Here is a 131,571-nt window from a genome sequence, read left to right on the forward strand (position 1 = left end):
TATCAGACCAATACACACCAACACCCCAAGGGAACAAAGGGAGTTGCTAGCCCCTGCCCTCACAGAGAGAGACAAACAGATAATTCCCGGACCCGTTTGACATAAACCAATTAGCACCCTATTGTGCGTGCCCTGCAACTCTCCTGGGATGGCAGGAAACAGCCTATTCGCACCTACTCCAGTGATGATGGGGAACTATCATCCCATTCATCCTCAAATCCCACACATCCTGACAACTAAAAGTATCTAATATGAAGCTGCGCGCGGGAACAGCAGAGCAGCCGAGATTCGGACCTCGGTTGGTCTCCGTTGGCGTTACTGTAGTAATAAACGTTACCAATTGTTGAACCGCACTCTGGGCTCGGACTGATATCATTTCATCCGCGCTAACAGTCCGTATGTGTTGTTTTCCTGTAGTCACTGGTTTAAAGCTCCCCATTAACTGTTTGCTCTACTGTGACATCTAGGAACGGCAGTTTGTTGTTGTTTTCCTCCTTTCTTGTGAATTTTATGCCAGTAAGGATATTGATGGTCTTGAAGGTTTCTTCTAATTTGTTTCATTTAGCAATGACAAGGGTGTCATCCTTCTAGTGGATCCAAAGTTTGGGTTGGATGGTTGGCAGAGCTGATGGTTTGAGTCTCTGCATTACTGCCTCTACTAAGAAGCCTGATATCGGAGATCCCATGGGTCTTCCGTTGGTTTGTCTGAAGGTTTTGTTATTGAAAGTGAAGTGGGTGGTAAGGCATAGGTCAACTAGCTTGAATATGTTGTCCTTGCTGATAAAGTTAGTGGTATTTGGTGTACGTGTCTTTGGTTCTTCTAATAGTGTAGTCAGTGTCTCTTTGGCCAGATTGATGTTGATGGATGTGAACATCAAAAGAGACCATTATTTCATCCTCTTCTACCTTGGTGTTTTTGGTGTTCAGGAATTCTTGGGTTGAGTGAATGGAATGGCACGAGTCTTCTACTAAGTGTTTTAGTCTTTGGTGTAGTTCCTTGGCTAATGTATATGTTGGTGACCCAAGTAATGAGACGATGGGTCTGAGGGGGGTTCCTGATTTGTGAATTTTGGGTAATCCAGAAAAACGTGATATGTTGGATCCGGCTGGTTTCATTTTTTGAAAATCTGTCTTGTATAATTTGCCAGATGTCTGAAATTTTTTTGACAAAGGCTGTGATTCATTTCTCTAGTTGTGGCATCAGGTTTATTGCCACCTATTGGTAAGTATCGGTATCCACAAGCAGTGTGTTCACTTTCTCAAAATAGTCTGTTTGGTTTAACATGACTGTTGAGCATCTTTTGTCTGCAAGTAGGATAATGATGTTTTTAATCTTTTTTGAGTCCTTATCAAGCCTGCCTTTGTGTATTGAGTGTTTCCTTCCTTTTTCCTGCTTAACATTGAAAACCATCAGACAGACGGTCGCACCAACCAGAACTCTATCAACAACCCATCAATTTGGACCCCATCTACCAGCCTCTGAGAAAAGAACAGGAAATGACATTCCCAACCCAAGGAAACCTAAATGCATAAATAAAAAGTGGGACATAACACCAGCGCTTCACCGGAGGCTTACTGATGATGTTACCTAGAATGGTGACAAAACGTCTGAAAACTAATCTTCCAGCTCAGTGAGCAAACTTACATCCAGAACCTCAACCTAAGCTACAAATCTTCTCAAAACTCACTAGCTCATTGTGTCTTTGTGACAGATTTTGAGACCTTCTGACCAGGTGACCCTACCACTCCCATCGCTTATTGATTTACTGGGTTAAACCTCTTTACAGCTCTCCTTGAACTGATCCCAAACTGGCATATTTCTCTATTTGCCCCGATTTCCTCTTTCCTGGTTCATCTTGTCCATAACACCCAGTTTGTGACCCTTGCAAATATTTTTCCCATTAAACTGGTGACCACCAAATCTCCCTACTGATCTCCACATTATTTAATGTTAACATTTATCTCACCAGATACCATCTTCTATCCTGTAGTTCTGCCATCATTGTTCTTCTCAAAAAAAACTTTTGACCATTCATTGAATCGTTTTATCTGTATTCAACACTATCAGCCGTACATTCCTGATCCTATCTACTCATTAAGTCCTTCCTGCTATTATTTCTCGTTCTTTTGTCCCCTCATTTTCACCTCTTCTCTACTGGACTTCATAAAAGGTCTGCAGTAATGTGGCTTTCTCCAGGAGGGGAAAAACCAATGGGTGATGTGGGGTTGAAGATTACAGGGAGATAAAAAAAAGGTTGTTCTTTTGCACATTTCAGCTGATACAGAATGATGTCAGTTACAGTCTGGGGCTCGTCACCAATACTTTATTTTAAATTCAAGAATACAATTGTTCAGAATACAATCAAAAGAAGTCAGAAAAAAAAGAACAAAACACACATTTTAGAAGTTGAAATACAACAGTTACACTTAGCAGTAGGTTAAAGTCAGGCATTATTGGTTATCCACAACATTTCCAACCTCAACTCATCCACTTAACACATTTGCAACTTATAAAATGTCTCTGGACCACAATAAGGAAAATACTCAAAAAGGGAATCAATCGTTATGGGGAAAAGGCAGGAGAGTGGAGTTGGGAAACACCAGATCAGCAGAGCAGACTCAATGGATTGAATGGCCAACGTCAGTACCTGTAACTTATGGTCTTGTATTTTTTTTCATTATCATCTGATGGCACTGGCATTTTGACTGAAACCAGCTCAGTATCAGCAGTGGCTAAATAACAGTCAATTGGAAAACTTTGGGGGCATGTGGTGGTTGTCAAAGTAGGTGAACAACTGGCAGCTGCTGCCTAAGATAGATAAATTCAAATTTATGCAATGAAATATGCATTAAGGAGTTAAAAGATACTGACAGACAAATCAGGAAAGGAGTCTTTGGGTCATAGCAGATAAATCATTGTGTCAATGTCTGGGTGCTGTGAAGATTAGCGTATGGGATGTTGTATTTCGATTTAAAAAAAGTAATCGAAAGATGTCATCCTTATACTGTAAAGTGCTTTACTTGGCATGTTGTGCACACTTCTGGAGCTCTCATTAGAATAATAGGGACTAAATTGTGGAGAGCCTTGAGAAAACTTGTTGGGATGAGGAAACTAGGTAATAAAACATGAGAACAGAGTAAGATTTGGACTTGTCACTGGAGAGTGAATGAGGGGATATTTGAAGGGAGTCAAACCAACAAGGCTTGGATCAGTCAGGCTTTAAAGAGTTTAGGATCTTTAAATATTCTCTTAAAATCACACTACTAAAATTGCTCCAATCTTACACCTATCAAGGTAACTTGGATTCAAAGAGTCATACAGATCTACAGCACGGAAACTGACCCTTCAGTCCAACTCATCCATGCCGACCAGATATCGTAAATTAATCTAGTCCCATTTGACAGCATTTGGCCCATATCCCTGTAAACCTTTCCTATCTATATACCTATCCAGATGCCTTTTAAAAGTCGTATTTGTACCAGCCTCCACCACTTCCTCTGGCAGCTCATTCCAGACACGCACCACCATCTGTGTAAAATGTTGCTGCCGAGGTCCCTTTTAAATCCTTCCACTCTCATCTTAAACCTATGCCCTCTAGTTTTGGACTCCCCTTGTACTCAGAGGTAACATTCTTCACTGTCCACTACACCTCCAATTTTGGTGTCATCTGCAAACTCACTAACTGTACCTCCTATGTTCATATCAAAATCATTTATATAAATGACAAAAAGCAGTGGATCCAGCACCGATCCTCGTGTCACACTGTTGGTCACAGGCTGCCAGTCTAAAAAGCAACTGTCCACACCACCCACTGTCTACTACCTTCAAGCCAGTTCTGTACTCAAATGGTTCGTTCTCCTTCTATTCCATGTGATTCAATCTTGCTAACAAGTCTACCATGAGGTACCTTGTCGAACACCTTACTGAAGTCCACCAATGCTAATTAAGAGAAGGTCAGAAACAAATATGTAAACTGCTTTATTTCACAAACAAATATTCAGGGCCACAGTTATTACTGAACTAAGTGTCTCATCAATACAATTTAACTTCAAATAATAATATGAAATAACATTTTATATCTGCTATATATAAAGAAAATTTGGCATAAAGATTATTGCTATATTCCTGCAATCTTGACCTTTCAAACCTTCCAAAAACTTGTCCCATCAACTTGATATTTAAAAGGCTGTGTTTTGTTCCCATTTTTCTCTTTGTGCTCCAATCCAGAGAGGAGACCAATGCCAGACGACTACTACAAAGCACCAAGAAACTTGTGTGTGTGAATTATTTAGCTATTACTGAGACAATTCAATGAACAGTTTGTTTTCTGTTTTGGGGAAATTTTGAAGCCTAAACCATATGCATTTTAACTAACAGCTTTGACAAAGGGTCAGTTAGACTCAAAACATCAGCTCTTTTCTCTCGTTACAGATGCTGCCAGACCTGCTGAGATTTTCCAGCATTTTCTCTTTTGGTTTCAGATTCCAGCATCCACAGTAATTTGCTTTTATGCATTTTAACTAATCTTTATGCCAGTGCTTTCTTGTAAAGTTGTACAAATGCACTTTGCTTTTGAAACCTCAACTTCCAATAAATTTTGTTGGGAAATGGTGAAAAGAAAAAAAAACAGTATAAGACAGGGATGTTTAGTTTGATACAGAACAGCAAAACAAGTAGGCATCAGTACAAAAAAAGACAAAGAACTGTGGGTGCTGGAAACAACAACAGAAATTGCTGGAGAATCTCAGGAGGTCTGGCAGTATCTGGTAGTAAGAAGGACACTGGACCCAAAACCCTGCTTTCTCTCCACAGATGCCGCCAGATCGACTAAGTTTCTCCAAAAACCAGTACAAGTTGAGCAAGATTAGATTTAAACAAATGGAAGAAAATATTACTTAAGAGTACAAACAGAAAATGTTGGAGATACTCAGGTCTGGCAGCACCAGTGGAGAGATAAACAGTTACCATTTCAAGATGAACATGACTCTTTGAGGAAGAGTCTCGACACAAAATGTAACTGCTTCTTTCTCCAAAAATGATGCCATGATCTGCTGAATGTTTCCAGCACATTGCTTTTATTTCAGATTTCTGACATTCATAATATATCTTTTATTACTTCAAAGGAGTTATTAGAATAAGTTATCAATCAGATGATATAGTAAGTAACTTGTATCTCTGTGAGACCATATACACAACTATCTTAATTTCCAAAACAGCAGAAAGTGGACAGAACGATGGATTTATCTGACCGTGAAAGTTTGCATGTTTAACCAAGCACACTCCTGGTTCACGTGACTCAACATATAACAGCACAGACTCTACATCCACTACACTAAAGCAGGAATATCTCCCCTTGCCCCCCCTCCATCTTTTTCACAAATATATTCTAATCATAACTATATTTTTCAGCATTTGGTTGCCAACCATTGCTTATGTAGACACTAATAGTACTATTTGGATTAGCTGGGTGGGATTGGCAAGGTGTGTGCAATGGATAAACACATTTACTAGATGGGAACACATTTATTTTGTTAGATCCACAATGAATACAAATAAATGTAGAAACTGCCACTTTTTTAGAATGGGCAGGAAAAGATTAAATGAATTTAGAAACTGATATCAGTATTTTAAAAAAACTACTATAAATGTTGGGTCAATAAATTTTGGTCTAGCAAGCGATGCCCACATCCTGTGAGTGAATTTTAAAAAGCTGAACTATTGTATTAAAAATGATTATTAGAATCAATTTATCCAAGAGAAAAAGTTTTTTTTTAAATTTGAGAAACCTGTTCTCTTTTTATCCCTACAAGGAATACTGATGCAGCACTCACATCCAGAGTACTTTTCTGCTGATCTTTTGGTTTCAGCTTTTATCCTGATGTTACTCATGAGCAAATGTGGAGGTGAAGTATAATTATCCCATAATTGGGAATTGGATCCTGTGATTTTCAAATTGTGTTCCATTTATTCCAGCTTGGATAACAATTAAATTCTAAAAAGCTAGACACACATTTTAAAATACAATAAGAGACACATAACTTTCAGAAAAAAATACTCATAATATATTTGATCTAATTGTATCATTTATTTGAAATATAAAAATTGAAAACAATCAAGGGAAAATATAAGTATTTCATTTGTGTTTTTTTTGCATCTAATGTCAAAATCAATTAATTAATTTTTTTCTACTACCTCAAAATTGAGATATTCCAAAGATCCCCAAGATTTATTTTTATTTAGCATCATGCCAAACTTTACAAACCAAAGAAATCCAAGATGAATGGGAAAAACTGCACAGCAAAATATAGACTGGTAATCAAAAAGGAAAATATATAGCAAATTAAGTTTAACACTAAGAATGTACAACTGGTAAAGAAGCACACAATGTAAGACAAAAATACTACTGTAAAGTGTTTCACAATGGAGAAAAACAATTGAAATGCCTTATCCAGTATAATAGAGGTTAACACATATACAAGATATTTGCAAAACAGTCATCAAAGTTGCAGCGAAACTTTGCTTCTCTTGGACATAAAATTAGAGTCATGGCTAAGCTGAATTAGAGTACATAATATTATAGTATTTTATTAGACATTACAGGGAGTATGACTACAGTTTTTCCTCAATTAAACCTTAGCTCATGCATGGATGATTCATTTTTCCTTGACACTTCATACTGTAAATTGAAGTGGAGCTTATTTAAGTGTTTGAGTGTGCAAACATTCTGCCCATGTCTCATTTACGTAAAATTTACTTGCCAAAAGCACAGCTCCATGCATATGTATACACACATCCACAGGGTTCTTCCCAGACAGTCTGCAGAAATAGCGTTACATTAAAAATTATAAATTGCAGCCTTGAATCTACAATGCAGCGATGCATTTGCATTATGAAAGATGTTTTTACATTTCATTTCAACAATGACTACAGGACCTTGTTATACAGCACAATATAAGGCTGTATATTGTTCTGTGAGCAAAGCATATCTCGTGAAAACAACCAATATTTTTTTCAAATATTATAGGATAAATGCTACAATTAGGGGTTGCAGCAAAAGTTAGTTTGAAACATTCAGCAAACACAGCTTACCCAACTACAAATCCACAAAGTCCATCAACCCTGTTATGAAACTGGGTTAGTCCAAACTTAGAAGTTTCACTTGTCAAAGGCAAGGTTAAGATAAGGCAATCTTATCATATAAGCCTAAATATTTTAAAGATGAGAAATCAGTAACAAAGAGTATAAAATGTGGAAAAGTTTAGAACTAATAGAGGCAACTTACTCAGCAAATAACAAATTAATAGACTAGGCAAATAGGTTTCACTGGCAGAATATAGTTTATTTCATGCAGAAAAATTAGTAATGAATAATTTACCCAAATACTATTGTTGGAAGGGGCCTACCTGCATACAAAGCTGGCTGTATCATGCCATTCACGGTTGCTGCTCATCTTAGAAAAGTTATTCTTAGTATGCTGCTCACCGAGAAGACTAGAACCACAACTTTCCTACTCCATTATCATAAATTGGTTAAGGATTGTCTTCGCCTCATTCTTAACACTGATATAAAACCGAGGAAGTGTTTCCTTCCCTTCTTGAAAACAGTTTATTTGATATGACCCACGGTGGGTGTAAAAATAGTGAATACAATTTAAGCAGGCATTTTTATAGTTATTTCCATTTACCAGGCAAAAAACAGGTGAGACCCATTTCATTTGAGTCGAACTAAATGTCATCAATCTATTATTTTAAAAACAAACAGCCCAGATTTTTTTTTTAAATTCACGGATGGAATGAAAAAAAGTTTGAATTTTTGTCTGACTAATTTTCAGGGCTGTCTTTCATGTAAAATTGACCTACTATATGAATTTTACAAAGAAAGTTTTGTTAAATAAACTTTTATTTTTATACGTTCATAACAATATAATCAAAATTTACATTACTAAATTATTGTCAAATTTTTGCTTTATCAAATTACTCCTACATTTGCACAGGTGGTTTCAGAAACACTGTCCTCCAATGGTAAGTGTTAATTGAAAACTACCCAAGAACAGAGCATTATTTGATTTATAAATACATTCCTTCCTCTTGCAATCTTATTTAAAAGAAACCTGTAAGCTTAAACACTGATAACATTTGAACTACCTGTCTTATTGTTCCACTCATCTGCCATAATTCTTCCACCAAAGCGTTATACTTGCAATGTATCTTGCAGCAGATGACATCATTTTATGGCACATACCAGCGTTAGCAACATAGTTTGAGGCCAGATTGTAAAGTCTTTCAGCATCAAAGGTGTCAAAATGACCTGGCAGCACTTTTGTCACAAGGTTCTTGTCCACTAGAGTCATTAGACGTTTGCAACTTTGAACGTAGTCACTGACATCGCTGGAAGGGAGCCAGTCAATCAGAGTTCCATTGTATACTACATCTCCACTAAAAAGAATGCGGTTCTCCTGGTCATGAAGGCAGATGCTACCTCTGGAGTGACCAGGCATGTGTAGAACAGTGAGCTGACGGTTTCCAAGATTAATAATGTCACCTGACATGAAAAGCATAAAAGTCTCAAATCTCTCTTGGAATCCTTGCTAATTACATTTAAGATTTAATGTAAATATTTGAACTCATGTTAACATAGCAAGGATAGTTGAAATCTCCAGTAATAAAGATGTTTGTATTTTTCTGAATTTACTCATTGCTTTGTAATATGTTATCACAATTGAAAACAGTTTGGTTCACTCTTGTTATACATTTTATCAAAATGCATTACTGTAAAATGCATTGTAATGAATAGTCAGCCAATTTTACATTAGGTGGTAACAGTCCTAAATAATTAGCAGGATGCCAATTTGCCACCTAAATTAACCTATTACACTATTTTTAATCATGGAATCATAGCAAAAGAGCTTTGACACATTGTTTGTGGAAGTGCTATTCAATTCATCCCACTTCCCGGATCTTTCCCTATAGGAAAGAATTTATTTTCATTTTAAAATAGCCATACAATCCTTTTTGATATTTCTAACTGAATTTGATCATTTGAAATAGTCATAGAGATGTTCAGCATGGAAACAAACCCTTCAGTCCAACTCGTCCATGCCGACCAGATATCCTAAACTGATCTAGTCCCATTTGCTAGCATTTGGCCCATTCCCCTCTAAATCCTTCCTATTTACATACCCATGCAGATGCCTTTTAAACAAAAACAAAAATTGCTGGAAAAGTTCAGCAAGTCTGGGAGCATCTCTAAAGAACAATTAGAGTTAACGTTTCAAATCTGGTGACCCTTCCTCAAACTCTATTTACAGCATCTGCAGTTCTTTCGGATTTTATTCAGATGCCTTTTAAATGTTGTGATTGTATCAGCCTCTATCACTTCTTGTGGTAGTACACTCCATTCACACATCACTGTCTGGGTCAAAATGTCTTTTTTAAAATCTTTCCCTTCTCACCTTAAACCTATGCCCTCTAGTTTTAGACTCCCCATTCCGGGGAAAAGACCTTGTCTATTTACCCTATTCATGCCCCTTATGATTTTAATAACCTCCATTAACCTCTGCCTCTGACATTCCAGGGAAAACAGCTCCAAGCTATTCAGCCTCTCCCAATACCTCAAATCCTACAACCCTGGCAACATTCTTATAAGTCTTTTCTGAACACTTTCATTTTTTTGCAACATCCTTCCTATAGCAAGGATGCTATCAACAATTGCATGTTGATAACAACTCACTTCATAAATTAAATTCTCAGCTCATCTGTAAATTTTGTTTTCAAATATATTTGTTGTCTTCTGCTTATCGATCCTTCTGCCAATAGTATCAGTTACTCCATGAAACCATTTATGATTTTTTGGTATATTCATTAAACATCTCCTAAACTGTCTTTTCTCCAAGGAGGCCAACTTAACTTCTGTAGCTTTCCCACCTATCCAAACTTCCATGAACCCAGAACCATTCTATTAAGTCTCCTCTGCACCTTCTTTCAGGTCATGACATTTGTGTCCTGTTAAGCACAACATCATGGGCCAAAGGTACTATTCCTGTAACTTACTCCTGCTCCAGTGTTATAGATAGCCAGTCTTCTCAATTTATCCTGTTAACTTCAAATACACATGTACATCAACTCAGACCTCATTGTTCTTATATCCATTGTAAAAGTACACCATTTATGTCACATTACCTCTCATGATTCTACCAAAACACACTAAAATTACTTGACACAAACAGCAAATCTGTCATTATCATTTACGCCCCTTTCAAAGAAACCTTATGTTATGGCATGAAAATACATGGATTTGGAAATACCTAAAGTGTTGGGGGGGGGGGGGGAGGAGAGACCACGAGCAATGACAGAATCTACCTGGTTTGAATAAAGAAGCTAAAAAGGCTCTGATTATGTTACTGAGGATAATCTATACATCTCCAAATATTGAGATACTTAGGTAGAGAGACAAGTCTGTTTGGAAATTACATAAGTGCAAGGACTAAATAGTGATTCATCTGGGGACATTAACAAAATATCAATTGGGATAATATTTGAGTAGATGAAGAAGGAAAGGTGGGGGGGGGGGGGGGGCGTATCTGAAATGTACTTAAGAGAACATCATTGACCGATATTTTATTAAGTTAGAAATCACACAACACCAAGTTATATGCCAACAGGTTTATTTTGAAGTACAAGCTTTTCAGGTACCTAGTGGGACAGGATCATAGGACACAATTAATAGTAAAAAGTCAAAGTGTCATCAAATCGATGCGATGTATTTCAATTATATGACACTTTGATCTTGGACTATAACCTGATGTTGTGTGATTTCCAACTTCGTTCATCCCAGTCCAACACCAGCACCTCTTGTCTGTACCAATCTATCTTTTGTCAGTGTATTTATCCAAAGCAGTACTGGTTGGAATCGCCACCTTACAATCCCCTTGGAAATGAACTCAAGTCTGTAAACAAAGGACAGGACACATTCTCTGCATTACCAAATTTTAAATAGGTAGACTTGGAAAACAACCAGTATCTCAAAACTGGACATCTGTGAGGGCCATCACTTGCAGTAGAGTTGTGTTCAATCAAAATCTGTAACCACATTTCCTAGCATTTTTCTCACAACCTTTATCATTAAGGCAGGGAACCAACACTGGTTTGATAATGAGTATGGTAGAGCATGCAAGAAGTAGCACCAGACAACGGGTACATGTTTGTGTATATACCGAACAGAAACTGTACACATCAAACATTGCTAAGCAACATTCACAGTCAGCAAATCAGATCTAAGCTTTGCAGTCTAACACATCCACTGATGAATTGTGATAGACAACTGAACAGTGAACTAGAGGATGATGGGGCTGCCCAGCATGGTAATGGAAAACACAAGGCTGAACATTTACAACTATCTTCAGCCAGAAATGCTGAGTGGATGTCAATCTATCCACCTCTTAAGGAGTATCGTATCATACCATTATATAGATCAGTCTTCAACCATTTCCGCTCATTCTGCTTGATATCAAAAAGGCTGAAGACACTGGATGCAACAAAGACTAAGGACCCTGACATACCAAAACATCAAACTTGTACTCACAAAAAGCTGCATCCTTCATCAAGCTGTTCCAGTATAGCTAGGATACTGGCACGTACTGGGAAACTTCAGCCCCATCAGGCTACTGTAGTGGAAGACAGCAACAATAACACTATCAATTAATAGCATCAACCTGCTATCCAGTGCTCAGCTTGCAATATGCCAGGACCAATCAGTTTCAGATTCTGTCAACCTTAGTACAAACATGGGTTAAAAAAAAGCTCAATTCAAGAGATAATGTGAGTGTTACTGCCGTGAATCAAGACAGCATCTTGACTGAGTATGGCATTAAGGAACCTCAGCAACTTTGATGTCAATGACAATCAGAGATGGAGGTGAACTATCCACCAGAGATATTGATAGCTTCAGTATATGGGCAAAATGTATACTGTGGGCAAATGCAAAGTTGTTCATTTTGGAGGGGAGAACAAAAGATTATAATATTATTTAGATATAGAAAAACTGCAGAAAGCTGCAACACAAAGGGACTTGGGGGTACTTGTGCATGAAACACAGAAAGCTTGTACACAGGTAGTCAGGAAGGCTAACAGAATGTTGGCCCTTAAGTTTTGCTGCAACTGTACAAGGTGTTAGTGAGACCACATCTGGAGGACTGTGAGAAGATTTCATTCCCTTATTTAAGAAAGAGATCATTTCATTGGAGGCAGTTCGGAGAAGGTTCTCTAGGATGTTCACTGATTTAAAGGGAATGTCTTAAAAGCAAAGGCTAAATAGGATGGGATGCTACTCACTGGAGTTTAGGAGAATGAGAGATGATCTCATTGAAACATAGAAGATTTTTAATGCAGTTTGATGTGATAAATATTGAGAGAATATTTCCCCTCATGGGAGAGTCTAGGACCGGGGTGCATACACTCAGAGTAAACGTAGATAGGTTCTTGATTAGTAAGGCATCAAAAATTATGGAGAGATAGCGGGAGAATCATGTGTTTCTCAACCCAGTCATGATAGTCAGATACAAAAACAGAAATCGCTGGAAAAACTCAGCAATCTGGCTGCATCTATGGAGAGAAAGCAGAGTTATCAGGCAATGGCCATCTCTGTATGACCATAAGATAGAGGAGCAGAATTAGGCCATTGTGCCCATTCCATCATAGTTGATGTGTTTCTCAACCACATTCTCTTGCCTTCTCCCCATAACACTTGATTTCCTCACTAATCAAGAACACATCAATTTCAGTCTTAAATACATTCAATGCCCTGGCCTCCATAACCCTCTGCAGCCTCTACATCCACTCTATCCAGGACTCTCAATATTATGTAAGTTTCAATGAGATTGCCCCTCACTCTTCAAAACTCCATTGAGCACAGACCTAGAGTTCTCAACCACTCCTCAAGTGACAAGTCCATCATTCCACACGTCATTCTTGTGGACCTCCTCTGGAACTCCTCTAATACCAGCACACCTTTTCTTAGACATGGGGCCCAAAATCAATCACAATCTTCTAAATGCAATCTGCCAAGAGTTTTATACAGAATTAGTGGTACATCTCTACCCTTGTATTCTAGCTCTCTTGAAAGGAATGCTACTATTGTAATTGCCTTCCAAACTGACAACTGAATCTGCATGTTAATCTCAAGTTCCTTTGCGCTTCAGATTTCCAAAACATTTCCCCATTTAGAATAGTCTACACCTCTATCCTTCTTCCTATATTTGTAGTCCATTTCCCACTTATTTGTCCATCCTCCAAGCCTGTCAAAGTCCTTCTATAACCTTCCCGCTTCTTCAACACTACTGTGTCCCTCTATCTATTTTGTGGCATCTGCAAACTTAGCAACAATGTCCTCAGTTCAATCGTCTAGGTCGTTAACATACAATGTGAATCATGGTACAAATACTGAACCCTGTAGAACTCCACAGGTCACCAGCAGCCATCCTGAAAAAGGAGCCTCGCAAAGTAGCAGTGCTGCAAAAGCTTATGATTTCAAATAAACCTGTTGGACTATAACTTGGTGTCTTCTGACTTCTGACCTTATCCTGGAAGACCCCTTTATCCCTAATCTCTGCCTCCTGCCAGTCCTCCAATCCTCTATTTATGCCAATACCTTGCCCTGAACACCATCTTATTTAGCAGCCTCCTGGGCAGCACCTTGTCAAAGGTTTAAATATAGAGAATTTGATGTACAATAGCATTATTATTTTGAGAGGTGGTGATGTACTCGGAATATCATTGCAGTAATAATCCTGAGGCCCATGCTAATGCTCGAACATGGATTTAAATTCCACCAAGACAGCTGGTAGAACTTAAATTCCCCTAAGAAATCTGGAGTATGAAACTAGTCTCAGTAATGGTAACTGTGCCACCAAATGCCCTAAAAATCCATTTGCTTCACAACTGTATATAACAGAATAAAATCGGTTTGCCTTACCTGGTTGTGTGTGAGATTCCAGACCCACAACAATGTTGTTGACTCTTAATTGTCCTATGTAACAAGCCATTTAGATCAAGAGCAATTAAGATGAGAAACTAATGCTCAACTTGCCAGCGATACTCCCAACCCATTAAATAGGTTTTTAAAAATTCCCCACCATCGACATCTTCGGGGCTTAAATTCACCTAAAACTAATTGATCAGCCACATATATATTCTAGTTACAACAGCAGTTATAGGCTGGTGATTCTACTGCATGACTCACTTATCGACCTCCCCACCTACATTAAATGAATCAAGAGTGTAATACAGTATTTTCCACTTGTGTGGAAGAGTGCGGCTTGAACAACACTTAAAGAGGTTCCACCACCTGAGAGTTTCTTTTGAAATCACACCATCCTGATTTGGATTCTCTATCTATACTCCTTTCATTTGTCAAAATGATGGAACTTGTTTCCAAGTAGCAGGGTAACATTACAAGATAGTAACACATCTTCATTTTCTCAAGATTGATCAGATGGGCCAATGGGCTGAGAAGTGGCAGATGGAGTTTAATTTAGATAAATGCAAGGTGCTGCATTTTGGGAAAGCAAATCTTAGCAGGACTTATACACGTAATAGTAATACACTTAGGGAGTGCTGCTGAACAAAGAGACCTTGGAGTGATGGTTCATAGCTCCTTGAAGGTGCAGTCACAGGAAGATAGGATAGTGAAGAAGGCATTTGGTATGCTTTCCTTTATTGATCAGAGTATTGAGTATAGGAGTTGGGAAGTCATGTTGCGGCTGTACAGGACATTGGTTAGGCCACTGTTGGAATACTATGTGCAATTCTGGCCTCCTTCCTATTGGAAAGATGTTGTGAAACTTGAAAGGGTTCAGAAAAGGTTTACAAGGATGTTGCCAGGGTTGGAGGATTTGAGCTATAAGGAGAGGCTGAACAAGCTGGGGCTGTTTTCCCGGGGGTTGAGGGGTTACCTTATAGAGGTTTATAAAATCATGAGGGGCATGGATAGGATATTTGACACAGTCTTTTCCCTGGGGTGAGGGAGTCCAGAAGTAGAGAGCATAGGTTTAGGGGAGAAGGGAAAGGTACAGGTATGTGTATGGAATGAGCTGCCAGAGGAAGTGGTGGAGCCTAGTACAATTGCAACATTTAAAAGGCATTTGGATGGATATGTGAATAGGAAGGGTTTGGAGGGATATTGGCCGGGTGCTGGCAGGTGGGACTTTATTGGATTGGGATATCTGGTTGGCATGGACTGTTTCCGTGCTGTACATCTCTATGACTCTATAAGTAGAAATGGGCAATAAATGCTAGTCTTGCCAACAATGTGCTGACCCAATAAATAAAACAAGTGTGGATGAGAGATAGGATGCAGCCTACTGAGACTTATGTGGTAATGGTAATTAGGAAACTAAATTATTGTAAGTGACTCTACCTGTAACAAAACAAGTAGAAATGGAACCAGGTAAAACAGACCCAATTGAGGAAGTGGCACTGGAACAGTCAAAGAAGTGAGAGGCTGTATCTGAGAGTGAAACCCCATGGGTACCAACTAACATAAGAGCTAGAGAAAGAAGTTAAATGGTGTGTATTTGGTTGAAATAATGAAGGCATTTATAGTACTCCACTTGCATCTATAACATTCCCAAGTCATCATTCATGTGTCAGCACTGGTAGAATTAGCATTGCTAATTATCACAGACATCTGAATCAACTCCTAACAGCGTCAACCAACACAGTCACAGAGCAACAATTCTAGACAAATCTTTCCACTAACATCGTGGAGGCTACGTAATTTGTGGTCTGAAAGCCTGGAGAAAGTGAGCACAGCAGACACCAGAGATCAGATTCAAAAAGTATGGTGCTGGAAAAGCACAGTTAGCCAGGCAGCATCCGAGGAGCAGGGCAGTCGATGTTTTGGGCATAAGCTGTTCATCAGGAATGAAGAATTTATGCTCAAAATGTAGACTCTCCAGTTGCTCGGATGCTGCCTGGCCAGCTGTGCTTTTCCATCACCATACTTTTTGACTCAGGTCTGAAACCCCCAACTCAGAACTGAGGATAACACCCAACGTCTTCCCGGTCGAGATTAGGGTTTTATAGGAGAAAGGCAGGATTTTTTAATACTCTCTGCACGGAGCAGCAGCAAGGCAAGGAAACCTGATTCGTTCGTATTAAACTCGCTCAATAAATGCAAGGCCTGCACTGTTACCAGGATCACTAATGAATACACACCATCGTCTAGTATCCGGTCAGGTGCCACAGAGTGTACTTTAAAGTTTTTGGCTCTCCAGCCCCGGTGAGGGGGCCTTTTAACCTCCCAGTCATACAGACACGTCGCTGTTTCGAAGTTGTCTCCCCGCATCAAGGCGTTGGCCTCCGCTCTGTGCACTGCCACCCTGCCGAAGTGGTACAGGCCTCCCGAGTGGTCGAAGCGGATGTTAGTGACCACAGCGAGAACCGGCTTGTGGCCGATGAGGCCGACGGAGACCAGGTAGTTGGGCAGGTTCCTCAGGCCCAGGCCTGTGTCTATCACCAGGTCCCGCTGGGAGCCCTGCAGCAGCCAAATATTGATCCGCTTCCCTGCCTCGAAAAAGCGCTCACGGATCAAGTATAATCCGTTGGACACCTCCTCCCAACAGAACCAGTCCAAGTAGGAAGGGTCCGGAGGCAGGGTTGACATCGACAACATCCTCAGCAACAACAACAATAACACCAACACCAGAGTGACAGCAGCGTCAACCAATCCACACTGTCCGCTACACCAGCCAATCACCGCAGAGAGGAGGCGGGCTCTCCTCTCCCTCTCCCTCCTTGCAACACATGTCCCACAGTAGGAGGACTCCAGGATTGATTTGGAGATGTGTTGGACTGGGGTGTACAAATTTAAAAATCACACAACACCAGGTTATAATCCAACAGGTTTAATTGGAAGTACACTAGCTTTCAGAGCACCGCTCCTTCATCAGGTGGTTGTGGAGGACACAATTGCAGGGCACTGAATTTATAGCAAAAGTTTACAGTGTGTTGTAACTGAAATTATACATTGAAAAATGCCTTGAGATTGTTAGCCCCCTGTGTTCTGTCTGTGCCATGATGAGTTACATTGTGCTTTGCTCAAAAACTGCATGAATTCAGTAAAACTCTGTTATCTCACTTTTTAGATTAGAATCAATCTAAACGTCATTGCACAGAGAACAAAGGAGGCTAACACCTTCAACATATTGTCTAGCTAACACCAATTGTTACAGTTAACCTGAGAATGCAACTTTTAAAAAAAAGTTTTGTGATTTACACATGAAAGAAGTGAAACTATCATGGTATTAGAACAGATGAAAGACTCAACAGACAATCAAGGCATTTTTCAATGTATAATTTCAGTTACATCACACTGTAAACTTTTGCTATAAATTCAGTGCCTAACAATTGTGTCCTCCACAACCACCTGATGAAGGAGCGGCGCTCCGAAAGCTAGTGCCTCCAATTAAACCTGTTGGACTATAACCTGGTGTTGTATGATTTTTAACTTTGGACTCCAGGATTGAGAGGAAAAGGTTACAGAGCTCCTTGAACATGCTGTGCCCTGGGCAGCAGTTCCCCCGCCCAGCCCAAATTGTGTGGTGAATTTGTACTTGCAGAGTTACATTGCACTTTGCTCAAAAACTGCATACATTCATGTAGAACTCTGAGCTCAAAAACTGCATGAATTTATGTAAAGCTCTGTTATCTCACTTTTTAGATTCGAATCAATCTAAACATCAGGTCATAGACAGAGAACACAGGGGACTAACACCTTCAACATATTGTCTAGCTATCACCATTGTTAACAGCTAACCCGAGAATGCAACTTTAAAAAAAAGAGTTTTGTGATTTACACAAAGAAGTGAAACTATCACTGTATTCTAACAGATGAAAGGCTTAACAGACAATCAATTCTTCAATGTATAATTTCAGTTACATCACACTGCAAATTTTTGCTATAAATTCTGTGTTACGATCGAGCCCTCCACAATCACCTGATGAAGGAGCGTCGCTCCGAAAGCTAGTGTGCTTCCAATTAAACCTGTTGGACTATAACCTGGTGTTGTGTGATTTTTAACTTTGTACACCCCAGTCCAACACCGGCATCTCCAAATCATCAGTATTACTTGGCAGCTGTCTTTACTTTCAAGGAACATAACTCAGTGCGATTCAAATCATATTCCTGCCATAATATGAATCCAGAATCTCATTAATTTCAGCACATTCACTAGTACTGGGCCTCACATTTGACTTCACATCAAAAGCATTGGTCCCAGCTCCAAAGAAAACATCTATTTTATCCTTATCTCTTAATTCATTTGCTTCCAGCTAAATCTGTAACCTTTGTTTGTAATTATACTTGTCCTCTTTGTTAGGTTTGAACTCCTGCCTGTCTCCAAATATGCCTTTCCTGCTATTTGTTTAAGTATGTATTATACTAACTGACTGTTTAACTGAATATCAATGTACACAAAGAGCAACCTTTCAAATCAATGAAACATCATCAAAATGAAAATTAAATGCTCCAATAATGTGCCGAATGTTCCACAGTTCTTGATTTCTTCATGAAATATATAAGAACTTTTCATTCCTTTCTGTTGCCATCTTTTTGTTGTTGTATGACTCTTCATAAAACTAACACATGCTTCATTGCAGGCAATCATTATTGAACTATGTACACCTCCTAGTAGAGATGCCAACCAACAAGGCAATATAATAAAAAGCTCAGGCTTACTGATTAAAGTCTTTTTGGATGACAAGAGGGGATTGTTACAGTGTATGTGTACTTTGGAGGAGTGGGAGGTGATGGAAATTCTCCGTGGAAAATTAAAAGCCTACATGACTCATCTCATATTAAAATCAATTACGTCAATATGGACTTTAAGGAATCTTGTTGTAATGAATGATGCAATGGATCAGCAATGCTGAATGCAAATGCAAACATCAATAATGTCTATTGCTTCCTGGCCAAGACCCATGAGCTGGAAATTGTCAGATAGGTAATGCTTCTCAGATGAGTAATGGACTGATCGGACCATAACATCGTCACAAAATACTTTAGAAACACAGATTTTCATAGTTATTGAAATGTGACAATATTCACATTAAACTGCTTTCATTAGAAAGAGACAATAGATGTGTTTAAACTGAAGGTCACAAAATCTCAGGCAAGGAGCATGGCAAAGCCTTCATGATGACTATAGCTGGTACACGTGTTGAATCCATGCTTTGGTGTCACCCTGCATCACAAACCACCTGTGCGGCCAACTGACCTCTTGTGATGTTATACACTAAAATAAAACAAAGATCTGTGAATGCTGGGAAGTTGGAACAAAACCAGAAATTTCTGGAGAAACTCAGCAGGTCTGGCAACAATAAAAAAAGTCACTGGATTCAAAGCATTAGTGCTTTCTCTCCACAGATGCTGCCAAATCTAGAGTTTCTCCAGCAATTTCTGTTTTTGTCCCATGACATCATATATTGATTTACAATGAAGGATCATTGAATGTATTGCTTTCTTTCTGTTTTGCTTTTCGGCGTCATGTTAATTTTCAAATATTAAAATAGAGCTACATTGGAAACCAAAAACTGTGGGATTTTAACCTCAGTTGTGGAACTCAATCTCTTGACCTCTGCATCACCTTCCTTAAGATACTCCTTGATACCTAAATCTTGAATCAAGCTGGTGATTGGCCACTTGGCTTCAGAGTCAAACGGGCTGGTGAGATTCAGGCCAGTGCACGAAGGTCACATTGACAGAGTCAGAAATGTAGTTGTGACTGTTGTCCTGCCCTCCCAACCATTTAAGTGCCTTCATTTCCAGTCAAAGTGGGATGTCTGTAGGAAAGTCCATTATATCCAAGCGGCATGCAAAACCAGAGGAAAAATTAATGGTCCATATCATTATAAAGCTCCACATCACCACGGTGTACCAGATTGATGATTAATGTCAGAATAGTTCTAAAGCTAGCTCAAGTCCTCCAGTAAGCATTGATTGATATAACAGAAGTTGAGATTACTTTTTTAGACTAAGTGCAAGTACTGCTGAAGTTTTTGGAGGGTTCCTTACCTTGATCTTTCTCACTGATGTAGAATACCTGAAAGACAGCAGCCTGCCCTTTTGATTGGATTGAAGATCAGCCCCAGTCACTTTTCATTATGGCCGTTTGGTTAATTAAGCGTGTAATATGTTTGCCGCACAGGCAGTTGGCACATGGTATAGATATCAAATTGATGTCTCAATGTGCTGTTCATAAAGACAATCTTTCCCAGACAGATCCTTAATGTCAAGCATGACAAGTAGCCTGTCCATGTGACAGTGCAAAGTCACACATCAATACTGCAGTGCTGATGGCCTTTGGCTCTGGTTGAAGTATCAATGTGGTATTAAATTTGGTATGGCAAGGCAAAGTATGGATGCTGTAAGCATGCATGAACGTTCTGGGTAAGAAAGTGCTAAGAGACCAAGGGAAAAGCGTTGAGATGCAGTCAGGTCCAATCCATCAGTTGGTTGTCTGTCCATGTGTGCAAATGGTCCTTGTAGCAACCCTTCAATGCTTGTTGTCGGTGCACCTGGCCATGCAAGTCTGTGCTCCCTAAGTGGCCTGCAAGTGAATTGGAGCAATGCCATGATGGTCACAGGTGTTTGGCAAGTGACAGATACCAATGTCCATGGATGGTGGTGTATGTGGCTGGTGGCCATGGATTCTGCCTTGAAATGCTGTTTGGAGCCAAGTAACATGGAAAGCTTCAATTGTAAAAAAAGAGCTTGGTCAGAATGGACCTGCAACATTTTGTGCAATTTTGAGCTCCTTCCTTTGGAAAGAATACTATAGTCTTGAAATGCAATGAAGTTTCGCCAGACTTGTTTCTAGATTAGCAAAACTGTCCTATAAAGAGAGATTTTTTTTCTTTATTCATTCCTGGGATGTGGACAACTTTGGCTGGGTCAACATTCATTGCCCATCCCCAGTTTCCCTTGAGAAAGTGGTGGTCTGCCTCCTTGAGTCATTTCAGGCCATTTTGTGTAGGTACATCCATAATGCTGTTAAAGAGGGGTTAAATGATTTTGACTCAATGATACTAAAGTAGCAAACATTGAGCAAACTTGGCCTATATTCTCGAGAATTTTAAAGAATGAGAGGGATATAATTGAAACCTATAAAATATTTAAAGAGTCTATGTATTGTCAATAGCCACAGGTGAGGTGCGATAAGACTGGAGATTAGCTATTGTTGTGTGTCAATTGAAGAAAATGGTAAGGAGAAGCCAGGGAACTTTAGACCAATAAGCCTGACACCAGTGGTAGGCAAGTTGCTGGAGGGAATCCTGAGGGACAGGATTTACATGTATTAGGAAAGGCAAGGACTGATTAGGGGCAATCAACATGGCTTTGTACGTGGGAAATGTCACTAACTTAGTTGAGTTTTTTGAAGAAGTAACAAGGAGGATTGATGAGGACAAACTGGTGAATGTGATCTATATGGACTTCAGTAAGGCATTTGATAAGGTTCTGCATGGTAGACTACTTAGCAAGCTTAGATCACATAGAATACAGGGACAAGTAGCCATCTGGATACAAACTGATGCGAAAATACGATACAGAGGATCATGATGGAGGATTGCTTTTCAGACTGGAGGCCTGTGACCAGCGGTGTGCCACCAGGATCGGTGCTGGGTCCACTTCTTTTTGTCATTTATGTAAATGATTTAGATCTGAATATAGGAGGAATTATTATTAGGTTTGTAGATGACACCAAAATTGGTGGTGTAGTGGACAACAAAGAAGGTTACCTTAGAGTACAAAGGGAACTCGATCAGGTGGGCTGAGGAGTGGTACATTGAGTTTAATTTAGATAAATGTGAGGTGCTGCATTTTGGAAAGGCAAATCAGGGTAGTATGTACTTAACAGGGGGGGTGTTGCTGAACAAACAGACCTTCGAGTGCAGGTTCATAGTTCAATGAACATGGAGTTGTAGATAGACAGGATAATGAAGGAGGTGTTTGGTATGCTTGCCTTTATTGGTCAATGCATTGAGTATAGGAGTTGGGAGGTCATGTTGCAACTGAATAGGACATTGGTTAGGCCACTTTTGGAATACTGCATTCAATTGTGGTCTCCCTATTACAGGAATGATGTTGTGAATTTTGAAAGGGTTCAGAAGAGATTTACAAGGATGATGCCAGGGTTGGAGGATTTGTGCTATTGGGAGAGGCTGAATAGGCTGGGCCTATTTTCTTGGGACCATCGGAGGCTGATGGGTGACTTTATAGATGTTTATAAAATCATGGGGAGAATGGATACGGTGAATAACCAAGGTCTTTTCCCCAAGGTACAGGAGTCCAAAACTAGATTGCATAGGTTTAAGATGAGAGGGGAAAGATTTAAACGGACCTAAGGGACAACTTTTTCATGCAAACGTTGGTGCATGTACAGAATAACCTGCCAGAGGAAGTGGTGGAGGCTGGTACAATTGCAACATTTAAAAGTCATCTGGATGAGTATATGAACAGGAAGGGTAAAGAGGGATATGGACCAAATTCTGGCAAATGGGACTTGATTAATTTAGGACGTCTGGTTGACTTGGACAAGTTGGACCGAAGTGTCTGATTCCATGCTGTATAGCTCTATGACGCTAAGATAGTTTCCCTGTTGTGGAGTATAGAACCAGGAGGATACAATTCCAACATAAAAGAGAAGCCAATGTGGAACCAAGATGAGAGGATTCTTTTTGTACTCTGGGCATTGTGAGTTGGAATTTACACCATAGAAGGCTGTGGAAGATCCATCATTAGGTATATTTAAGGTAGAAATTGACAGATTTCTAAATTTTAGCAATTTAAAGGGATATGGGGATAGTGTGGGGGAGAAAAGGCATTGCAGTGGATGATCAACCATGATCACATAGGGTGACAGATGTCACAATGCTGGTTTCTTTTTACAAGACTGGTATGCCCTTGAATCATTTTTCAGAAAGTGGGTAATTGGCCAGACTCCAAGTAGACTGGGTTTGAAAGGTTTACTGGGGCTCTTTTTGTTTACCCCTAACAGATAATATCCCCGGCCTAAGACTTTCATGTCTTAAAAAGAGGTATAATCAAAGGGTAGTGGTCAGCTAGCTGTGTAGCTAGCCTTTGTTTAGATTTCAGTTTTTGATTCAATTCAGCAGTAGTGTGTGTGAAAAAAGACTGCTGGGGCAGATCCACTTGGGTGCTTTGTCTCTCTAGCTTCAATCTTTGGTTTGTTTCATGTTTACTCTTTGTGTTTATTGGGGCTGTTGCAAGTATTTTCAGAACAGCATCATTAAGTTGGGATAGTCTGTCAGGTTTTGGATAAGTTATCCGGTGTTCTATTTTCTGTTCTTTGTGTTTCATTCTGTAATTTTGTGAATAAATTCTGTTTGTTCAAAACATGGCAGTCAGAACAGCTAATTCACTCCAGGAATGTCCACTATACACTAGCGAAAACAAAGAGCAAAGTTGCAGTATGGGCTAACTGCTTAAAATGTTTTGAGGGGTCTGGCCTGGTCCATAATACAGAGCAGGCTTGAAAGGCTGAATAGCGTACTTCTGCATACTTCCGTCCATCAAACATGACTTTAATGCTTTTTAATCTTTCTTTTCCCGCAGCTACGTCCAAGAGCCATCTCAATAACCGCTACTGAGTTTGAAGAAGCTTGCTGACTGCTTTGCTGGCTTGCCTTATTTGGTGGGGTTCCTCAAGTGGTCTTGGCCCAAGGGGCTTCTGGCCTGCTCGGGAGTCTTCGGCAAAGGTGTAAGTGTAACTTTCATGTCCTGATCAGATGGAAGTGTTTGGGGATAATGCGGGGGAGAAAAGGCATTGCAGTGGATGATCAACCATGATCATATAGGGTGACAGATGTCACAATGCTGGTCTCTTTTGACAAGGCTACTGATCAGATAGAAGTGTTTGGGTTCCTGTTTGAGAGGAGATGGTGTAGCAGGGCACCTCTGGTGTTTTGAGATTACAATGTCTGTGTTTCCTACTCCCCGTTGATGATCAATAACACTTCCCTCATCCTTTGAGAGAATGGGGCACCTGAAGAAATGTCAGGGTCTCTTAGACCTTGCTCAACTAGCCAGTGAATGAATTAGCCTGTAACTCAAATGATGGAGTGTGGGTCCCCACATATCCAGTAAAAACTGTTTGTTCTGCTAGTCCTGACTCTGTCCATCCTGGCTGTCACCCATGTAATGGAGGGAGCTTTGTGATCATAGGACAGAGCCCTGGCATCAGACAGAAGTGCACAGCCATCGTCGCTCCAGTCCACACTTGATTGCTGGCACCCCTGCTAGAAATTCCCCTATATGTCCATGTATCTCTGTCAGCTCACTACCATTGAGATTAGACCGAGCTCAGCAGGGACCTCCAGTAATCCTCCAAGTATCCAAGAACTTAGCTGTTCTTCCTCCTCTAGCTGATGGCTCATTACAGTTGTGCTCATTAGAATGTGACCTTGAACTACTCTAGACAGATTACTCACTGCATTAAATGCCTCTTCACTGGCGGAGGGTTGGAAGGACAGCCTTCACAAGTGTACCTCCAGAGGTCTTGTTCAAGGGGCTGTCAGAGATGGGAGAAATTAGATGGTTAGAGAGTTTTAAATTAAAGGCAGTTCGTATCGTCAAAGAGATGTAGTTAATGAAAAGAAAAGCAATATATGCTGTGTGTTCCTGACATACCTGTCAGGTGTTCATCCCAAAACCTTTTTTTGTGGTTGTGTCCTTGGTTGCCAGGACCCCATTCATTTTGTGGCAGAATATACATGGAGTTTTGTGAAATTTCTGCACACCTTGGATCCATGTGTACTACTTCTTCCTTATGGTGAAAACAAATTTGTCCTATGAGTCAGGAGCCTAAGAAAAGCTCAGAGTTCATTGGCAGTGTGTCAAGCTGTTAATATTCTATAGTGACTAGCTCATGAAAGACTGTAGTGGGGTTTGGAACAAACGATGTAACAAATGATAACTCTAACTGACATGTTCTGTCCTGTTTCAAGACTGGCTACACAGGTGAATTAGTTGTGGAAGTTGTCACTTGCAATACCCCTGTCTCCAGTGGTTCTTTAACTATTGCTGCAGTGCTGCCTTTGCTTCTGTTCTAATAGGGTAGCACCAATAAGCACAAAGTTCTTCACCAGGAATCACTGCTGTTTCTATTACTGCAAACCTGCTTATGTGCTGCACACACTCCAGGAAATTGGACTTTATACTCCATTCTTTGACCAGTCCAAGGTGATGGATTTGGCTATTACTATCAGCATTAAGTAACAAGTATAAGCAGCAATTGTATTAAATATAATTTTTTCCACTTACAGTTGGCCAAATGATTTATTTCCTTCAGGAACTTGCCAATACTCTTGTCTTATTTATGATATTAATCCCTAAACTTGTTTCTCATTGTTAGGGCTAGCCCATAAATGGATATGGACTATAACATTCCCTATTGGCAATTTTTGGGCTTCACTCTCCCTATCTCTAATTTGCTCCCATCTGTGTTATATACAAAATTTCTCTTGTGGTTGATTGGTGATTGGAACTGAAGGAACCATATCTACTAAAATTGTATGCTGCCCTAATGAAGCTATTGCAGGTATTCATGAATCCTCTCCCTCATTGAGATGCTGATGTCGCGTATTTATTCCTCATGGTCATCTCTTGATTACTTTAGTGACCTGCTCATCAGTAAAATCTGCACTAAATTGGCTCATTTGACCCGTCCACATTCCTCTTTTCCTCCTGGATTTACCCAGGTAAGAAGGGATTTTCTTGGGAGTAGAGGTTGAGTAGCTTGGGATTGTACTGATTGCAGTTTAGAAGAGTGAGAGGTGATTTTATTGAAAAGCATAAGATTTTTGGAGGGTAGGTTTTGAGAGATTGTATCCCCTTATTGGACAGATGAGGACCAGAGGGCATAATCTCAGAATATGGGGTCACCTGGTTAAAATAGAAATGAGGAGGAATTTCTTCTCTCAGAGGGGAGTGAATTTGAAGAGTTCTTTACCAAAGAAGGCTGTAGAGATTCCATCATGAAGTGTATTCAGAGCTGATACAGACAATTTCATCTTTAATAAGGTAATCAAGGGTTATGGGGAAAAATGAAAGTAGTAAAGTTGAAGATTCTTAGATCAACTTCTGCTCGTACATTTTAAAGTCTTACTCCAACATTCCTTCTGCCCATTTTCCAAAGTTACTGTACTCGGGCCTCCTTTTTCATACTATCTGGAATTCCAAGGAAATTACTTAACTTTAAAAAACTTAAGTTATACTTAGACAATTTCGCTTGTCTGTTATAGGATGGCTCTGTTATCATTACCGAGAATCACCAAAAAGCAGTGATCTACAATTTTCAGGTGGTTCTGACTCTGTCACTTCTTTAGCATTTTGAGGATACTGGATCATTCTGAGTGGGGTAATGTATTCCAGAAAATCCTTCATTCTCCACCAATTTCTTTTGCCATATATACTGAAGGTTTATTTCCAAGATTTGGAAGACCTTTATTAGCACCATCCAGTTACATTGCCCAAAACCCCCTGAACAGTATACTTACAAGGACCACTCACAAAAAAGGATCATTTTCAGTTCTATGATCTCCCCCCCTCCACTCCATCCCAAACTAAATTGGCCTCAAACTGCTGTTCTTTCATTGGTGATATTTTAATAGTAAAGATTGAACTTGCAGGGACCAAATAGGATGAACAGAAAGTGCACCAACTGCAGAGATGAAGTGAAGTTAGGGTAAAACTTCATTAAGAGTGACCCCACCTGTATTTCTGTAATCTCCTCCAGTCATACCATCATCCAAGATAATGGATTTTTTTTTCTGCATTTTTCTAATTCTGATCTCTTGAGCACTCTCAACTTTAATTGTTCTACAAATGCTGAATGAGCCTACTGCTGGGCCCTAAACTGTGAACTTCTCTATGTCTCATTTTACTTTTGTAAGACACGTCTTAAAAGCTACTTCTCTGAGCAAGACGTTGGGCACTTAACCTAAACACTTTCAGTGTCATATTTTAATTTTTAGTGCCCGTGAAGTATTGTGTGACAATTTAGGAAGTCAGAAGGGACAGAGTGATAAGATTATATTTATTCGGCCTTCCATCTCTCTCTGTTGAAGTCTCATACATACTGTCTGTGCTCCTTACTGGGAGAATTATAAACTGTAAGGATTTGGAGGTGTCGGTGTTGGACTGGGGTGGACAAAGTTAAAAATCACGCAACACCTGGTTATAGTCCAACAGGCTTATTTAGAAGCACTGGCTATTGGACCGCTGCTCAGGAGCAGCGTCCAATATCTAGTGCTTCTAAACAAACCTGTAGGGCTATAACCAGGTGCTGTGTGATTTTTAACATCAGTGGGTTGTGTGATTTTTAACTTTAAACTGTGAGGAGAACTTGAAAAGGACATTAACACCTCAATGGAGTGGCAGATAAAGTTCAATACTGAGAAGTGTGAGGAAAAGCACAAGGTATTATTCTATCAAATGTGCAGGAGAAGAGAGACCTGGGTGCATGTACATAAGTCATTAAAGGTAGTAGGACAAGTACAGAGAGTTGTAAATAAAGCATACAATATTCTCAGCTTCATGAATAGGGACATAGAATAAAAGGACAGTGAAATTATTGATGAACTTATAAAGAAACTGATTAATTCTGGCTGCCACAGTGTAGTAAGGATGTAAATCCAGTGAATAGAGTGAAAGACAGGTTTACAAGAATGTTTCCATGGATGAGACCATTCAGTTATGAGGAAATATTGGAGAATTTGGACATTTCTCTTGGAGGAAAGAGCTAAGGGTGATTTGATACAAGTTTCAAAATCATGAGCATTCTGAGTAGAGTGGATATGGAGAAATCATTTCCATTCATAGATAGATAAAGAACTGGGGGAATTCTGATGTTTTTCAAAAGAAAGTAAGATGAGAAAGAGCTTTTTCACACAACAAATAATTAAGGTATGGAATGCACCATCTTGAAGTAGTTCAATTGAAGCTTTCAAGAGGACAATGGAATGAATGCTAAAATTGGACCAATGTACAGGGTTATGGGTGAAAGCCACAAAATTAGCTGCATATCAAAATGCTCAGAGAGTCAATGCAGACACTATAAGCCACATGACCCACACTGCCTCCTACTGCACTGTAACAATGCTGTGAACCCGTAATAATACAAGTTGAATCAGTTGTTATTTTGCGGCATTCCACCCCAAAATCCAGAGTAATAGAGTCATAGAGATGTACAGCACGGAAACAGACCCTTCGGTCCAAATCATCCATGCCAACCAGATGCTGCAAATCCCAGTCAGACTGCCTCTTCTCTCTCTCTTTTATGCTCCAAAAATCTCCCAACTTGTGAAACAGTGTTGTCATAGTGATAATGGACTAGTAATCTAGAATTCCAGTCTAATGTTCTGGGGAATGGCAAATGGTATAATTTGACTTCAATTTTTACAAGATCTGGAGTTAAACGATTCGCAAGCACATAATCACGGATTGTTGTAAACACTCATTTGGTTCACTAATGTCCTTTAGGGAAAGAAGTCTGCTGTTCCATCTTGGTCTGGCTTTCATGTGACTTCATGCGGTTGGCTCATAGCTGGCTTCTGAGCAAATAGAGATGGGCAGTAAAGCTGGAAAAATAACAGCTGTGAGCAGTTTTGCTCTCCTTATTTAAGGAGATATTATTTCATTGCAGGCAGTTCAGAGAAAGTTCATTAGGAGGATCCCCAAGTATGGAGGGATTGTCTGATGAGCGAAGGCAAAATAAGTTGTAACTCTACTACTTTCAAAAGAATAAGAGGTGATTTGTTGAAATATAAAGGATTCATTCAGGGTAAATGCTAAGAGGATATTCCCTTTCATGAAGGACTCTAGGACCACAGGGCCTAGTCTCAGAATTAAGGGGTGCCAATTCAAGACTGAGATGTGAAGGAATTTCTTCTCTTAGAGGGTTGAGAGTTCTTGGAACTCCTTGTTACAGAGATCTGTGGAGGCAGAGTCCTTGTGTATTATTAAGGTTGAGATAGTTGATCTGTAGGGCAGTCAAGGGTTCTGGGGAAAAAGCGGGAAATTGGACTGAGGAATATTGGATCAGTCATGATCCTATTGAATTAGAAGAGCTAGCTCAACAGATCAAGCAGCCTATTCCTGTTACAATTTCTTCTGGTCTTTAAACCTGTGGTAACAACCAATTAACTCTTGGATATTCATCAGTCCTTACTAAACTCAGAATACAACTCCTGTCAACTTTTTAAAATAAAATAAATTTTCACATGCACTTCAATAAGGGAAGCTATCTTCAAGGCACATCGATGATCATGGAAAATCACAAGTTCTGCCCCTTAACACTTCCAGCAGTGAAATTATGGACCTAAAAATATCTTGAAAACCACCTGAGGCAAGAAAGAACTAGATGTTTATTTTGTTTTTACCATAATGCCATTGCACATTTAATACAATGAAATATATTAACACAATCAATGTTTGTAAACACATTTTTAAAATATTTGCTTGGGGTCGCAGCATCATATTGTTTGAGATTGCTCCTAATATAGAATTATGCTTCTGTTTAAACATGGTGCCAAAGATACAATAATAAACCAAAATAATTTCACTTACAATTCATATATGGTGTCATGAAAAATAAACTGATTTGTTGTACAGTTTTGAACATTGGAAGTAATCTATCTTAAATAATATTTTATTGGCTTATTTGCCAATAAAAGTACATCAATAAAATGTTGTTTTATTACTCTTGGCAGATACAGAGGAGAAATGCTTGACTATTATTTTTGAGGAAGGTGGAAGGTTTATCATTATTATTCATCACCCCCTCCCCCCTTGTGATACTGTAAACTTAAGAACTTTAATAACTGTTTGTGGATTGAAAGTATCAGCAATAACTGTTTCTAGAATAAACTGTTCCCTGAAATAAAAGGGCAAGGGCAAACTATTATAAAAGAACTGAAAGCAATTAGTCATTCCTGGGAAAATAAGGAGTTAAGCTACAGAAACAATCTGTTTTAACAGTTGCTTGATAACTATTTGCCTGTGACAAACGAGCAATTAAAATTGCTTACACAAGAAGTGAACAGACAGCTAACATTGAATGTGACAAAGAAGAGAGAAGCTACTCCTGATAAGAAAGTAAGCTACAGACTCAGTGACTTCAGAAGTATCATAAATAACATCACACCCCAAACTTAATAAGACATAAAATGCAGTAAAAATTCAACATAAGGATTCTTCAGCAGCAGAACTCTGTAAAGCAACACTGCACAAGGATCAAACCCTGGACATTCAGAACAGATGCTGCTGGTTGGAATCATAGCTAAATTCCACCATTAATTGGTTAATATTAAGTTGGGTTGTAAGGCTTAACTTGCTTACTTGGGGTGCCTTATTTTGGTTGTTACATGCAATAACGTTTAAGTAATTATTTTAGTATTTGGTTGTGGGTTTTCTTAAGTAACGGAATTAAAGGTAGCTTGTAGTACTTTATATACAACACCATTCATGCCCATCCCAGATTAAATAAATTAAGAACAGCTGCTATGTGCCAACATCTCGCATTTATTGATCACTAATGAGCTTTTCTTGTTTCAGCTCAGCCTCCAAAACAGTATTTTTTTATTGTACCCAAGCAATATTCAGTATGTGGCTGATCATTTGTTGGTGTCAATTCTTTTAATCCAGCCATGATCGTGGCTACTAAACTTGTGGTTGTCATCGACATTTGTTGGTGTTCTGTAAGAATCAATTATTGTAATTCAGTTCACATAATAATAAAAAGTTGAAGTTAAGAAAATGCACCTTAAAACACAATTGCCATTAGTATAGAGTGATGTGTTATTAGTCGGGGCTCCTCACACTTGTTTTCTGAAATAGGACCATTGAGAGCAAGATATACAGAATAAATTTACAAGGAATGCATTGCCAATTAGAATATGAAGTTCAACAATACAATAGTCAAGTTGGCATAAATTTTTCTCTTGGTGTAATGTTAAAGCTGTCAATGATCTATGCTGACACCAATAGTAATCTTTAACTTAATACATAAGACAAAATAAATCATTGTACATGTAAGGAATACAGGTCAGAGTTAACTGAGATGCTTGTATTCTGACTATTTTGACAGTGAATTTGTAATATAATTTGTTGCATAAGTTGCATTTGTTGCATATAGTATTAATGTAACTTAATGATTTTTTCACTGCTTATCGCCTTTATTCTTTCACGGGATGAGGGCATCACTGGCTACGCAGCATTTATTACTCACCCCTAATTGCCCAGAGGGCAGTTAAAGAGTCACCACATTGCTGTGAGACTGGACCCACATATAGGCCAGACCTAGGTAAGGATGGCAGTTTCCTTTCCTAAAGGACACTAGTGAACCAGATGGGTTTTTAATCTAATTATCTAATCACAATAATCTGGATGATGCAAGTACAGAAGCTTACCTAACATACTGGGGACCCTTCTTACCCTCAACAACATCCTTATCCACTTGAAAGCCTACAATATCTGAGTTCGGAATCTCGTACATAGGTTCCATCAGTAATTGTTCCTGAAATAAAAACATACAAAATTATGCTTCAAAACTGTAACTTTAGCTAGACTTTTATCAAGTTTAAAGATTTTACAGTTAAGGAGTTTTACTTTCATCTTGTTGCAGATAAACATCAGTGTGAACTATTTTACCAATGGCTTTCCCTCTGTCATAAGAATAGAAGTTGGATTTTTTTTTCTAATCATGGCGCAATCATCAGCATTATTTGCAACTCCTCAGGTACTGAAACAGCTTCTGTTCATATGTAGCAAAACTGGGACAATATCAAGGCTTGAGCTGATAAGTAGCAATAAGATCAGTGTGTCACAAAAGTGCCAAACAATGACCATCTCAAACCAAAGAGAATGAAGCCATCACAAATTGGCTTTCTATGGTATTGACATTGCTGAAAACCCCACTGTCAACATTCTGAGAGATCCATTGACTCAGCATTAAATACCATGCTACAAGAGCAGGTTGGATGCAAAGGATTCTATCAGAGGTAACTTACCTCCTGACTCCTCAGTGCATGTCCACCTTCTATAAGGTGTAAGTCAGGAGTGTGAAATAATACTTTCCAATTGCATTGATGGGTGCACCTGCAACAATACTTGACACTTGACATTATTCAGGACAAAGTGGTCCACTTGACTGGTATCTTCAACATCATTTCCTTCACCACCAACACACACTGACAACTGTGTGGACCATCAAACAAGATGCACAGCAATAACTCATCCTTCTGATAGTATCTTCAAAACCCATGACTTCTCCAAATGAGCAGATACATAGGAATGCCTTTACCTGCAAGATCTCCAAACCACACAGCATCCTGACTTGCAACCATATTGTTGTCTCTTTAATTTTGTTGGATCCAAATCCTTGAACTCACTTCCTAACAGCAGTGTAGGAATATCTATTGCAAGGCTGCAGAAGATCAAGGTGCCAGTTTACTACCACCATCTCCAGGGTAATTAGGGATGGACAATAAATGTTGGCTTACCCAGTGATGCCCACAGCCCAAGAATGATTAAAAAAATGCATTAACCACAAAAACCAAAATTGAAACACAATATGTGGTTAATGTTTCAATGCAGTGAATCAAGGAGCACAAGATAGTTTATTCCCATCTTTTTTACATATTGTTTCCAATCTTACTCATGACATAAAAGGAATATAGGGTTTGATTAATGGCAAGAAGTAAAAGTCAGGAAATTTCCAGGTTTGGCATTTCCATCTTGACATTTATTCTAGGATGAGTGCTTGCTGGAGGAAGCAAAAAAGTTCCCTCTCTGATTCATCAGATGGGCTGGGAAACACAAGCACCTGAAAAGCTGGCCCAAATACACCAAAATTGGAGAGTTAAGGAATTGCCTATCCTCACTGTGTAGCCAACCGGAAATGCAGTGTATGGGTTCATTGTCTTTTTCCACATTGGTGAAAATAATGGACACCTAGAATGGGAGTAGGGATCCAGTTTTGAAGGTACCCAGTCTTGTCAATCCTATGAAAATCCAGTCAGTAGTGAACATTATGATATTCGAGGGACCTCTCAGCTGGTATTGAGGCAGGAGGACACTTTTTGGAGGAAGGGAGAATTAAATTAAAGAGTTCAAGGGGCAAATATAATCCCACACTGACTTTAATGCAGTTTATGTTGTTTCACAAGACAGTGAAGAGCACTAATATGATAACAAAGTGTGACATCAGAAGCACAGATGGATAACTCCTCACTCATTAAAAAATGGTGCTGTAGTTGCACATTACTGAGATAATAGGATCAATACACAAAATCAGAGTACCAAATTGATTTTGGATGTTACTGGAGAAACTCAATTCCTCCTTTACGGAAAGAAAATAAATCAGTAAACTCATCCTCGTGTACGTTTCATATTTTGCACTTATTCAAATTAACATTAGTGAAAATTAGAGAGCAGGTTCATTATTGCTTTATTTGACTGTTGGTTTGTGATCAGGAAGAATGAATTAAACAGAATAAATGTATCACAATGTGAAAACAAAATCGCGTCTGGCATATGTAGAATAAGGGAGTCAGTCAAAATGTTATATCATATTGGGATTTATGAGGCATGTTCACAACATAAGAATGTTTCTGGGATTGAATCTTAAATCTTAAGATTAAAGTAGTACTGTTTAACAGTGCAAAAGTAAAACACTCCTGATGCTGGAAATGTGAAATAACAACAGAAAAAAGGAGGAAATACTCAGCATTTGGGGAAATGGTGGTAATTTGGTAATGTCACTGGACATGTAATCCATGAGCCCAAGCTAAAGGGACACAGGTTCAATTCTAACTTAAGCTAACTGGTAGAATTTAAATTAATTAATAAAATCTGGAATTGCAAGTTAGTTTCTGTGATGGTGTTTATGGTTCTGTCATTGATTATTGCAAAAAAAAACTACGTGGTTCACTAATGTCCTTTAGGGACAGAAATCTGCTGTTACCTGATCTGCCTGGCATGTGACTCCAGACCAGCAATGTATTGAGATCTATCTGCTTTTTCCAACAGTTTGCCAGCAACATATGCAACTCTTTGAAGAATTAAATTTCCTGACACTCCCAGAAAAGAAAAATCAAATTAGTGTTTCAAGACTGTGTCCTTTCATTCGATGAATTGTTGATGAAATTAAATAATGGAATGTTAACAGTTTCTCTCTCCACAGATGCAACTTTAGCTGTTGGGCTGATGTCTACCAAAAATTGGTTAAATTTACATTTTTAGGATTTTCATGGAGGGTTTTTCTCTCTGAATTCTCGGGAGTTATCTCATGCAATTCACTGCTGTTCACTCCTTTGTATATGGCCCTTACCTCTATGGCGCTGTACTTGCATGATCACGTACTCAATAACAGGAGTATCAACCACTAGCAAGACCTTCTGGGATATCTGCTGCAGTTGCCATGTTTAAAGCTCAATTGTGTACCAGGGCAAATGCTGCCATCCATGAATAGCCATTCACATTGCATTTTGTGGGAGGGAAATTAAAAAAAAATAGCTTCCAAAGATACCTGAGTGGCCCAGTGACACCGCAATGCAAATACAAACTCACATTTGTAAATGTGTTACCTGTCTGATTGATTATCACTATAACTGCAGCTACAAAAATCAAGCTACACAGGCTATAACATGGAAGGACATTGGCTGAAGAAATGCTACTCCTTCCCTTAAGCCCAGCATGGCACAGTAACTTGTCATTGTTCAATGTGGGAGCAAAACATCTTAGACAACCTTCAAAAGTTGACAGTATTTTACTTTTGTAGAACAGGTTAAAAAAAGAAAAATAAAAAAAGGAAAATGCATTTGCTTCTAGAAATAAACAGGCTGCTTGCCCTTTGAGCAGTGGCAAATTTTCAATCAATGAATGGTAATTTGAGTTAATTCAGATCAATTGGAAGTAGAAATAAAACTAGGAAAGTCAAGGAGAAGGCATGCAAAATGGGTGATAATGATATAGCAGAACTTCTTTTTCCGAACAGTCATCCTTCATTCTCTCCGAGTTCTGAGCTAAAGTTATAACTATTACCAAGACTAAAGTGCTGAAACCAAAACTAAAAGCAAGGAACTTGTGGCGAAGCACACACAGGTACCATACTTCTCTCTGACTCAAAGATTGGCAGCTTAAAATGGTGAAAGATGGCTCCAATTTAAGGAAGTGATTTGAGAACAAACTAAGAAAACAAACACAGAAAAAACTGCTTTACACAGCAAAGAGGTATTACTTATATCCAAACTTCAGTTAATTCCACCAGTTTCTTTTTCCAAATCACATGAAAATAATAGCAATGCAAATGTGACATCATTACTACTTCTTGTTTTGGTGTTAATGTTCCGTACAGCGATAAATCTGTAAACTTTAAAATGGCAACAACAGATATGCCAAAAGAGAGAAGTCAAAATGAGCTTAAAAATGAAAAGAATTACACTATACTATTTACTTTATACTGAAACTTCAAACATCATATAGCAAACATAGCAGAAGCAAACATCTAACCATGAACTGGCAATCCATCGGAAGTTAAAAGGAAGGCTAAATCTTCATTTCCTGGATCAGTAAATAACTGACAATGAATGACAGGCAATCAGAGAAGTTCTCACTGAAGGGCTAGAAAGTTTAAGAGAATAAAGTCCTTTGGTATTTCTGACGATGACCAGAAAGATCCTGAAATTTTCTTTTCAGATTTTAGAAGATCAACTGAAGATTAAAATCAGCTAAAAAGCAAAATTTTGAAAGTTTGGAAATATTTGGAAAGGTATTGATTAATTTTGGATATGCATGGATTTGTAAAGCAAAGGTCATGTCAGATTAACTTCATTGAATATTTTGAGTAGGTAATAGAGAAAGTTGTTGAATAAGGTAATGTGCTTGACATAGTCTAAGTGAATTTTAACAGGGGTCACATGGCAGATTTTTAGAAAAGTAGAAGTCAATGGAAAGTAGCAAGATGGATCCAAATATTACTCAGTGGCAGCAAGTAAGGCTTAATGGCTCTACTCCCAGCTTCAAAACTGCAGTTGAGCCCCACATGGACAGAGGAAGCACTTCAGTGATACCCTCAAAGCCTCACTGGTAAAATGCGGCATTCCCACAGGCATCTGGGAATCTTTGGACCAAGACCATCCGAAGTGGAGGAGGAGCATCTGGAAAGGCATCAAGCATCTCAAGATTTGACATCTGGAGAAAGTGGAAGCCAGGCAAAAACAGCAAAAGGAGCGGGCTGCCACACCGATGCACTACCCTTCCCTCCCTGTGCCCACCACCTGCCCCAAGTGTAACAGAGCCTGCGGCAGCCACCCTGGTCTGTACAGACACCTACAGACTCACCCTGAGAACGGAAGAGAGTCATCCTCATCTGCGAGGGACCGCCAATGAATAATGAATTGTTGACAGTTGTTTTGTGACTGGGAGGCTGTTTACAGTTAGGCAGTGCAGGCCTCACTACTCAGATCCAATGTGTATATCTTTGATTAAGATTTAGACGTAGTGGCCATGATTAAGAAGTTTGTAGATGGAAAGAAAATTCATGGTGTGGTTAATAGTGTCAACTGCAGGAAGATAAGCAGTTATATAAGCAGAAGAATGTGGAATGGAATTCAATCCAGAGAAATGTGAGGCAAGGTAAAGAAAGGGAAAAAAAAGTAAATGTTACAATACTGAGAAATATAAAGGACTCTGGACTGCATGCCCTTTGGCATTGTTTGTATCTGCCTTATCTTTAAAAGTCTGTTGTACACCTGGATAAGCATTTTCAGTTCAGAAATGCCCTGTAAAGCTGGTAACATTTGCTCTGGTCATGGCAGACAGGGGGAAATCGGCACCTCACCCAACATTATGGGGCAGATCCTGCAATCCTGCTGGATGGGTGAAGCTGATGCAGGATTCCACCTGCCCCAGGATCAGCAGGGGAGGCAACATCAAGGGTCAAAGGGCATTTGCTGCACCGTAATGTTCTATGTACACCAGACCATGCCAGCCTGGTCTGAGGTTGCACCCGGGTTAAAGCATGCTTAACCATCTGAAGGAATGCCCAGCACACTCAGAAGAAGGCCTTCTCCATTCTGCCGGTGTAAGTTCTACAATCTTCTCTCCAATACCTCACACAGCAATACAGTCTATCACTCTCACTACTGCCTGCACAATCTTACCCACTTGCTGTCACCACTCACCCTACACACACCTACACTGCTAACCTTGCATACTTTCTGTACTGCATGCCTTCTGAGCTACTTACTCATTCACTTGGGACAGCTCCCCACCTGCATCAACAGGAAAAGCTGTGACACCCACTTTCATCTGATGTAATACAAACAACAAATACACGAACAAGGAACAGTACAGCCTAATCCTTCATTGAAAAATATCTTGGCTGGTCTGATTTTAACCTCATAAAAAACTGAAAGAACCGTGGATGCTGTAAATCAGAGACAAAAATCAAAATTGCTCATAAAACTCAGCATCTGTGAACAGAAATCAAAGTTAACATTTTAGGTTGAGTGAAGTATCTGGGGAAGGGTCATTCAATCCAAAACATTAACTCTGATTTCTCTCCACAGATGCTGCCAGACCTGCTGAGCTTTTCCGGCAATTTCTGGGGGTTTTTTCTACTTCTAACCTCAACTCTACATTCTTGAATATCCTCAAAAATCTTTCATCCCTTCGTAATCAACAATGTATCTACTTCTTCCTGAAACAACTGTTATCTTTGAGGATGGGAATTCCAAAAACGCAAACCCTCTGGGAGAAACAAAAATCCTCATTGCTGTCTTAAATGGATGACTCCTTATTTTTAAACTATGATCTCTCTGGATTCTCTTATAAGAGCAAACATTCTTTCCACATCCACCTAGTCAAGTCCCCTCATGATCTTACATGTTTCAGTTAAGTCACCTCTGACTATTTTAAACTTCAGGGGATGCAGGCCTATTCTGTCCAGCCTTTTCTCAGAAGGCAAGCTGCTCATTCCAGGTATTAGTCTAGGAAACTTTCTCCGAAATTCTTCCAAAACATTAACATCCTTTGTAAGTACGGTGACCAGTATTGTACACAGTACTCTAAATGCTGTATCACCAACATCCTGTATAACTAAAGCATAATCTCCCAATCCTTACATTCAAATCCCCATGCATTTTATTAGATTTCCTGGTTATTTGCTGTATCTGCATACTAACCATCTATATTTCATGCAAGAAGGTACCTAGGTCTCTCTGCATCGCAGAGCTCTGTAATCTCTCACCATTTAGATAATATGCTTATTTTTATTCTTTGTGACAAAATGGACAAATATCCACTTTCCTACACTATACTCCACTAACCAGGTCTTTGCCCACTCTCTTAACATACCCATATCACGTTGTAGTCTCCTTGTGTTCTCTTCATAACTCAATTTCCTACCGACCTAAGTTTGTGTCTTCAGCAAATTTATCTACCATACCTTTGGTGTCTTCATTCAAATCATTCATATAAATTGCAGAGTGAGGCCCCAGCATCAACTCCCGTGGCACACCATTCAGCCTGAAAAAGATCCATTTATTCCTACTCTCTGATTCCTGTGAACCAGCCAATCTTCAATCTAAGCCAATATGTTGCACCTAGCATCATGAACTTTTATTTGATATGACACCTTATGTCTTCCAGAAATCTAAGTACAATACATCAAATGGTTCCCCTTTAGCTTAGATTAGATTCCTTACAGTATGGAAATAGGCCCTTCGGCCCAACAAGTCCACATCGACCCTCCGAAGAGTAACCCACCCAGACCCATTCCCCTTGACTAATGCACCTAACACTATGTGCAATTTAGCACGGCCAATTCACCTGATGTGCACATCTTTGGACTGTGGGAGAAAACCGGAGCACCCAGAGCAAACCCATGCAGACTCAGGGAGAACATGCAAACTCCACTCAGACAATCACCCAAGGCCGGAATCGAACGTGGGTCCCTGGAACTGTGATGCGGCAGTGCTAACCACTGAGCCACTGTGCCGCCATTACAAGTTACTTCTACAAAGAACCATAATAAAATAGACACAATTTTATCTTGACAAAACCATTATGGCTTTGCCTGATTACCTTGACCTTATCCAAGTGCCCTGTTATAATACTTTTAATTGCAACTTAATAATACCAATTTCCCAATGATTGGTGTTAAGCTAATGGGCCTATCGTCTCCTGCTTTTTGAATGAAGGAGTTACATGAGCAACTTGTTAAAAGAACTGTCCCAGAATTCATTGAGTTTTAGAAAATTAAAATTAATTCATCAACTGTTTCACTTGTTACTTCTTTTAACAAGATTAATCAGAACCTGGCAACTCGCCAACTTGCAATTCCAACAATTTACTCAGCAATATTACCCTGTGAATTGTAATTTTCTTGAGTTGCTCCCTCCCTTTCAATTTCTGATTTACAGCTATTTCCAGGATGTGATTTGTATTTTCTCCAGTGAAGATCAATGCAAAACATCTAATCAATTCATCTGCCATTTTTATCTACCATTACTAATTCCCCAGACTCATCTCCTACAGGGCCAACACTTACTCAGTTAATTTTTTTCTTTTTAAACATCTAAATAAATATTTCCTGTATGTTTTTATATTTTTGGTTAATACCTGCCTTTCTGTCATTCCAGAAAGAAAACAGTCATCAACAAGACAGAAAGAATAAATACATTTGATATCCTGCCCGTCATTTGGCTTTTCACAAGGGGAGACTATGGATGATTAGTGTTATCAAGAGATTGTTAACCCAGAGAACTAGCTAAATAATCAGGGGATCTGGTTCAAATCCTGCCATTGCACATGGTGGAAATTGATTTAATACTAAAAACAGTTTGGAGTTCAATGATGACTATGAAGTTGTTGCCGATTGCTGGGGGTAACTCCCACCTGATTCACTGGTCTCCTTTAAGGAAGGAAACTTACCTGGTCTAATCTACATATGACTCCAGACATACAGCAATGTTGACTCTCAACTGCCCTGTGAGCAATTAAAGATGGGTAATAAATGCTGGCTTAGCCAACAACGTTCACATCCTGTGAATAAATATGAAAAACTTGCGAGGAGATGATCCAGACTCAGATTGTTCAGAGTGAGGCTTGGACTGGTATCAGAGGTTGCCCTTGATCTATTGTACTCAGTCCCCTCAGCAAATGCTATCCACTTTGACTTAACTGCAGCCTGATGACAGGTTTCTTGGTTTTATTTCTGCACTAACCAGCAAGGTAAGACAGCAACAAAATTAGCCTTTATCTTTGTTTGAAAAGGCAAAGCACAAAAATTTCAGAGTGCTGCTCCTTCATCAGGTAGTTGGGAAGCAGGATCAGAAGACAGAATTTATGGCAAAAGATTACAGTGTCATGCAGCTGAAATGATATATTAAACAAACCTCCACTGTTGATAAGTCTTTCATCTTTTAGAATGGATTGCAGTTTTCGGTTCATTAAATGTTAAATCCCAGAATTTCTTTAAGTCACATTCTTAAGATAACTTAAGGTATTATAAAAAGAAAGGTGACATCTCAGCTAAGGCAATGAATTAAAGGTGTCAGGTTACAGTCTGTCTATATCCCAATCTTGAGTCAGACTGGTTCTATTTCCAAAGTAGGAATTTACAAAATATTACATAAATTGACTGCCTGCATTAACTGCCTGCAGGTTGTGTATTTTTGAGCAAAATAGTACGTATCTGCAAATATAATTTTGCAAATATAAATTCATCCCATATGTGTGTGCACGTGTAGGAGAGTGCACTCACACACGCACACACACATGCACACGCTCTCTCTCTTTCTCTTTCTCTCGTTCTCTCTCTCTCTCTCTCTCTCTCTCCTGCACGAGCACTCACATATAGGTCTATGGGGTGAATTTGTATTTGCAGAATTATATTTGTAGATACATTCTATTTTGTTCAAAAAATGCATAACCTGCAGGCAGTCAATGCAGGCAATCAATCCATGTAATATTTTATAAGTTCCACTTTGGAAATAGAACCAGTCTGACTCAAGATTGGGATATGGACAGACTGTAACCTCACATCTTTAATGCATTGTCTGAGCTGAAATGTCACCTTTTTTTTATAAAACGTTAAGTTATCTTGAGAATGTGACTTGAGTAATATGTAAATCTGGGATTTATATATTAATGAACCGAAACCTGCAACCCATTCTAAAAGGTGAAAGACTTATCAACAGTGGAGGATTATTTAATATATCATTTCAGTTGCATGACACATTATCTTTTGCCATAAATTCTGCCTTATGATACTGCTTCACAACTACCAATGAAGGAGCAGCACACCAAAAGCTAGTGCTTCCAAATAAATCGTTTGGAGTATAACCTGGTGTTGTATGGGTTTAAAGTTTATCCACCTCAGTCCAACACCGAACCCTCTACATAGAGTCATACAGTTATAGAGATGTACAGCATGGAAACAGACCCTTCGGTCCAACCCGTCCTTGCCGACCAGATATCCCAACCCAATCTAATCCCACCTGCCAGCACCTGGCCCATATCCCTCCAAACCCTTCCTATTCATATACCCATCTAAATGCCTCTTAAATGTTGCAATTGTACCAGCCTCCACCACTTCCTCTGGCAGCTCCTTCCATACACGTACCACCCTCTGTGTGAAAACGTTGCCCCTTAGGTTTTTTTTATATCTTTCCCCTCTCATCCTAAATCTATGCCCTCTATTTCCAGACTCCCCGATCCCAGGGAAAAGACTTAGTCTATTTATCCTATCCATGCCCCTCATAATTTTGTAAACCTCTATAAGGTCACCCCTCAGCCTCTGACGCTCCAGGGAAAACAGCCCCAGCCTGTTCAGCCTCTCCCTATAGCTCAAATCCTCTAATCCTGGCAACATCCTTGTAAATCTTTTCTGAACCTTTTCAATTTTCACAACATCTTTCCGATGGGAAGGAGACCAGAATTGCATGCAATATTCCAACAGTGGCCTAACCAATGTCCTGTACAGCTGCAACATGACCTCCCAACTCCTGTACTTAATACTCCGACCAATAAAGGAAAGCATACCAAATGCATTCTTCACTATCCTATCTACCTGCAACTCCACTTTCAAGGAGCTATGAACCTGCACTCCAAAGTCTCTTTGTTCAACAACACCCCCGAGGAACTTACCATTTAGTGTATAAGTCCTGCTAAGATTTGCTTTCCCAAGATGCAGCACCTCACATTTATCTGTATTAAACTCCATCTGCCGCTTCTCAGCCCATTGGCCCATCTGGTCAATATCCTGTTGTAATCTGAGGTATCCCTCTTTGCTGTCCACTACACCTCCAATTTTGGTGTCATCTGCAAACTTACTAACTGTACCTCTTATGCTTGCATCCAAATCATTTATGTAAATGACAAAAAGTAGAGGACCCAACACCGATCCTTGTGGCACTCCACTGGTCACAGGCTTCCAGTCTGAAAAACAACTCTCCACCACCACCTTCTGTCTTCTACCTTTGAGGCAGTTCTATATCCAAATGGCTAGTTCTCTCTGTATTCCATGATCTCTAACCTTGCTAATCAGTCTCCCATGGAGAACCTTGTTGAACGCCTTACTGAAGTCCATATAGATCACATCTACCGCTTTGCCCTCATCAAGCACATCAAGCACAAATCAGCAGTGTAAGGCAATGCAAGGCAGGGATGCTGTCAGCATCCGAGTAAGGTCAGAATGAATGAATGCTGAGAGCAATCAAAGAGCCTGGGGATGCAGTTTGGTCCAGTTCATGAGTTGGTTGTGTCATTGAGTGCAGTGTTCTTTCTCCAGCATTATAATGAGAGTTGTTAGTGTAGCCAATGTGAAGCACTGAAGTGAAGAGGCATCCTGAAAGTGATCGAAGATGATACATGAGATTCATAGATGCATTTTAGAGGCTGGCACATGTCAGATGTCAATGTCTATTTATATAAGATGCAAGTGACCAGTGCCCATGGGGCATGCCCTGAGATGTGGTGTCCTGTTTCTAACATAGAATTGTTCAGAGCAAATTGCAACCTAAATCCATCATGAACTCACTTGGTTTGTCAAGTTTTCTCAATGTTGGGCTTGTTTCCTGAGTTTGGTAACATAGAAACCAGGAGAAGGAGTAGACCATTGACCTTTCGGTCCTGGTTCACTCTCAATATGATCAGAATTGATCCTCACTCTCAATGCCATTTTTCCACTTTCTCCCCATATCCCTTGATGCATTTAAAATCTGAATATAAGATGGGTAGCTGAATATTAATGAGGCAAGTTGGGCTGTTAACAAGGTTAACATACGTTAATTCCCATCAATAGGCAACTTGCCACTGTCCAACAAGGATCCTCGTCGTCATTTATGAAAAGCATAAAAGATGGCACAAGTTGCTCCCAGTGTCATTACACGTATCACCCATTATACCTCGCATTTGTCTGTAGGAAATGATTATGACGAATGAGTTGAATTTTCTCCTTCCATACCATAATTTTTTTATGCTTCTGTCAGAGTGTGCATACCAAGTAGTATGATTAAAACCCCAATTTAGCACACACCATTCCAACAACAACCACTACTTGTATTGATGTAACACGTTTTCATGTAATACATTAAAATATGAAATTATGAAAGTTCATCGAGGTGAACTTATGATAGTTTATCTATCCTGCTGAGTAGGGCCGTTGCTCGAGTCTGATGTACTATCTTACAACAGAACTCAAGAAAAACATTCAGGATTCTCTTTGTGGCTGATTATTCAGAGATCTACTTTGACTAGTTTTGAGCTTGGTTCTAAAATATTTAAAATTTTATATCCAAAATCCAACTGCAACCTTAATTACGTACAGGCTATTTAATAAATATTAACTTACCATGATTGACCTCAATCCTCTGGCCCCTGTATTCTTTTCAATTGCTTTACGTGCAATAGCACGCACAGCTGCATCCGTAATAGAAAAGTGACACTGAAATAAAAGGTGTAAAAAGACTTCTGAGAAAACTCCCATGTTACTGCTGTCTTGTTATTTAAATAATGTATGTTAATTTTAATTGACATATTGTACCTCATTTTTGGAGGATACTTTTTAAATGCTTGAACATGTATCAGAACAAAACAAGAATAAAATCATTCTAATCTGGTATCTATAAAACAAAGATTGATTAATTGTTATTGTTACTCGAGAAAGTTGGGAAGGACAATGTAGCTTTTTTTTTACATGAGATGAGAAGCTCTGGCAGGTTGGCTGGCAATTTCAGTTAAAACTAAGGATTCTTTGTGCCTGAAATGCAGTATTTTCCAAATAATAATAGTGAAGTCATTCTACAATCAGCAACATAATTTAGGAATTCCCAACCATTAAATAGGTAACTGAAACTTTGCCAATAGATACTGATGTTCATTAAGCAAAACCTAGATTGAGAGACATATTTCAGAATTTGTGACTTTTGAAATGTAAAGTAAAATTTTCTCATGCAATGAATAAATGTAATACAGTAAATCCAAATCTTGATAAGATTAGAGGGCTACCAACTAAATAAATAATTGCAGGCTCTACATACTGATTCAGTTCAGCAACTATAAGAGATAATATAGATTTGATAGTGTGTTTCTTTGTGTAATTATTCAGTTAATATGCACAGTAATTCTATTCTAATTGTACATGACCCATTGTCTGTCATAGGCAATGTTTTTAAATATGTATTCCATTTAATGACAAGTGGAAATGAGATCAGAGTACAACAATATAAAAGCATATATTAAAGATTTGCCCAAATAGACTCATTCTCCAAATATCAAGAACCGTAATTTCACTGATGTATTCTGATCACTATTGTTAGTCAGCGGTGAGTGCTCTGTTTCAGAAGGGGAATTCAATAGTGACTTTAAACATTTTGTAGTGAAAGAAAGATAGTTACTTTTGTCTATTATATGTCATATGTTCAGGTATCAGTGAATTGAGTACTTTTGATATTATTGTTTTGTAAGGCATGCAAGGTCCAACTATTAGCAATGGGAGAGCAACTAGATAATCTATGTTAGTGGTCTTCATTGAGGATAAATGTTGATCATAATACTTGGAGAAATCCCAGCTTTGTTTCTTTAATTTTGTTGATATGAAGGAACTAAGTGTCCTGAGGCATCTCTAAAGATCAATGCTTGCTCACACCAATAGTACATCCTACTGTTTGGAGTTAACAACTTGCTTCTGCTTTTACAGTTTAATATCATTGTGGTTTAATAGTTTCAAATTATTGCAAATGTTAGTCACAATTTATTTTCCTCTCAACAAACTCTCTCTTGTAATGGTAACATGAGGAAACACCCTATCCATGCAGTGAGTGTTTGGAATCTGGAATACAATGCCTGAAAGTGTAATGGAGGTAAGGCCAATTGAGGCTTTCATAAGGAAATTGAATTATTATCTGAAAAGGAAAATTTGGCAGGATTGTGATTAAAAAGGGAAGTGGCACTAGGTGAATTGTTCCTTAGAAGGCCAGCAGACATGATAGACGAAATGGTATGCCCTACTGTAATCATTCTATGATTCTGAGTCCCAAATTCTGGTAGCACAGAGTTCTGCTTTAAAACAATGACAATGCTTCTTTTTATCAGCAGCAGACAATGGCTTAAACATAATGGCTTATGTAATTGTGATTAATGCCCTTTTTTCTTCACTGTGACATATACAGTCAGATTTAAACCATTCAGTTATTTAATCCTCTGCATTTGTACAGGCCCAGATTCCTTTTCTATTTTCTGCACATTTTATCCATGTCAAGCAAGTTTCTTCATACCTTATCCATGTCAAACAGCATTTTGTACTGCGTTATTATTGCGTTTTGTGGTTCTGTCAGAATACGAACCAACATGTCCTCATTTAAGCTATGTAGTGCAAGAACCACAGGAAATCGTCCTATAAATTCTGGAATCATTCCATATTCTATCAGGTCTCTAGCTTCTACACTACGAAGCAATTTGTCTCTCTCTTGGGACTCTTCTTGTGCATTCACTCCTGAGGAATTAGCCAAGCCAGATGCTGCCACAGCTCGACGGCCAGTGCCCAGGCTAGATGTTGCACCAAATCCTAGGTACTGAGTGAGGAAACAGAATACTTTAATTTCCACTTGCTTTTAGAAGCTTTATTGAATATACAAAATTCAAACAGATTGCAGTTTAAATTGAGAAAATGTTAATGGTAATACTGCTAACAAGAGAGACATCGCTGAAAGTTTTCTTTTAGCACACATTAGGGCAAATATATATTTTAAACAATTCTCAAAATATATTTCAAGAGCTAAGGGCTGGCGATCGATTAGCAAGTAGACTCTGTCCTTTGAAATAGGAACATGAGTAGGCCATTCAGCCCCTCAGTTCTCCTACTGATCAAGAATCTATCTTTGCTTTAAACATAACAAGAACACTGTGCCCATAGAATTCCATGGCAAGGATTTAAAATGCTCACAACCCTGAGATGAAATTTGTTGTCATCTCAGTCTCAAATTGACACCCCTTAATTTTGAGACTATGCCCTCTGGTCCTCAACTCTCCCATGAGGTGAAATATCTCTCAGCATTTTCCCTGTCAAGACCTTTAATAATCTTATACGTTTCCATGAGATCATTTGTCATTCTTCTCAATTCCAATGACTGGAGTTCCAACCTGTTTAACTTTGGCTCTTAAAATCTCTCCACACCAGGGACCATTCTAGTGAACCTTTTCTCAACTGCCTCCAATAAAACTATATCTTTCATTAAAACTACTCACAGCATTCCAGATGTGGTCTCACCAGCACCTTGTCCAGCTGCAATAAGACTTCCCCACTCTTATACTCCAACTCCTTTGATACAAGGACCAATATCCCATTAGTATTCCTGATTAATGTTGTACTTGTGTGCTAGTTTTCTGCATATTATGGACAAGTACCCCAAGTCCTTTGTGTTGCAACATTTCTCCATTTAAGTAATTCTCTGATTAGCAGAGGCAATGCCATGTAGAGAGCAAAGAGTCTATAGGCTCCCATGCTTCCTGATAATTTATAAAAAAAAGTGCAAAGCTTGAACATATTCCTTTTGTTTGCAGAGAATGAGTCTCTATGTCAAAGTATATTTTTCTTGCAAGCATAAGAAGAGCTAGAATATGAACTCAGCTGAATATATTCTGCAACATAAGTGGTTATTCTACCAGTCGGAATACATTATCAGTAGTATCACATGATGGCATGATCACATGCAACTGGGGTATGAGAAAACACTCTAATATGCAAAACCACATTTTTTGTGTGGGAAAAGATCTGCCAACCCACAAAAAGCCCACAAAAGCAAAATTGGCCAAACTGTACTAAAATACCCAGAATGACTCAGCAAGGACCAAGCAGGCTGACAAGTGAAACTAGACAGCACTCACAGACAAGGGAATACACTTAAAGCACCCACTGAATAATGACAGAACACCACAGCTATCCCAAAGCCCTGAGGGCAGTTTCACAACCCAGCAATACCAAAGCCACACAAAGAGCAGGTCAGACAGAGAGGCACCAGCAAGAGCACTACTCCCAGGACAAGACAATGGAAGTACCTCACCAATTCAGAGGAGACATTAGCACCTATCTGCGAAGAGGAATGGAAGCTCTGGACCCATCAATACTGTCAGAATGTTGTTTTGTGTAAAAAATTAGGACATTCCTCCGATAACTGTTTTCTGATTAGCATAATTATAACTAGTTTACTCCATTTCCAGATACATTCCAGATACATTGTATTTTCCCCATTTCTAATTAGCCTTATTGTACAGGATTATTATAAAAACTGGCTTCATCCTCAGCTTGGGGAAGAGAAATTCTCGGCTACCTGGGCAGACTGTCTGTGCTGTTTCACTCTAGTCAATTTCTCTTCCAGCCATATCGCTTGTAATAAACAGCATGTCAATTTCACCCGATCTGGTTTGTGTGGTCTCTACTTTATTGGGCAAATTTCTCAGACTCTTTGTAAGCAAATATAAATTGTTAATAGTGCTCACTAGAATGGCTTCCATTCTTCATCTGTCAATCAGAAAGCTGCTAATCTGTCAGTAGGTGCAACTATTGCCATTGTTCACCTACTGTTGTGTATGGCTTCCTTCAAGCTTGAAGTCATCTAGTTTGGACTAGGATATCTACCTTTTTGAACTAACTTCAAGAATCTCACCTCAATTTATTGTATTAGTGCAACAATTTGCCAATTAACGGAACATAACTCCCAATACTGCACAGATTGTCAGAAGTTCTTTAGCTTCAGGTCTGTCTCCTACAAGCTTCTTCTTTACCCTAACCAATTCCAAGTGATATCATTATAATAGATGGCGCTTACAGCATTCAACCAATGAGTAATACTTTCAGACTCACATGGGCAGCATGGTGGCACAGTGGTTAGCACTGCTACCTCACAGCGCCAGAGACCTGGGTTCAATTCCCACCTCAGGCATCTGTCTCCGTGGAGTTTGCACATTCTCACTGTGTCTGTGTGGGTTTCCTCCGGGTGCTCTGGTTTCCTCCCACAGTCCAAAGATGTGCAGGTTAGGTGAATTGACCATGTTAAATTGCCCCTAGCATTAGGTGAAGGGGTAAATGTAGGGGAATGAGTCCGGGTGGATTGCTCTTTGGAGAGTCGGTATGGACTTGTTGGGCTGAAGGGCCTGTTTCCACACTAAGTAATTTAATCTAATATGTCAAGCGTTTCACGACTGTCAAGCTTACACAGCTTTTTACTTATTTTGAGGGAAAATGTGATTCTCTCAATAATTACGTTTTGATTTTTGGGGGATACATTTTGTTTTTGATGGCTATTTTATCACTCTCACGAACTTAATTAATAGATGATGGGGTCGGTTGGTTGAGTTGGCTGAACACCTGGTTTATAATGAAGAGTGACACCAATACAATGGGTTCAATTCCTGCACGAGTGGACGTTACTGTGAAGCACTCTCCTTCTCAACCTCTCCCCTCACCTAAGGTATGGTGACTCTCAGATTAAATTACCACCGAATGTCTCTCTCTAATGAGAGCAGCCCTAAAGCAGACTAAAATGACTTTACCTTTACGACTTTATTAGGTGATGTAGTCGCATAGTATCAATTTTGTATCTGTGTTGCTATATAAGGTATTCAGAGTAATTTATTAACTGTCAATAATAACGAATTCATCAATAAATATAAAGCCACAAGAAAAGCATTAACCTCTCAGATAGCATGTTCTTTGTAATTTTCAACAAAAGTTTTTAAAGAATAATTGACACAAACTTCAACATACAAACAGTTATCATCCTAAATCAACTTCCACAAATTAGTGAAGTCTCAGTTAATGCATTTTCAGCACATATTTTGAAAGTAGGATCATTTTAACCAGGCAGTTACTTCCCTTTATTTTAGCTGCATCTCAGATCTCAATCCCAGATTTAATTTTAGTGGTATTCATTACAGCAGGATCCATATTTTCTTCAAGTATTGTAGCTCTTGAACCAATGCACCTTTGAACTAAATATTCCACATACATTTGTAAGGAATTTGTTACTCTAGTAATTTGAAGTTTACTTGGATCCCAGTAAGGTGTCTGCTTGTATTTTATTAACACATTAAAACTGTTCCCTCTCCATCTCAGCCTCCTTCCCCTCTTGGAATTCCCCACTTCTCTTCACAAGCCTCTTTCAGCCATCTCCTCACCTTCCATTTCCACCCATTCCCCCCCCCCCAATGCTCCCTGAACCTTGACCCATTTGATAGAACTCCCAGACTTGGCAAATGGCTGCTCCTAATCCTAGACTCAGTTAATGATCTCTCCTGATCATGATCTGGGGTAAATGTTTCCCTGGTAATTCCCTCATTGCTATCACTTACATACCCTACTCATGGCTCCTACATTCCAAGGTTTCTTTTCTCCTGTGTTTGTTGCCAGTAGGTTTATTGGTTAGCCTATCAGCAGCAAGTATAAGCTACAGCCAGCATGTAGTTGAAGGAGTGGCTGCTCACTATTTCAATCCATACAATTCAACAGGGCAAATTTTCTCTGATTGATTGCACTCATGAGTGAATTTATCAGAGTGAGGTGGAATCTTTCAGGAGTGGATTTGCCCAACACACCCATGTACTTTGAGAATTGTTGCCCAGACATCAATGCTGAGTGCATTTGTCCTAATGAGCATAAGGTGAAAAACTTCAGCAACATGCCTCTCTTTTCAACTATGTTCAAGTTATTTACGACCAGCAACTGCTTGTTAATATTAAGCATTAAGAATTCTCAGAATATTAAAGATAATCTTTTCAAAATGTTATAAATTTCATGGCAAGTACTTGGTAGAATATTTTGGTAACTTTATTTATTTTTAATAATAGGTTTTATTTAATTATGGCTAGCAGCTCTGAGGTAGGGCTTCCTATTCCTGAGTGGAGGAAATGCCACCTCTAGCCAGTTAGTGGCTAAATGGTTGCAAGGCAACTGGTGCTTTCTTTGATGAACTATCAGCATGATGACTTACTGACAAAGGTGAATGACGGGGGGAGTCTTAGGTGGTGGCTGCTTTTGAAGATGGTTTTGAGCATCAGATGCAACACAGGCATAGAATGGCAAGTTTGGGAGTTTGGTTAGTGTGGGAGCTCACTGCAGTGTGGGAAAGAGATGTATTTTTGCATTTCTGAACCCATTTGAAGTGCACTGGGAGCCAGAACATGCACTCAATTTAGGGAAAAAGCAGTAAAAGTGATAAAAACAAGAGTATGAGGAGCTGATTGGCTGTTAAATGCTTAATGTAATGAACTGTGTAAAATGCTTAAGAATACTTGAGTTAGGGAACATTTATGAATAGAAAACATTAAAACTTTAACAGATACCTTATAGAGTTGCCTGATTAATTAAGGAGTGTATAATCTTCAGTTCTAATTGAGATCAACATTTAATAGACACAGCAAAATTGTGGTTAAGAATGGGAATTCATGCAATTGATTAAATTAATAAATTACATTCAACTAATTAGCAAACAGACAATGGTGGGACAGGCATTGTTTTGAAGCTGTGAATGTGGGAGCTTCTGGAGTCAGAGTCATAGAAACAGACCTTTCAACCCAAATCATCCATGCTCTCCAAGTTTCCCAAACTAAACTAGTCCCACTTGCCTGCATTTGCCCATATTCCTTTAAATCTTTTCTATTCATGTACCTATCCAAATGTCAGATAAAGCAGGCAATTATGGAAGCCTTGGATTTAACATCATGCAGATCTGAGAGACATCAGTTCAAAAAGTGGAAGACAGATGGTAGGATCAGTTTTGTAGAAGGTCATTTTAAGAAACTAAGGCAAAAAGAGATAAGGGTTCCAGTGTTTGTATTCTGAGTTGACATCCAGTGGGATGCCTTTGTCTGACGGGGTCAGTGTGTTTTCATGGAATCTAACTTCTCTTCTGTCTTTAACAAAATGGCACATAAAACAAAAGAAGGTCTTAATTAGAGAAACAACCGAGAGCACTGACTGTTGAATGTAAGGGCAAAGAAATACATGAGTCACTGCATACGCTATCTAGAAGAGAAGAGAAAAGGTTAATCTTGTGTCAGAGAAAAGTACACCAAGGGACAACAGATAAATATATTTTGTTTCTTATAGCAATTTGAAAGCACTCTCACCAAACATATTTGCAATTACTACCTGATGGATCCCAAAGAAGACTCAGTGTGAGGACTCCACCCTCTGGAGTCCAGACTCTTATATTGATCTAAGTGCTAAACCTAGATCTTAAACCTGTGAATAATCTGTTTTAGATATTATATAGGCTGTGAGAATTACTCTGGTAGAATCACAAGACTTTTCAAACAAATTACCAAGAATGTTGGAAAGAACATTTAGTATGACAGAGTTAAGAATGGACCTTTTCATTTTTCCTCCTGCTGATTACTCTGTCTAGTCCATTAAAAGCGCCTGAACCAACAAAGAGAATGTTGGCAGTGTCTACTGGAATGGTATCTGTACGATATCTCTTGGAGCTCTTTTCTGGGACATTTACGATCGTTCCTTCCATGATTTTCAACAAACCCTGAAAAAAAAAAGTACCAGTATAATATCCCCCATTGCAGGCCCTTAACATTGCAATTCAGGTTATCTGCACTTCATATTGCAAATCACAATATTGAAGAGCTATTAAGATACCTCGTAAGCCCAAATGATAAAACTAACTAACATATGAGCAATTGTTACTTTGTTAATTTTCCAGGGTCCAGAGGGTTTCTTCCTCAACTGCTCCCAGGTTTTGACATGGATGAAGCAGCAGTCTGTTACTTCTGTACATAGCTCTGATGTGTGTATTATAAGAAGAATATTGAGAAACTGAGGAAGGTTCCTGGATTTACTCGGATGATTTACTGGAATGATACCAGAACTGAGAGGTTCCATCTATCATGAAAGAATGGATGATATGGGATGCTTTTCTCCAGAAAGGAGAAAACTGAGGTATAAATTATGAGTTTGTTCAAAAACAGTGGTAGTAAGTCTCAGATAATCACCAATGAATCCAATTTGGAATTCAGAAGAGTTTGTCAACTCTACACTGAGGAAACAAAGCAGAGACTGAGTGACTGCTTCACAAAACATTGACGTTCTGTCCATGAAAAAAGACCTTGAATTTCCAATTTCTCGCCACTTCAGCACACCACCTTGTTCGGCTGAGTTAAGAAATTCTCTGATTCAGGCTAACTATCTCATCATGAAAAGCTTTCTTATTACTCACTTGCTGCACACCTTCTCCTCCTACATCACGAAGCTGGTGTATTCCTGGAACTGCTCCAATCTTATCCATTTCATCAAGAAACACAATTCCTTATGGTGTAAAAGAGACATAAATAAATATTCAAATACAGTACTATCTCAATATTAAACACTAACATTATAACTTGCAGTACAACGTGTATTGAGTTTGGCTCCTTCGTTACAGGTAATGACCCCTGTGATGTTCAGGCTTCCAATGCTGACATTGAGAAATAAGTTAATGACTTATTTCAGTCCTTCTGAATGTTTCACTGTTGCTTGTGGCATATCGATGAACAAGAACTGAAAATTTGAGCACTGGCAGTCAGTGAACAAGTTCCTAGCCATGCAGGACTATTGTGAGGGTTATCGGTAGGACAGAGGGGAAGAGAATGAGAAAGGAGAAATTAGGCAGAAATGGATTGTGAGAGAGTTTGGGAATAAGTAGGCCTTCCCTTCTTTCCTGTTTCAAATGAAGTGAACATTGCCCTGCATTTTACATGATAGCAAGGTCCCCGAAATTAAATACTCTTAAGGATATGATGAACTTCATACACAGTCCATCAGCAAACTCCTAGTACTCTCAATTGCCAACCTAACATTTTATGGAGTGAAAGTAAAAATACAGCAATTGCGTACTCATTCTGTGCTGGGACCGTCCGGCATGTAATATCAGTAGGCATCCAAAACATGTGTCAGAAATAGACATTGGTCTGTTTGCACAAACAATAAATGAGACCAATGCTTGTTTGTCATCATTATACCTATTTTCTAACCAACTTGCTCAGCAATGTTATTACACACCTCTGAAACAAGTGGGACTTGAACCCAGGTCTCCTGACTCCAAGGTAAGGATACTACCATTAAGCCATAAGAACTCTTTTAGAAGGTAGGACTTAAACCCAGATCTGCTGGCGGAGAGTAGGGACTCAATCAATGCATCACAAGAGCGGTCAATGGTATTACACACCTCAGGAGAAGGTGAAACTTTAGATTGGGTCCCCTGGCACAGAGGCAGGGACATTACTGCAGTAGCACCATTTTTTATAAAAAGTTGTTTGCAACTGATCACAGCTGGGGTTACCAATGCTGCTGGTAGCTATTTGTGGGACCTGATTGTCAAATCGACAATTTTTAACGGCACAACTAAAGTCAAGTTGCCAACCCTCCCGTAACCAATGATTAATCTCCAGGACAGTGCTGCAAGGAAATTTAATGAAAAATAATAATTGGAATGTTAAACAATGTTATTTTCATTTTCTTTGAGCATTTTTGTTTATGAGTTAAAGTATAATGTTGTTCAAGGAAATAAAGGTTGTTTGACAGACAATAATAATCTAATTGCATTCTAAAAAGTTCATGTGCTTTCTAGTTGCTATAGGAAAATGTGTGGAAGTGGCAGTGTTGGACTGAGGTTGTCAAAGTTAGAAATCACACCACACCAGGTTATAGTCCAACAGGTTTATTTGAAATCACAAGACTTTATATGACGAAGGAGTAGCGCTCGAAAACTTCTGATTTCAAATAAACCCGTGCAATTAGATCATGGTGTTGTGTGACTTCTGACTATGGGAAAATGTGGTTACAATAAAAAAAATTTGATGGGCTGGCCAACAGCAGGATATTGGGAGGTGTGCAATAAATTCTCCAAGAATACATCCAACCAGAGTTAGCAACTCTCTTCTGAAGGCTGCTGCCTTAAATGTAGATATTTTTACTTTATCCTAATCTGAAATTAGATCGATAACTCACCCCAATCAATTGCCCACTCTACATCAGGCTTAGAAACACCGGAACAACCACTGTTTAGAATGTGTAGCCTGCACCACTATTCAATCAGGTCTTGATCTACCTGTGATATAACCCCACTTATCTGCCCTTGGTGCCTTTGGTTAAAAGAATCTCTCAACTGCAGCACGGTGGCTCAATGGTTAGCACTGTTACCTCACAGTGCCAGGGACCCAGGTTCAATTTTACTCTTGGGTGACCATCTATGTGGAGTTTGCACATTTGCCCGGTGTCAGTGTGTATTTCCTCCCACAGTCCAAAGACGTGCAGGTTAGCTAGATTGGCCAAGCTAAATTGTCCATAGTGTCTAGAGATGTGCAGGCTCAGTGGATTAGCTATGGGAAATGCAGGGATATTGTAGAGGTTGGATTTGGTTGGGATGCTCTTCGGAGGGCTGGTGTAGACTTGATGGGCTGACTGGCCTGCTTCCATACTGTAGGGATTCTATGATTCTAATTGCAGATTTAAAATTAATGATTGAATGAACATCACTTCTCCTTTGTAGAAGATAATTCCAAACTTCTAACATCCTTTTCTGTGCCAAAGTATTTCCACGTTTCACTCCTAAGGCTGTCTGGTTGTGAGGTTTAGACTGTGATCCCCACCTTAAACACTCCAACCAAAAGGACTACTTCAAAAGCAAACTATTGCAGATGCTGGAAATTTTAATAAAAACGTTGGAAGTATTCATCAGGTCAGGTGGCATCTATAGAGAGTTAACTGGTGACATTCCCCATTCCTGGTGTGGCACAAGCACATTTCACAGCCTTGAATGGCAGTGTGCTCCCTTCAAAAGCTGGTATTTAAAATGAACCTCTACATGCAGATAAGTGTGGAATCATCACTGATTTTGTATTCTCATACGCTGGGTGTAAGGGCCTCTAGTCCTCACTACCTACCCTCCCACACATGTCTATGCCCTATGCATGCTACCTGCTGAATCTTGTAACCATTCTAGCTTCTCATGCCCCATGCATGCTAAGCAATGCTCCTCCACTCACCTCCAATTCCTGTGATACTCCAAATCAGTACTTTCATACCCACTGATCTACTATATTGAGACAGTGAATCTTATTATTACAATAGAATACATACGCAAGAAGCTTTTTAGAAAGATTTTTTTAAAAAGCTATTTATTCATAACTTTTCACAATGCTAAATAGTCCTTTCAGCTCAGGGAAATAAAAGCACTAATCATCCAGACCTTTGAAAGTTCCAGGTACTTGAAATCTCTTAACTTGTGTAAATAAAAATTATGCAATTGATAGAAGAGATCAGAGCCAAAGCTGTCAATGAAGCATTGTTTTCCACAGGAAGACTATAAGACCATAAGAAAGAGGAACAGAAGAAGGCAATTCAGCCCCTCGAGCGTGTTCCAAATTCAATCTGCTTCTCTGCCCTTTCCCCACCACCTTTGATTCAGCTACTGAGCAAGAATCTATCTATCCTCCCTTAAATGTACAGAAGGATTCTGCCCCCATAGCTCTTGGAGTAAGTAGTTTCAAAGACTCACAATCCTCAGAGAAGAAATTCCTCTTCACCTTGGTCTTAAATTAGCACCCCTTAATTCTGAGACTCTACTTTCTGGTCCAAGATCCACCCATGATGGGAAACATCCTCTCAGCATTTATCCTCAGGGTTCAGTAATTTCAGTACACAAGTAGATCTCTGGGCTCTCAGGCAAGATTTATTATGTATTTTCGGAGCATAGCTTGGCATTGCAAACATGAAGAGCCATTAGGGAAATGAGTAGAGAGGTATAGCTTGGTATGGGGACATGTCAGCCATTGGAAGAGTGGGTAGATCGGCATAGCCTGGCATGGGGCATTTGGTTCATTGGGAGAATGGGTGGACGTTGTGCAAGGCATTGGAGGATGGGTAAGTGAGCATAACGTGCTGTGGGAAATGAAGGATCATAGGAATATATGGAGTTGGAAACCCAAATTTAGAATCCACCTGCCATCTTAAAGGGTTCATGGTTCAACAAAAATCCACACCATTCACTCTGTTTTCTCCACAGATGTTGCCTGACTGTTCACTAGAAATAGTTCCTATCTATCCCATTTTCCCCCTTAATATCATGAAAATTTGGATCAATCACTTTTCCTTCAAAGTTCCTGGCAATAGAATACAAGGTTGTGCAACCCCCCAACAAAATGGCCCAGACACAGTATGATAAATCCGCCACCCTGACTCTCCCCTGTCAATTCTATGAAGGGGGAGGATGTTGAGAACAGGGAGAGATGGGAATAATATCACTCTGTTTGGGGTGAGGAGTAAGTGTGGCAGGGTTGAGTTGAGAAATGGGGCTCTGGTTAGCGAGTGATTATTAGGGGTCTGGGGGGGAGAGATAGTTGGTTGATCAGTGGTGAATTGGTAGGGGGAGGTCAGTTTAACAGTTTCCCAGAAACTAGAGAAGATTTTAAATCCTCAAACCTTTCCTGGGTATTTATGAAGTTCAAGTCAGTCAGCACCCTTGAATTTTCTGATTTAATGGACTCTTTCAGAGGGTTCCAGGTGGAGGGGGTTCCAGGCCCATCCACAAATTCAGCTTCCTGGCCCATTCCCATGGAGTCAGCGGTATTACAGATTCCACGTGTTTCTTTGCACAACTTCAGGCTATGCTTGTCCATCAGCTGTCCAGGAAAAAATGAGGACTGCAGATGCTGAGATCAAAGTCAAAAAGTGTGGTGCTGGAAAAGCACAGCCGGTCAGGCAGCATCTGAGGACAAATCCTGATGAAGAGCTTATGCCCAAAACGTCGATTCTCCTGCTCTTCAGATGCTGCCTGACAGGCTGTACTTTCCCAGCGCCACACTTTTTGACTCCATCTGCTGTCTGGCCATTAGCATTATTAGATTAGATTAGATTACTTACAGTGTGGAAACAGGCCCTTCAGCCCAACAAGTCCACACCGACCCGCCGAAGCGTAACCCACCCATTCCCCTACATTTACCCCTTACCTAACACTACGGACAATTTAGCATGGCCAATTCACCTGACCTGCACATCTTTGGACAGTGGGAGGAAACCGGAGCACCCGGAGGAAACCCACGCAGACACGGGGAGAATGTTCAAACTCCACACAGTCAGTCCCCCGAGGCGGGAATTGAACCATTATATGGCCCATTTTGGTGAGAGGTTGCAGTGTTAACGTGTCTCACCTCTTAAATGTCCTAACATACATTACAATTATACATAACAATGAAGGAGTGTTCATCAGCATAATTTAGGTAAGAAGGATGTTGAGATTCTATCATATGTTACTGATTACGATTTATTTGTCCTGAATTGATAATACCAATCTTAAATGTTTAATCTTTACATATTTATATATTTAAATAGCTTTGTAAACATCGTAACACTTGTTAATCAATAATCTCACTTTGAATATTGTATAACAATGATAAATGAGCAACAATATTACCATTACCATTCAAACAAAATTGAGCAGAAGTGTTTTCAGGAAAGATAAAGGAATCGTATCTGTCTTCCACTGCTTAATGTGAATAATTGGTCATGTTTAAACCAATTGCAGTAGTATAAGCTTAATCTTTTTTTGGAGAGGTTCAGTAACAGAGTGTGATGTACTTTTTGGCAAAAATAAGAATAATGATACCTTGTTGAGCTCTTGCAACACTGAAGTTTGCATTCTGCAGTAACTTAGCAATAACTGATTCAATATCTTCACCAACATATCCAGCTTGTGTTAGACAAGTACAGTCACAGATAGCAAATGGTACATCCAAGCACTTGGCTAAAGTCTGAGCCAACAATGTTTTCCCTATGAAAACACAACAAAAGATAGGACAGTGAAATAAAACTATCAATAAATAAGAACATTTCACAAATATGAAAATCTCTTTGGAGATGCAGCTGGTTAGAATGTCTTGTGATCTCTTCCCACAATCTGCTTATAAAGAGTGCAGAATTCCTTTCTCATTCCAACTGCTTAACCAAGACCTCCAGTGCAACATCAGGCAAGCTTGGCACATACACCTGGCCATCATCTGCCAATGTTACAACTTCTAAACATGATTTATGCCTAAAGCTCCACTTGAAACTACAATGCTCCCCACCCACATATTTAATAAGTATGAGCTTTCTTTAAATACTTCAATCCATTCCCCATATCAGGCTTCCCCCTGCTGTGTGCTTTTGCTGAAGTCTCTGGCCATAGTCTCTGAAAATACCTGATTTTGGAAGCAAGCAATCTCAAGCCTGGTTAATGTTTTTGGATGGTAGATTAATTGGTTTATGATAAGGCTCTTGATTTTATTGAATGAATGATTTTACTGTCACGTGTATTTTACAGTAAGAGAAACAGTAAAATACAGAGAAAAACTTTTCTACTATTGCCATGATCCAGCACCATTTTGAATAGTTTTAAGATCAAGAAAACACAAAGAGTGCAACCGTTCTCAGGCAGCTCATCATCAAAGATGCTTGTGCCAGCATCCCTCCTCCACTGCCTCACTGCCATCTACACCAGACCCAAATAATATTGAAGCCACTACCCTTCAGGTACCATCTTTCACTGCTGGCCTGATTTTCCTCCATCACTGCCTTGCTGGCCCCTGCACCTGGCCCTCCAATGTCAGAGTTGCATCTTGCGCCACTGGGTCAATCTCATCAATATCGCTGTGATATCCTTCCATCACCGCCAGTATCAAACTCAAACAGCAATGAAGTTACCAATCCTCAGGCGTCATCTTTCACTGCTGGCCTACCTCACTGATGTCGCCTCTGCCAATGTAGCAGCCATCGATTCCAGTGCCAGGTCCCGTGCTCACCTGATTGTAGCACTGTGAAAATTAAATGTCTCCACATACCATTCTAACAAAGGTATGAATGATTTATTTCAATTAGGTTACTGTCTTAGATAAACAGACGACAAAGGAGTTTAATAGGAGCATAATAATATATTTGTAACTAATATTGTGAGTAAATGTCGACCTACTGTGACATTGCAAAGAAATGAAAGATTTAATTTCAATCCTGATGTGAAATTGGAAATGACATTTTGCCTTGGATTATTCTCTCCAATATTTACTTCTGAAATTGTAAATTCAGATTCCATTCTTTGAGCATGTAGATAATCTGACATTTCTGGGAATGCTGCACTATGTTTTAGATGAAATATTAAAAAGTGGTCCATCAATAAATTCCAATGATTTGGGTTTTTATGAAAAATCCTCACAATACCATTCAAAATACAACAGAAAGTGAATACAACATGCTTCCCTCAACTATACCATCAAAAGCAGATTAATGGATCATTCTTCTTCGTTCCGATCTGGGATGTTACCAGGTTCAAAAGTGATTGCTTTGCTTACACTCCAAAGTAATTAACTGGATGTGAAACTTTTCCATTGCTATGAGTGTGATGACACTCATACAAATGCAACTTTTTCAAGGTACATGCCAGATTGATTTTTATTCAAGCTTGATATTAACCTACATTTAGAGGCAAATATCTTTATGCTATGTTGAGCCCACTGAAACAAAAGATAACATTCAACTGATAGCATAATTAGAAATGTATTTCTGAAACTATTGAAACTCAATCATACCTGAGCCAGTGGGACCAAGCAGTATGATATTACTTTTGTCTAGATGAACAGAGTCATGATCAGAGTCAAAATTCTTGCGGAAACCTTTCCTTGATAGTGAATGTTGCGATAAATAAGATGAGGGTGAAATCAATCCTGTTAATTGAAGCAGTTCTGTTGGAAAGATATAGATGAGTACTTGTGTAAAAAAAATTCGTAGCAATGCTTTTCATGTTGCTTTGATATTCTGGCAAAAAAATCCTCAATCTAGCAATTAATCTATAAATGAAGTATAAGATGGAATTATAAATTGAATTTTTCTTGTGTATGGTGAGATGCTCAATTGCATAATCTATAGAAACAAGCACTGAAAATGTAGTATTAATACATACACATTCATTGTTTTGTAGGCATTAAACTGATTCAACTTGCTAGTCCCTGTTATCACAGTGTGTATTCACTGCTACATGTATTGCAGATTGGAGCTGCATATCTGCAAGGCACTCAATACCACAAGTGACGTGCTATGTAAGAGCATAACCAGGAAGCATGTTGCAGCTGAAATAAGTGATGGAGAGTTCTTTGTGACCAGATTCTGTGGACTAATGTTCTGAAGAATGGCACAACATGCAATAGGACAGGCACAACGGTTTTCTTACACTGTGCTTGAGACTTTGGTACAGGTCATAGAGATGACGAGAGACATTCTGCATTTGCAGGTGGACAAAAAGTATTTGAGGCATGTAGCCAATTGGCAATGGGAGCAAGTAGCAAAGCTCAATGCAAGCAGTATAGTTCTTAGAATATGAACATGACAATTTTTTAAAAATCTGGTATTTGTTGCAAAAGAGAGTTCAAAACTCAAATGGGATATCTTAGCAGCTGTACCACTAACCTCATCATCCAATCAAGTCACTTAACCTTGTCACTCACCCAACAATAATCTCTATCAATAAAGATGCGTTCCCAATATTTATATGTTCTGATGTACCAGTCATACACTCAGCAATCCTCATACTCTTGATTCACGGCTCACACATACTGACAGTTGTTCAATCAGATCAACTAAACATAATGCAGGTGACTCACTGCCACACTACAGGCTGAATTTTCTGTTTTTTTCAGATAAATTCAAGCTGTTTCATGTTTAGTGGAGTGACTCTTGCTGTGAGGCTGTGAGGTTTCTTACCGAATCTTACAAAATTTGCCCCATTAATTTACTGTTGTCAGCTGCATGGTAAGTGTCATGTCTGATTTCCACCCCATCTTACCACATGCTGTTTCCAGAACAATGCACCCACACTGGACCTAGAACTGAATGGCAACCCTGGCACAGGTGTCATCTTTAAAAACCCATTGTGCACCTGGAAATGCCCAGGAAAGGTCATACACAGTCAATGGTAGTGCTCTGCAGAGTGTTGCCGAACAAAGACACCTGGGGGTTCAGGTGCACACTTCCTTGAAAGTGGAGTCACAGGTTGACAGGGAAATACCCTGGCAGTCCAGAGGTGCCCTGCAGGGTTTTTGGCATTTGCCCTGGACATGGCAGACATGGGGAAATCAACAACCTATTTTGTGAACTGGAGCTCCTGCTGGATGGGGAAGTGCACTGGGGGAACTTCCTCTTCCTCCAAAACCAACATGGCCAGCCTGGTTCAAGTTTGCCACCTGGGTAAAGCAGTCTGAGCCAACTGAAAGAAAGCCCAGCAATTTAGGAAGTATGTTAATAGCCTTCTCCATACTGTCCAATACCACACACTCACTCTATCTCTGCTACTGTACCTACCTCTCACCAGGGTCAATACTCTACCACTCTTGTTATTGCCTGCAACATCTTCCCCACTCGTCCTCACCCACATTAATCCCTGGCACCACTAATCCTGGAATCCCTCTGCACTGACTAATCACTCACATCTCTCCTCCACCACAAACATTAAGAGCTGTGCCATCCACTTGCTTCTTCCTCTCTTTCATTCCATGTGTAAATCAGCCCACCATCAGCCTGAAAAGGTAAAGACGGATTCTGCATTGGCAGTCCTTTGGTTCCTCATCTCATAACTGAAAACAATCCTGACCATCCTCAGCAGGAACTGGACTAGTATTGGAAACTGCCCTTGACTTACTGCTCCAAAGCCCCTGAGTGAAGGCTATACCGTTGACTTGACTGAGGCCTGCAGAAAACTATGACTTTACTTTAGATAAACGTGAGGTGTTGCAGTTAGGCAAGGCAAACCAGGAAAGGACATACACAGTCAATGCCCTGCAGAGTGTTGCCAAACAAAGACACCTGGGGGTTCAGGTGCACACTTCCTTGAAAATGGAGTCACAGGTTGACAGGGTAGTGAAGAAGGCATTTGGCATGTTTGCCTTCATCAGTCAGAACATTGAGTAGGAGTTCAGATGTCATGTTGCTGGTGAACAAGACATTGGTGAGGCCACTTTTAGAAGACTATGTACAATTCTCATCGCTCTTCTATAAGAAGGACTTCAGAGGGTGCAGAAAACAGTTACAAGAATGATGCCAGGACTGAAGGATTTGAGTTATAGTGACATGCTGAATAGGCTGGGGCTTTTTTCCCCAATAAGATTCCACCCTATACTCTATCTTTCAGGGCACTTGTTGATGTAGGAAATTCCAAAACGGGAGCAGCAGCTTAACATAACATCTGTTATGATCTGTCTGTTTGCGTGATGGAATGTTGCACAATACTGTTTTGAGACTTTATATGGCTGTGTAGTGCATAAAAAAAAGATGAGGCGCAATTTAACCCCAATGCACTAGCAGTAGAAGCAGCATCCACTTTCATAGTGATCAGGAACAAGTCATTTTCTTTCCTTTCCTTTCATGTAACCTCTACTGTCACCCTGGACTAATTAGTTAATACATTCTCAAAATTAAATCTGAGTCATGCTTTTCTGATGTAACTACAAAGCTTTTTAATTTAAATGTCTCAAACAAAGCTGATTAAAAGTTTGTTGATTTTGCCGAGGCCAATTATTAATTTTACTATATTAAAGATCAAAAACCCCAAATGAAACTTACCTTTAGGTGAGCTGGCATATCTATTACCATACACATCAGTGTGCTGTGTGATTTCAGATGGAATGTTGTTGTTAAGTCGTTTGTAGTGATTGTAGACAGCCACTGACAGAACTTTCTTAGCTTCATGTTGACCAACAACATATTGATCCAAAAATCTATGGATCTGAAACCGAAGATATTTAACAAATTTATACAGCTGTCAAATACCAGGCCATTAAACTGGAAGCCGGATGCAAATGCTGTCATGGAAGTAAAATTCTGTGAATGCTGGAAATGTGAAACCAGCACAGAGAATGGTGGAGAAACTCAGCAGGTCTGGCAACAGCTGTGGAAAGAGAAACAATGTTAACGTTTTGAGTAAGGCATAACCCTTCTTCAGAAACCCCTTTGAACAAAACTAGAAATATCAGAAACATAGAGATCAATCAAAATTTAACAGCTGCAAGATAAATAATGTATTTACTCCATTTCACACTTTAGTGATTGGAACTAGGTGGATTTTACTGACCATGAGATCCTTGTTTGGGGTTGTTAACCTGGGCCAAACAGGGAGCCCCGGCTGAAAGATATTAACAGGGGATTCAGAGAGTCTCCTGACTTCAAGGACAGACTCCGAGCAGGCTGGCCACAGCCAGTGTACTGTGCACATCTAAGTAAAGGGTGACATTGTGACAGGACACCGGCTTAGATTAGATTAGATTACTTACAGTGTGGAAACAGGCCCTTCGGCCCAACAAGTCCACACCGCCTCGCCGAAGCGCAACCCACCCATACGTTTACTCCTTACCTAACTCTACGGACAATTTAGCATGACCAATTCACCTGACCTGCACATCTTGGGACTGTGGGAGGAAACCGGAGCACCCGGAGGAAACCCACGCAGACACGGGGAGAACGTGCAAACTCCACACAGTTAGTCGCCTGAGGCGGGAATTGAACCCGGGTCTCTGGCGCTGTGAGGCAGCAGTGCTAACCACTGTGCCACCGTGCCGCCCAATAGCTTCTACATAGTTATTTCATACCCAAATCAGCCAATCGAAATAACTCGCTGTCTATCTGCCAGATGGAGAAGCTTGTGGAAGGCTCCAGACAGGACCTGTTATTGAAAAACAGTAGGATTAGTGAACAGAATGTCTTTTTTTCATGATAATTAACACATACATAACATAGATGGGACAGAAATGGATAGAATTGTCATATTGCCTCCCTCAATCATCACCAGCTGGCTTCCCACTTTGGACCAGCATAAACACCAGGAGTTAGCAGACATACTCCAATGAACTAAAGTTCAAATGGAACAACACATAAAATAAAACTATGCTGCTTACTTCCTTTGGTGTCGGCAGATTCATTTGACATTCATTTTTATCAGTTGTGTACAACAATTCCACATCTTTGTAGCTGTTTGCAGGAGATTTCTTTGATTTCACCATCAAAAAAAAGTGTTGGCAGTTTTTGCACTTTACAAATGGTGTGGAATCTAGAAGAATACAAAAACACTTCAATACAGTATGGCATGGTCTGGATTTCAGTTTTGGTAAAGTTAAACCATTCTATGCTATCCCTTGGAGGAAGATGCTAAAAAGGATTTAGCAATCTATGTGGCATGGATTTCCATTTTTCCAATATCAGACTGAATGTAGTGCCAAGTCAAGGGCATCTCCTGGCACTGAGTATCAATGATCTTATTAACTGGGCCAAGCATCTAATCATAGTGAAGTATTCCCACAGGTGGAACATCAGGAAGTGAAGCAAGCTTTTTTATACTTGTAGTTATGCATGTGAACATTAAAAAAAGTAAAAACATGTAAATTTTGTTTTCATAATAGAGAAATTAAACATTTCACAAGTATAAAAGAGTGTATTTAAGGATCAGTGAGACTGTTCAACAGTAATTATGAACTTAGTGTGGCAGGTATATCTCAGTCACAACACATGTAATGGAATATTACATTGTCAAGGGTTTTTAATAGCGTGAGTACAGATGTACATGTAGAAGTTCTTGTCAGTTCATTGATTCCTACTTGATTGCTAACAAGGGAGCTTTCAACAGTGCACACTAGCGAAATATAGAATAACCAAAGATTTCTGGATTCCTGCATTGATCCGTGCATGCATGGATTCCATTTTTGCTGCAGATTTAGACAGGAAATGATACTGAATGCTAACAGTTTCACTGTCATTACATTTCAAGATTTAGGTCATTGCAAATGCAGAACATTGTGCTTATGGAAAGAATAGTTGTAAATCTGAGGGTTGGGAACAGCAAAGAGCCATTAAAATGTTAATAAAAAGAGTAAAGTAGCCAGGAATACAAAATAAGAGTGTAAGAGCTTTTACAAATATAAAACTAAAGTTGCCATGGTCTTACTGACCATAGCTGAAACTTTATTGCTGGAACAGCACAGCAGGTCAGGCAGCATCTAGGGAACAGAAGATTCGACGTTTCGGGCACATGCCCGAAACGTCGAATCTTCTGTTCCCTAGATGCTGCCTGACCTGCTGTGCTGTTCCAGCAATAAAGTTTCAGCTTTGATCTCCAGCGTCTGCAGACCTCACTTTCTCCTCTTACTGACCATAGGACTGCTCTCTCATTGGAGAAAGATAACTAGTTTAACCCAAGGGAGAGGTTGAGAAGGAGAATTTTTCATGGTAACATCAGCCAGTTTGGGAATTGAACCTGCACTGTTGGTGTCACTCTGCATCATAAACCAACTATCCAGCCAACTGAGCATTTCCTTAAGCTTAAACACACGAAGTTCCGGAACTCTCCAACAAACTTCGAGGCACCCTAATTCACATTCCTCGGTCACATAACAATCTAAATAAATAAAAATTGCACTAAAGCCAGACTTCAAAATTGTTATTTTAAAAAAATAAATCATCATAGCTACAGAAATACTTACTGGTTAATTGTTGCGTTTATACACATAGAAAATTCACTGGATACAAATTCAAAAACCAGAAACCCCAAATCACAACAAATAAGATGAAAAAAACTCGACATGCAAATCCAACAATTTACATCACTGTACTAAATTAACAACGTACAATTTCACAAATTTTTGTGGTGGGTCAGAAGACTGGTCGGAGTGTAAAAGGCAATAAAGATTTGGAGAAAATTAGAGTATGATACAAAGCTAGAAATATAAAAACAGGTATCAACAGTCTCTATAGATGTGTTATAAATCTTTTGTAGCTTGACTTTACATCTGAGAGTTTGAGTTCAAGATAGGATGGTTGAACAGAAGACAAAGTCAAGAACTGCCATCAAATTTAAGTTTCTGTAAAACTCTATTGAATTAAATACAACTGTATATGGTTATCTGAGAGGTACCAGATTCACAGCTTCTTGTTAGATTGTTCAGAGATGATTATCCACAAATGCTATGCTTTCACTCAAGTTCAAAGCTAATTTTTTATCAATCTCCCACCTTCAATGTAGCTACCTATCTGACTCACTTCATTCACACAGTGCTATTTATCTCAGCTGTCTGGATGGCTGGTTTGCAATGCAGAGTAACCTGGCATAAAATTCACAAAGAGGGGGAAAACAACAACAATGAACCCTCTGTAGAATGTGGTGAGAATGGGGGTGGGAGGTGGGTTTTCCCAAAACTACGCAGAAAGTAGAGACTCTGCTGGGCTTTCTTGGCTATGGACCTGGTGTTGAGGGAGCAGGTGAGATTCTCCGCCAGGTGGACACCAAGACATTCGGTGTTCTTTATGATCACCACAGGGGAGCCGTCAATGTCCAGTGAAGAGTGGTCGCTCCATGCCCCCCTGAAGTCAACAACATCTCTTTCATCTTGTCCACGTTCAGAGACAGGTTGTTTGCTCTGCATCAGTCTGTTAGCCACTGCACCTCCTCTCTGTACGCTGACTTGTCTTTCCTGCTAATGAGACCCATTACAGTCATATCATCAGTGAACTTATATAATCCAAGCTGTGCATTGCTGCACAGTCATGTGTCAGCAGGGTGAACAGCAGTGGTCTGAGCACATAGCCCTGGGGGACCTCCGTGCTGTGTGATGGTTTGAAGATGCTGTTCCCGATTTGGACTGACTGAGGTCTCCCAGTCAGGAATTCCAGGATCCAGTTAGAGAGGGAGGTATTTAAGCCCAGCAGAATCAACTTTCCAATCAAGAGTTGAGGAATGATTGTGTTGAATGCAGAACTGAAGGCTATGAACAGTAATCTGATGTATGCATGTATTGAATGAGCTGACAGGGGAATTGGTGGAGGCTGGTACAATTACAACATGTAAAAAGGCATCTGGATGGGTATATGAATAGGAAGAGTTGAGGGATATCGGCCATGTGTTGGCAAATGGGACTAGATTAGGTTAGGATATTTGGTCGGCATGGACGAGTTGTACTGAAGCGTCTGTTTCTGTGCTGTATATCTCTATGACTCTGTGACTCTATGGCCTGCTTTCTGTGGCTGAGGAAATCCTCCCATAGACATTGTGGCTCCAGACCCTCCAGAGGAACCTTCATTGCCAGAAGAAAATCTAAGCGTATATCAAGAACAACACCAGGAAATTTGCATTGCACTCATCAACTTAATTAACGCCTCGCACTCTGGAATGTGAGATTCTGTGGATTGTGCTCTAAAGTTTTGAATGTCCATTCAAAATCCCGCAACTACTTCCTAATTCCTACTTCTTGCATGGAAAATCTGAAACAGAACACCTTCAAAATCCAGACTTGTGACAAACAAGACTGATAGTCCCCAGAGTATTTTAAAATCTACATGACAGTGGCTTTTTACCTCATCAAAGTCTGACTGACCTCTCATGTGAGCATTAACTACCTCCTAGATTTAAATTTGGTTACCTTCATGCCAAGATAAACTGACCACCACAGACACACATGATCTACAGTTCACAGATAATTGCAGTACCATTGCCCACTGAGCTCCAGGTTTATGAGCCACTTCTGATCTCTTCAGTTCTGCATTTAAGAAGCAAGCCTGTTCCTCAACATTGCATAACAAAATTCATAGCAGCCCACTTCTGATCAGTATTCCACCTCTCATACATATTGAAGAAAAATGTCTGGAATAAGTTGCTTACGTAAGAGTCATAGAGCTACAGAATAGTAGTGCATGGAAACAAACCCTTCGGTCCAACTCGTCCATGCTGACCTGATATCCTAAATTAATCTAGTCTCAATTGCCAGCATTTGGCCCATTTCCCTTTAAACCCTCCTGATTCATATACCCATTCAAATGACTTTTAAATGCTGTAATTATACCAGCCTCCTCCACCTCTTCTGGCTCATTCCATACACACACCGCCCTTTGTAGGAAAAAGTTGGTCACTTTTAAATCTTTATCCTCTCATCTTAAACCTATACCCTCCAGCTTTGGATTCCCCTATCCTGGGAAAAAGACCTTGGCTATTTACATATCCATGTCCCTCATGATTTTATAAACCTCTATAAGGTCACCCCTCAGTCTCCAATGCTCCAGGAAGATTGATCCCAGCCTATTCAGCCTCTGCTTATAACTCAAACTCTCCGCCCTCAGCTACATTCCTTTAAATCCTTTCTGAACTCTTTCAACTTTATCATAGATACCTACTTCCTACACATTGTCAACACATCTCTCTAGGAGCCAACATTGACAGGAAGATTCAACTTGTAAGCCAGCTGCAGCAATGAATACATGACAACAAAGACTTCCATAAGTTAATATAAGTCCTTGATTACATAGCAGTTGTCATTTCCACATTTCTTTACAGAGTTGTTTATTTAAAATAATGATGAAAAAGGTTAGACCAGATCTAAAAGTTGAAGTTCTAAACTGGAGAAAGGCCAATTTTGACGGTATTAGGCAAGAACTTTCAAAAGCTGATGGGGGCAGATGTTTGGGGGTAAAGGGTTGACTGGAAAATGGGAAGCCTTCAGAAATGAGATAACGAGAATCCAGAGAAAGTATATTCCTGTTGGGGTGAAAGGAAAGGCTGATAGGTATAGGGAATGCTGGATGACTAAAGAAATTGACAATTTGGTTAAGAAAGAGAAGGAAGCACAGTGCTGGGTCCTCTACTTTTTGTCATTTACATAAATGATTTGGATGAGAGCATAAGAGGTACAGTTAGTAAGTTTGCAGATGACATCAAAATTGGAGGTGTAGTAGACAGCGAAGAGGGTTACCTCAGATTACAATAGGATCTGGACCAGATGGGCCAATGGGCTGAGAAATGGCAGATGGAGTTTAATTCAGATAAATGTGAGGTGCTGCATTTTGGGAAAGCAAATCTTAGCAGGACTTATATACTTAATGATAAGGTCCTAGGGAGTGTTGCTGAACAAAGAGACCTTGGAGTGCAGGTTCATAGCTCCTTGAAAGTGGAGTTGCAGGTAGATAGCAGAGTGATGAAGGCGTTTGGTATGCTTTCCTTTATTGGTCAGAGTATTGAGTACAGGAGTTGGGAGGTCATGTTGCGGCTGTACAGGGCATTGGTTAGGCCACTGTTGGAATATTGCATGCAATTCTGGTCTCCTTCCTATTGGAAAGATGCTGTGAAACTTGCAAGGGTTCAGAAAAGATTTACAAGGATGTTGCCAGGGTTGGAGGATTTGAGCTATGGGGAGAGGCTGAACAGGCTGGGGCTGTTTCCCCTGGAGCGTCAGAGGCTGAGGGGTGCCCTTATAGAGGTTTACAGAATTATGAGGGGCATGGATAGGGTAAATAGGCAAAGTCTTTTCCCTTGGGTCGGAGTGTCCAGGACTAGAGGGCATAGGTTTAGGGTGAGAGGGAAAAAATATAAAAGAGACCTATGGGGCAACTTTTTCACACAGAGGGTGGCACGTGAATGGAATGAGCTGCCAGAGGAAGTGATGGAGGCTGGTACAATTGAAACATTTAAGAGGCATTTGGATGGGTATATGAATAGGAAGGGTTTGGAGGGATATGGGCCAGGTGCTGGCAGGTGGGACTAGATTGAGTTGGGATATTTAGTCGGTATGTACAGGTTGGACCGAAGGGTCTGTTTCCGTGCTGTACATCTCTATGACTCTGTAAAAGTGCAAGAGAAATTCCATTAGGAAATTGCTAGGTTTGTATGTTGGCTATATATCCCAATGATTGGTTGTTCAAATCAAACAACATATGACTATTAAGAAAATTAAAGGAACAGTACACGCCATATTCAACCAAACCATGCTTGCATAACCCAAAACAAAACCATCACTGTTGGTTGTGATTCTGCACTTGGACAGTGTTTGCTGAATAATTCTGATGGTTAAGACAATCAATGATGCTCATAATGTGGCTTAATTATGCTTGCTAGAAGTGGAAATCATTCATACACAATATTTTCAAGCCTTGTGCCTTTTCGAAATTACAGAGGAGCATGGAGAAACAGTTGTTCTTCGCTTTCTCCATGGCAATACCGTAGCCAATTAACTGACACACTTTTCTCCTGTATTAAAATAGTGTGCTTTTTTGAAATTTCTTATTCTCACATTTGGCTTGATGAGTGCATGCCTAAACTGTTTAGCAACATAATTGTACCTACATTCCTACCAATTCATATCATGTGAGTTGTTCTGATGTCTTTCATGCATGTAATAAGCTTTGCCTAAGTTAAATGAAACTTTAATTTTGAAATGTTATTGAGCATTTTTTTATTTTGAATTTTCAATTTATATTTTTGTAACTTTCTTATCTGATTTGTGCTGTTATAATTTTTGAATAAAAAGAAAAAGAAAACTTGCATTTCTTTTGTTTTCCTCCGATTCTCTCAGCGGTTATTTCACTGTTTATCCCCAGTATTTTCTTGTCTATTCACTTTAATTAATCTGCAGATAGGTTGTTTTTAATTCCTTTAGAAATTAATTAAAATTAATAGACAGAAGAAAATATTGAAATTAACATAAAGAACCATGGATGCTGGAAATTTGAAACAAAAGTTGAGAGTGCTGGTGAAACTCAGCAGGTCTGACAGCATCTTTTTTTTAGAATTATAGAATTCCTGCAGTTTGTAAGTAGGGTATTCGACCCATTGAGTCCAAACTAATCCTCTGAAGGCCAACCCACCTCAACCCACTTCATTACCTTAACTCTGTAACCCTGCATTTACCATGGTTAATTCATCTAAGCTGCATAGCTTGGACACTATGGGCAATTTAGCAGGGCCAATGCACATAATCCGCTCATCTTTAGACTGTGGGAGGAAAGTAGGGCATCCTGAGGAAACCTAAGCAGACCCAGGGAGAATATGCAAACTCCACACAGAGTACCATCCGAGGATGGTGCTGTGAGGAGCGGTGCTAACCACTGAGCCACAGAGAGAAAAACAAAGTTAACATTTAAAGTCCAGTGAGTTTTCATCAAAACTAAAAAGTTGGATCAGAAAATATTGAAATGTCTTTCTCTCAGTCTTCTACTTCTTTTTCTATCAGAACTCTCACATGCTCCATTGTTGCCAAATGCTTCTCTCCATTTTGTTTCCAAGATTTCATATCTCTCCCTTCTTCCTTCTCCTTCCATTTTTCTCTCTCTCTGCCACATGTCCCTGCTACATGCTCCACCAATGCTTTGCACCTTTCTTTTAAGAAGGGCGAGGACACGGCTGCTGTTATAATTGGTCATAATATGACCTAGGGCTAGGAAAAGAGCAGCAAGGGCTGAATGGGAGAAGCAGAGGGACTGAACAAAGAGACTTGCAGAAGGGTCAGAGACGACAGGTCTCAGCATGGACAGAATGTATTAGCCAATTTACTCATGGTAAGATTGCACAAACAGCAATGAAATAAATGGCAGATCATGTTTTTTAAGACACTGATTAAAAGGATAAATACTGACAAAGACAATGAAAGAATTCTTTTTTTCAAATAATTCCATGAGATATTTTATCAAGATCTTATGCAATATTAGGAATAATAGATGGTGTGTGGCGCACGTCCAACATGCAATGAACATGCGTATGCCACCCAATATATAGAATACTTATCTGCAAAAATTACTTTTATTTTTACAAGATCTTACACAATGTTTGGAGTTAGCTGGGTTGATTGGCAATAGTGATAGCACAGTAGAGCTAACAGTACAAGCTACTTTTCCTAGACTTACACGTGATGGCCTCCATGAGCATACTTTGACTTCCACATTTTGGACAGCATAACTTCTCATTTCTTTTCCCAAAAGACTTTTTTATCTGTTGACATGTTACCTTCATTCCATTTTTATGAGTATCCTGTTAAAATGAATTGAAAATACAAAGTAACTCTGATTTTACCTCAGAATATGAATCAGGTGAGCACAGAGTAAGGCAGCTGGGTGGCACACGTAATTTTAACATCCAGGGTCTCATTTCTCTTTGTTTGATGATCTGCCCTCAGGTTCATGTTGGAACTTGAATGATCTCCCCCCACTTTATATCAAAAGGAGGGAATTTACCTCATACACGGTGTTGCAGCCCTGGCTTCCACTTTCTATGGGAAGGATGCTTCGTAATATTTTGGCAAAACAGATAGGCAGAAGGGTATGGTCAAAGTTAACCAACAAGGTCATTGTCACCAGCATTATTGCAGGACCTGATGTTTCATATCCAAAAAAAGTTCAACAACATTTTCAAAGCAGCAAGGCAGGGATGAGGATATTGTTCTTTATATCACCAGCTGTCTCAACAGCACAGGATGACACTGCTTTCTGTCTCTTCTCAGTACCAGTTTGAATATTTCCTTCCCCATCATGTAATATCACAAACAGTCAGAACTTCCCTTTGTATTCACCTGCTGACATTCATTTAGTTATGTTTATTCCACACATTCACAATCTACAGGAGCCCCGAATATCGCCTCCTTTCTTCACAATTGATTCAGTAATTTCACTTCTCGTTTTGTACAGAGGAGTGAGCAAGGTGAGAAGAACCCCAAGACAGGCAATCTGCATCACTAAGAGGAGCTGGTGAGGTAACGACTCAGAACAGTCTGGAAGGTAGAGGCAACATAGACAAGATAAGGATGAAGTTTAGCAAGGTTAGATGGAATATATTTTAAAACAAGACGCCTGAGGAGTAAGGCAGATATGCTGAAGGCACAGATGAGTATTTTGGAGTTTAGCTGTGACCATGACTTGGCTGGTAGATGGGCAGGTCTGGCAATGCTACATTACTGTTTCTGGGGTTTTCAGGTGAGATGGCAGGGGATCTCAATATTGATTATGAAATCAATTATAGCAGTGAGGATGGATGAGGTCTTGGAAGAATCATCAAATTTGGCCGTTTAGTGGAAGTAAAAACACAGATTGAGCAAATATGTGCTGTTGAGTGTGTACGTTTTGCACCAAACTATCAGGGAGAGGTTTGAATATATGATGAACTTTCAGAAAAGCTTAAGAATAATGATACAGTCGAGTACGGGATTTTAACAGCTCAAGTATTAATTGAGTTACTGTGCAAGGTAAAGATAGAGTAAAGTTCTTCAATTGCATCCGCGACAATTTTATTTTGGTTGTATGTACAAAGCCCAACAAGGGAGGGGGAATGTTCTAGAATGAGCTGGCTGGAGGGTGAACTGGGAGGAGGATTCAGAGGTGCTTTGGTGTGATTTGGACAAGTTGAGTGAGTAGGCAAATGCATAGCAGATGAAGTATAGTGTGAATAAATGTGTGCTTATCCTTTCTGGTCACAAAAACAGGAAGGCAAGTTATTTTCTGAATGGGGATAGATTGGGAAAGGGACAATAAAACCAATGTTTCCCTGTATGTCTATTGTTGAAACTATTCTCATTCCATTTTCCTGCACTTGGCCCATAGCCTTACATAGTTTTTGAATGTTTTGTGTGTTTCTGCCTCTAATATTGCAGTGGTAAATTCCAGATTCCCACCATCGTCTGAATGAGAAAGCTTTTCCTCACATCCCTGTAAGCCTTGGGCTGCTTACTTTAAATCTGTTCACTGGCCCCTTGATGGACAGAAAAAAAAAATGGCAACTCAAAGGGCTTATCATAAAAATACATAAAGTGTAGAATTAGGCAATAAATAGAACAGCTTGAATTACAAATTGAAGTCAGGACCAAAGCAATATTTAGCAAGAGGATAGCATGGTATAACGGGTTGACTATACCTCAATGCTAGAAATAGCTTGAGGAGCATGTATATGAGGAACTGTGTCTGTGTCATTAGGTCACATGGAATTCGGATTTGAGTATGTAAGATTTCAAAGGTTGTCTTAATTCTCAGACCTTGTATGATGTTAAGTTTAATAATGCCTACTAAAATTGTTTTACAAGAGTGTAAGCCTGATCTTACAGCAGTTAGTATGCCAATTAAAGAAAATGGGGATTGAGATATGGACACAGAGTGGACACAACAGTTAGGATTACTGTCTGTGAGAATGTTCACTGCAAACTCTGACCATATGGTAATTTCTATATAACATCACAGCTTAGTAGTGAAGGAAAAGGAGAGTCCTATTTTGTGGGATTTTCTAGTTGAATTGCTTAAAATTTCAGCATTAAAGAAGATAATAAAACCAGATACTCTTTATGTATCAAGATTGTACCAGCAAAAGGTAAAATATAAAATCACTGTCATACCTTTTTGTTCCATGGATTACCTTTATCACAGTCTTCATCCTTTTTGCTAAATATAGGAGTTACGGAAAATGTTCTCATTGGGCTACATGCTGGCTTATGGATCAGTTCACAAGATGTTGCTGCTATGGCTAGAAGTTTGGTAGCAGGCACTAAAACTTGGCAGGCTATGAACAACAAAAGATTGAAGCACTCAGAGCGTGTCTTCTGTTCATTTTGAGTCTAGGAGCCTCAACATTAAGTTGTTTTTTTTCTTTTGAAAAAATGTCTTAAACCTTGATTTTTAACCTAGAGCAGGAATTGGAAGGATAGGAGTGAAGCAGGAGGCAAATGACCCCTTCCAAAGCCTTAGACACGTTGATCGTAACTTTGTATCCTCCCCTATGGAGAGTTGGGGGCAGTGGACATTTAATTGGGCTGGTCCATGGTGGTTGGGAACCTAATTACCTTTAAAGCACCACACCAATTAAATCCAATCCAAGAAAGCTCATGGCCAGTCTTCCCACGCAAACAACAATTAAGGCCCTTACATTTGCAATTAATGCCCACTTAACAGCTTCATTCTGCTGCCCATCAGCAAGCAGTGGGTTGATCATACATCTAGCACGGTGGCACGGTGGCACAGTGGTTAGCACTGCTGCCTCGCAGCGCCAGAGACCCGGGTTCAATTCCCGACTCAGGCGACTGACTGTGTGGAGTTTGCACGTTCTCCCCGTGTCTGCATGGGTTTCCTCCGGGTGCTCCGGTTTCCTCCCACAGTCCAAAGATGTGCAGGTTAGGTGAATTGGCCATGCTAAATTGCCCGTAGTGTTAGGTAAGGGGTAAATGTAGGGGTATGGGTGGGTTTCGCTTCGGCGGGTCGGTGTGGACTTGTTGGGCCGAAGGGCCTGTTTCCACACTGTAATCTAATCTAATCTAATCTAATCTAATCTAGCATGATAAACAAAGCCAGGCGTATTTACTGCTGGGGCCCCCAGGGTACTGGTTCTTTATTCAATGGTACTCAGTGCCTGAAAGGACAAGCAACAGGAAGGATGCGTGGAAGGACATTGCTGAAAGCAACCTTGCTGAAAGCCTCCTCCATCCTTCCCAAATACCTTTACCTGTGACACTGTACCAAGTTGGAGCCTTCCTTGATCAAAGCCAGTGTGGACCCAGCACCAATCCTTATGGCACTCCACTGGTCACAGGCATCCAATGTGAAAAACAAAATCTCCACCACCACCCTCTGTCTTCTACCTTTGAGCCAGTTCTGTATCCAAATGGCTAGTTCTCCCTTTATTCCGTGAGATCTAACCTTGCTAATCAGTCTCCCATGAGGAACCTTGTCAAATACCTTACTGAAGTCCATATAGATCACATCTACAGCTGTGCCCTCATCAATCCTCTTTGTTACTTCTTCAAAAATCTCAATCAAGTTTGTGAAACATGATTTCCCATGCACAAAGCCATGTTGACTATCTCTAATCAGTCCTTGCCTTTCCAAATACATGTATATCCTGTCCTTCAGGATTCCTTCTAACAACTTGCCCACCACCAACATCAAGCTCACTGGTCCATAGTTCCCTAGCTTGTCCTTACCACCTTTGTGTGGGTGGCACGGTGGCACAGTGGTTAGCACTGCTGTCTCACAGCGCCGGAGACCCGGGTTCAATTCCTGCCTCAGGCGACTGACTGTGTGGAGTTTGCACGTTCTCCCCATGTCTGCGTGGGTTTCCTCCGGGTGCTCCGGTTTCCTCCCACAGTCCAAAGATGTGCAGGTCAGGTGAATTGGCCATGCTAAATTGCCCGTAGTGTTAGGTAAGGGGTAAATGTAGGGGTATGGGTGGGTTGCGCTTCGGCGGGTCAGTGTGGACTTGTTGGGCCGAAGGGCCTGTTTCCACTCTGTAATGTAATCTAATCTAATCACCTTTCTTAAATAGTGGCACCACGTTAGCCAACATCCAGTCTTCCGGCACCTCACCTGTGACTATTAATGATACAAATGTCTCAGTAAGAGGCCCAGCAACACTTCTCTAGCTTCCCACAGAGTTCTAGGGGGCACATGATTAGGTCCTGGCAATGTATCCACTTTCAAGACATCTAGCACTTCCTCCTCTGTAATATGGACATTTTTCAAGATGTCACCATTTATTTCCTTACATTTTATATCCTCCATGTCCTTTTTCACAGTAAACACTGATGCAAAATACTCATTTAGTATGTCCCCCAACGCCTGCAGCTCCACACGAAGGCTGCATGTTATTCCAGTACCGATAGGGATAAAGCATAGGTCAGTTCTGAAACTATTTAAAGAGTAATTTGCCTGATATTGCAATTAATTGTATTCATATCAAGAAAGTTTTAATTATATTAAACATAAGAGCCTAGAACTGGTGCAGATCAAAACCGACTTTACATAAATTGCTATGGAATTGAGCTAAAGGGAGAGGTTGAGTAGGCTAGGGATGTTTTCCCTGGAGTGTCGGAGACTGAGGGGTGACCTTATAGAGGTTTATAAAATCATGAGGGGCATGGATAGGATAAATAGACAAAGTCTTTTCCCTGTGATGGGGGAATCCAGACCTAGAGGGCTTAGATTTAGGATGAGAGGGGAAAGATATAAAAGAGACCTAATGGGCAAATTTTTCACGCAGAGAGTGGTACGTGTATGGAATGAGCTGCCAGAGGAAGTGGTGGAGGCTAGTCCAATTGCAACATTTAAGAGGCATCTGGATGGGTATATGAATAGGAAGGGTTTGGAGGGATATGGGCCGGGTGCTGACAGGTGGGGCTAGATTGGGTTGGGATATCTGGTCAGCATGGACGAGATGGACTGAAGGATCTGTTTCTGTGCTGTACATCTCTATGACTCTATGAATGAGGACGTTACATAGAGATTTTACCCACGAAAACAGAAGTCTGACTAATCCTCCTGTGCTGTAACTATTCTATGATTCTATTATAGAGGATGCTTTTGTATTATATAAAGGATTGCAGTCTCTTTAACTCCGCCTTACACTCTGGGACACTTCCTACACACGTTAGTTTTGGTCATAATAAGTATGCATAATAAGTCAAAGATCACAGGAGTAGTTTCCATCTAAACAACGGTAAAGCATGAAATGTCAGTTTTGCAAGCAAATTAATAGTAAGCAGTACAGATGATCAACACGACTCTGCCATCTCGTCATTATTAAAATTGACAAACAAAAACAAAAGGACGGGATTCTAAACTACCTTTTGCTCCAACTGCAATGATTCCAAACATCGTCACCTGCTGTTAGGATCTCCCTATATTTGATGTTGTGACGGAGCTTTCAAAGCCATGGATTTAGCCATTGACAGCAGGAAGGAAAAAGAAAGACTCAGCACCAAAACAGGGTGAAAGACGTTTTCAGCGGCGTGGCTGTCAACGTAAACAAACGAATATGCCCCATCCTGTAGCACATGTTGCGTCAGCTCATTGAAAAACACATATCCACACATCTATGTGCATGATGCGCAGATACCTATCAAAAACAAATGGATACACATCTCAGTCCTGAGACCGAACAGGCCATTCTTCCTAATGGGATTCTGTTCTGCTTGATTCCTCTCAGTTTACGTTCAAATGTGATAATGCGGCGATTCCGATAAGAGTTGTGAAACTTCCCAAAGCTTCATTTGACCGCTTCCATCCAACCTGAACAGCTCCTGCTCTAGCATTTACTGATTCTGGGAACAAACCACTGTAACACTAAATTTTAAAACTGTCCAATCGTTTAATAAGGACATTGACAGTATTGTTGGATTTAAGCGATAAACTTTAAATACAAATTAAACAATCAGTAAACCTGTTAGCAATTATTACACACGTTTGAGTAGGCTTTATGTGTTCTACAAAGAATAGAAATGTTAAGTAGAAATTTGTAGAAATTGTATGCGCCACTGTTTATGTGACATGAGTTTCGGGGCGGCACAGTTATTGTTGATAACTGGATCCTCAGCTGTCCTTGTTAAAAACACAAGTATTATTGGAGTTCGCCGCTCAGGCTGTCTCCCAACGATGATTTCTCAAAGCCAGAGTCACTCATGTTGTCATTTGGGCTATCATACAGTAACAAACTTAACAAAAACTTTCATTATTATTAGTTTATTTTCAACGATCTTGTAGCAATCACCGAGTGATGGGGCTTGAGAACTAACCATGGGTTTTTGCTCTTTGTACAATGGGGGAAAAGTGAGGACTGCAGATGCTAGAGATCAGAGTCGAGAGTGCAGTGCTGGAAAAGCACAGCAGGTCAGGCAGCAGTCGAGGAGCAGGAGAATCAACGTTTCGGCCTTAAGCCTTTGATGTACAATGGACCAGTTTATAGTTTTAAGTTAATTTGAAGAATGAGAGACAAACTTTTTGAAACAAAGATTCTTAGGGGACTTGATAGGGTGAATATGGAAAGGTTGTTTCTCTCGGTAGGAGAGTCGAAAACCAGTGGACATAATCTCAGAATAAGTGGTTGGACATTTAAGACAGAAATTAGGAGAAATTTATTCTCTCAGAGATTATTGAGTCTGTGGAACCCGTTACCACATAGTGCTGCTATGGAGAGTCACAGAGCAGGGAAACAGACTTCATTCCAACTCATCCATGTGCAGGAGACATCCCAATCTGACCTAGTTCCATTTGCCAGCATTTAGCCTGTATGCCTCTAAACCCTCCCTTTTCATGTACCCATCCAGATGCCACTTAAATGTTGAGGGTGGTTTGTTAAATATATGCCCTTACTAATATGTAAGGGAATCCATAAGACAATAAGACATAGGAGTGGAAGTAAAGCCATTCCGCCCATTGAGTCTACCCTCCCATTTAATCAGAACAGAGCATTTCAACTCCAATTACTCGCACTCTCCCCGTAGCCCTTAATTCCTTGTGAGATCAAGAATTTATCAATCTCTGCCTTGAAGACATTTAACATCCCTGACTCCACTGTGCTCTGTGGCAATGAATTCCACAGGCCCACCACTCTCTGGCTGAAGAAATGTCTCATTTCCATTCTAAATTGACCCCCTCTAATTCTAAGACTGTGCCCACGGGTCCTAGTATTCCCGCCTAACGGAAACAAATTCCCAGTGTCCACCCTTTCTAAGCCATGCATTATCTTGAAATTTTCTATGAAATCTCTCCTCAACCGTCTAAACTCTAATGAATACAATCCCAGGATCCTCAGCCATTCATTGTAGGGATCAACTTTGTGAATTTTACACGCTCCAGTGCCAATATGTCCCTCCCGAGGTGTGGGACCCAAAATTGGACACAATAGTCTAAATGGGAGCTAACTAGAGCTTTATAAAGTCTTAGAAGCATATCGCTGCTTTTATATTCCAAACCTCTTGAGATAAATGACAACATTACATTTACTTTCTTAATCATGGCCTCAACCTGCAATTCAACCTTAAGAGAATCCTCGACCAGCACTGCCAGATCCCTTTGTACTTTGGCTTTATGAATCTTCTCACTGTTTAGAAAATAGTCCATGCCTGTATTTGTTTTTCCAAAGTGCAAGAGCTCGCATTTGTTCACGTTGAATTTCATCAGCCGTTTCCTAAACTGTCTAAATCAAAGGTTATTGGGAAGTGACAGGAAATTGGAGCTGAGGAGTATCAGATCAGTCATGATCTCATTGAATGCTGGAGCAGACTTGGGCTGATTTCCTAATTCTACTCCTTTATCTAATGGCCTTTAGACACAAGCAGCAAAATTTTGGATAATTTCAGGTTTTCAGAGGACAGCCAGGAAGAGTAGCCAAGAATGCATGAAATAGTCAAATGTAGAGATAACAAAGCTATGAGTGAGGGTTTTAGCTGCACATGAGCTGAGACAGGGACAAAATCAAATAAGGGAATTAGTATTAGTCATGACATGAATACATGGTGGAAGCTTATCTCAGGGTCAAATAACACATCCAGGTTGTGAACAGATTTATTTGGTCTCAAATTGCCAAAAAAATTGTCAGTGACTAGGGACCACAGTCAGTAACTAGGAAACAGAGTTCAGAGTAGCAGCAAAAGCAATGACATAAGACTTCCTATTAGAGTCATAGAGTCATAGAGATGTACAGCATGGAAATAAACCCTTCGGTCCAACCCATCTACGCCGACCAGATACCCCAACTCAGTCTAGTCCCACCTGCCTGCACCCGGCCCGTATCCCTCCAAACCCTTCCTATTCATATACCCATCCAAATGCCTCTTAAATGTTGCAATTGTACCAGCCTCCACCACTTCCTCTGGCAGCTCATTCCATACTTGTACCACCCTCTGCGTGAAAAAGTTGCCCCTTAGGCCCCTTTTATATCTTTCCCCTCTCACCCTAAATCTATGCCCTCTGGTTCTGGACTCCCCCACCCCAGGGAAAAGACTTTGTCTATTTATCCTATCCATGCCCCTCATAATTTTGTAAACCTCTATACGGTCACCCCGCAGTCTCCGACACTTCAGGGAAAACAGCCCCAGCCTGTTCAGCCTCTCCCCATAGCTCAAATCCTCCAACCCTGGTAACATCCTTGTAAATCTTTTCTGAACCCTTTCAATTTTCACATCTTTCCAATAGGAAGGAGACCAGAATTGCATGCAATATTCCAACAGTGGTCTAACCAATGTCCTGTACAGCCGCAACATGACCTCCCAACTCCCGTACTCAATACTCCGACCAATAAAGGAACGCATACCAAATGCCTTCTTCACTATCCTATCTACCTGCGACTCCACTTTCAAGGAGCTATGAACCTGCACTCCAAGGTCTCTTTGTTCATCAACACTCTCTAGGACATACTATTAAGCGTATAAGTCCTGCTAAGATTTGCTTTCCCAAAATACAGCACCTCACATTTATCTGAATAAAATTCCATCTGCCACTTCTCAGCCCATTGGCCCATCTGATCAAGATCCTGTTATAATCTGAGGTAACCTTCTTCACTGTCCACTACACCTCCAATTTTGGTGTCATCTGCAAACTTACTAATTGTACCTCGTATGCTCACATCCAAATCATTAATGTAAATGACAAAAAGTAGAGGACCCAGCACCGATCCTTGTGGCACTCCACTGGTCACAGGCCTCAAGTCTGAAAAGCAACCCACCACCACTACCCGCTGTGTTCTATCTTTGAGCCAGTTCTGTATCCAAATGGCTAGTTCTCCCTGTATTCCATGAGATCTAACCTTGCTAACCAGTCTCCCATGGGAAACCTTGTCGAACGCCATACTGAAGTCATACAGATCACATCTACCGCTCTGCCCTCATCAATCCTCTTTGTTACTTCTTCAAAAAACTCAATCAAATTTGTGAGACATGATTTCTCACGCACAAAGCCATGTTGACTATCCCTAATCAGTCCTTGCCTTTCCAAATACATGTATATCCTGTCCTTCATGATTCCCTCCAAAGACTTGCCCACCACCAACTTCAGGCTCACCGGTCTATAGTTCCCTGGCTTGTCCTTATCACCTTTCTTAAATAGTGCCGCCACGTTAGCCAACCTCCAGTCTTCTGGCACCTCACCTGTGACTATTGATGATACAAATGTCTCAGTAAGAGGCCCAGCAACACTTCGCTCGCCTCCCACAGAGTTCTCGGGTACACATGATCAGGTCCTGGGAATTTATCCACTTTCATGCATTTCAAGACATCTAGCACTTCCTCCTCTGTAATATGGAAACTTTTCAATATATCACAAGTTAGTTCCCTTGTCAAATGCCTTACTGAAGTCCATATAGATCACATCTACCGCTCTGCCTTCATCAATCCTCTTTGTTGCTTCTTCAAAAAACTCAATCAAGTTTGTGAGACATGATTTCCCACACACAAAGCCATGTTGACTGTCCCTAATCAGTCCTTGCCTTTCCAAATACATGTACATCCTGTCCCTCAGGATTCCCTCCAACAACTTGCCCACTACTGACGTCAGGCTCACTGGTCTATAGTTCTCTGGTATGTCCTTACTACCCTTCTTAAAGAGTGGCACCATGTTAGCCAACCTCCAGACTTCCGGCACCTCACCCGTGGCTATCGATGATAGAAATATCTCAGCAAGAGGCCCAGCAATCACTTCTCTAGCTTCCCACAGAGTTCTAGGGTACACCTGATCAGGTCCTGGGATTTATCCACCTTTATGCGTTTCAAGACATCCAGCACTTCCTCCTCTGTAATATGGACATTTTGCAAGGTGTCACCATCTAGTTCGCTACTTTCTATACCTTCCATATTCTTTTCCACAGTAAATACTGATGCAGATACTATCTGCCCCATCTCCTGCGGCTCCACACAAAGACCGCCTTGCTGATCTTTGAGGGGCCCTATTCTCTCCCTAGTTACCCTTTTATCCTTAATGTATTTGTAAAAACCCTTTGGATACTCCTTAATTCTATTTGCCAAAGCTATCTCATGTCCCCTTTTTGCCCTCCTGATTTCCCTCTTAAGTATACTCCTATTACCTTTATACTCTTCTAAGGATTCACTCGATCTATCCTGTCTATACCTGACATATGCTTCCTTCTTTTTCTTAACCAAACCCTCAATTTCTTTAGTCATCCAGCATTCCCTATACCCACCAGCCTTTCCTTTCACCCCAGCAGGAATATACTTTCTCTGAATTCTCGTTATCTTGTTACTGAAGTCTTCCCATTTTCCTATTTAATAGGAGGAAATTCCTGCACATGATTAATAACCAGGTGAGAAGAAAATCAATCTTTAATATAATCATTAATATGTCATCCTCTCCAAAAGAACCTAATCATGAATGTAACATCTTTTTCTCATGCAATGCTTTGCAATCTAAGGATCGATTCTCCAGCTTCACCATATATGCCATCATTGTTGGTATACATCTTCCCAGTGTGAATTAGTATTTACCTCATTAAATAAATGGTCCTATCTTCACCAATATTCAGTTATATTTCAAACTGTCTTAAAGGAAAGTTATAGGTTAAATGTCTAAAATTTTATTGTCAAGTTTACAATGAGTCCTTGATGCTTGGCCAGCATATTTAAACATTGGTTGGGCATTAAATAAAGAGAAAATAAAAGGGGAGTGGGGCTAGGTGGTGGGATTTTCTTTTTTAAATAGCCAGAATGTGAATTTATAGAGTCATTGAGATGTACAGCACAGAAACAGAGCCTTCAGTTTAACTCATCCATGCTCACCAGATAGTCTAAACTAATCTAGTCCCATTTGCCATCGCATGGCTCATATCCCTCTAAACCCTTCCTATTCATATACCTATCCAGATGTCTTTTAAATGTTGTAACTGAACCAGCCTCCACCACCTCCTCTGGCAGCTCTTTCCATACATGCACCACCCTCTGCATGAAAAAGTTGCCCCTTAGGTCCCCTTTAAATTTTTCCCCTCTCACCATAAACCTATACCCTCTAGTTCTGGAAAATAGCAGAAAGAAAGCTTGGATTTATAAAGCATCTTTCACAATTTCAGGATGTCCTAAAGTGCATTACAGTCAATGAGGTAATTGTAACATAGTCATAAGCCCTTCTGCCCCAACAAGTCCATCCAAATCCATTCCTCTATCCTATTACTCTACATTTACCCCTGACTAATGCACTAACTTACACATCCCTCAATTTTATGGGCAATTCACCTGACCTGCACATCTTTGAATTGTGGGAGGAAACTGGAGCACATGGAGGAAAACCACGCAAACATGGGGAGAATGTGCAAACTCCACACAGACAGTCACCTGAGGCTGGAATTGAAGCCAGTCCCTGCTGATGTGATGCAGCAGTGCTACCCACTGAGCCACCACGCCGCCCTAGTTAGATTTTAATGTGTCAAATACAGCTGACAACTTATACCCAGCAAACAGAAGTGAAATTGTGCAGATCATCTATTTGAGGTGTTGGTAGAGATATTGGTCACAGCTCTTCAGAGAACTTCCCCACTCTTGTTCTGAAGTATTGCCATGACATCTGTGATATCCAACTGAGAGCATAGATGACGCCTTAGTTTAATATCTTGTTCAAAAGAGGCATATCTCCAGTACTGTGGTGAAATATTTGCCTGGAACATGCTACAGAACATGAATTCACAACTTTCTGAGGTGGCGAGCATGACTAACTCATATCTGAAAAAAAAGGCAAAGAGTTGCAACAGGTGCAAACATTCTGACTGTGGTGTAAAAGAAATTTAGAACAATAAAAAAGATGCTAGTTTGTGAAATGACCATGACATCCAGGCCTCAGTGTATGATGTGTAAAAAGAAACTGGAATAGATTCAGGTAGTTTGGGAGGCAAATACATTGTACAAATCTTGGAGTGATAATATGGTATAATGGGGAAGAAGGCCAGTTAGCTTGGCCAGTTGTAGATTAAAAACAATAGATGAGTTACGTATTTATGGACGGTGTGAAAAACTTGAAGATATTTTTTGGGCACTTTCTCAATTAACCAAGATGCAAATGACCTTATGTGGTTTTTTGGAAACTAGGTCAATGGTTTAATATGGACTGTGATTCATTCACTAATTATAGAAAATCCAATGAATTTGGGAAAACAGTAAAATAAAACTTTGGGGTGATAAGAGATATGGCTTCATTGCCCTTAAGTGCACAAAAACCTGGCTTTGGAAGAAACTATGGAGAATGTGTACTAATAGTTGCCAATTTGCTTTTAGAAAGTAATCAGCCATTTGGTGACTGAATCAGTACTAATGGTGTGACTCAAGGAGTCAGGCTTGAATACCAGTAGATTCCTTCCAGCACAGTTGTAATATTGTAACAAAGAACATTATACTGGTCCACATGTTGAATTTCTGAGCGCTGGCCCTAAATGGATAGTGTTAGCAGCTTAGCATCTTTGCTATTTATCAAGGGTGAATTGTTACAAAACATCTCAATTTATCCATTTGTTCCTATAAATAGAACATAGAAATATAGAACAGTACAGCACAGGAACAGGCCCTTCAGCCCACCATATCAAGGCCAACCATAATGCCATTCTAAACTGATCCCATCTGCCTTTATTTGAGGTGGCCTGGAATCTCTCATTTATTTTCAGCAAAGCTAATATTTTTAGGACTATTTAGGAGCAAATTACTGCAGATAAGACCATTAGACATAAGACATAGGGGTGGAAGTAAGGCCATTCGGCCCATCGAGTCCACTCCGCCATGTAATCATGGCTGATGGGCATTTCAACTCCACTTACCCGCATTCTCCCCGTAGCCCTTAATTCTTTGAAGACATTTAGCGTTCCGGCCTCCACTGCACTCTGCGGCAATGAATTCCACAGGCCCACCGCTCTCTGGCTGAAGAAATGTCTCCGCGTTTCTGTTCTGAATTGACCCCCTCTAATTTTAAGGCTGTGCCCATGGGTCCTAGTCTCCTCGCCTAACAGAAACAATTTCTTAGCGTCCACCCTTTCCAAGCCATGTATTATCTTGTAAGTTTCTATTAGATCTCCCCTTAACTTTCTAAACTCCAATGAGTACAATCCCAGGATCCTCAGCCGTTCCTCGTATGTTAGACCTACCATTCCAGGGATCATCCATGTGAATCTCCGTTGGACACGCTCCAGTACCAGTATGTCCCTCCTGAGGTGTGGGTCCCAAAACTGGACACAGCACTCCAAATGGGGCCTAACCAGAGCTTTATAAAGTCTCAGTAGCCCAACGGTGCTTTTATATTCCAACCTTGAGATAAATGACAACATTGCATTTGCTTCCTTAATCACAGATTCAACCTGCATGTTTACTTTTAGAGAATCCTCGACTAGCACTCCCAGATCCCTTTGTACTTTGGCTTTATGAATTTTCTCACTGTTTAGAAAGTAGTCCATGCTTGTATTCTTTTTTCCAAAGTGCAAGACCCCGCATTTGCTCACATTGAACTTCATCAGCCATTTCCTGGACCATTCTCCCAAACTGTCTAGATCCTTCTGCAACCTCCCCACTTACTCAGTACTACCTGCCTGTCCACCTATCTTCGTATCATCGGCAAACTTCGCTAGAATGCCCCCAGTCCCTTCATCCAGATCATTAATATATAACGTGTATAGCTGCGGCCCCAACACCGAGATGCTGGAATCTACACTGAAAGCAACAAATGCCGGGGCTCGCAGCAGGACTGGCAGTATGCACGGAGAGACAGCAAGCTAACATTTTGACTCTAGTTGACTCTAGATGCTATTTTGAAGAGTCATCTAGACTCGAAATCTTGGTTTCCATTCTCCCCACGGAGGCTGCCTGACCTGCTGTGATCCCCAGCATTTGTTGCTTTAATTTTCTAGACTACTGTCCTTTTTTGGAATTCATTTTGGACAGAAAATGCAGCATTTATTACAATATGAAACATAATATTTACACAAAAAAACTTTATATTCAGCATTGACACTTTATAATCAACAGCTTCTGTCCTCAACCTTCAGAAAAACCCTAAATAAAAGTGAGACTTAACTTGTAAAGCTGGAAGTTCATGACACTTGCAACAGCGTGTGCCAATTCAGCCTGATCATGCTATTTTCACAATGTCACAGAGACACCCAAACGCATCTTTTTTGTTGTTGACTGAGCTTGCTTGATTTATGTAATACATAGCAGAGTTCATTTAAAACAGGCAGTTCAAAAACTGCCACATTGCCTTTACGTGGCTCAATCAGAAGCGGTGCATGCGTATTCCTAAAATAAGCAGTTCCGGTAGCTGGTGAGTTTGCGTGCGGCAAGCACATGTGAATATAAAAGTTGAAAGATGCCTGCGGGATAACCATTTTAAATAGAAACATTTCCCTGGCAGCAGGAGTAGTGCAGTGCTATGAATGTGCTGCTTATTTGCTTTTAGGTGTAAACTCCTGCGCGTAGAAGTAACGATCCAACCGGCTCCAAATTCTTTAAAGGGAAAATTACTAACGATATTAAATTAAAAAGGTTAACGAGAATGTGTTGATAACTTATTACAATAGAACAGCAAAGTGCATTGCTGATTGAGGCGTGGTCAGTCTGCTTCAGATCCCGCAGTAAATGCTGAGTAGGAGCCAGCTGATGTAAGCAGGGAGGCTTTAGGTTGGCAGAGAAGCCGGTTCAGTTTGTAACTGTGTGCATCTTTATGTTCTGTTCATTGAACACGGTTGATTTGGTGTAGGATTTCTAAGTGGCAATGTCTGGATCAGGTCGCGGCCGAGGCAGAGCACAATTCACTTTCAACATCGAAGCTATTGGCTTTTCCCGGGGTGAAACTCTGCCTGAAGCTGCATATCAACCCCTCCCTTTATTTCCGGTAAGTGTCGCTACAGGTAATCCATTCGGTAAATTACACCATGCGTTGGTGGATCCCGCAACGAGTTAAACTGCTTTTGTGCTACGAATATCTCTCCGCTCACTCCTTTTATAAAGTGAGAACGTAAACTTAATCCACTGGTTTCGGAGTAGCTCTTTCCACTTCAGAGTAACGGTAAAGGCTAATGATGCCTCACTCTGTGAAATGTCGGATTTTACTCCCACTATCTGTTTAAACAAAGTTTTAACTGGAAAGTATCTCTTAAGACTTTTTTTGAGAAAAAAAAGTTGAAATTACTTCACACTTACCATGATCTCATTTAATGTATTACATTCATTGTATGATAAAGATTAGAGTTAAATATAAAAATACGATGGTGCTCAAAGTGCAGACTGCAGCATATAAATTAGACGCGGTGCATTTTTCGTTTCGTCAGTGGGTGGTACTGCAGTTGAGTCTTAAGGGCATGCTCAGAAAAGACTTCTGTAAAGCTGTTTTTTACTATCTAGAATTAGCTAGAAGATTACTGCTTCAATTTGTAGATATGACCAAACTAATCTTCATTCTAAAATTTATGCTTGTTCAAAAGCTCAGTAAAGATAAAACTTTTTAATGCCTGATACTATCGGTAACAGCTATGTTATGAAAAACTACAATCTTTCTGTTAGAGTCATTTACATTCTCTTTAACCATATCATGCTTTATTAGTGATACACAATACCAGCAGCAGGAAAATGGGGTCGCAAGGCTTAAAGCTTCAATAGTCTAGATTAGAGTGGTGCTGGAAAAGCACAGCAGGTCAGGCAGTATCCGAGGAGCAGGAAAATCGACGTTTCGGGCAAAAGCCCATCATCAGGGCCTCTATTCATCAGGGTCGATTTTCCAGCTCCTCGGATGCTGCCTGACCTGCTATGCTTTTCCAGCACCACTCTAATCTAGACTCTGGTTTCCAGCATCTGCAGTCCTTGTTTTTACCGACCTTAAGGCTTCAATACACCAGTTAGATAGAGTAACCTATAGTGTTTTCCTTTGTTTTTCCAGCAATTTTTTTGTTTCTGATTACCAGCATCAGCAATTCTTTCAGTTTTTGATATTTATGATATGCATGTTTTTCTTGTGACCTTCCTGTCCCATTCAAAATGCTTTTCCTAATAGTGAGATTTTTTTTCTTTACTGTGAATATGTGAAATACAAGAAAGATATATGCAGATATGAAATGGGTGCAGAATTGGATCATACAGCCCTTGATAAAGTCTAGCCTTTCACAATGATCACAACTAATCAAACTTAACACCAATTTCTTGCCCAGTCATTGGTTATTAACATTGCTGCGAAGGAAAATGGGTCCTTCCTGTTAATTCTATCTTAGTCTCTCATAACAACTTTTTACATCCAATATAAATCTCAGCCTTTTCTCTTCTAAAAGTCACAACTGCAATCTGTCACAGGGTAACAGAATAGGTTTTAACCTCACTGTTTACTGATTCTGGTTACACACAATGGATGGTTTATATTTGAGGCACATGTTATAACTATAGAAAGAGGGACAAATAAGATAAAATGCTTTTTATTGGGTGACTCACATTGAATGAAATCATATGTAACTATCATGAACAAAAATTAAGATTTTTACTTTGTGTACAAAGGTTCAGTTTAAGACTTGGCAGGAGCTTGTTTCTTGAATAAAGTATTATAATTCTAGAAGAAATGCAACGTACTTTGACAGGAAATATATGACTGGGCAAGGTACGTGCCTATCCAGTTCCAATTATGGTATTGCCTATTGTTCTTGTCCTCTATGATAACCTACGTTACCAATCTGTAGCCCACAGAATTTAAGCCTGTCCCCTTGAATACAGGGGAAGATGTAAACTATATCCTGGCCTTGAAGCAAGAGCTAAGAGGAGCCTGCAAGAAACTACCATATTATATTGACCATGTTGATATAAAGAAAGGTAAGGAATAGTATGGAATGGTAATGGCATGTTTATGGGGACATTGTGAAATGGATATGGGTAATAAAATGTAATACTTTATGGGTATTTTGGGTATACCCATAATGATTGCCTGTTTTACTTTGGCAATTTACATTAAAAATAATTCACATAAGTTTATTTAAGAGGCTAAAGTTGGCAAAGTATTGATTTTCCAAAACAAGATCTTTGAAACTTCAATATTTTGTCATTGACAAGGAATACAATGTGATGTTTAAAATGTGTTTTGGAAAAATCTAGAAATATTGAAAGAGCAAGGAAGAGTTATCTCAATACATTTTTATGGATTCAAATGAAAAAGATCAGCAAGACCATTAAGTTGAATGTAAGTAGTACAAACTTTCTGCAATATTCCTATTTATCTGCATCCTATTTGCAGGTAAATTATCAGTGAACAGACATTCTGTTGTAAAATGAATCGATGCCATGCCCCACACATTCCTTCTTTCTCAAGTCAGTTTACAGTCAGTGCCAAATCAACTGATCTCAGTTGGCTGCTTTGTTCCATTGGCCCTTGTGAGCTAGGGTTCACTTCCTGCTGCTTATCCATGTGTCTTAATCGAGAATTAAATTATACGGATATTGAGCGAAGACAGAAACGGGTTCAATGGTGATCCTCATTCTACTTGGTTGAATACCCTACTAAGCTAGGCTCCATGAAAAAGTCTACTTTGACACTTGGTACCAGAGTACACTCAAGATATGAAATTGTACCTCAGCGTGAGTTAGGAGGGGTAACCTGATTTTGGATTCTAAATTGGATAACAGGACATTAGGATGTTAATTTTTTTTAAAAATCACCGAGTACATTTAATATTTTACTTCCTTTTGTGTTGAAATAGAAGTTTGCATTTCCCTGATCAAGTTTGTCATTTTAATGTGTTCTCTTTAGCTTTGCCACCAGATGGCAGTCTATAACCTATACAACTGTATCAATACTGTCATTTTTCTTAATACAAGAATATTTGAGCACATTTTGGTTTAATAAAACTGTTGAAATTATGTACATAGTGCAACACAATGATGAAGAATGATCAGATTACAAAACAAATTGTGACTTGCGTAATGGTTTGATTGTGAAATTCTGCAATTGGAAATTTTAAGTCAAAGGATGCTACATTCAAAGATATTTCTTTCATTTAGACGTTGAAAGATATGCAAACAAGTATCAAGAAAATGATTGCAAGAAAGATTGGATACCAGGTAACACCAAATTCATTTATTGGTGCCGGTTAATTTATATTTACCCTCCTGTCAAGCGATCAATTGAATTAGCTAAATGTTTGTATCAGACTATCTATGATGTACATTGGATGTACTTTATTCCTTACATTTTTATTGACTATTGCTTTTCAGCACCTTTGGTCAAGTTATTATATCACTTGTTTAGAAAATCTATTTAATGAACAGTAATCATGTAACCATTTGGTATGATTTCATGTGTTACATATAAAACTATCACTGCACTATTTCCATGTCTGGAATAATGCCAATTAGAGTCAATGGGTAAATGGGATGATTTGGCAGATTTCAATTTGTACAATAAATGTAACCTGCATACATGTTGATCTGGTACATTTGAGACTCAAGATAACATGAACATCATCAGGTTTAATGCTGTAAACATTTTTCTTGGTCGAGAATCGCAAAAAACATCCCTCCTATCTACCTGCCTGTTAAGAATTTCCATGAAAATAACTTTGTCTATCAACAATTATGGCATGATTGTGGCATGATTAATACAGTGGTAGAACATGAACAAAAGGGTACTTTAATCTGTCTGGTAGAGAAAAAAACAAACAGAAGCAAAGAATGTTTAAAAGAAAACATGGCTTGGAGGGGACTCTCCGTACAGCTGAGATTGTCTAATCAGGCTTTGTTCTAGTATCTGCATGCAGAAGTACTAGAAATCATAGACCCATAAAATCCCTACAGTGCAGAAAGGGGCCATTTGGCCCAGTGAGTCTGCACTGACCCATGAAGAGAATCCCATCCCTGTAACCATGCATTTTCCATGACTAACCCACATAGCCTGCACATCCATGGATGCTATGGGCAATTTAGCATGGCCAATCCACCTAATCTGTGCATCTTTGGACTGTGGGAGGAATCTGGAGCTCCACACAGACACAAGGACCATGTCCAAACTCCATACAGATGGTCATCCAAGGCTGGAGTCGAACATTGGTTCCTGGCACTGTGAGGCAGCAGTGCTAACCAATGTGCCACTGAGCTGCTCCTTTCCTTAATAAGGAAAACTTTTTAAAAAATTTCTTTCATGGAATGTTGGCATCACCGGTTAGGCCAGTATGTGTTCCCCATCTCCAGTTGCCCTTGAATTGAGTGACTCGTTAGGCAATTACACAGGGCAATTAGGAACCAATCACAATACTGTGTCTGGAGCCAGTTTGGATAACAAATTTGGTGAAACAGATGGATATTTTTTACAACAAGTGAGTTTCATGGTCTCCATCACTAAGTTTGGGTTTTTATTCAACGTTTATTAATTGAATAAAAATTCTACCAGTTGCTGTGGTGAGGTTGAACACACAGGCCCAGACTAATTCTCTGGGCCCATACTCTACCAGTTCAGTGACTTCACCATCTTGAAACCATTATTGGCAGGAAATTACTATTTGCCTTGAACTTAGTTTCTAGTTCCCTGTTACATTGCCTACCTCCACCCCTGTCTCAGTCCAACTATCAAGAACCCTCTTCCATACCTTTGTCACCTTCAGACTCCTCCACTTTTGTTTGAATTTCCATGCTCCACCCTCAGTAAACCAACTCATCCAAATCTCTTCCTGCATCTAACTTCAGAGTTCCTCTGCCCTTCAGCACAAGACTTATGTTTCTGAGCTTGGATTTTCCTGTGTTGCCAATTTTGAGTTATCATTGGGATTGAGTCAGAAAAGAGTTTGGGTTTTGTGGGAGTTGGTGGAAGTGAAAAAGCCTGAGTAAGCCTGAGTGAAGGGGGAAAAAGACATTGGGTGATGAAAGTTTGAAATAAAACAAAATTGGTATAAACACTTGGCAAGTCAGGCAAGCATGGATTTAATATGCAAGTTGTAGCTTTGGGTATGGAATCCACATCAGACCTTGTGTGATGGAAGACAGGATTTCGAAATAGTTTTTGAATTGTAGTTTGTGCCTAGATTTTTATCTTCAAAGCCATAATACTTTGCATAAACCAATAGTCAGATCAGCATTCTGCCCATGTAAGGAAACAAGTCGAGCACATGTCCTTGAAATTTTTCAGTCATTACAATAACATAGGTCATCAGATCCAAGGTCTACAGTTTTGCCCCATCCAGTCATGAATGGTTTTAAACAATTAAACAACTAACAGGAGGATATGCTCTGCAAATATTTGCATCCTGAATGATGGGTGAAGCCCAGTACATTTTTGCAAATAACAATATCGTCCATGTCCACCAAAAGTACTATCTGGATGATCAATTTCACCCTGATCCTGAGGTGTACACACTATCAGGGATGCAGTTGATTTTCTGCATATAATAACAAGCCATGGCTAAATGCTAAGAATATAGGCCCTAACAACATTTCAGTGATAATACTGAAGATTTGTGCTCTTGAACCATCTAGATACCAGTGTTGGTATCTACCTGACTGTGGCAACTTGCCCTTAATATGTACTGTCCTGAAAAATAAAGACCAATCCAAGTTGGTAATTTCAGCCCTATCAATTTACTCTTGGTTATCAGAAAAGTGACAAAATAGGCCAATGATGATGCTATGGAGTGGTGTGTCAAAAAGATACCTGTTTACTGACTCTGTTTGGGTTCTGACAGGACCATTCAGCTCCTGAGCTCATTACAATATTGATCCAAACATGGACAAAAAAGCTGGACTGAAGAAGTGAGGTGACTGCCCTTGGTATCATTGTAGGAGTTACTTGGGGTGGTGTCCTAGGTCCAGCCATCTTCAATTGTTTTATCAATGGCATTCGTTTCTTCATGAGGTCAGGGGTAGGAGTGCTCACAAATGCCATGTCTCAAAGCGAAAGAGCAAGAATCATTGGGTAAAGGGGGGCTAAAGTCATTCAAGGGGTACCAGTATAAGTCAGTAAAAGGGCTTGTCAAATTCTAGTCCAGGTATTTGGATGTGGTCAATTTTAAACATATGGCCCTACTAGAGTCTGTGGATTCATGAGCTTGCAGTCCAAGGATTAGGCCACAAGAGGTCAAGTGCAAGCAGTATAGGCATTATATTAGGTCATTTATGTTGTTGAGAAATCAGTCTGGGACTGGGTCATAGTCAGTCCTGGGGATTAGTTAATAATGCTCGGGGGAGGACAGGGACTCCCAGAGTAAACAAGCAACTCCACTCCAAGCAGGGATCTATTCATGAATTGAAAGGTCTCTGAGGAAGTGGTGTCATAGATCCGGAACCAGTAGCATGGAACCTGAGTAGGTGGTGACTGGGAGTTCTGATAGGGGCTGTTCAAACAGAGTCACAGTAACTCTAAATGGCATGGGAATTTCTCAAGTCATGGGCCTTTGTGGTAAAGTGGAAATATTAATTTCTTGGCTTTACCCATTTCAGCTGAGTTCCTTTACATTAACATTATCAGGGCCATGAGGACAGGAACAGAAGAGGGAAAGGACATTGGGGCAATCATGGGTCACAGGCAAAGTCTGCAAATCACTCATTCAGACATCAAATTGGAACCTTGCCATTTTGGATTGAAAGTCAACTGCATAATGACTTCATAAAATGGCTGTTACTTTGTGCAAAGTGGGTGGATTAAGCTTGTTTTCTTTGGAGGCAGTGAAAAAACTTGATTTTAAGGCCATTCATTGCCACAATTTTGTCTGACAATGTAGGTCCAATCAAACAATCTTGATTAGATAAAAGAAAAGAATTAAGGAAAATTTATTTCACTTGGAGGTGGTGGGTGTCTGGAAGGCACTACCTGAAGGGATAGTTGAGATTATCATAATGTTTAAACAGTATTTAGATATTCACCTGATCGCTATAGGCTCCACGTCTATGAGCCAACGCTGGAGAACAAGATTGGTGTAGTCTGACCAGCACAGACACAATGAGCCAAATGTGCCTGTGCTGTAAACATCTGAGTCTATTTACATTGTGCACATTAATAGTCTCCTTGTTGTACAAGCTACAGACAAATCATGAGAATAAGGCATTTGAAAATAGAACATGAAGGTCTCCCCCCACAGTTGCCAACCATATTCCAGAGGAAGAATGGAAGGCAGCATTGTGCAGCTAATCCTGAAATGTATCATGGCTGCTTGCGGGCAGAATTCCAGTATTAATGTAGCTTGAAAACTTTGGTCATTGCAATGTACAAGTGAATAAGGTCACGTACCTCCAATCTATTTTATTGAGGCATAACAATAATCTTGTTGGGAAGCCCTTGCCACATTGTGAGTGCATAGCAAGATGCATCAACAAAATAGTGTTCTCTCTCTGACATTCCCCACAGATTATCTGCTTTCATGGAGAGTGTCAGCACTGGTGTTGGTGTGGCGAGAGAGTGAGAGAGTCCACTGAGAACAGCAACCACTAGAGGCTTACACACAATCTCCAGAGGGAGACGCAGCAGGACAGAAGGGAGACAGGCATATGCTGAGACTCTGAATCTGTGGGCCTCTTTGTCATTTCTTCAACTGTCTATAAAACAGAGCAGGTGCTGCCTAGAATATCCCACCTTTCCTTGTCAAACTGTGCAATCTGCTGAAGTACGTCAGGAGCTCTGGATAGCAATGGCCGTCAGGATCCCAGCTATCCTGAACACCTCTGCCAGTTGTTTGTTCCCAGGAGTGACTGGAAACCTGTGTGATATCACCCAATCTTCCACTCCAGTATGTTACCGATATCATTTTCTCCTGAATACACCTCTTCATATCCTTCCTTGGAGCTAAGGCACTAGGATTCTTCACCATCACTGGCTCCCCTTGATGCAGGGAGTTATTGACTGTACTCAGTTTGTCAACAGAAAAGGTTTTCACTCTGTGTATTTACTGTGGTAAAGACTGAGGTTGGAAGGGTGCAGTCTCACTTCTCCACTGGTCACCAATGTTAAATTTAACCAGTTTGATGATGTGGCCATTTAAAAAAGCCTCCGATTGTGAGGTTCAGGATTATGAACCAGTCTGCCAAATCTACTTAGATAGAGATGCACAGATTATTGAACATCTAGCCTTTCAGACGTCTGTGTGTGTATCAAAGTACACTTGGTTTAAAAGCTTTATCCATTTTGAGGAAGAGTAAAATCTGACTCAAAACATTACCCGTGTTTCTACACAGATGCTGCCAGAACTGCTGGATTTCTCGAGCACCTTCAATTTCATTTCAGAACTCCAGAATCTGCAGCATTTTGCTTTTATTCAAAGTTTATTGGTATGGGTCCATGTAATTTTTAAAAAGTAGCTTGAATCACATCTCTTCATAACACATAGATAAATAAGGTAGCCATAATATTACAAGAGATAATAGAAGGACATAAAGTAAATTAAAGTAGGAGGGAGATAATCAGCTTGAAGAGGTGAAAACTTCTGGTCTGGATTGATTGCATCTCTGCATATTAAAACTATTTTGGAAGTTAGGTGGCAGTCAACAATTTAGATATTTGCGAATTATGCAAAGATCGTACTATTAGTTCCACGTGAGTTGAATGTTTCAACTGGAACTTGTCTTTTTAATCGTTCTGATTGAAGGATATGGGAATAAACATGTTATGAGGCACATTAAAGACAGAATCTCAGATTAATTAATTGTGTTTCGAGGCCAAGATTTTCATCCCAATAGTTGAGTGGGTGGAAACCTCACCTTGTGTACTTTAAATTTGTAAGTTATGTAGCTTTTGAAACATAATAAATTGTTACTTTGTATGTAGCAGACTTGATTTTCTGAAAAGAGTCTAGAAAGTTGCATTAATCTCTGACACTACTTTATATTGAGAATGCTATTTTGAAATATGGAACTTCGTAGTCATGCAATCTACTTTTTGCTATCCCAAACTGCCCAATTTATTTTCTTCTAATGTGTTCATTTCTACTTTGAACTGATCAATAGCTTTATAAATGTTATGGCTTTAGTGACCTGCATGTTAATTAAATACTTTGATGTTTAGATTGGAGAAGGCTTCCAAGAGAGCTAAAACCAAGAATCAAAAGGATTAAAAAGACAAGTAAGTATGATTTTGTAATATCAGATTTGGTGTGTGAAGTAAAATCTTTGCTACACAACTTCCTTGATTTTGTTTTTTGTTGTGCCCAGTTTAAGTGCCTTGTAATAAATTTATCTCCAAGTTTATTTTGGAAAGCAGAGCATCATTTATCATAATCTTCAAGCTGCTTCTGCTCCCTTTCAGTAGTTGAATTTTTTACAAAAGTACAGTTTGCACTGAACATGAAGGCTGTGCTGCCATTGAAGTGTATATTTTGTCTTCCAATATTTTGCATTGTATGATTAATTGTGATGAAGGTTCCTAATTTTTTGTTACATGTATTTTATAGAACATTGTAGCGCCGTACAGGCCCTTCGGTCCTCTATCAATCTGAAGCCCATCTAACCTACGCTATTCCATTATCATTCATATGTTTATTTAATGACCATTTAAATGCCCTGAAAGTTGACGAGTCTACTACTGTTGCAGGCAGGGCATTCCACACCCTGAGAGCTTACATTTTAACAGTGAAGAACAATGGCTTTTATTTTCCAGTTCTGTAGGTCTGATCAGTTTTTGTCTTGAAAAGGTCAAAATCCTGCTTAAAATTGTGAGCTAAAGACTGCATCTTCAAGAAATCGTGCAAATTTAGTTAAAATAATAGCAATCATATCTGAATAGATAATTGTGAAGATGTAAGCTGATTTAAGGTTTACACCCAGACACAGACAAGTTCAGAAGCAGCTTCATTCGGACAGAAATCGGTTCAGTCAAAGAGAAGAAGTCTTTAATAGCAAAGGGGCTATCATTTTAATGGTATCAAACAGTGAAGGTTAGGGAAGATAAAGCTGAGTTGTTCGGAAATGAACTCTGGAAGCAGAGGTTGTGGAGTTTTCAGACAGGAAAGACTAACTTCAAGGCTGCTTAAGGAATTCTGTCCAGTCCTAAACAAGCTGATAACTCAATTCACTTAACAGTTTTGGTTAGTGACATTTGCCAAGGACAATAGCATTAAGTGAATGCAGAAATTTGCTGATATTTCTCATATAATGGAACATAGTGAATGGCTTTTCTTTTGACAGTCTTTTGTGAAAATGTTCAGTAACTGGCTGTCACATTTTTTAAAAAAATTAAAACTATGGTCTGCCAAACCAAGTTTCCCTCTAGCTAGGATTATAACATAACTTCTCACATTTTAAGAATATAAGATTTTCAATTTGACCGTCTCTCTGGGTAGAGGATCTGGCCCCACAGGCACTGGAATGAGAAAGTGCTGCTTGACTTGGAGTTAGTTCCTTGAATAGGCCATGTTGCATTGTCATATTGATGTTGTTTATGCAAAGATGGAAGGTAAAATTATCAAGTATTTTTCCTTTTAGCAAGATTGAGCAAAATATCAAGGGGTTTTATACAACAATTCATACTATTAATGTCTGAGTAGTTTTAAAAAAATCATTATCTGAACACATTTCAAAAAAATGTTGAAACAAATAACTGGAGCTTTTCCCGGATCCTAATGGCCTTCAGGTTTTCAGTTGATCCAACAAGACTCATTGCTTTTCTGAAGAAGATATTTTTGGAGAGTGGATACTAGCTGCTTCACCTAAACTCTTTTTGTCTTCCTCCTGCCTCTTCCATTCTAGACATAATGTATGTATCGTGGGAGAGATGAGCAGTGGCCAAGTAAATGAAAGTGGGAATTGAGCTTCTCCATCCTTTTAATCTTCCCAGTATCTACTTGGGAATAAATTTTCCTTGGGAATCATCTCCATGCCTAAAAATACTACTTTTAGAGGAAAAGCTTTCAATTTGATCTGATGGACATGTTGTGACACAAGGAAATTATATTTTTAATTTCAGTAGGCCAAATGAAATTTAAAATTGTTACATTTTATACTTTGTAAATTGATAAAAAGAACAAGTAATTGGGCACAAAGGGCTATAGGTGTCTCTAAACACATTGCGCACACACCACCACCCTGCCTACATATTTAAAAATGTATGTGTATAGCTTGAGGAACATCAGTCTGCCAATATGGGGAAAGGCACTACAAACTACCATTGCCACACCATTGGCGTCATTCTGTGCTACATTACTCACAATAAAAGAACAGCATTTTGATAATTGCAAATATATATTGATTGTCATGAGTGCTAACAATGCTGGAAAAAGTGAGGTCTGCAGATGCTGGAGATCAAAGTTGAAACTTTATTGCTGGAACAGCACAGCAGGTCAGGCAGCATCCAGGGAACAGGAGATTCGACGTTTCGGGCACAGGCCCTTCTTCAGGAATAGAAGGGCCTGTGCCCGAAACGTCGAATCTCCTGTTCCCTGGATGCTGCCTGACCTGCTGTGCTGTTCCAGCAATAAAGTTTCAACTGCTAACAATGCTGACCAATTGCTTACTCATAATCCTCAGTACTTGGATCTACTAGGTGAAAGGAATTACATAACTTTTAAAAATCTAGCAGTTTCTTCTCCATCTGCTCTGTGAGGGTAATAAAACAACCCCAAGGTTGATTTCAAATTCCTAATTTTCAGCCATATTTTGTCAACAGCAGCTGATTTACTTAACCACTGCCTCACCTCCATGTTTGATGCTGTTGGCCCCAGGAAAACCTTCACTGTCTCCAAACCTCTTTCTTCCAGGTGTGACTTGTATTTTCCTTCCTCAAATCCAGGGGTTGCAAATTCGTCTCTAATAATAGCTTTCCAAATGTCTCCATCCTTCTGCGAAGTACTTCTCTCATGCCTCCACTATTCTTGCATGCTTGCACCAGTTTCACATCAGATTGAAGGTTAGAAATGTTGCCCTTGTATAAATGCTTCACATGTTTCAACATTGTTTCATTTCTACAAACAACCATTCCCCTGAGCTCCGCCAACTAGCCACTGTTTGTCCTCTATGTACCCCACTGCTTCTCCCTCCCCTGTTCTGTCATTGAATGCCTAATCAGCTTAATTCATAATGCAGAATTCACTCCACTTCCTTTTCCTGCTTCAAGGCATTACATAAACAATTCTGAACTAGTTTCTGGTTGTCCCTTTCTAAAGTGTTCTTCTCTCCACCCCAAACCCCAACCAGCATCCATGGTGCCTGTATTAAACAAAATGACCTCTAATTGAAGATTAAGTACTAATGTTCATTTTTCATTTGAGACCTCCTTGTTTAGCAATTGATGTTAGAGATGAAATTGGTCAACTGTGACATGTTTTAATGTATTAGGGAAGTGTTGTACAAGAGTTTATTTTCTGTGGTCTTGATAGCTCAGTCTCACAGCTCAGACATAATCTCAAGTTGTGGTTCACCTTGAAGTTAATATGCAAATTAAAATATTTGAATTGGGAGGTTGTTTCAGAAATATGACAAGGCTTGGGACCTGTACATGAGATTTAAAAACTCAATTAGACCAACACCTGAAGAAAATTCTGGATGCCAAGCTGAACCCTGAGTGTCAATTTAATCAATATAAAATATTTTCTATTCCAAGTTACTTATGAAAAGTGTTTCATTTACTTTCATCTTTTGCATATATTCATCAGCATTAGTGTGATAGGGTAAGTTATTTGCTTAAAGTTAGAGTATTTTGAGGAAAAACTTATGAAAGTAGTTTGGAGACAAAGAGGGGGCATGAAAGAATACTTGCAGGTTTGGTTAAGGAGAATGGCGATATTCTACAAATATATCGAAAGGAAGAGAATGACCAGGGAAAGGGTAGGGTTCATTAAGGACAAAGGGGGAAATTGTGCATGGAGGTGGAGGATGTTGGTATTGTTAAATAAGTACTTGATATGTCTTTTACACTGGCAAAGGAGGATTTAGGTACAGAATTCAAGAAGATGATGGACTGCGAGGTTCTTGAGTAGTTTGATATAGGAGTGAGGAGGTGTAGGAGAAGTTTTTGTGATTTAAAGTGGACAAATCCCAAGGCCAAATAAGATGTATGCCAGGTTGCTGTGGAAGATAAGGAAAGAAATCACAGGAGCCTTGACCCAAATTGTTAATTTATTTCTGGCCACAGGGAGGTGTCTGAGGACTGGAGGACAGCTAACGTGAGTCCACTTTTCAAGAATGATGGTAGGGATAAACCAGGGAATTACAGACCAGTACATCTCACATCAGTGGGAGGAAAACTATTGCGGAAAATTCTGAAAGGGAGACTTAGTCTCTACTTGGAGAAGCCAGGTTTGATCAGAGGGGGGTGGGTTCATGCCTGACAAATCTGGTTGAATTTTTTCAGGAGTTGACTAAGCGTGTAGATGAGGGCAGTGCAGTTGATGTAATTTGTGGATTTCAGTAAGGCCTTCAAATTCCCACATAGGACTCTGGCAAAGAAGGTGAAAACATATGTGATCCAGGGTCATTTGGCAAGTTGGTTCCAAAGTTGGCTAAGTGGTAGGAGACAGAGGGTGGTGGTGGTAAAAGGCTGTTTGTGACTGGAGGCTGGTATCTACTAGCATACCACAGGAATCCGTGCTATGTCCTTTATTGCTTCTGATTATATTTAAAGAATGTGTTTGAGAATTTGGGGTGGGGGTTGTGGATGATAAATAAGTTTGTGGGTGACACAAAGATTGACCAGGTGGTTAATGGTGTGGAAGAAGGTCTTGGGCCACAGGAGAATAAAGATGGATTGGGAAGATCTGTGACAGATGGAATTTAACCCTGAAAAATATGAGGTGATGCACTTTGGAAGAAGTAACGAGACTCTGAATGGCAGGACCCTAGAAAGCTCAGGAACCAAAGCATCTTGGAGTGGCTGTACACGAGAATGCCACAGGACAGGTTAATGGAATAGTTAAGGTATTTGGGACAAACTCTCCTTTCGTCAAGATGTAGATTATAAGAGCAGAGTGGTTATGTTGGACTGTAAGGATTTTGGCTAGGCCACAATTGGAGTACTGTGTGTAATTCTGATACCTGCAGTATGGGAAGCATGTGATTACATTGGAGGGGATGCAGAGGAGATTCACCGGGATGTTATCTGGGATGGAGCATTGTAGCTACAAAAGCAAGTCGGAATTTGAGCGGGACCTGATTTGAGGTGTATAAAGTTATTAAGGACATTGACAGGATGGATAGAAAGCTGCTATTCCCTTAGTTTGGTCAATAGAAAGGGGATATAACTCTTCAAGATGAAAAGATGAAATGTTTAGACGGAACTTGAGGAAAAATGTTTTCATCCTGAGGGTGGTAGAGATCTAGGAAGTGGGAAGCTGAGGCTGAAGACCTCACATCTTAAAGTACTTGGATGAGCCTGTGGGCCTAGTGCTAGAAGAGAAGGTTTACTGTATTTTTGGCAGTACAGACTCCGAGGGAATCAACATAGACTCACTTCTGTGTTGAGAGTTAGGGCAGGGTTTTCATTCAAATTTGTGTGCAGTAAATAAGATGGGCAGATATGTAAATTCAGGCTCCTAATCGGCATGTAGTTGCCTACACCATCTCATTATCAAAGTCACTAGCTTTCAACAAATATCCTCTGTGTCTGTGTGTCAAGGAAATTCCTTTTAGAATGAAGATAAGGAGTAACGTCTTCGAGGGAGTGCTGAATCTATGGAATTCATTGCCACAGAAGGCTGTAGAAGCCAGATCATTCTGTATATTTAAGACAGATAACCATTGACACTCAAGAACCTATGGAGAGAAAGTGGGAGAATGGGGTTGAGAAACTTAACAGCCATGATTGAATGGCAGAGCAGACTTGATGGGCTGATTAGTCCAATTTCTGCTCCTTTCTGTCTCTTGCTCTGTGTGTGTGTGTCCACCCATGCACTCTCTCAAGTCATAACATGTTCTCTGGACCTCCTATTTTTCTCAATAAACTAAGCACCATAGTGGAATCAGACATTTGGGAGATTTAACTTGGTAAGTATACATGAACGCAAAATATAAGGTAGGCTATTTCTTAAACCTTGCACCAAGCCACTTACAAAGCTTGTCATTTCAGTCTTAAGGACATTTGCTTATTGAACATAATATGCTTTAGGATTTTGACAAATAATCCTTAGCTTTTACATGGTTTACTGTATACACCCTCCAACCAGTGGTAGTCACTGTCTATTGTATAATCTGTACCAGCATTGTCCCAAGTATGCTAGTACATTACAAAGACCAGTAGCTGCAAGAATTAATTTGCCACTAGATAAGCAAAATTACATGCTTAGTTCTACTTAATATTAATTTTGGATTAGTGGTGCTGGAAGAGCACAGCAGTTCAGGCAGCATCCAAGGAGCTGATGAAGGGCTTTTGCCCGAAACGTCGATTTCTAAGCTCCTTGGATGCTGCCTGAACTGCTGTGCTCTTCCAGCACCACTAATCCAGAACCTGGTTTCCAGCATCAGCAGTCATTGTTTTTACCTACTTTAAGTTAAATCCAACTTGACCAACTTAATAAAACCTCACTTTGCAGCAAGCTGCAATTGAATTGTGAAACCAGTTCAGTCCTTAAACTTTAGTGGAATTGGACTGATGAACTTAATTGTGTTGTATTGATCCTATCAGTAAGTATGAATCCAAATCCCATTCATAGTATGTTGATAGTGCTGTAAAATGTGTGTATAGTGGCTGCAAAAACATTTCCTTTCCTTTGAGCACTACTTTACACAGTGAATTAGCTGAATTTAGTGGCTTGAGAAAAAAAGCTCATAGTTAGAAGCTACACACCACAACTTCTCTTGTAGTTTCATTTTTAGTGCACTCAAGTTTTCTATGAACTAATCTGATTTAAGTTTTTAATCTTAAACCAAATGACCCATTGGAGATAAATTTACTAATGAACCTTTTGTTTCACTAACCCAATACTTGTACACCACCTTCAAAAAGCAAACATAATTAATGCAGAAGATTGCCTGATATCTGGTGCTTGAAAGAACTGAAGTTAGGTTACAGGATAAAACAATAGTAAAGAGCTACTGGAACTTAAAAGCTACAAATGTTCAACCTGCCTTTTTGATCATAGCAGTGTCTGACATATTTAAGCAAACGTGAGTGTCAAACCCAAAAAGATCTATAGCAAACAAAAACAGAAATTGTTGGTGAAACCTGTGAAAAGATCTAAAATCTGTACTCTATGTATTCCTGAGGAGGTGAATGTGGGTACAATTACAACATTCATGTACCTATCCAAATGTCTTGAATGGGAAAGCTTTGGAAGGATATGGATCCAGGAGCAGGGAAGTGGGAATAGTTTAACATGGAATTATGTTCGGCACGGACTGGTTGGACCAAAAGGACGGTTTCTGTGCTGTTTGACTCTCTAACTTTATGTATGTATCTTCTACTTGGGATACTTTTAGTTGAAATGTGGTGAAATTCAACATTCAGCTGTTTGGGGGGGAATGCCACATTAATGACACAAGAAAATTGAGATGACCTTCATTAATATCCCAATTTAATATGCTCCACCTTTTGCAGTCTCCGTTGCCCAGGCAACTACTTCACATGAATCAATGTCTGTTCACAATGTGTGGATGAGCTTTCAAAGGAAACCATTGACAGCTGCTGATTTATTTTGTGGGAACTGATTATTATCTTGAGCAAATGGAATATTTTTGGCTATCAAGGCATTGTTAATAACTAGAGTAAACAATGATGAAATTGTGTATGCTAATCAAACAGTAATTTGGAGTTGGGAAGTGATTAGAATGACAACTAAAAAAAGTTTTAAATTTACGTTTTTTCCAGCTTTCATTACTAGCGTTGCTTTTAGATAATTATAGATCTAGTGAATCTTACAGAACACAGGTTTCCTTATTCAATTTTTTTGCAGATACTGCACCCATGGTTTCCCAACCCAAAAAACCTCAAACTGTCACTAATGAGGAAGTAATACAGAAACTAGAGGTGAGAAATAGAATTGCATGTTTATTTTTGTAGCTAATCAATGACTTGATGTTATATCTTAATTTTATCTGTTAATGTTATCAATTCAGTAACTTGGAGTACTCCAGTAATTTATTTAAAAGTAATTAAGAAAAAGAACTTTGCAGTTGTCCCTGACACCGTACGGAAGTTCTTCTTATAAGAGTTACAGTAACATACCATCTAACTGTAACAGATGACCATCCCTGCTGCTTGTTCTCAAAATGTCTTCAGCCTTTGATGCAATTGACCAGGCCACTTTTCCAACATCTCTGCATTATTGACTGACTGGGTTGGACTGTACAAATCGTTCCATATTCTTATCTAATTGTAAATGGCTCCTCTTCCTGTCCTTGCATAGTTACTGTTGGCACCTCTGCAGGATCTGCTCTTGAACCCTCCACTCCCCTGCATGCTTTCTCATTTATTTGCTGTCGTTGTTTTTGGCTGACATCTCCAATGTGAGTTTCCATATTTCTGTTGAGAATAGTTGCCATAGAGGGTGTGCAGTGGAGGTTCACCAGATTAACCAGAATGGCAAGATTGTCTTACGAGGAGAGATTTGAGGAGAACAGCCTCGATTGCCTAAATTTCATCAAGTCTATCCTCTGTATTCACATGCATCCCTCGAGTTTTCCACTCCATTTAAAATGCAAGTACTGACATTCCTGACTTAGATATTGCTCTGTAGCCATGTTCTTTCATATAGATTTCTTGCCGTAACTGTTTTTCCTGCTATCCCATCTTTTATTTGACAGCATGAACAATGCCTCTTTTACTACTTCCTAAAATTTCTACCTGAGGCTTCTTTCCCCTGACCTTTCTATAAATTTTACACTTCCCACTGATTTACATCCTCATGTCTGTATATTCATTTGGAAAAGCCTGTCCTTTTTGAAACTTTGCCCAAGAGCTTTATTTTGTTTTCCTGGTATGGACATTGCTAGCAATACCAGTGTTTAGAAGACTGTAAGCAATAGGGGTAGAATTAGGCTATTAAAGCCCCTTAAGTCTGCTCCGCCATTTTAAGCATGGCTGATATATTTCTTAACCCCATTTTCCTGTGTTTCCCTGTAACTCTTGATCCCTTTTACTAATCAAGAACTTGCGTATCTCTATCTTAAATACACTCAATGACTTGGCCTCCACAGCTTACTGTGGCAATGAGTTCCAAAGACTAACCACCCTCTGGCTTGAGAAATTCTTCCTTCTCTCATTCTAAAGGGTTGTCCCTTCACCCTGACCCTGCGCTCTCAGCTCCTAGTCTCCCCTACAAGGGGAAATGCCTTCTCAATTTCCCCTCTATCCAGGCCTCTCAGTATTCTGTAAGTTTGTGAGATCTCCCTTCTAAACTCTATTGAGTACAGACCCAGAGGCCCCAACTGCTCCTCCTTTAATAAGCCCTTCTTGCCAGGGATCATTCTTATAAACATTCTGTGGACCCTTTACAATGCTAGAATGTCCATGCTTTGATATGGGGCCAATAAATGCTCAATATTTCAAATGTGATCTGACCAAAGCTTCATGCAGCCTCAGACATTCATTAAAGAATCATAGAATCCCTACACTGGGGAAGCATGGCATATGGCCTAGCGAGTCCACATCGATTCTCCAGAGAACATCCCACCCAGACCCTCCCTTCCCATCCATGTAACCCTGTGTTTCCCATGGCCAGCCCACCTAACCTGCATGTCCTTGGATGGTGGGAGGAAACTGGAGCGCCAAGAGAATCTGCAAATTCCACACAGTCGATCAAAGCTGGAATCGAACCCAGGTCCTCGGCACTGTGAGGCAGCGGTGCTAGCCAGGGTGCTGCCCCTTCATCTTTGTGTTGTATTCTAGTCCTCTTGGGCTGGAAGGGGAGGGATGGAGGATTAAAGGGGTAAATGACAGATGTAGCCCAGAGAGAAAGAACAGCAGTTAGGCAGTTAAAGGAATGGAAGATGGTGAGCCAGGGAGAAAGAAAAGTTGCTAATGGGGACAATTCGTAGGTGAAAATGGATTGGATATGATGAAAGCAGCCCATGTTATAATGGGGTCTTGGGGTAGGTAAAGGGCATGGAAGAAGGCACTCAGACCCTAAAATTACTGAACTCGCTATTGAGTCCTGAAGGCTGCAGGGTCCCAAGCAAGAAAATGAGATGCTGTTCTGAGTCTCACTGTGGCATGACAGCAAGCCTGAGATACTAATGTAAATAAAGGTCAACTTAGTGCACCTATCAATAGTTACTAATGCTTATTAAACATTTAGTTGAACATTGAAGCTCCTTTTTGCTCATTAGTGTTTTGCTTAAATTCTGTACCATATATAATTGAATTAGGTATCTGTTCTTCCAATGCAAAATGTGCTTTTTGTGTTTTGTTTCTTACACATGTGATCCATATGATTAAAGGATCCTGTCGTCTTGCTGCCTAATTGCATGGACTTTGCAATATTCTAATATTATTACTTCTGTATTAAAAGCAACATCCACTTGCATTGAAGATAGTTGTTTCCTGTAGGTTCTAGAGAAGAAGGATTCAGAACATAAATCTGATGAAGAAACTGAAGAGAAGGAGAAAGATAAAGATGACGAAGAGGATGAAGTTGCGGAAGAAGAATATGATGAGGAAGAATGTGAAGAGGTTAGTACTTAGCATTTCAGCCATTGTTCAGGAACAAGACTGGCAAAATTGATGACCAGCTAATACTTATAGTAAACGTGTTCCACTGATTCGAAAAGTACCCATTTGTACTTATTACCAAATCTGGAGGGCTAATAAATTTGTCTCTTTCCAGTACTGGGCTTAGCAATGGTAAGATTTGTGGCTGAATCAGATGAGCAGTCTGGGAAGGCTGATCATGATTTTGGGAGCATCTCCCCCAAATTTAGCTTTTTATCTTGCCAAAATTTTTTTTTTTTTTGTTTTTTTTCAAAAAAACACAACTCAGCTCCGACTTAGACAATAAAGTAAGATTCAACCCGGAGTTTTTGAATTTTTCAACAGATTTATTTTCAACTCCATATGTACTTGAACATACATTATAACTATGAAGAATTCACCCAGATCCCATGTGACATTAAAATGGAGTTAGCTTTTCGGAAACTTACTGAGGAAAAAGTTGAAATGTTATAAGGAAGTGATATCCCAAAATTAACAACATACCCATACAAACTAACAGTCAAAGTGTGGTGCTGGAAAAGCCAGCAGGTCAGGCAGCATCTGAGGAGCAGGACAATCATCGTTAAGGGTTTTTCTCCTGAACCAAAGTTCAAGGCTTTGGAGTTAGTTGATCTTTAAACGCCAGTAGTCTATATTTTATAGCATCACGACAAATAGGAGATGCAAAATAATAGCTAATTGGCTATCTTCTGTAATGTTATTTCATTATTGGCAATTCCAGTTCATGAAAGTAAGATATTGAACGCATATTTGTGAAAACTAAACTGAATAATGATTTTCATTCATTTTAGGAAAATGACTACATTGCATCATACTTCGATGATGGAGATAACTATGAAGCTAGTGATGATAATATGGATGAAGCTACATATTAGTCGTTCCTGCCATCATATGCAATTAATGTGTGCTGTGAAAGCATTCACCATTCTTGCAGGATTGTTGTGTCCTCAGGTCCTTGCAGGATTTCGTTTTGCACATGTGAAGGAATTCAAATAAGAAATATTGTTTACAACAAAGATAAATAGGTTTTACTTTAGCCTCAATAAGCATACATCAATTAGCGCTGGTCACCTTTAGCTGGTTTATTGAAACAAATCTTGTGTTAAATGCACTTAGGTTGGTGATTGTACTGGTGTTCATGTACTTCTGCAAGTTTTGTAGCGAAGAGAGAGAGAGAAAGGAACATGTCAAAATATCTCCCTTGGTGTTAATTTGCATGTCAACAGTTTCAGGTAATGATTATTGACAGGAATCATTATTTATTCTGAACTTTAAAATACTGTCAGTGAAAATGGACTGGTTTGTTGCATCTCTGGTGCTAAAATGTCAATTCTTTTAACTGGTTCTGACTTAAACTAGCTAAAAAAGAATTCCAAGCAATGGGTTGGATGGGCCTGGTTTATACTGACTGAATATTTATGAGTGCTTATATTTTTCTCAGGCTTAAAATTGCTCTAAAGTTGTTATTATCATAATGAAATGCAAACATGTTTACAAAAACCAATTGCCTCCATTGCCCAGGCATGTAACCTACCTCTTAAAATTATAATTGCACAAGTATATGTCCTTGGGTACTTCAAACCTCCAGATTACTATCACCTTTTCAAAGTAATTGTTTTTGTTTTCATTTGAGTTATGGGGTATTGTTTGCTAGGATAATATTTCCTGTTCATCCCCAATTCTCCTTGAACTGGTGAGCTGACACCTTGAAATGCTGCAGTCCTTAGGATGCAGGTAACTTCATATACCATTAGGCATGATGTAAAATGTTAGTAACTTCCTTAAGAGAGTTACTTAAAAGAAAGAGGCAGTCCAAGGTTGAATATGAATGTGATAAATTACTCCCCCTTCCAACACTGCCCCCAACCCTGAACTATTTTCATCTAAACAGCATTTAAAGATCATTTGTTTGTTTACACATACATTCCAATATGATTTAGAATATAGGAAAGTACAACGCAGAACATGAAATGTGGTCAATCTGTCTCACTGGTCTTTCATTAAAAAATTTCCAGACATCTTATTGGCTCATGTTATCTTCAGCGTGGTTGCCTTTTTTTTTCTTGCTGTGCCTCCAATGGCTGGGTACCCTTTGGCAACTAGAATTGTCCATCATACACCAAATATGGATATATGGAGCTGTTTTTTCACCTCTTCTGAAGCCAATGTGGTTAAATATTCCTACAGCTGTTAGTGTTATTTGATTCAGTGAGCTGTCCATCAAAATAGCCAACTCTTCTCCTGTAGCCCAGAGTGATACAGTTTTGATTCACACTTTTTAATTCCTTTTCCAAATTTTTGTTTTCCACTTTCCAACCTGACTAGCACTGAGACTACTTGAGTGACCCCTTGTTATGCTGAACCTCCATACAAAAAAAATTGAAAATTAGTGAAATCAGAAAACAATTCACTTGTCTTCAGTTCCATGCCATGAGTGAATGACACAATCGAAAGCTTTTCTGAAATCCTAACCACAGAATTTTGTTTTCAAGGAAAGATATGTGCCTTTCATGTTCTCATGTCACCCCAAAGCATTTCAGTAGATGAATTATTTCTGAAATGTAATCTTTGTTGTTTTGAATACACAAACTGCAGGGTCCCTCAAAGAACATGAGGTTAAAAAAAAAAGCTATTTTGGTATTGTGAGAAATAAATATTTATTGTAAACTAAAAGTCCCTGACGAAGTTATAAATTAATTCTATTTTCCATTCTGTACTTGACCATAGAATCTTTGACAACATTAAGGTTTAAGATGTCCTTTGAATTCTGGGTATTTATTTAACATCAGGACAGTATTTTTCAAATAGGAAAAAATAGACATCAGTCTACAGCCCTCTTATATCATCATCTGCATATAATCAAGGAACATATAGACAACTTTTAAGTGGTCTGACTGAAAAGTCTAGAATTACTCAGATTATTAATGAATTAAAGCCTTTAAAATTAAAGAGCAGTATTATTTTGCCTTAATATTTTTAATAGGTTTTGTTAGTCAATGACAACCAGTAGTACCAGGGCTTATTTGCATTTGATTTTGTAAAGTATATATTTTTATGCATAAATAACTGATTTAGTATTTGCTATAATGTATGCCAAATATATAAAACTTCTGCAGATTTTGAAAGTTATTTATTTTGATCTACTACTTTCTAATATGATTTTGTTTACATGTAAACTTAACATAGCATGGCATATTCTTAATTCCCAGAAGTGTTAATAAAGTGTTTAGTTACCAAATATATATATATTGTTGTTAATTGAAATTTCAATTCTTATTTTGAGGTTTTTGTCTCCACTATTGGAAGTTTACAAATCAGATTAATATGGCAACAGAAAACCAAATTTATATTTTGCTACACTGAAATTGATTGATTTGATGAATTTTTGGCTTTTTCAAGAAATGTCTATCCATCAAATTTTACAACAAAATGTAGTCAGCCTAATGCACCTTTCTTGTCATCTTAGAAAAGCAATACAACTGTCCCACACCCTTGCTCCTCCATATCCTAAAGTTTTTTTGTTTTTTCCCTTTGAGTATCTATTGAATTTCTTGTGACAGTTACTATTAAAGGAAATTGCAAAGGAATAGGTTTATTAGTACTAGGCACATATCATCATGTTTAGAATTTTTTTAACCCTCTTCCCCCACTACCCCCTCCCAAATTTATAAACTACTTTAGAGAAAAAAGAAATGTAGGATCAATGAGGGGGAAAAAACTGGAAGCTTCTACTGTTTTGTTTTTAAAAAATCATTCATGGGTTGTGAATATTGCTGACAAGTTGGTATTTATTGCCTTTCCTAATTGCCCTGAAAGGCAGTAGTGAACTGCATTCATGAACAATTAAAAGTCTACAGTGAAGATATTTCTGCAATGCTTTGATAGGGAGTTCCAGGATTTTAGCCCACAATTGAAAAATGTGATATTTCCAAGCCAGAATAGTATGTGGGACTTGTAGCATTCTCCTACGTCTGCAGTCCTCATCCTTTTCGGCAGTGGAGGCTAGAAATGTGTGATACTGCTAAAGAAACCTAGCTGGGATGCTGCAGTACATCTTGTGGATAGTATACCAATGCTAGAAGCAACAACTGGGTGATGGATAGGTTGCCAATTGAACAAGCTGCTTTTTTTTCTTAATGGTCTCTAACTTGACTGTTGAACACAGGCAAGTGAATAATATTCTATCCATTTTCTGATTTGTGTCTCATGGATGGTGTACAGGTTTTGGCAGGTTAATTGGTTGTAAAACAACTTCCTACTAAATCCCCACTTCTGACTGGGTTTTTGTAGCTATAGCAGATATGTAGTTGGCCACTTGAGTTTCGAAGATGTTAAGGGTAGAATTCAGGATTAGATTAGATTACATTACAGTGTGGAAACAGGCCCTTCGGCCCAACAAGTCCACACCGACCCGCCGAAGCGTAACCCACCCATACCCTTACATTTACCCCTTACCTAACACTATGGGCAATTTAGCATGGCCAATTCACCTGACCTGCACATCTTTGGACTGTGGGAGGAAACCGGAGCACCCGGAGGAAACCCACGCAGACACGGGGAGAACGTGCAAACTCCACACAGTCAGTCGCCTGAGGTGGGAATTGAACCCGGGTCTCTGGTGCTGTGAGGCAGCAGTGCTAACCACTGTGCCACCCACGTATGTTGTGGGAAGTTAGGGAAGAAATTTCAGGGCTCCCAGCAGAGATATTTTTACCATTTGTAAACCTAGTTGAGGTGCCAGAGGTGGCTAATGTTGTGCCTTTAAGAAACACTAAGGAGAAGGCTTGGAACTATGGACCTGTGAGGGTGACATCAATGGTGGGTAAGTTGTCGGAGGGCATTCTGAGCGATCAGATTAGTGTACGTTTGGAGATGCAAAGGACAAATGAGGGATAGTCTGCATGGCTATGTACGAGAGAACTTGTGTCTCAAACTTGATTGGGTTTTGAGGGTACGTAACCAAAAAGATTAATGAAGGCAGAGCGATTAGATTACTTAGTGTGGAAACAGGCCCTTCGGCTCGGCCCAGCACAACCCACCCAGACCATTCCCCTACGTTTACCCCTTCACCTAACACTACGGGCAATTTAGCATGGCCAATTCACCCAACCTGCACATTTTTGGACTGTGGGAGGAAACTGGAGCACCCGGAGGAAACCCATGCAGACATGGAGAATCCACATGGTAGAATGATTGAAGGTAGATCGCATGATATTCAGGGTTAATTTGTCAATTGGTTTGGTAGTAGGAGACAGAGGGTGGTAGTGGAGGGTTGTTTTTTCAGATTGGAGGCCTGTGACGAATGGTGTTCCACAGGGATGAGTGGTGGGTCTGCTGGTGTTTGTCAATTTAAATAAATGATTTGGATGAGAATTTCAGAGGAATGGCTTGAGAGTTTTGGATCACCCCAAAATTGGTGGTATCGACAACAGTGAAAGCTATCTAAGATTACAAAGGAATCTTGATCAATTGGGCCAATGGCTGAGGAGTAGCAGATGGAGGTTAATTTGAATAAATGTGAATAATTGCATTTTGGTAAAGGAAACAAGGGCAGGACGTATACAGTTAATGGTAGGGCCCTGGGTAGTTTTGTCAAACATTGAACTAGGGGTTCGGGTACATAGTTCCTTGAAAGTTGGGTCACAGTAGACAGGGTGGTTAAGGCATTTAGCACACTTGCCTTCATTGCTCAGACCATGGAGTATAGGGAGTTGGGATGTCATTTTGAGGTTGTACAGGATGTTGGTGAGGCCACTTTGGAGTACTGTTTACAGTTCTGGTCACCCTGCTATAGGAAGGATATTACTAAATTTGAGGGGGTGCAGAATGGGCTTGGAAGAGTCAAATGGTCTACTCCTGTCCAAAAGTCTTGTTCTCACATCGCCCACTCCAGAGCATTACCCACCTAATTGGAAACAAGCCTGTCAGTCAAATCAGATGGACATCCATGTAGGAAATCTCTCTATGTAAAAGACAGATGCTATATGGTTAAATCCTGTGTACTGGAGAGCCAGACTTGCCTGGCCACTTAAGGTTCCAGCACATCATGTTGAGATTGCCTAATTTAGTACAAAAGCAAACAATTTGTTATTTATTGTTAGCTATCACAGGTATTTGGCAAAAGAAGCAGTGGATGGGGAATTCTTGTTTTATACACAGTTTAAAAAATCTCAACACCAGGTTATAGTCCAACAGGTTTAATTGGAAGCACTAGCTTTTGTAGTACCACTCCATCAGGTGGTTGTGGAGTATAAGATCGTAGGACACAGAATTTATGACAAAAGTTTACAGTATAATACTGAAATATGTACGCTTCCCTTTTCATCTTGGAAAAGGGAAGCGAAATGTACATGAGGTCCAGGCAGCGAAGAACAGAACGGGCCCTGGAGGAATATTGGGTGAGTAGGACCCGTCTTAAACAAGGAATCAAGCGGGCTAAAAGGAGTCATGAAATAGCTTTAGTGAGCAGAATTAAGGAGAAACCCAAAGCCTTTTAGTCTTTATATAAGTAGTAAGCGGATAACGAGAGAAAGGATTGGTCCACTAAAGGATAATGAAGGAAGGCTGTGTGTCAAACCTGAGCGAATGGGTGAGATTGAATGATTACTTTGCATCAGTGTTCAGTGAGGAGAGGGACATGATGAATGTTGAGATTAGAGATAGAAGTTTGATTAGTCTGGATTGCATTGACATAAGTAGGGAAGATGTGTTGGGTAGGCTAGAGGTTATTATTAATCTGGGTGCCACTTCTATTTTCCTCAAACTGTCAACCCCACAACCGCCACCTCCCACCCCCAAATAGTACCTAAAATGGTATACTGGTTTGCAAGAGGGTTAGCCACAGGTGAGTACTGCATTGCCTTCCTACCTCTCCTGACAATCACCCATCTATCTGACTGAACCTGCAATGTGACCATCTCACTAAAATCTACTAACCATCGTACTCTGTGCCTCCTGTATGCTTCTGAGAGATGCCAACCGCCTTTCCAGCCGATCCAAATGTTCTGATGAGATGGTCCAAACACACCTCCTGCAGACTTAAGTCTGCAGGGACAGTCTACTGTTCCCTAATCTCCCACATCTGACAGGTGGAGTATGCCATAATTCCCTGTTAAAAGACTGGTCTAAAAAGACGTACACTTTTCTCAAATCCAGTGTGTCTAGACTGATTGCTGCTGACACAGAGAATTTAAAGCTTATATATTATAACGTGTAAAAGAGGTTCTAAAAAAAGTTTAAGAAAACTACCCTTCCCTTACACAGTTTTTAACTATACAAAAGAAAACAATTAATATTTAAATTATTTAGCTCACTTCATTCTTCCTCCGAAATGCATTATTTCATACCTTTTAATCTCAGCCTTATCCACAGTTAATATCCTCTTTTGCTACTATTCATCACTGTTTGCTAATTTCCAAGTTCTACAACATCTGTAACCTCTGAAAGTATGTCACATATATCCAGGTCATTAATCAATTCTTTAAAAAATGTGATTTGAATAATACTCTTGCTGTTCAGTTTTAGGTCCAAACCTCAGGAATGACATTGGTTTTAAATGGGGTACAGTACAGATTCACCAGGTAAACCCAGAGCTTAAAGGGTTAAAGTGGCAGCTGACTTAATCAATGTAATCAAAATGGTGGGGGAATTCCAGGACCAGAATGCATGGCATGGTATGTAAACTTAAAGGAAGTACAAGTTTGTAGACTCTTCACTCAAAGGGTATTGGTGTTAGACAATCCAGCCATATGAGGCAGGCTGGAGTAAATGGTTTTTCTTCCTTTGAAAATTAGGCACGAGCCCAATGATCCTGCAAAACTCAGGTTAATGAGGGGTACTAGTGAATGAGACCAAAGCTGAGGCTAATTTATTTACTCATTTATACTTAGCTTGAAATAAACAATGAGAAATACATTGTGCACAGGTATTTCAATTTTTATTCTAAAATTTATGATAAATTCCAGAAGAATAAAATTCTGTTACAAACCTTTAAGAAAATACAACAGGTGTAAATACTGGAAATTCATTTTTTAAACAGCTACAATTTTGTTTATAATGTCAACAATTTAGAATCATCTGATTTTGTTCACAATTATGATCTCCAGTTTAATTACAGAATAACCACTACTTTACAACACTAACTTTGAATAGTTCAACACTAAATATCCACATGCTCTCAACTGTGGTAATTTAACAGTCAATAAATACATTTTTACATTAAAACTTAATTTCAGGCAATGAAATTCCTTTATATGAATAGATGAGATTAAGACTTTTATGTTGTGACATTCAGAATATTATTAAGCATTTAAAAAGAAAACAATATTCTGGAGTACTAACTGCATGGTTGCATCTAATATCAATAAAATGCTTTATGTAAGGGCATCATTCTTTAAACTGCTTAAGGTGTTTTATTTTATTTCTCATGTTAATGCTTGGCAGAATTGCTGTTTAATAACTGACGTGTTTTTGGGCTTGAAAATAACTGGATCGCAACAAAATTACAAAAATTTTACGAAAGGAAGACATTGGTCAATAAACAACAAATATGCTGTTTAGGACTAAAATATAAATCCACGTTTCAATTATAGATGCTACATATTATCAATTGACCCAGGCAAAAATTCTGCTTATTTGAAATTAATTTTGTCAGTTACCTTTATATTATCAATTCCCATAACATTGGAAGGCAAGTGTTAACTGCTTTTTTCTTTAGTTGAATATGATATTTCTAACATGATGCAATTTCCCCAGACACTTTTGAACATAATTGTTTCATGTCTGCACTGCACTCCATGTATTAGAAGTTTGTGGTCAGGTGACAGTCACATGAACATTAGAATTCACATGCTCAAGGGCCTCCTCTGAGGCCATTTTTGTCCTTTCCATAGAATTAATTCCATAGCTATACTTTGGCTCTTGCTGTGAAGGCTGAGTTACAGGTAGATTTGTTGATTCCACAGTAGAATGATGGCTTGTTTCAACCTTTACAAGGACTTCATAGTAGAGTAGATAAAACACAGGTGTAACAATTCCAACTACCAACATTATCATCACTGCATTCCACCAGCGCATGCCCCAGTCAGCTCCATAATGTGGATCTTTCCGCGGTAATATTTTTCGATCTGCCGCTTGATAAAATGGTTGTGTAGTTAAAGAAGAAACAACCTCATTTAAATGCTCCTTAGTGGTATCATTTGACTTCACTATTCTTTCTATGTCTTTATCAACTTCCCGGAGAAAGTTATCAGCGTTTTCACTTGAAGAGGAATCTTCACCTGTATTGGAGTCCTGAAACTGTGCATTAGACTCCAAGGCAGGACGTGAAACTAGTCTTGATTTGGCGGGACTGTGCGTGTCACCCAACAAAGTGATCTTTTTCACAGGAATCTTTACAGATCTGAGAGCAAAAAAGTCTTGGTCTTTGATCAGATTATTAACCCTCTTGATATCTGCAACCTGAAAAGTAAATTTGATGTTTAGCAAGAAAAACTGTATTCATGTTATTCTTTCTGAAAGCTTTATACAGCATAGCCATATTTTACTTTACCATCAATAAATGCATGACATTAGATTGTAATTCTAATACCAAACTTGGTAGCCACCTCGAAGTGTATTTCAATCTCATCAGTTCTGTGCCTGCAATTTGACCTCCCAATATCTTCCTGGACTTGTAATCTCAGATTTTTCTACTTTACATTCCTAACATTAATAAAAATCTCTTTCATTGATATCACAATTAAAACAATCAGAAGGTAAAATCTTTTTTAACCGTACCACCAATTTCTGGTTGATGAGACAGCATGACTTGTTGAAATTTGTTTTTTTTTTGACTTGAGGACTAGGGATTTCTGGGAGACAGTTGGGTATATCGTTGAATGAAGGTAAGGGTTACAAGGAGCAATAGGGCAGCAAGTAATTTTAGAAAACAGAACAAGAAGAAATGGGTTTACGGTGAGATACTTTCAGTGAAAGGAGCCCCCTAAAATAAGCAGATTAGTGGTACTGTGCACAGTGTATTCCAGTCACAAACATGAATCACAACTTTAAAAAGGCCAATTATTTTGGTAAGAGAGTAGAACAGGCTGAGTCTAAAACATATGGCAGAGTAAATTTTGGAAACAAATTTAAGAACAAATTAAATATTCAAAAAAAACCCCAGAAATCACATGACACCAAGTTACAATCCAACAGGTTACCTGTAATTGCAAGCTTTCGAAGCACTGCTCCTGTTGGACTATAACCTGGTGTTGTGTGACTTCTGACCTTTTCCTCAGTCCAATCATATCATATATTCAACTGTGAATCATTCAGGAGGTTAAAGATAGTATTAGATTAAAAGAGGCTTCTAAAGTGGCAAAAACTAGTAGGAAGTCTGAGGATTAAGAGTGTTTTAGAAATCAGCAAAGAGCTTGAAAACAAAAAAAAACTCAATTTCTCTCTGAAGAGCCTACTAAGCAATGGTGTTACATCAACTGCTGACAAATACTCAAACATAAAGGAATCAAACCGATCATCTGGACTCTATGCAGGTACCAGAAACCACACTACCACTAACCCTGGATAAGTGCTATCCCACCAGCAGGACAGACCCAGCAGAGGTGGCAGAATAGTAAGTATAAAGTCAGAAGGAAGTTACTCTGGGAGCCCTTAACATTAATCCATGACAGATTGAAGTTTCACGGCATTAGGTCAAACGTAAGTAAGTAAATCTCTGCTGAGTTTTTTGTACTGTCCCACCTCAGTTGATGAATCAATACTTTTCTACGATGAAGGTAGCACGGATGGTGGCAAGGGCACAGAATGCACTGTGGGTTGTGGATGTCAATGTCCATAACCAAAAGCACTTTGACAGTACCACTGACCTGGTACAGACCTAAAGGTCATTGCTGCTAGAATCAGTCTGTGACAGGTAATGAGGGAACCAAAAAGAGGAAAAAAGATACTTAAGGACCAGGTCTTCACTGCCGGCCTCAAATGCATCTGTTTGGTAAGAGTGTCTTCACACAGCTCTTTTGAAGACCATTGTAGCTCAAGAAGGCCGCTTAACTCCATCATCACCATTTCAAAAACAACTAGGATAAGCTCTAAATGCTGCGCCAGCCACCCATGCCAACATTCTGAGAATGAATTAAAAAAAAACTTCTGTTCAAGAAAGGAGGGAAAGAAGATAGGCAACAACAGGCGAGTAGTCTGACATCAGGAGTGTGCTGGAATCTGTTATTTAGGAAGTTTGGGTATGACTAGATCAAGTTAACATACTTTTTTATGCAAGAGAGATATTGTTTGAAAAATTAATTTGAATATTTAGAGGATATAATATTTATCCCAAATTTAATAATTTTGGTTCAGTGTAATATTGAAGGAAGGATATACTTGCATTGTAGTCAGCACTATGAATGTTCACCAGATTAGACCTTGAAATATGAGAGGCTGAATAAACTGGGACTGTTACGCCTTAAAACGGCAGTGCTCGGACCCGACGTAGTGCACCAGTTGGAGGACGCTCAGGTGTGCGGTGGGATCCCGTCCGCGCTCACCCCAGCCCGGACGGAATTTCACATTGGCCCCAAGGTCCCGTACTTCCCGCGGGAGCCTGTGCCCCACAACCTGAGCCGCCTCCGGAATTTTAATTTTGCTCCCTTTCAGGACGTAAAACGGCGGGCCCTGTATCGACTGCTGCTGCACACCGTCCACCTCTTCTCCCTCATCCACTGTCCAGACACGCCTTGGCGTGCCCATTTGCCACCGAGCGGTGGGGATCCCCAGTGGAGGGCTCTCTACGCGAGAGTCCTCCCCCTTTCGGGGATCTGGGGTGGAGGGTGCTGCACGCAGCGGTCCCCTGCAAACGCAGATTGCGGTGGTTCATGGACTCCCAGCCCAACTGCTTGTTCTGTGGCGCTGTGAAGTCCATGGACCACGTGTATATTGGGTGTGGGCGTTTGCACTCCCTTTTTGATTTTCTGAAAAACCTTCTCCTCTGTTTTTGGCTGCACTTCAGTCCCACGCTCCTGATCTTTGGGCACCCGGTACAGAGGAGGGAGGTCAGGTCTGAAGACCTCCTCGTGAGTCTCCTCCTGGGCCTGGCCAAACTGGCCATAAACAGGTCCAGGCAGCGAGCCGCGGAGGGGTCGTTAAGGTCGACTGCCTGCCCCTCTTCCGCGGTTACGTTAGAGCCCGGGTGTCCTTGGAGAAGGAGCACGCGGTTTCCACCAACACCCTGGAGTTGTTCAGGGAGAGGTGGGCGCCGCAGGGAGTGGAGTGCATTATTTCCCCATCCAACTCTATTTTGATTTAATCCCTGCCCTCCCCTTCACTGTTTGATCACACAGCATTGCCCTTTGTGAAGGGTACTGCTTGTCTCTGGCCACTCGGGTGTTTCCTTTCTTCCTGGTGGTGGAAATTGAATAAAGATTCGTACACCTTGTGTCTCTCACTGTGTCTCACAAAAAAACTTTTTAAAAAACTGGCACTGTTTTCTTCTGAAATTTAGAAAACGAGGTGATCTGATTGAAATCCACAAAGTTCTGAAGGGGCATGACCGGGTAAACGCAGGGGTTGTTTCTCCTGTCTGGGGAAATAAAACCAGAGGTAGTATCAAGATAAGGTTTGATTATTTAGGACTGAGACAAAGATAAATTTCTTCACTAGGAGGACTGTGAATCATTGGAACGGTCTACCTCTGAGGGTCTGTGGATGTTTGATCATGAGTGTATTTAAACCTGAGATTGATATGATTACTACTCTTGTGTGGAATCAAGGGATATGGGAAAGAGGTGGGAAATGGCGTTAAAGCTATGATTACGCTGACTCGCAGAGAAGGCTCAATGGGCACTGTGCTTTCAAGGTTACAAGGTTTTTACTCCGTTGGATAACACTAAGCAATATTATCCTCTCTGACATTATTGTACTGCCAATTAATCAGCCTATAAACTTGCATTTTTGGCAGTTTAAATACTTGATAAATTTGAAACCAGAACATTTCTTTATCAGAATACAGACAAAACAGGCTATGCACTTGACAAACTCATTAAGTTTTGTTGAGCTTTGAAAATACTCAACTTGTAACAATTTTACCAAATACCATTATACACATAAAAAGACCAGTTACTTTTTGTCACAGCAAACACAACTTTGCATGCTTAATATAGTTTCATTTCAAACTATTTAAAATGCACATTTAACAAACAACATTGAATTACAAGCATAACACGTCACACTTGCAAATCTGACAGTAATGCATGCTGGGATCAAGATTAGCTGAAAGAAGCCATGGAAAAGGAAAATGGGAGCATGAATTTTAACTAGTGAATCCAACCTAAATATAGTTCTGGGCACCTTATTATAGAAAATAAAATTGTAAAATACACAAGGATACAATACAGATGTATGAGGATGATATATAGACGCGAAAGTATTTTGATCAAAGATTCAAAACATAAAACTTTATTCAGGAAAGTATAGAAAGATAAAGGAGGATTTCAAAGTATATTTCCTGGTCAGTGGTTCAATAGCTCAAGGGTATGAATTTTACTTTCCTTTCTTTCAGGAAATGGATGATGGTCCCAAGACTATGTTTAATAGCAATCTGTTTTCACATTGGAATTCTGATGATCTTAGTGGTGACAGTACTTTCTGCCATTTTTGCCTGGTCTGACAGACCCACTCTAAACTGGTCGGAAACAACTGTATTTAACTTAAATAAAGGGAATTGCAACAAAATGTGGATAGAGTTAGCTATAGTAAATTGAATGGATAGATTAGCAGAAATGGCAGTAAGCAAGCAGTGGCAGACTTTTAAGGAGGTAATTCATGATTCTCAGCAAAAATACATTCCAGTAAGGAGGAAAGATTCTCAGAGAGGGATAAACCAACCATTGCTAACTGAGGAAGTCAAGAGGAACATTAAGTTGAAAAAAAAGCATATAATAAAGGCCAAAGTCAGTGATAGCCCCCAAAGACTGGAATAAATTCAGAATCGAGCAAAGGAGGACTAACAAGATAATGAAGTAAATTAGTGAAAGTAAATTATGAGCACAATCTAGCAAGAAATATAAAACCTGACAATAAGAGTATAGTTAAATTTATAAAAAGAAAAAGACAAGTTAAAGTGAACGTTAGAAAATTATTCTAGGGAGACTGTTCTGAGGAACAAGGAAATGGCAAATAAATTAAACAAATATTTTCCATCAATGTTTATAGTGGAAGATATTTTGAACACTCCAGGATAACACTGAAGGATATGGAACAGGAATTAAGTACTGCGTTGATTGTAAGGATGTCAGCCAGGTGGACCTCGTCGAATAGGAGTTCCCTGATTGAGGATTTTAATCTGGTCCAATCAGAGAGCCCTGGCTGATAGATATAAACATGAATGTTTCGCTTGTCACTGGCCACTCGGGTGTTTCCTTTCTTCCTGGTGATGGAAATTGAATAAAGATTCGCACACCTTGTGTCTTTCACTGTGTCTCACACCTGCACACACACACCATGGGTGCTGGGGAAAAAATAAGCACTACCACGCTTAGGTGGTAGTGTGGGGGTTAATAAAAAAAAGAAGAAAAAAAAGAAAAAAGAAAAAAAGAGAGGAAAAAAAAATAAACATTAATGTTTCGCTTGTCACTGGCCACTCGGGTGTTTCCTTTCTTCCTGGTGATGGAAATTGAATAAAGATTCGCACACCTTGTGTACGCTTGCAATAGAGAGTAGTGGAGAAACCATCAATTTCTCAACTGGGGCATCAAGAAAAAGGAGCTCATTTGACTGCTTTATTTCAGAAATGAATTTGAGTGCAAGGTGGGCCTATTAAGACCTGTAAGGAAATTCCTACACGCAACTATCAATTCAGATATAGCAAACATATCTACATAATTGGAAACATACCAAAGTAGTGGGCCAGCTATCCTTTCTCAAATAATGACTATCCTGATTAGATAATGAAGTTATTATTTTAAAAATTACTACAGAGTAAATTCAAGGCAATCAGGTGAAGTCAACATTGTTTTCTGAAAAGGAAATGTGTTTAACCAATCAATTGAAGTTTTTTTTAAGGCTGTGTGTGATGGATAAAGAGAAATTGGTGTTTGTACTTTATTTAGATTTCCAGAAGGCAGTTGAGAAAGTGCCTCATCCAAGGTAACTGTAGACAATAAAACTCAGTGTAGGGAACAATATATTCACATGGATACAGGATTGGCTGACTAACAGAAAATAGAAAGTACGCATAAAAAGCCTTCTTCAGGTTGCCAAGATGTAACAAGTGTTGACCCACAGGGATCAGTGCTGAGACCACAATTGTTTACAAGTTGTATAAATGATTTGGATGAAGGGACGGAAGGACTGGTTGCCAAATTTGGTGATGATATAAAGACAGGTAGAAAAGCATGAAGAGGACACAAGGAGACTATGAAAATGTATAGTCAAGTTAAGTGAATGGGCAAAAATCTAGCTCGCCGAGAATATTGTGGAAAAAGGTAGAATTGTCCAGTTTTGCAGAAAGAAGAAAAAACCGATGAGAAATTGCAGAACCATGAGATGTAGATGGGTGTTCCTGTGCATGAACCACAAAAGTTTTGAATGCAAGCACTTAGGAAATGTAATAACATGTTATAACGTATCATGATGGGAATTGAACACAAAAGTAGGTTACACTCAGTTCTCCAGGACACAAGGGAGTCCATACTTGGAGTACAGTGCACAGTATTAGTCACCTGACTAACATCATTATGTAGTCCCAATTGTGATTTTTCTTCTTACGCTTTCCCATTATTTCTATCCAAATAGTCATCGAATGCCATTTTGAAGGCCTCAATTGAACTTGCCTCCACCACATTTCCAAGCCATGTATTCTAAATCCTAATCATTCCGCAGTGTAAGAAAGCTTTTCCTTGTATTACCTCTGCTTCTTTTGCACATCAGTTTAAAACTATGCCCTCTCCTTGTTCCTTTTCCGAATGAGAACAGTTGCTCACTATCTACTCAATCCATTCAACTCATGATTTTGAAAATAGATATCAAATCTCCTCAGAGCTGCCTTCTCTCTTGTAAGAACAGTCACAACTCTTCAATCTATCCTATAACTGAAGTTTTTCATTCCTGGAACTATTCCTCGAACTGCTTCCAAGCTTTTCCAATGGATTTACAGCTTTCCTGTTTAGTGGCATCCACAAGTATACATCCTGCAACAAGGGAGGTCTAATACGAGCTGAGGTTTCATACACATTCAACATACCTACTTCCTCTTGTACTCTTATTAATAATGCTGAGGAAACCTCCTGCCACCTTCAATGATCTCTGTACATATTCACTCAGGTCCCTCCACTTGTGCACCTCTTTTATAAATGGATCTCTTATTTTATATTGCCTTTCAATGTTCTTCCTTCCGAAGTGTATCACTTTACACTTCTCGGAATTGAACTTCATTAGTCACCTATCTGCCCACTACAGCAATTCCTTTTGGAGTTCCACAATGCCCTCTTCTCAGTTTACAATTCTTTCAAGTTTCGAGTCATCTGTAAACGTTGAAACTGTCTCCTGCACACTAAGATCCAGATCATTAACATATATCAGGAAAGGTTAGTCTTCTAATACAGAAACCCTGGAAAAGTCCACTACAAAATTTTTTCCAGTTCAAAAAATATCTACTTACCATTACATTCTGTTTTCTATCACACAGCCAATTTTACATTCATTTGCCCATAACCCTTGTATGGCATGATCTATAACGTTATCATAAATCTGCTGTGTGGCACTATACCAAATGTCTGATGGGATTCTGAAAGAGTTTTAACAGGATAGATATGGGGAGAGGATGCTTTCTCTTATAGGACAAGCTAAAACTAGGGGTCACTGTGTAAAAATAAGGAGGAGTCCATTTAAAACAACGATAATGCAAAATGTTTTCTCTCTCAAGTAATGAATCATTTGAAATCTCGTCCTGAAAAGGTGATGGAGGCACAGTCCTTTAATAATTTTAAGACTGAGGTAGATAAATTTCAGTTAAGCAAGAGGATGAAAGTTTTATCAGAGTAGGCAGGAATGACAATGTGAGATTACAATCAGATCAGCCATTGTTAATTTAATGGCAGAACAAGCTGGAAGGGCTGACTGGCTTATTCCTGGATAAAAACCAGAAGAGTTGTGTGACTCTTTGTCAGATTGCTCCACTGATGCTGCCAAACCTGAACTTTTCCAGCAATTTCTGATTTTGTTTGAGGCTTACTCCTGTTCCTTGTGTGGATATTCGTACCATTTCTCAGTATACATTATGCAAATTAAGGAACAGGCCTAACGCCATCACTTTTACTACTGAAAAGTACCCAGTCTATGTCAGATTTCCCAAGAAGTGTAAGACATCTCAAGCATTTGACTAACAGGTGAAGTTGGTAGCTTCATGCTACTACTACGTACTAGACACATGAGTTGTGTTTGCTACTAAAAAGATGCAACTGTCAAGCAAAAATGGCATTCTACCTATCAAATAAATAGGGTCATATAGCAGGAAAACAAATCCTCCAGTCCAACTTCTCTGTGCCAACCAGATATCCCAATTTGACCTGATTCCATTTGCCAGCATTGGGCCCATATCCCTTTAAACCCTTCCTATTCCTATACATATCCAGATACCTTTTAAATTGTACTGGCTTCCAGCATTACCTCTTGCAACTTGTTCCACCCTCTGCATGAAAACGTTAACCCTTAGGTCCTTATTAAACCTTTCCTCTCTTACCTTAAACCTATGCCCTCTAGTTTTGGGCACACTCCTACCCTCGGGAAAAGACCTTGATTATTCATTTTTTCCATGCCCACAATGATTTTAAAACCTCTGATGCTTCATGTAAAAAGTCCCAGACTATTCAGTCTCATCCTATAACTCAAACTCTCCAGTTCCAGCAACATCTTTGAAAATCTTTTCTGCACCCTCTAAAGTTTAACAATATCCTTCCTATAGAGTGACCAGAATGGTACACAGTGTTCTAAAAGTGGCCTCACCAATGCTCTTTTTAGCAACAACATGACATTCCAACTCCGATACTCAACGTTTGTACCTATGAAAGCAAGTATGCCAAGCGCCTTCTTGACCACACTGTCTACCTCTGACTCCACTTTCAAGGAACTACGCAAATGCGCCACTAGCTCTCTGTTTGTCAACATTCCCTATGGCCCTACCTTTTACCTGCCCTGGTTTGCCTTACCAAAATGCAACATCTCACATTTATCCAAATTATCCATCTTCCAGCTGATTAGCCCATCTGAATAATCCCCATACATGCATTTCACTATCAGAGTGCTACTAACAATTCAGACCAAGTGCCTGGAAGATTGACACTTTGGAGGTTCGCAATAAGCAAACTCTCACCAACCAGCCTACAATTGTCAAGCTTAAAAAATTATTCAGCATTCCATGTAATTCCACAAATGGGCAACGTTTGCTAAATAATCCAGAATGCACAAAGAATTACAATAACAATTTAGGATTGTCAGTCAGTCAGACTCACAATGTGACGTACCTTCATATATTAATACACAGTGCCCTGTAATTTTCATCAATGAAAAGAACTCAGGTACACAGTGTGCTTGTTTCATCTCAACAAAATGGGTGACAACCATTCTTATGTTCGTTTCTCAGGGCAATACCCAGACCAAAGTCAAACTGCTTTACTCAAAATTTAGACAAAGCTTGACAGTTAACTGTAAGTCATCACTTAATAGGTGTACTTTCCATGGCAACAACTCTCCCTATCTGAATCCGCTTAACAATCAGTTAGCACTTTCCTCTCACACAGTAAAAATGTTGTTTTTCCTTTACATTGGTTTCTTGTGAATTATTCTGATCACTGCAAGATGAAAAGTTTAGACAAAATGTGTTTTTTCTCAGCAATACTCAAGCTCTATAAAATCAAACAAAATTAAATCATGTGGATGTGAAACTAACACTAACAATCAACGGGGCTTGCTGTGCTGAAGCGTATTATGATTCTGTAAAGTTATCAAGAGTGCCAAACTATGAATTGAAAAACTCTAATTTTTATTTATCCCAACTGAACATTTTGAATGGGTGATGAATCAAAAATGTAAAATTTATTTAGTCTTCTTCATATTATCCTATTTAAGACTGTTTTAAACAGACAGCCAAAAAGTAGTTTATGCAAATGAATTCATACAAATCTTTCCCATATTTTGAGGCATCGATTTAGTCTTGGAAAGACAGAAAAATGTCTGTTTTCGACTTCCTAAAGTAGTAGTCTCAACAACATAATGAAATGTATGATAGTTTGTAAAGTATAAAAACACTGCACTGCAATACTCAAATTTGGAACCCATTTCTGTACTTCCATCATAATCTGCAAATCTAACTTAATTCGACAGTTGAAATCATCAAGAAGTGCTCTGCAGTTAAGTTAGCCACGTTGCACAACTGCTAGAACAAATTTTCCACAATAGATTTTTTGCTGTATTTGACACTGTTATTCTTGCATTCCCTTCAGTTTTGGCACTGCTACATCAATCCATTACTTTATAGTAGTTTAACACCAGAGTGTTCTGTGCCTTTACTCCCACATCTATATCTTCAAACATATTTTCTACCTAGTTTTTCTTATTATTCCTTCCACCTCTTCTTGTAATAGTCTTTTACATTACTGCTGAAATCATCACTTACAGTACAACAGTATTGCAAGGCAAGTGCATTCAAGGTGTCGCCCTCTTGAATTTCCCAGATCAAATACACAATATCATCCAACCGATCTTTAGATGTTGTTCTTCGTATTTTCTCCTTTCCTCTTGGTCTCAGCTCAAAACATTCTGTATCCTCTTCCGAAAGTTCATTTTCTGAAGGTGTGCCACTGGCAAATACGTAAACATTGTTTCCCAGTGCTGGCTGAATAGTAGCCGGCAAGAAACGAGCTTGACTTCTCCCTGCCATGGTCAACTGGAAAGAAATTTAACCTAATTAGTCTAAAACTGCATCAAGAAAAGCAAGGAAATAATTTTAACAAGTGAAGTCACATGAGGAAGGCCAGTAAATCCTTTCCCTTCTCTGATTCAGGGGTGCTGATGTCTATGTGAAATCCAACTGCTATGCTGGCTAAGAACAACACAAACAAGTGCTAAAATCTAAAAATAAAGAACTGTAGGTGCTAGAACTCTGAGACAACAACATGAAGTGCTGAAGAAACTCAGGTCCAGCTACATCAGTAAAAAGAACAAAAGTGATTAAATCTAATTGGGCCTGTTTTCAATGACTAAACCTACAGATAGGGTGAATAGCCAAGGTCTTCTCCCAAGGTAGGAGAGCCCAAAACCTGACAGCATAGGTTTAAGGCGAATGGGGAAACATTTAAAAGGGACCTAAGCAGTAACTTTTTCACACAGAGGGTAGTGCGTGTGTGGAATGAGCTGCTAGAGGAAGTGATGGAGGCTGGTACAATAACAACATTTAAAAGGCATCTGGATGGGTACATGAATAGGAAGGTTTTAAGAGTTATGGGCCAAATGCTGGCAAATGGGATTAGATTAATTTAGGATTTCTGATCGGTATGGATGTTGTGGACCAAAGGGTCTGTATCCATACTGTACAATTCTATGACTCTATAACATGTCTTAAAAATACAGGTTACCACTTAGGCAACCAACAGTTGGAATCGTCAATACATTTTTGTGTATAATAGTATTTTGAGTTCAAACAAATGGTTAGGATCCAGAATAGTTAATAGTATGGAACTAATAACCCAAGATTTACACAATCATAAAGAAATGGGGAGGAGCCACAGTCAAACTCCTGGAACTTGCCATCTCAGTGACAAATGAAATTATTTATCACTTTATCTTGAAATAATCTTGATATCCTCTGCCAGCACTCAATCTTCTCATTTCAAGAGAAAAAGTTCCATCTTCTCAATTTTGTTTTTAATTGTATCCTCTTAGATTTCTAAAATCTTGGTGAGTTTGCATTCTACATTTTAAATTGTTTACTGACATTTCCCTAAGTCCTATGTGAAAATATCCTTGAACCACAGTTACAACTAGGTTCATCTACCAGTAAAACATTAAATTTTTATTTTTCTAATCCATACCTCTAGCTATAAAACCAGAGATGCTATTTTGACTTTGTTATGGTTGTATTAGTATGATGCTTATAATGTCTAGATTATGTCCAAAGCACTGTACATTACCTATTAGTCCATTGAACTGCACCATATCGGAATTAAGCATATAATCTACGTCTCACCTCTCATTAGTTTCTGGTTGCAAATCTTGTTCATTTTACTTACTGACGGCTTTTGATGGCTGTCACTCTAATATAGCACTATACTGAAACATTAAGATCTTCATAGAATCATACAATCTCTACAGTGTGGAAACAGGCCCTTTGGCCTAGCAAGTCCAAACTCACCAATCCTCTGGTAAGTAACCCACCCCAACCCATTCCCCTACCCATTATTCTAGATCTACCCCTGACTAATGCACCTAACCTCTACATCCCTGAACATCACGGGCAATTTAGCATGGCCAATTCACCTAACCTGCACATCTTTGGATTGTGGGAGGAAACCAGAGTACCCGGAGGAAACCCACACAGACACACTGAGAATGTGCAAACATTACATAGACAGTCGCCCAAGGTTGGAATTGAACCTGGGTCCATAGCACTGTGAGGCAGCAGTGCTAACCATTCAGCCACCGTGCCGCTTCCTTGGGGAGAGTCCAGTCTCTGACCTTACCCCAACATCCAAAGCCCCAACCCACCGGGCAAAAGACTACAAGGCACAGAAACAGAAGTCACCCAATAGATCCATTTCTCCGTCCTTCAGTGAAATAATGGCAGATCTGATAAACCTCAATTACACTTTCCTGCCTTTCACCATAATCCTTGATTCATCTACTGATTAAAAATTTGCCTAATGCCACCTTGAACATACTTAATGCTACTGCTGCTACAGCCCTCTGCAGTGAAGAATTCCATATATTCATCACATTCAGAAGAAATTCCTCCTCATCTCTGTTCTAACTGGGTGTCTCCTTACTCTGAAGTTATGTCTTCGGATCCTAGAATTCATAAGCTAATCCCTCCATACATGGAATGAATTTTATTTGGACTCTCCAAAACCAATAACTAGTGCCTTGTACAGTTTTAGTAAGACTTCACTATTTTTATACTCCATTCTTTTTGACATAAAGACCAACATTCCATTTGTTTTTCTCACTGCCTGCTGAATTTAAATGCTGGTTTTTAAAATTAGTTATTAACAAGGATTCCCAAATCCCTCTATGTTGTAGCAATCTGTAGTCTTTCTTCACTTAGATAATATTCAACTCCCCTCTTCCTCCTGCCAAAGTATATAACATCAGTTTCCCACATGATATTCTATCTGCCAAGTTTCTGCCTATTCTCTGAATCTTTCTATATTGCTCTGTCGACTCTTTGTGTCCTGCTCATCTCTTGCCTTCCCACCTATCTTTGTATGATAGCCAAGTTTCGAGATGGCACATTCACTTCTCTGATCTAAGTCATTAATGTATTGTTATTAATTGGGGGCCCAACACTCATTCCTGAAGAAGGGCTTATGCCCAAAACGTCGATTCTCCTGTTCCTTGGATGCTGCCTGACCTGCTGCGCTTTTCCACCAACACATTTTCAGCGGGCCCAACACTCATCCTTGTTAAAAAAAATTGAAAGAACTGTGGTGCTGTAAATCAGAAACAAAAGTAGAAATTGCTGGAAAAGCTCAGCAGGTCTGACAGCACCTGTGAAGATAAATTAGAGTTAAATGTTTCAGTTTGAGTTCTGAGGAAGGGTCACCTAATCATAAATGCTAACTCCAATTTCTCTCCACAAATGCTGCCAGAACTGCTGCACATCACTAGTTAGAGGTTGCCAGCCTGAATATGTACCCCTTATCCCAATAGTCTACTAACAGTTAGTCAATCCTGTAACTATGTTAATATATTCCCTCAAACACCATTTATATTATTAAATTGCTTTATGAGATGTACCTTATCAAATACTTGGAAATCCAAATCTTTGGCACCCATCTATTGTATTTGTTACCACCTCAAAAAAAATTGTCAGGTGTCATTTCCCCTTCATGATGCCATGATGAATCTGCTTGATCATATTATGTGTTTCTAAATGCTCTGCTATTACATCCTTTATTATATAAACTAAAATTATCCCAATAACAGGTGTTAAGCTAACTGCCTACAGTTATCCTTATTCTGTTTCCCTGTTATTTTCAATAAGTATGTCCCATTGACAGATTTTTGGGCCTTTTCCAGATTTTCAAGATGCTTAAACATACAGTTCATACAGCACAGAAAAAGGTCCATTGTCTCAACATATCTATGCTAACCAACAGACACCAAACTACTCTAATCCCATTTACCCACACTTGGTCCAAATCCTACTGCGCCTTGGCATTTTAAGTGCTCTTCCATCCAGATACTTCTCAAATTTTGTCAGAATAGCAGCCTCTTCAGCAAAATTTGTCACCTCACCTTATACCCACTGGTCTTAGACACGCCTGCCATGGGGAAAAGATGCCTCTCGTAATTTTGCAAAACTCGAAGATCCCCCATCGCACCCTGCCCCCTCAAACCGTACTCCAAATAAAATAAACCGAATCAAGTCAGTTTCTCCTCATAACTGTAAAATAAGAACAGCACATCCACTATCTCTGTGTCTACTTCCCTAGATTTCCGAGGATCACATCCAGAACTCTCATGAGCCTGTGGCCATACTAATTCTCCAGTGACAGCCGCTGTCCCCTCTTGGGAGGCTCTGTCCTCTCCCCCAGCCACCCCGGGGGGCGTTGGCGATGCGGAGGTCGGGGCTCTCTCCCTCGCCCCATCTCCCGGGGGGAAAGGGGGTAGCTGCTGCCTCCTGCAGGGGTGGCCTGACGCCGGG

The 131,571-nt window shown here is 39.6% G+C and overlaps 4 protein-coding genes across 6 annotated transcripts; 1 reads left to right on the plus strand and 3 right to left on the minus strand.

Annotated features, from left to right (window-relative positions):
* Positions 1–6,560: 6,560 nt before the first annotated feature.
* mblac2 (metallo-beta-lactamase domain containing 2) lies at positions 6,561–16,792 on the minus strand. The gene is made up of 2 exons (XM_043708997.1): positions 16,213–16,792; positions 6,561–8,542 (listed from the first exon to the last, which is right to left on the minus strand). Exons 1-2 carry the CDS (start codon positions 16,667–16,669, stop codon positions 8,163–8,165), a joined length of 837 nt encoding a protein of 278 aa, XP_043564932.1. The 5' UTR covers positions 16,670–16,792; the 3' UTR covers positions 6,561–8,162.
* A 12,638-nt stretch (positions 16,793–29,430) lies between these two features.
* LOC122559500 (ATP-dependent Clp protease ATP-binding subunit clpX-like, mitochondrial) lies at positions 29,431–88,390 on the minus strand. 3 transcript variants are annotated; one of them, XM_043709058.1, is made up of 13 exons: positions 88,295–88,390; positions 74,753–74,916; positions 72,285–72,408; positions 64,529–64,680; positions 63,201–63,363; positions 60,179–60,331; positions 58,225–58,389; positions 52,801–52,889; positions 51,946–52,110; positions 45,856–46,152; positions 43,932–44,024; positions 31,483–31,589; positions 29,431–30,769 (listed from the first exon to the last, which is right to left on the minus strand). In XM_043709058.1, exons 2-13 carry the CDS (start codon positions 74,828–74,830, stop codon positions 30,688–30,690), a joined length of 1,668 nt encoding a protein of 555 aa, XP_043564993.1. In that variant the 5' UTR covers positions 74,831–74,916; positions 88,295–88,390; the 3' UTR covers positions 29,431–30,687. The 3 variants fall into 3 exon arrangements, with proteins under 3 accessions (XP_043564993.1, XP_043565003.1, XP_043564983.1); XM_043709068.1 differs by lacking the exon at positions 88,295–88,390 and adding an exon at positions 87,171–87,346; XM_043709048.1 differs by lacking the exon at positions 88,295–88,390 and adding an exon at positions 77,969–78,054.
* Positions 87,478–110,869, plus strand: polr3g (polymerase (RNA) III (DNA directed) polypeptide G). Its single transcript, XM_043709090.1, has 7 exons — positions 87,478–87,986; positions 89,812–89,941; positions 91,124–91,183; positions 97,101–97,157; positions 104,911–104,984; positions 107,505–107,627; positions 108,458–110,869. The coding sequence occupies exons 1-7, from the start codon at positions 87,867–87,869 to the stop codon at positions 108,539–108,541; spliced, it is 648 nt and encodes a 215-aa protein (XP_043565025.1). The 5' UTR covers positions 87,478–87,866; the 3' UTR covers positions 108,542–110,869.
* A 4,696-nt stretch (positions 110,870–115,565) lies between these two features.
* On the minus strand, positions 115,566–127,593 carry lysmd3 (LysM, putative peptidoglycan-binding, domain containing 3). Its single transcript, XM_043709082.1, has 2 exons — positions 127,327–127,593; positions 115,566–117,125 (listed from the first exon to the last, which is right to left on the minus strand). Exons 1-2 carry the CDS (start codon positions 127,588–127,590, stop codon positions 116,481–116,483), a joined length of 909 nt encoding a protein of 302 aa, XP_043565017.1. The 5' UTR covers positions 127,591–127,593; the 3' UTR covers positions 115,566–116,480.
* Positions 127,594–131,571: the final 3,978 nt, after the last annotated feature.

The sequence above is a fragment of the Chiloscyllium plagiosum genome, chromosome 2, assembly GCF_004010195.1.
Source record: "Chiloscyllium plagiosum isolate BGI_BamShark_2017 chromosome 2, ASM401019v2, whole genome shotgun sequence".
Classification (NCBI taxonomy): domain Eukaryota; kingdom Metazoa; phylum Chordata; class Chondrichthyes; order Orectolobiformes; family Hemiscylliidae; genus Chiloscyllium; species Chiloscyllium plagiosum.

Bases quoted from the DNA above. Each gene is read 5' to 3' on its own strand.
- mblac2 (XM_043708997.1), bottom strand. From the start codon at position 16,669: ATGTTGTCGATGTCAACCCTGCCTCCGGACCCTTCCTACTTGGACTGG. The intron at 8,543-16,212 runs GTGTGTATTCAT...TTTTCATGTCAG, and splicing joins TGACCGGATACTAGACGATG to GTGACATTATTAATCTTGGA.
- LOC122559500 (XM_043709048.1), bottom strand. From the start codon at position 77,999: ATGTTTGGAATCATTGCAGTTGGAGCAAAAG. The intron at 60,332-63,200 runs GTAAGTTTCATT...TCTTTCCAACAG, and splicing joins ATATGCCAGCTCACCTAAAG to AACTGCTTCAATTAACAGGA. The intron at 52,890-58,224 runs GTATCATTATTC...TTACACCATAAG, and splicing joins TGTTGCAAGAGCTCAACAAG to GAATTGTGTTTCTTGATGAA.
- polr3g (XM_043709090.1), top strand. From the start codon at position 87,867: ATGTCTGGATCAGGTCGCGGCCGAGGCAGAGCACAATTCACTTTCAAC. The intron at 87,987-89,811 runs GTAAGTGTCGCT...ACCAATCTGTAG, and splicing joins AACCCCTCCCTTTATTTCCG to CCCACAGAATTTAAGCCTGT. The intron at 107,628-108,457 runs GTTAGTACTTAG...CATTCATTTTAG, and splicing joins ATGAGGAAGAATGTGAAGAG to GAAAATGACTACATTGCATC.
- lysmd3 (XM_043709082.1), bottom strand. From the start codon at position 127,590: ATGGCAGGGAGAAGTCAAGCTCGTTTCTTGCCGGCTACTATTCAGCCA. The intron at 117,126-127,326 runs GTAAGTGATGAT...TTTACTTTTCAG, and splicing joins CCTTGCAATACTGTTGTACT to GTTGCAGATATCAAGAGGGT.